This window comes from Hyperoodon ampullatus (assembly GCF_949752795.1).
Source record: "Hyperoodon ampullatus genome assembly, chromosome: 7".
Classification (NCBI taxonomy): domain Eukaryota; kingdom Metazoa; phylum Chordata; class Mammalia; order Artiodactyla; family Ziphiidae; genus Hyperoodon; species Hyperoodon ampullatus.
In genome coordinates, this window is record NC_136920.1 from 7,459,011 (window position 1) to 7,580,906 (window position 121,896).

Sequence of the window (121,896 nt, forward strand, 5' to 3'; positions counted from 1 at the left end):
CTGAAGAAATGAAGAAATGTCTTGACCATCTAACCTTGGCTTTCATTTGACTCCGCAAATGCTGCATCCTTGATCCTGCCCTTCCATGGGTTCTAGCTGCTAAGCCCAGCCCTACCCACGCCACCCACCCCAGTAGCTCAGTCGCCATGAAAAAAATCCCAGTTGCTCCCTAAAGATAGTAGCTTGTTAAGAATCTGGCCAAAGTGAAGGCTGATCTAACTCTATGAACGGTCTTTTGAGTGTATGTATTCGGCTCATCAGTATGTCTTCGTTAAAGGATTCATGATACGTGTGAAGATTTGTTTACTTTGTCCATAGGAACAGTCGGTGTTTTTAGTAAGGGTGTGAGCTGAGGAGAAGGGAGAGATGATCGAGAAGAGGCATAAGCAGTTTGAGGACTTTGGCCGAGAGGATCCCCGCCTCCCTTTCCCAATCCTCGGGGGACCCCTCCTCCCACTTCTTTGAACGTCTTGCTGGCCGGAGTCACGACCAGCCGCAATGGAAGCTGCAAAATGAGGTCTGCAATCGTGTGCGGTGCTGGTGCTCCACTGAAATCAGGGTTCTGAGCCAGAGGAAGGAAGACTGGCTGCTGGTCCCTGTGAGCAGCAGGCTCGGCCTCAGGCAGGGCCCCAAGGCAACTGTTTTCAAGGTTGCACACTTTTGTAAGGTTTGAAATAAGCTATAAGCACAGTCAGTCCAGACCTGCGTCTTTCCACATCGCTCCCCAGCCGGGATCACCCTCGTGGAAAGTGGTGCTGGGGAGGCCCCAGGCATTTCCGGTTCTCAGGGGAGGTGGGAATGGGGATGCATTTAGCTGGAGTTCGGATGGGAGGGAAGATTTACGTGGTTCGTGGTGGGTGTGTTTACAGTGGGGTGGATCTATCTCACGTACATTTACGGTTGAGGTGCGGCCAGCCCTCCCAGGGTGGGAATGGCTTCCAGGAACACCCCTTGCCCACGGTGCCCACGCGCAGGCATCGAGGTCCGCCCTGCAGAATTGCTGGCACATCTCCGAAAGCTGGGAGCTGGGGCTGGAATAAGCCTGGGGTCACTGGAGGAAAAAGAGAGAAACTGCAGTTCTAAAGGCGCTCGGGCAGCTCTTGATCAGCCGCCACCCTCCGCCAGTGTCTTGGGGGCCATCAGGGCCTCTCGTCAGGTCCACAACCCCACACCAGCAGCACCTCCCGCCCCCGGCCGGCATTGCTCCTGGGCAAGCTCAACTCTTGGGTGAGTGGAGGGGGGGGCATGGTGTTTTCCGGGTGGTCCAGCTTTGCTCATCTGGCAAGTCCGGGGCTCTGTGGTTTGAGCCATCCTTTCCCGCCACCTGCACCTCCTGCCCTGCTGGTGGGGAACCTTCCTCTTCCCTAAGCCCACCCTCAGCATCTTCTTTCCCCCCAACTCCCCACTTTCCTGGGCTCTGGGCCAGGAAGTCTCCTCTCCCCAGCCCCGCTCCTCGCCACCACCGGGGAGGCTCCCACCCCAGCCCCGCCCCCTCCCCCTGCTTCCTCCCACCGCAGCCCCGCCCCCTCCCCCTGCTTCCTCCCACCGCAGCCCCGCCCCCTCCCCCTGCTTCCTCCCACCGCAGCCCCGCCCCCTCCCCTGCTTCCTCCCACCCCAGCCCCGCCCCCTCCCCCTGCTTCCTCCCACCGCAGCCCCGCCCCCTTCTACTCTTGCCTGTACCCTCCCCTCCCCCTCCCCGCTTCCCCTTCCCGCCTCCCTTCTCCCCATGGCAGCCCATGCTGAGGAGCTTCCCCAGGGAGTGTTGCTGCAGGTCAGAGGCTGGGTGTCTGGAATCCACCTGTGCCCTGGGGTGACTCAGCCTGGAGGAGGGGGAGCGCTGACCCTCTGGGGCTGGTGACTCAGCTGCAGGCCCGGACAGCAGCACGTGTTTCCTGGCCCTGAGTCCGACCCACGGGCAGCATCCCCAGGGCCATGTGGGAGCCCGTCTAGCTAATGGGATGTGGGGACCCAGCCGGGGGGGGGGGGGTGGGGCATTTCCATTCGGGGGCCTGAGCGTTGGCGGGGGAGGGGACGCAGCCGCCCTGTGCCCCACCCGCTTTTCAGGGACCCCGAAGACTTTAAGGGACTTCAGAAACCATGAGCATTTTAAAACCTTCAGTTGAAGAATAATGGACAGACAAAAACGTGCACCAGTGTGTTGAGCTGGCTGAATGCCCGCACCGCTCGGACTGCAGTGTCACCAGCCCCGGGTCCCCGGGTCCCCAGGCCCCGCCCCTCCCGGTCGCCTCCCGCCCATGGTAGCCGCTGCGGGCTTCTAGCAGCTGTGACTTAGCTTGTTTTAAACTTTGTGGAAATGGAGTCACGAGGGTCTCTCTCCATATTCTGCCCGAGCTTCCTCCAAGTTGCTTTGTGTCTCTGTAAAATCCCAGAGCCTGTCAGAGGTGACAGTGCCCGGCCTGTGGCTCGCTCATGGGTGGACGGGAGTTGAGTCAGTCACTTAAAGGCACCGGGCTCTGTGAACCGCTGTGATTGACCGGGAAGCTCAGTCCTTCCCCACCTTTGTCCATTCATCGGTACTGATGGACAGCCCCCTGCCGGGAGGGCCACTGGCCACAGTGGTTTGGGGGTAGGAGGCTGGAGACACGGCCCATCCCCCGTCATCCTAGAGCCCAGTTGGGTCAGGGCTGGGCCGTGGTCCCGCCTTTGCTCCAAGTTCAGAGCCATCCAAGGAAACAGACACAGAGGCCGGGACAGGAGCCGAGCGCCGGGTTCAAATCCCGCCTCAGCGTTCACAAGCTGCGTGGCCTTGAATCTGTCACCAACCCTCCCTGTGTCTCCGTTTCCTGCCAGTAAATACCCCCCCCACTTCACAGAGTCTCTGGAGAAAGTAAGTGAGAGGGGAGGGGACATGGGTCAGCCAGCCGAGGACTCTGAATGGTGTTGGCCAGTTACCTAGACCGATCCGGAGTCAAGGCCAGGCTGTGCCACGGCTCCCCGGGGGCTGCTGGGAGGACAAGGCCTATGGGGCCCCCTCTTTGGAGCGTGGGCTGTGCCTTCCATTTTTGTCTCCACGTTGACTTACTTTAAGTGCTCATTGTCAAAGACGTTGTAGCGGCAAAAGACAGAAAAGCGAAAGGCATATCGCTTTTTAAAAAGTTTCAAAGATAAGAAACGCCAGTTCTATGACCCACACATCTAGAAGGAAACTCTGTAAACGGGCATGTGTGGTCTTCCAGGCGTGTCTGTGTTTTCACTGTGGTTCTATGTACACTTAAAAAAAGAAAGCCATGTGGAATTTTGCTATGCTTGTTCTTCTGCAACCTGCTTCTTCCATTTGACATCTCGGATGGTTTTCCAGTTGAGGACCACTGCATTCCTTCCACCGCAAGGTGCCCAGATCCCGGCTGACCGTCCCGGGTCACAGACATTGCAAGGTTCCCAGTGTCCTGGGGTGTGAAAGGAGTCCTGCTGCAGAATCCTCCAGGATCAGTGGATGGAGTCTCAGCCGTGGGGGCAGGGATGCAGGGTGCGCGCATCTCAACTTTTGTTAGAAGCACCAAGTGACCTTCTGGGAAGGCTGTGCCCACTTACAGTCCCCTTTCAGAGTCCAAGTGCCCTTTGCCCCAAACCCTGGCTGGGTGCTTATCAAGCATTCAGATTTTGCCAGTCTGACAAGGGGCCTGTAGGAGTTTGCTGAGGCTGCCGAAACAAAGGACCACAAACCAGGCGGCTTAAACAAGAGCAATGTAACACCTCATGGCTCCGGAGGCTGGAAGTCTGAGGTGAAGGTGTTGTCAGGGTTGGTTCCTTCTGAGGCTGTGAAGGAGAATCTTCTTCTTTTGCCTGTTCTGGACATAAATGGAATCACACACTATGTGGCCTGCTGTGCTTGGCTTCTTTCACTGAGCATGATGCTGTCAGGGTTCATCCGTGTCGTAGCCTGTGTCAGTGCTTCATTCCTTTCTGGGGCTGAATAATCCTCCATTGTGAGGCTGGACCACGTTTTTATCCATTCATCAGTTGATGGACACTTGGGTTGTTTCTACCTCTTTGCTATCGTGAATAATGTTGCCCTGAACATTCGTGTACAAGCTTTTGTTCAAACACCCGTTTTCAGTTCTTTTCGGTATATACCTAGGGGTTGAGTTGGTGGGTCAGAGAGTCGCTCTATATTGAATTTTTAAGGAATTTTATTTAAATTTTTCATATTTTGTTCATCATGGATATTTTACATTTATTTTGATTTTTAAATTAAATATTACATTGAAGGATTTGTCTCTGTTGTTGCGTTTTAGCCCTCCTTATATTTTGCACCTGGCCCTGTAGGGTGGGACGGGCAGGGTGGGGAGAATGGATGGAGTGAAGCTGTTTCTAGGAGGCAAACTCACCTCCATATTTTTGCACTTGCTGTTTCCTAGGTCTAGAACTTCCCTCCCACTTCCCATCTCAGCTTGCCTGGGACTGTGGTGTTTCCAAGAAGTCCCGAGCAAAGTGGGACAGTTGGTCACCCAGTTCCCACCATTTCTTTCCTAGCTGCTTCCTCTCACTCTTGGACAATGAGGTTTAGCTGGCCTGGAAGCTGTCCAAGGTCACGCTCCCTGGAGGGTCTTCTTTGCATCTCCCGTCCCGCCTCCCCTCTGGGTCATCCCTGCCATACCACGCCCACCTTTCTCTGGGTCCCTCTTGCTTTTTTAGTTGGCTCCTTTTCATCCCAAATGGCCCCCTAGCTAACTCAGGTGCTATTAAATAAAAACACAGGACGAACAGTTAAATTTGAATTTCAGATGAATGACAAATAAATTTTGATCGTACGTATATCCCGTGCAATATTTGGGACGTGTTATACTAAAACGTTATTTGCTGCCATCCGAAATTCTAATTTAACCAGGCATCCTAGCTTATTGGGCAGCTCTAGTGGTCAGGGTGAGGTAGGGTGTGTGGGAAGCCCTGTCCTCCAGAACCTCGAGTCTCGGTCACAGAGGTGAGCTGAGCAAGGATGACGCTCCCCTCATGTCCACAGATAAGTATTTGGGGTCAAGCTCTGCTCTGAGGAAAAATGAAAAGACCTGTGTGGGCTCCATATTTTTTTAAAAGAAGATATAGATCTGGTAGGAAAGTGGACGTGAGCACCAATTAAGAGGAAATTGGATTGACAGATCCTTCGTGGTAAGAACTTTCTTCCCTCTGTAATGCGTTGACAGCAGAACAAATCGTGCGTGACCCTGGGGGGAAAAAATTAAATTCTCAAACCCTGTTTATTATATTTGAAGAGTCAGGCTGACTTCCCAGAGGAAGGACATTGCCAATTACCATCGCCAGGGCCATCATTTTCCGGGGAGCACAGCTGTCCTGCAAGCTGCCCAGACAGCAGCCCCCTGCCCGACAGCTGGCCCTCCAGTCCAGCCGCAGCACCGGGGAAACTGCAGACTGTTTGCCGTGGAGGCAAGAGTTGGGAGGGGCTGCTGTGACGTTAGCAGGAAGCGGCTCTTGGGGACAGCTGTCAGGCCTGTCCCAGGCTTCTCCTGGCCACTGTGCTGGCCCCAGCTCGACCCATCAGGTGCTTACGCGTGGAGTCCAGCCCGGTCCTCCTTCCCAGCGTCCCCAGATCCCGTGTTGTGGGTATTTATTGCCGCGTAACAAATTGCCCCAAAACTGAGTGGTTTAAAGGAACAACATTTATTGCTTGCAGTTTTGCAATATGGGCTGGGCTTTGTCTGCTGCTCGCGGGCTCCCCCGGGTGGGCTGGCAGGGTGGTGCTGGTTGGTGGCTTGGAGCTCAGTTGGAGGGTGTGGCCGGGGCCCTCGGTCCCCTCCACATGGCCACTTGGGCTTCCTCGCAGCATGTTGGCTGAGATCCCTGAGAGAGGAGAGGCCTGGACCCGGCACAGTGGCCCTTCTGCCACGTTCTACTCTTGGTCAAAGGTTCAGTCCAGACGCAAGGGGGCGGGGGAATAGGCCCTGCTTCTCAGTGGGCAAAGCGTGGAAGAATCTGTGGCTATTTTCAATGGCCCACATCCAGTCTTGCCTGCCCCTCCTGGTCCGCGGCAGCCACGGTGAGCTTTCCTAAACACAGAACTGACCGTAACGCTTTCCTTTCGGGAAAACTTGGCAGCTTCATCATTGCCTGGGGAATCAGGTTCGAATGTTTTTTGTGGCATTTGAGGCTCTCCAGTGTCTGACGCTCACCCATCTGCCCATCCGTCCAGCTGCCCCAACTCTTTTATTCTCCACACATTTGGTCCACACACAGGAGCAAATTGTTTCCAGGGATACATTTTTCTTTGTTCTGGAAAAAAAATATTTTATACACACAGTGCATTTTCTTGATGGGTTCAGGTCATAAGATAGTAGTACTGCGTCACAAGAACTGACAGTCTGTTTTCAGGCTGATTAAAGATATCTTCTTGCCCTTCTCCTCCAGCCACTTATTATTCTGTGTGCATTTAGAAAATAAAATTATTTTTTGGTGTTTCAGGGTTTTTTCCCACTCTGGTTTTATTTTAATTCTCAGTAATGAAAACAGAAACAGAATAGGAAATCTTGATGGCCAACAGGTACATGGAAATATGCTCAATCTCGCTAATTGCTAAAGAAAGGCAAATCAGCACTAAAATCACCTCACACAGGTCAGAATGGCCATTATCAAAAAGTCTACATATAACAAATGCTGGAGAGGGTGTAGAGAAAAGGGAACCCTCCCTACACTGCGGGTGGGAACGTAAATTGATGCAGCCACTATGGAGAACAGTATGGAGCTTCCTTAAAAAACTAAAAATAGAGCTACCATAAGATCCTGCAATCCCACTCCTGGGCATATACCCTGAGAAACTATAAGTTAAAAAGATACACGCACTCCAGTGTTCATAGCAGCACTATTTACAGTAGCCAAGACATGGAAGCAACCTAAATGTCCATCGATAGATGAATGGATAAAGAAGATGTGGTACATATATACAATGGAGTATTACTCAGCCATCAAAAAGAATGAAATAATGCCATTTGCAATAACATGGATGGACCTAGAGATTGTCATAGCAAGTGAAGTAAGTCAGACAGGGAAAGACAAATATCATATATCACTTATATGTGGAATCTAAAAAAGTGGTAAAAGTGAACTTATTTACAAAACAGAAATTGATCTCACAGACATAGAAAGCAAGCTTATGGTTACCAAAGGGGAAAGGTGGGGAAGGATAAATTAGGAGTTTGGGGTTAACAGATATACTACTATATATAAAATAAATAAACAACAAGGACCTACCATATAGCACAAGGAACTATACTCAATATCTTGTAATAACCTATAATAGAAAAGAATCTAAAAAAGAATAGATATATATAAAAAACTGAATCACTTTGCTGTACACTTAAAATTAACACAACACTGTAAATCAACTATATTTCAAAAAAAATTTTTTTAAGTTAAAAAAACAATAGGAAAATTTCAGGTATTAATGGGCCAAATCTTTCTTATTTAAAAAACCACAGCTTGGACTTCCCTGGTGGCGCAGTGGTTAAGAATCTGCCTGCCAACTCAGGGGACACATGTTCGAGCCCTAGTCCGGGAAGATCCCACCTGTCTTGGAGCAACTAAGCCCGTGCGCCACAACTACTGAGCCTGCGTTCTAGAGCCCGCGAGCCACAACTACTGAAGCCCACACGCCTAGAGCCTGTGCTTCGCAACAAGAGAAGCCACTGCAATGAGAAGCCCGTGCACCGCAATGAAGAGTAGCCCCTGCTCGCTGCAACTAGAGAAAGCCCGTGCGCAGCAGTGAAGACCCAACGCAGGCAAAAATTTAAAAATAAATAAATAAATAAAACCTGTGCATTCAAACCAAAAAAAAAAACCCACAACTGTTTGGATAGATAATACATTGAAAAATCAAAATGAATATGAAAGGCACCCACTGAGATGTCTCTCTTCCATCCCCACCCATCAACGTTGTTTCCGCCCAGATGACATGGGTACAGCTTATTAGGAATAGGGGTGGCCTTCTGGTGTTTTCTTAATGTGCCTGCAAGGAAAGAGGAGTATGTATGCACGAGCAAAAAAGAAAGGAAACACCGTCTGCACTGCCCTGAAGAGGCCCTGGAATCAGCGCAAGGGAGAGCCACCCGTCCCTCTGTCTCCTGGGCTGCGGTGGATCCCGTCTGTCCGCACTGGGGACCCACGGGAAGTGATGCTGTGCACACCCTGGTCCGTGTTTGTGGCAGCATCCCAAGTGCAGGGGCGAGTCAAAGGTGCAGGCTCTGGTGTTTGGATAGATTTTGCCAAACTGCTGTCCCAGGGTTGTACAGTTTTGCTCACTCTTGTTGACGAAAATCCAATGAACTATCAAGTTAAGAAATAAAAAAGGGAATTTTAGTTGAGCCAAACTGAGGATTATAACCCGGGAAGCAGATTCTCAGAAAGAAGTTGAAGGCACAGTCACATACCTCTTCGAGACAAAGGATCGTACATCAAAATGACACATTGATACTTTACATGAAGTTCACCAAGTACTCAGAGCCCGGGTAACCCCATACAGAGAGAGAAGCTAGTCACCGTGACCCGCCACAGAATGGGAAAGAGCACTGTTCTTTTAAGGAGTTACACGGCCAGCATCAGAAGAAAGAAAACACTTGATCTTTTTTTTTTTTTTTTTTTTGGCTGTACGCGGGTCTCTCACTGTTGTGGCCTCTCCCGCCGCGGAGCACAGGCTCCGGACGCGCAGGCTCAGCGGCCATGGCTCACAGACCAGGGCATGAACCCGCGTCCCCTGCATCGACAGGCGGACTCTCAACCACTGCGCCACCAGGGAATCCCCTAAAACACTTGTCTTTACGGTGGAGCAGGACCCCCATCTTCGAGGAGCTCTGGTTAATGTGCAGCACAGATGCACGTTAGGGAGGGAGGGGAGGCCAAACACACACACAGAGAATTTTACGTTAAATTTTTCTTGTCCTGCCTTAGAATATAAATTTTATTCCATCACACTCCAGTCCTGTATGGGGGCACTGGATTCCCTACAAGAGTGTGGGCAAACCGGTGGGTTTTGGCCAATCTGACAGTTGAGAAATGACCACTCAGGATAGTTTTGATGCGTGTGTCTTTCGTAGGAGTGTGAAAGGTGTCTTTTTCTACACTAAGGGCCGTTTTCATTCCTTCCTCTGCCTTGCTCCTGCCCTTTACCTACTTCCTTTATTTTTTTTTTAAGGTTACAATCATTTTTTTCAATATTTTACTTTATTTATTTCCTTATTTTGGCTGCACTGGGTCTTAGCTGTGGCACACACGATCTTCGTTGCCACGTGTGGGATCTTAGTTGTGGTGTGTGGGATTTAGTTCCCCGACCAGGGGCTGAACCCGGGCCCCTTGCACTGGGAGTGTGGAGTCTTACCCACTGGACCACCAGGGAAGTCCCATGCCCCCTGTTGAAACGTTGGTGTTTCCCCACTCAAAGAATTCTTCGTGGGCTGGGAAGATAAGCCTCTGGCCTGTATTAAGAGAGCCAAATATTTTTGCGTTTAGCGTTCGTGTTCTGACTTTGCTGATGGAGATCTGTCTTTTCTTCAATGTGCTTGAATTGATCAATCTTTAATTTTAGGGATTTTTAAATCCACTAGAAAGACCTTTCCCACTCCAAGGTGGAAAAGGAATCTGCCCATATGTTCCTCTAAAAATGTTTTGTGATTTCACTTTTTGCCATTTAACTTATTGTCAGGGTCATCTCGCCGTTTCTTAGAAAGTCAGATTACTCCACTGAAACACAGTGAGAAAGACACACATCAATCTATTTAAATAACTGTACATTGGGTTTGGTCATTGTAAAGCTAACATATCCTCATTGGCCCAAATCGGTGAGGACGTGCAGAGGTGGATGAGGGCAGGGAGAAGTCATTCTTTGCCACGTGGCCTGGGGGCCTGACGTCCCATGTGAATTTCGCAGAAACACCCACAGGTTTTATTTGGACTGCCTCATTGCTGTCACACAGTTTAACTTTGGGCTCCACACCAGCTCTGGGGTAAAAATAGCACCAGCAGGGCTTCCCTGGTGGTGCAGTGGTTGAGAGTCCGCCTGCCGATGCAGGGGACACGGGTTCGTGCCCCGGTCCGGGAAGATCCCACATGCCGTGGAGCGGCTGGGCCCGTGAGCCATGGCCGCTGAGCCTGCGCGTCCAGAGCCTGTGCTCCGCAACGGGAGAGGCCACAACAGTGAGAGGCCCGCGTACCGCAAAAAAAAAAAAAAAAAAAAAAGAATTGCAACAGCAGTCACCTGAGTTGGCGCCACTGAGGGACCCAATTTGGGGCTGTTCACGCCTCCACCTCACTCCAGATGGTTCTTTTGGTGGGACCCGCATCCGACACATAAATTAGAGACCTGCTGTGCTTCCGAGGCTATAGCCGACAGGAAATGTGTTCATGTTGGTTCCCCTAGGAAATACCAGCACCTGTGAGGTGCGGCCATCCTCAGGGTGCTTGCAGTCCAGCTGAGAGGGGACACCAAGTCCCTTGACAAAGAATTTAATGAAACCACCTCGGCAAAGGGCATCTGAGCACAGACTCTTGAGGTTCAAATGGACAGTGGGTCCTTCAGGCCCATCCTAATGAGGGTCGGAGTAGAGGTCTTATCATGGTCTGGGATGGCCAGGTAGGGTTGCAACCTCAGTTGGCCCTTGAGCGAGGACAAGATTTGAGGGAGACTGTTGAATGAGGCCTCTCCTAGCTGTGATAGAAACCCAACTCGAACCAGCCTGAGCAGCACTGGAAATGTACTGACTCAGGTAACTGAAAAGTCCTGAAATGGGGGAGGGGGTTTCAGGTCAGGATGGATCCAGGGGCTCCAACAATGATATCAGTACCCAGACTCTCTCCCTGTCTCCCCCAGCTCTGCTTGCTTCTTTGGGGGCTTCGCTAGCAGGTGAATCCCCCTGTGGAAGCAGGAGGGATGCCCTGAGCTCTAGGCTCAGCAAGTCCAGCCAACACAGAGCAGGTCTCAGAACTGATACCACTGGATTGAGGCACAGTGCTTCCAGGGCATCTGTCACGCCCCCGCCCCTGTGAGCCCTTCCCCATGCCCCTGGGCCCAAGACCTCGCACATCGGAACCAAGGGACCATGCAGGGGCCGACTGTTTTCCGGGCGGTGGCCCAGGCTCGGCCGGGGCGGGCGGAGCTGCGGCTCCTCGGGGACCCTGGGGACCCGGGAAGAGACCCCTCACACAGCACAGGAGGAGGCTCTCAGGTTCATTATCATCCCAACATGAGGAGACTGATGTCACTGGGGATGCTTATGTTCATTTTGCCATTTCAGTTTGATCAATGAAGGACATCGTGTAAGAATGTCCTGGTTAGATTTTATAACTCAGATGGTCCCAAAGTAACCTCCAGATCACCTAGTGACAAGGGAGAAAAGAAAAGCACATTTAGTTTCTTCTGTTGAAATAGTTTAGCTGTGAAGATGACTGTTTGTATTATCGCCTCTTAACAAAGAAGATGTTTGGAAATTATCTTAAAGTGTTCCCTTTCCTAAGAAACAATATATAGTAAATAAGGTGTATTTTCACCAAGAATAAAATGTCCAGAAAGGAACGTTCTTTTTTTTTTTTTTTTTTTTTGCGGTACGCAGGCCTCTCACTGCTGTGGCCTCTCCCGTTGCGGAGCACAGGCTCCGGACGCCCAGGCTCAGTGGCCATGGCTCACGGGCCCAGCCGCTCTGTGGCACGTGGGATCTTCCCAGACCGGGGCACGAACCCGTGTCCCCTGCATCGGCAGGCAGACTCTCAACCACTGCACCACCAGGGAAGCCCCAGAAAGGAAAGTTCTTAAAAGCAGAATAAATGACAACCAGCACACGGTGAGACCTGTCACCTCCAAGGAGGCCAGGGGTTTGGGGACTGGAGTGAGGGGACTGGGGCGGGGGGACTGGAGCTGGGGGGCAGGCTGGGGGCAGGAGGGGCCCATTAGGAAACCAGGCCTCCTCCCTGGTGGCGCAGTGGTTGAGAGTCCGCCTGCTGATGCAGGGGATACGGGTTTGTGCCCCGGTCTGGGAGGATCCCATATGCCGCGGAGCGGCTGGGCCCGTGAGCCATGGCCGCTGAGCCTGCGCGTCCGGAGCCTGTGCTCCGCAACGGGAGAGGCCACAACAGTGAGAGGCCCGCGTACCGCAAAAAAAAAAGAAAAAAAAAAAGAAAAAAAAAGGAAACCAGGCCTCTCTTTGGCAGCCATTCCAAAGGCTGACATCTGAACCGTGAGCAGACAAAGGCCACTGCCGTTCTAAGTCCGAAGCACCGGCCACTTTGCTGGTTCAGGGCACCGTTTGCTGCAGCCGGATTAGAGGCCGCCTTCTTTGCAATGTGTCTGAAGTGCGATAATTTGGCTCCTTTGGTCACTTTTTGGTTTGATTTCCCTTTTCCCAACCTCCCATGGGACATGAGAGGGGCCATTAGGGGGACTTTCATCTGACATTTTCTTTTGGAATCCAAGTCCTCGATGGTCCTGCTGAGTCCGATGCCGGGGGGCCACGGGGGCAGATTCTGGGCTGGAGCCAGGGTGGAGGACTGTTCCCTGGGAGGTGCTCAGTGGAGCTTGCTGGCGGGGTGGGGGGAGCTTTCACGGGGTAGGGGCTGCTTTCCTAGTCCCAGAGGAACAGAAGCCTCCCTGTTGATCTTCAAATGCGGGAAAAGTCTCATCCCATTGCAAAAACGTGTTACCAATTTGTAGTTTTTTGGAGAAACTTTTCAGTTGACAGAGTGCATCCAAGTGGGGAGGGAGGGACAGACCTCTCACCCAGCCTGGTCACGGATGCCCTTCCGGGAGGGGCCGCTAGGTCCAGGTCCACTCCAGGCCTGGGGCTCCAGGTGGACAGAGGGGTGCTGGAGGGAGGTGGGCTCCCCGAAGCTCCACCTCTCAGGAGGTCGCCTTGACTCACCTGACGTGCCTGGGGAACTGGACTGAGCTGTGGTCCCAGCTGGGGGGCAGATCCGGGGGGAGGGGGAGGGACACAGGTGAGGCTGTTGGGCCCTCACGTCTCTGCCCCGGGCAGGCGGTTCTTCGCTAGCGATACGGGTTTCCCTCAGCCTGTCGTTCTTAACTGGTGCCTTTCTTAGACGGTTTACAGAGGTGAATTATGAAAAGTCTATATATGATCTAAATCACATACATATATCTGATCACAGATGCCACGGGGAGCAAATTTAACTTACACCCCAACTTGGTTGTGCAGAGAAAAGATTTTTTAATTTTGTCTATTAACTAATGTCCCTAGTACCCCACTTGTGAGAAACCCTCAGCCGCCTCTCTCTTTGTGTCCTGATTCTCTCTGTATAAATTCCTAATAATGAAATAATTGATTCAAGAGTATGGGCTTTTTAATATTCTCGAAATCTGTGGCCAAATTCCTAAATACATGTGGTTCTTCATCTCATAACTCTTCCTGGGGCTCCCACCTGGGGGCACAGCCTGCGGAGCTGAGCCCTTGCAGGGGGTGGGACCTCTGACTTCAGTCCAGCACTTTGCATTGTCAGGTTGACTGGACATGCACACCTGTGTCCCCAGCAGCATTATTCACAGCAGCCCAAATGCCCACGGGTGGATAACATATAAACAAGATGTGGTCTCCATACAATGGAGCTTTAAAAAGGAAGGAAATTCTGACACACACGCTACAACATGGGTGAACCTTGAGGGCATTACGCTCAATGAAATAGCACGTATGATTCCAGGTGGAGGAGATCCCGAGAAGAGGCAAATTCATAGACACAGAAAGTAGAATAGAGGTTCCCAGGGGCTCAGTGGGGGATGGGAATAGGGAGTTAGCGTTTGATGGAGACAGAGTTTCTTTTTGGAAGAATGAAAAGTTTCTGGAAATGGATAGTGGTGATGGTTGCACAACATTGTGAATTAATTAATTAATTAGTTAATTTATTTATTTATTGCATTGAAGTCTATTTTTTGTTGTTGTTGAGAAAGCATTACTGTATCATTAAGACTTTATTTTAATGGAAAGCAGGAAAATCACACATGCCAACAGTATTTGAAGACAAAGAAGATATTTCTGTATACTGTGATTTGATTTGTGTTGTCTATTTTCTTTTAAATACTTGTCAACTTGGTATATTTTTCTTTTTCTTCATGGTCAGCTATTAATTTTTGGATGAATTTTAAAATTCATTGGTAACTTTATGCTACTTTTATTTTTATATTTTAACAAATTTGTAATCCATGTTTCTTGTACTTTTTTTAAAAATTTTTTTTGGAGTATAGCTGATTTACAATATTGTGTTAGTTTCAGGTGTACAGCACAGTGATTCAGTTATTTATGTATATCTATATATCTATTTTTTTAAGATTCTTTTGCCTTATAGGTTATTACAGAGTATCGAGTATAGTTCCCTGTGCTATACAGTAGGTCCTTGTTGACATGGTGAATATATTTAATGCCAATGATTTGTAGGCTTAAAAATGTATGAAATGGTAAATTTTTTGTTATGTATGTTTTACCATAATAAAAAAAAAGTGAAAAAAATGGCTAGAGGGAATACAGCTGACCCTTGAACAATATGGATTTCACCTGCGCAGGTCCACGTATATGCAGATTTGTTTCAATAAATACATATGTGTACTGTAAACATATTTTCCTCTTCCCTATGATTTTCTTAATAACATTTTTTTCTCTAGCTTACTTAACTGTAAGAAGACAGTATATAATACATATAAAATACATATAATGGAAAATGTGTTGGGGCACTGTGCATCTATCAGAGTAGGGTTTCCTGTCACCAATAGGCTATTTGTAGTTAAGTTTGGGGCAACTCAAAATCACACTCAGATTTTCGGTTGTGTGGGAGTGTTGGTGCCCCTGATGCCCGAGTGGTTCGTGGGTCAGCTATAATATCCTCCAAGCAATGTCATGTAATTCATTACAAAGTCCCTTGCAAAAGTAATCTGGAAAAATGTTTTTACAAATTTCAAAACCTAGCTTCCAAAGTCCGTTGTGTTCCCAGTAAGGTTGGAAACGTCGGTGAAAAGTGACAAAATGACAGGCTGTTGAGTGGTGACACCACATGAATCATGCTATAATCGTCCTCATCAGGCCTGCGGGGCCCCTTAATGTCGAAAATGCTCTCTGATTATTATATAAACTTGTGCCTGTCAAGAGACTCATGAGGGTGGCGTGACCCTTTTGATGGCATTATCCCAACTTCTTTAAGTCTCATTTCTAGGTCATTGTGATGGAAGGATTCTTAAATGAATGTTGTAGTTTAGATTTGAAAACCCTGGCGAACGCTCCTTGCATTGTTTCCCCGTCAGTAATCCATCTGGATGTGGGCTTGTCCTGCTGCAATTCCACAGAGTGGGGAGGCAAGGGCGGGGGGGGGTCTCTGTTTTCTGGGGGCGGTCAGGTGCCGGTTCCCCAGGGTAGGCACCTCCTTAGGGATCTGGGGACTGTGTCGAGTTGGGGGCAGGCAGCCATCGGCGTGGGATGGGGGGCCCAGGCCCCATGCCCTGGTCTTCACTTCCCCTCTCTGGCTGCACCCTGACCACCGAGCCCCTGGCACCGAACCCAGACCCCCACCGCCCCTGTGCACCCGTCCCTGCCATCCGGGTGCCCACGGCCCGCTGCAGCGTCCTCCCTACCGCGCTGCCCTCAGCTGTGCCATGGGGCGCCCAGCCCGGAGAAGTCAGGGAGCTTCACCTCCCCTCTGCTCAGCCCCTAATGAATGGCTAAAAAGACTTCCTTCCCCAGGATGGAATAACCCTGGGAGGCTGCGAGCGCCCCAGAGCTCCCGCGGGCCCAGGCTGAGGCGTGTCTGTCCTGCTTCCCTCTCTGCCCTACAGGCTCCCCCCCAGGTCACGCCCTCAACAACCCACCCGCACAAGACTCCCTATACCAGGCTGCGCTGGAGGGAATCTCGCCCAGGGCAGATGGTAAAAGCCAAGGGCTTGAAGTGACTCAGACCTGGCCTCAAGCCCTGGATCTTAGGAGCCGTGAGAGCCATGCGACCTCTGTAGCCTCCCCTTCTCATCTGCTTGAGCTGGTGCCTGGCAGTCTTTTTGTGCCATGAGGCTCCCCACCTCCAACAAGCCAGGAGGGGTGGAACCAGGCTGAGCACCTGGGGCAGCTGACACGGGTGGGTCCGTCAGACCTCCTCCCTCAGAATGTGGGATTGGGACTGAGAAAGAGAACCTCCAGCCCCCCACCCCCTGGAGGGATAAATCCCAGCCCCCACTCCCATCCCCTGGAGTGTGGTGTGTGAGTGTGTGTGTGTGTGTGCCCACATAAGTCTGGGGCTGTGTCTCTGGGTGTGACCCGGACCCCTAGGTCATGGCCACCTCGCCCTGCCGGAATGCCCTCTGCTTCTTCTAGGTGTGACAGACCCTTTCTGTCCTCAGGCCCTGCCGGGCCTCATGTCAAGAAAATGAGGTCTCCCTGCCTAGGGTCTCTGCCCCCTGGGCTTGGGGCTTCTGGGCAGGGACCTGCCGAAGGAGAGGCCGGGCTGGGGGTCCGCCAAGCTGGTCTGTGCAGGGACTGGGGGTCTTTCCCTTTTCCCAGCTGGTGGCGTGCTCCCCGGGAGGGGCCTGGCTCTGGGCGTCTGTGCCCCGCCCCCCGACCCAGGCCTCCCCGCACCTCCTCTGCCCTGACTCCCCGCTCACTTCCTGGCCTTTGATCCCTCTCTCCGGACCTGGGCCACAAAGGCCTTTCAACTGCTCTGGAAAATGTTCAGACTCTAGTTTTCCAAATCAAATTTGACTAGGTTATTTTTTCCGTTTAAAAAAAATGTCACTGTGCCTGGCAAGTTTCCTAACTGAATAGTATATAGCAAATGAACTTTGAAAAAAACAAACAAATCCCCTAAAGACGTTCGGAAGTGGAAGCTACTTCTGTCTGCCTTCTGTTGACACTGGTTGAGCACATCCCTTCGCGGAGCAAGTTGCCTTAGACACATCAAAGCCCGCAGGCCGCCAGGGGATTTCGAGCAAGAAGGAAACCGGCTGAAAACACTGTGAACCTGGAAGGGCTGGGTTTCTGGGCAGGAGGGGGCGCCCCCCCACCCCCAACTCCAGGCCGGCCTCCTCTGGGGCGTTTCCCCTCCCCCTGTGGCCGGGCTTGGTGAGGGTCACCCCAGCTGGTGAGGGGAGAGGCTGATGAAAACCTCCCGTCGCCAGCCCAGATCCCAGCTGCTCCCCAGATGCTCTCCCAGACCCCCAGCTTTCCAAGCTGGACCACCTGGAGGGGGGCGCGGGTAACAGATCAGGAATCATGGGGCAGCCATGCGGCCGGCCGTCCCTCCCAGCCGCCCACAGGCTGGGGCTGCTGCAGAAACAGGGGTCCCTGAGCCCGGTCTGGTCCCCCTGCGGGGAGGGGCACGGGCAAGCCAGCAGGGTCTCAGGCCGTCGGGTCCTCAGGGCTCTGCTCCTGCGCTGGGATGGACCCCCTGCCCTTGGCGGCCCCAGGTGTGGCTCACGCCATTCACTCAACGCATCTCTAGCACCTCCCAGGGGTGTCCAGGACAAGATGAGCTCATTTACGTCAGACTCTGCATCAGGCAGGACCCAAAAGGGGCCCCGCAGATGCCGGCCACTGCCTTGGCATCCCCCTCCCTTGGCAGGTGCCTTGTCCCCATGCAGGACGGCCCAAGGCATAGCAACAGGACCAGGTCACACTCATGGCTAAGATGGCCACGCTCCTGGCTACTCAAATGACCCCAAGTCCCAGGCTGGGAGGCAAATAAATCCGAGGGCAGGTGAGTCCCAGGTCGTTTTTATCCCTGACAATTTAAGAGGTGAGCCCGCCCAGCACTACACCTGTGCCACCCGCCCCCAGGCCCGGCCCGGCCACTTCATCCTCTAAAGCAGGTTCTCAATCAGGGGTCCTGTCCCCGGGGCACGTGGCAGAGTCTGGAGGCGCTTGTGGTTGTCATGACTTGGCCGGGGACGGGGGCGGTGCTACCGGCATGTAGGGGTGGGGGCAGCCTGGGCCCCAGACAAAGAACCGGCCCCAAAGGCCATCGAGTCTGCGGCTTATGCCTGATCCTGACAGGGCCATGAGAGGCAGGCGACAAAGACAGTCTCCCCTGCGCTGGACACCACACTGAGACCACAGTCTGCACTGTTTTCCTAAAACTGGACTCCCCGGCTCCTACGGCCCACAGAACAGCACAGAAGCAGAGCCCCCCCGCTGGGCCTTGGGGTCTTCCACAGCCCCCGCCATGCCAGCCTCCCTCCCACGTCACCGCCCGCACCCGCCCTGCCTCCGTTCCTGCTGCTGTCCCGCGTCCACCCCCATCCAGCGGGGGGCATTTGGCCTGATGCCCAGGTCCTCCGTTTCCCAGGGTCTCGGTCGGAGGCCTCTCAGCCCCAGAGGCCGGAAGTCCACAATCAAGGTGACTGCAGAGTGGTTTCATTCTGAGGCCTCATCCACTGGCTTGCAGGCGGCCGCCTTGCCCTAATTGCCTCCCAAGTTTCCCGCCTCCAAAAACCATCACACTGCAGGGGGGCGGGTGGAGGGATGGTGAGATACACACTCCCAGCTACGAGCCCTGCCCCTCCCGGGCCCTGCACTGTGCCTCCATCTCCAGAAGACCCTCCTGCTCTGGGGGATGCCTCACCTGTGTGTTGCTCACCCTCACCCCAGGGAGCCCCAGAGGGCAGTGTCCCCCACCCCCATGGGATCAGTAAGTCTTGTCTGGGTAGACTAGCAGCCTCTCTCCAGGTGAGCTTGGTCCCTCCTGGAGCCACGCCTGGGGCCTGCCGAGGGTACGTGTCCCGCAGAGCCCGCAGCCCTTCCCCGGGGTCACAGCCGGCCCCTCCCCTCCTCCCCGCCAAGGACGCCCCGCCGCCCTCCCTGAGCCTCTGGTGTCTGGAGAGGATAATAGAGCTCATTGTCATCAGCCAAGAAGAGGACCCTGGCAGCAGCACATAACGGCCTAATTTATGCTGAAATTATCGGTAATTTGGGCCATTGAAGCTCATGGGCTGATGACTGCTTTTCCCCTGAACACAGGATAAAGATGAACTCTTTAGAGTGGCTGTTTCTGGGGTTATAGTTTGGTATTTTGCTTTCTTTTTAACGCGTCCACAGCTGAGATATGAGCTCCTTCCGAGGCCGAGCTGCCCTCGCTTCTAGAAACTCGAGGCAGTGCTGGGAACCAGGCAGACGGCCGGACAGTGATGGACGCTGAGAGGGGACCCGGCCGCCCACTGCCTGCAGACGAGTCTCTCCCATCTCGTTTGCATTTTTATTCCTTTACTTGCCTCTCCCTTGATAACTTTAATATTTGAAAACGTTAAAGGCAAAAGGAGATTTATATTTGCGTTTGCTTTGGCATCACCTAACGAGATTTGAGTTTCATTTGAAGCTGTTGAAAACACATTTCAAGGATATCGGCCAGAATTAAGAAGTTGAGCTGAGAATATTCTGGAGCATTGACCCTTCCCAGTGAGGGCCAGCTCACAGCAGTCGTCCGTGGGAGACAAGTTCATCGCTGGACCCCTGACGTGGTTTTACACGCAAGAGGGGCTCAGGGCACTGAGGTGTCTCGGGCCGCCTGGGGCCAGCTCAGGGCGGAGCAGGCCCACCCCTGACCAGGCCTCGGCTGCCTCTGGTCCAGGACGGTCTCCTCCCTGTAAGGGCTAAAGGGGCAGTGACCCTAGAAGCAGGGACTACATCTCAATCGAGGGCCAGGAGGCATGTCCGTAAAGGGCCGGACAGTGACCGGGGCTTTGTGGGCTGCCTGGTGACACACGGCTCAGCCTGGCGCTGCAGCGTGACAGCCACCGAGGCCACTCATGGACGAGCCACTGAGGCCTCATGCCAATAAAATTTCACGAAATCGGGTAGAGGGCCAGGTCTGGCCTGCGGGCCATAGTGTGCTGACCCCATCGGCCTCCCTGGTCAGCTGTAAAGGCTGGTCCCCAAAGTTCATGCAGGTCGTCGGCTGAGTTCAGTTCCACGGTGTACGTGAACTGAATCTATCTTTCTGGGGGACAGGATTCAATGCCCCCCACTGGGGTAGGTCCATGGGGTTCATGGGGCGTCTCTGGGCGGTTAGTGTGCTGACGGCCACACCCACGCAGGAGTGGCCTCTGGGGACACAGCTGCCTCCTGGGTGCCCCTCCCTGGCCTGTGCCGGAGGCAGGGCGAAGGCGTGGCCAAGGGGCGATGGTGTTCCCCGGCCCAGAGATTGAGGGGCACAGGAGCACAGGGCGTGGGGTGTAGGGCCGAAGCCCGTCTGTGGGACGTCACTGTCCCTCTGGGCAGCCGATGTGAGCCTTGGGGAGGCAGGTTAGTTGGTGCCAGTGCCCAGTGAGACCCAGTTCCCTCGGGTCCAGCTGCGCTGAGCACGCAGGGCCTGCGGGTACAGACCCACCACCAGGCTCTGCTTTCCTGATGGGAATTGAGTCCATCACGATGCCCGCAGCTCCCGCTGCCAACCTGAGTCACATCCATGAAAGCCCATCTGTGACAACGAGCTCCATCGATCCGAAAAGTGCGCGGCTTCCCCGTGATGAGTTCTGAGGCTTCACAATATTTCTCTCCACCATCGACGATGAGAAATGAATTCACATGAGCAGCGGGAGGGAAAGCTGTGTCACCGCCCTGTTCTCTCCACAGAAAACAACGACACGCGATCCTGATGCGGGAGAGAACGAGCACACATTCAAGAACATGGGGGTGAGTCGGGCAAGCACTGAGCATCGTGACTTTCCTACACTTGCTGATGATGCCAGTATTAATCGACTTCTAAAACTTTGTAATTTGTTGTGGTTTCATTTCTCATTCCGAGCGGTGTTGACTCCATCGCTGTGCTTGTCTTAGCTCTGTTATATGCTCAGCTCTGCTATCTTCTTACTCTTAAAGAGGCCCCTTCACACCCCACCCCCAGGTCGCCCCACCCGAAAGATGCCCCTCGGGCTCTGATCCGAGGGGCGTCAGGAAGTAGGCAGGGGCCGTGGAAGCTGGGGATGGGGTGGGCGGAGGCTGCAGGGAGGACAGGCTGAATGCTCCCTGTGGCGGACGGGCTGAACAGGACCAGGACGGGGACCAGGACTGGCGAGTCCCCAGAGCCGACTCCTGGGGGCCTGATTACCCCATGGGTGGGACCCCTCCTCCTCCTGGCACTCACTTTGCCCTCAGGTGCCACCTGCTCCTGCCGGATCTGGGAGGCCGAGCACCAGGGACGTGCCAGCGGTGACCTGCACGAAACCGTGCAGGACCAACCACTGGAACGTCCACAGGCCTTTTGATGCTTTGACTATTGCTACACTTTCATTTATTTCACAAACTTCTCCTGGGAGCCAACTCAATGTCATGTCCTGAGCAGGGGTGATGGATTCCCCAGGTGACTGACACCCTTGTGGCTCACAAAGGTAAGTGAGGATAAATTTTCTTCCATTTGGGATCCTGGTGTGATGGCTAGAGCAATGCAGCTGTCTTACGACCATGAGGTCACAGGCACAGGATGGGAAGCCAACGTCCTGAGGATGAAAGAGAGAATGAGCCTGGGTCGCTGAGTACCATGGAGCTAGCCCCGAGATGATGTCCGGCCCCCCTTCCTGGGAAGAGGAGTAATTCATGTCTCTGCTTTAAGTCATTGGTGGTCCAACATTCTATTACTTGTAGCCAAAAGTGTCAGGACTGATCCACAAAGCAAAGCCTCTGAGATATTAGGATGGGGATATTGGAACGAGCTTACGTGCTGATGGGAAAGATTAACAATTGGGAGAAGGGGGTGGGAGACCAAGGAGAGGGGTCTTTGCTGCGGATGGAGGTATTAAATATACTTCAGTCGGGTGACAAGTGCTTTGATGGTGCAGCCAGCAGAGGTTTTTAACCCAGGCCTGGGGCAGGCGGGGGTAGGGAATACATATCAGGGGAGCTTTCCTAGGCCTCTGTGCCAGGATCCCAAGGGTGAGCAAGAGTCGGGAGGCAAAGGGTCAGGAGAGGGGGAGGAGGGTGGACGATGGGAAGGGTGTTCCAGGCAGAGGGAATGGCATACGTGAGGCGCCCAGGTGAGCGGAATCACAGAGAGAAGGTCAGAGCCTATGGGAGCCTGGGTGGCAGGGCTGGGAAGGGAGGGAGAAGTGGGAGGTTTGTACCTCTTGGGTGCTGTGAGAATAACCCTACCATGAACATGGGTGTGCAAATATCTCTTCAAGACCCTGCTTTCAGTTCTTCTGAGCATAGACCCAGAAGTGGAATCCTTAGATCATATGGTGAGTGTGCGTTTATTTTTTTTAAGGAACCGCCATGCTGTTTCCACAGCAGCTACACCATTTTACATCCCCAGCTGCCCACCGACAGACACAAGGTTCCAATTTCTCCACATTCTCACCAACACTTGTTATTTCCTTTTTCTTTCTTTCTTTCTTTTTTTTTTTCTGTAGCCGTCCTAGTGGGTATGGAATTGTCTCCCCTTTTCGCTTTGCATTTCCCTAGTGATTAGGGTTGTTGAGCAACTTTTCATGTGCTTATTGGCCATTCATATATCTTCTTTATGAATGAAGTAAGGAATCTTACTTTATTCCTTTTGTGTCCAAATAATAAATACTCCAGTGTATGGTTTGATCACAGTTTGTTTATCCATTTTTTTGGACATTCAGGCTGTTTCTACGTTTTGTCTATGATGAACAATGCTTCTGTGAACTCTCCTATACACGTTTCTGTGTGGCCCTGTGTGTTCTTTTCCCCTGGGTCTACCCCTGGGGCTGGAACTCCTGAGTCACATGGTAATTCCACATTTAACCTTTTGAGGAGCTGCCAGACTTTTCCAAAGTGGCCGCACCATTTTACATTCCCCGAATTACTTCGTAATAGCAGAATTTCACAGAACAGAAGAAACACAGAGGTTCTGGAATTGAAAAGACCAGCGGGCCAGAGGGAATATACCTTACAAACCTAGACTTGGACACAGAGCAGAATTTTAGAGCTCTAAGGGCAAGGAGAAAATTCTAAAAGCTTCCAGAGGGAAGAGAAGACATTCACAGCCAGGAAACAAGACTCAGACTGACATCCGCTTCCCGCCAGCAACATGAGAAGAAAGGAGGTGACAGCAGCGTCTTCAGGGCATGGAGGGACGATGAACCCGGATCCGGAGGCCTGGGCCTCAGAGTGACCCAGTGGGAGCCTCACCGTTAAAAGACATGAGCACGCACTGCTAACACACAACCATAAAGTCGTTTACGTTTCATCAAAAGGCATCTTGGGGACTTTCCTGGTGGTCCAGTGCTTAAGACTCTGCGCTTCCACTGCAGGGGGCACGGGTTCAACCCCTGGTGGGGGAACTAAGATCCCGCAGGCTGCGTGGCTACGGCAAAAAAAAAAAAAAAAAAAAAAAAAAGACAAAAGGCATCTTGAAGAAAATGAAAAGACAAACTAGTAGTTGGGGGATGTTTGCGATACACATAACTGTGAAAGGATCAGCACTGAGAATATGTCAAGGCTTCCTAACAGATTAATGAGAAAAATTCACCCCGACACAATGGACGAAAGACACGGGCAGGCTTTTCATGGAGCAGGAAGTACGGATGGCAATGCACTGCACAGAGATGCTCCCTGGCAGCCAATGGACCAAGACCAAACCAGACTCCACCTTACGTCCACTCAGTCCGCAGAAGACACAAGGGAAGGTCGGTGTGACCTCATTTGTTGTCGGGTAGAACACAGATGATTCTGCTTCCTTGGGGTGGAATCCTCTGGTCAACCTGGATGTCCACCTAGGCCATGCCTCACAGCTCCTCTGTTGGGTCACCCAAGTGGGACTTCAGCCCTGTCTTCCCAGGAGATACATTCCAGAATGTCCTCCGAGGCATCGTGTGTAGCAGCCAAACCGGGAAACAGCCCAAATGCCGGATGATCAGGAGTCCTTCCTGGGGAAACTGCAGACCCTGCACGGAAGGCTCCCGCTGGAGGCCCGGCCAGTTTGCCAGGGAGGCGGACCTGCAGGATGCTGGGCTCAGAGGGACTGTGGTCAGGGCCGTGTCCTGAGCCCACTCTGAAGTGTGAGTCACCCCCCAGAACTGGGCAGCTGTACCCAGACATGGTGGCTGCAGGTCCCACCCAGAGGCCCCGAGAGACCCGGCCTCGGGCTCCCAGCCAGGCCGGTTCATGGCCTCCCTCCAGGAGGGCCGGGGCCCACCTCTGCCCCTGGCCTCCCTTGGCCTGGATCTTGCTCTCCGCCCTGTGTCCCCTCATCACAGCTCTGGGGACCCTCACACGCCTGGGCTTTGCTCTCCCCAAGGGCCTTCCCCGACCCCAGGTGCCCCAGGTGCCCCTGTTTCACTGCAGCCCACCTGAGCCTCCCGCCCGGGCCTTCCAGCCTGTCGGGCTTCTCTGGAGCCTCGGCCCAACGAAGGGGCGGGAAGTCGCCGTGTCTCCCGCCTCCTTCCGCGTGCCCTGCTCTCTGCCTTTAGGCCCCCAATGGATCTTCAGGCCCAGGTTCCCAGCCCGGCACTGCTGACCCCGGGGCAGTAACTCTAGTGGCCTCCCTGGCCTCTACCCCCCCAGGAGCCAGCAGCAGCCTCCCCCAAGCACGGCCACAAGCGTCCGCACAAGAGCAGAGCCGCTCGGGGGCCTGCGAGGAGGGCAAGCTGTGACCTGGACCTAAGAGCTCCTGCTCGTGAGGCCCCGACACCCACAGGACAGGACGAGATAGGGCAGGACCCCACGGGGTGAGAGGTGAGGATGGTGCCTGTGGCCCCCGCCCCCATCCCGGGGTGAGGACCTGGACACAGGAGCGTGGGGCCGCGTCTCCGCACCTCAGCAGAGACAGCGGGGCCTCTCCCACCAGCCTCTCCGGGGATGGAGACGGACCCGCTGGCCTCAGGGCCGGGCCTGGCAACCTTCTCCCCAGAGAGGGGTCAGCTCGCCTGCCCCTGGCACTGCCTTGGCGAGGTGCACCTTAGGCCAGGTCGGAGGGCACAGGTGGGTCCGGCAGAGGCCTGTCTATGGCCTGGGCATCCCGGCCGGTAGGACACCGTCTACCAGCTGAATTCGGTCTGGGGTGAGCACCCTCCCGAGTGCACAGCCCTCACCTGCAGAATCATCCCAAGGGCCACCGGAAATCCCTCCCGGTCGCCACGGCGACGCTTTGTTTTCAGAGTAAACTCCCCCAGAATGTGTTCCACCATGGAGACCAAGGTATCCCCGGCAGGGACGGCTGCAGGAGACCACACAAGTCCTGCCTAGCACGTTGACGCTTGTCTGGGCCTGCAAAGGTCACCTGGCAGCCTAAATGCCAGCGAGGAGGACAGGGCTGGTCTGTGCCCCGCTGGCCCAGCCTGGGGTCAGCCCTCCCGGGGAGCAGGAGGGAGGCCTTGTGACAGGGGGTGGGGGCCCTCAGGGACCCTCTCGTGGCGGAGCCCCCAGTACCCAGCTCAGGGTATCGTCTGGAAGCAAGTATGCGGCCTTGTGTTTCTGCAACACAAACGTCCAGCAACACCGTGATGGACAAAATGGTGCTCGTGTGTTCAAGGGATCCTGCAGAGCCAGAGCGCCGGCGACCAGCGGCCACACACAGCCACACGGGCGGCACGGGACCCGACGGAGCGCAGGGTGTGCGCTTGCGTCCCCGAGGCTCCGGGCCGGTGCGGGGAGCAGGTCCTGAAGGTGGGGTCGGGGCTTCAGGGCATCCGCCTGGTTCCGGGTGGGTCCCTACAAAACCCCGCCTCACCGTATCTACGCTGTGCCGCCAGGCTTTCCTTTAAGTCTGTGATTCTGGGCTGATGACCAAGCGCACCGTGTTCTCATTTTGACTTTTCTGTGCTCCAGGACCACCGCCCCCTGCAGAGTGTCAGCTCCGGGAGGTGGGACCACGGGGTCCCCAGGGCCTGGCGTGTAGCAGGAGACAAACCGAGCCAAGACTGGACACGGGGTTAAAGGTGGGCCGGGTGCAGCTGCCCCCGCCCCACCCCGGCCCCACCCCGTGCGCGGCCCAGGTCTCTCCCAAGAGGCCAGGTGCCCGCAGAAAATGCGGGATTAGCAAAGCTTAGGTCTAGGGTGCTGAAATGGCCCATAATAGGCCCCGGTGGGAGATGGGGGATGGGCCGCCCGGCTGAGCTGGGAGGGGGAGGGGATGTTTCCCCGCCCAGCTCTCGGCTGTGCCCCTCCAGGCCGCCGTGGCGCATCAGCTCCCCGGCTCGGCTGGCCCCTCTCCCAGGCTCGGGGTTGGGGAGCTCTTTGGCCTTGCCTCCCTAATGGCCTTAATTAATGTCTCGGGTGAGCTCTAATGCGAGTAATTTTGCCTCCCGCTCACAGGTTTCAGAAAAAAAGCATACAATGGCCCTAGTCCACTTTAGCAGAGAAAATAAAATAGTAGAAAAATAATAGTAAAAATTACTGTGCAACTTTCATCAACTTTTTTTTTTTTGTTTAATCTGCTTGCTTACCTGTTTTCCCTCCTGTTTTCCTGAATTTCCAACGATGCGGAGGTTATGATTAATTTCAGGACAGGGTAACCTTTTTGGAAATGCACCCTCTCCACAAATAAACAGCTGCTCGTGGTAATTAAAGTAATGTCATCCTGGGCCTCAACTGCTCGTGCTAATAAGGCTAATTGACAACAGCAAGCATTAACCGCGGTTAGTCATATGTGTCTAACAGCATTACTGGTGCCTGTAATTTTCTACATGGAGGCAGTTTTACATCTGTTTCCAGTCTCTGTCTGCTTTCAGGCTTTGGACTCTGGGCTGCACATTTCTCTGAAAAGGATCCCCTTTCTGCCTGGCACTCAATAGCCAGGTTCTTTTTCTTTTTTAACATCTTTATTGGAGTATAATTGCTTTACAATGGTGTGTTAGTTTCTGCTTTATAACAAAGTGAATCAGTTATACATACACATATGTTCCCATATCTCTTTGCTCTTGCATCTCCTTCCCTCCCATCCTCCCTATCCCACCCCTCTAGGTGGTCACAAAGCACCGAGCTGATCTCCCTGTGCTATGCGGCTGCTTCCCACTAGCTATCTACCTTACGTTTGGTAGTGTATATATGTCCATGCCACTCTCTCACTTTGTCCCAGCTTACCCTTCCCCCTCCCTATATCCTCAAGTCCATTCTCTAGTAGGTCTGTACCTTTATTCCCATCTTGCCCCTAGGTTCTTCATGACATTTTATTTTTTCTTAGATTCCATATATATGTGTTAGCATACGGTATTTGTCTTTCTCTTTCTGACTTACTTCACTCTGTATGACAGACTCTAGGTCCATCCACCTCATTACAAATAACTCAATTTCGTTTCTTTTGATGGCTGAGTAATATTCCATTGTATATATGTGCCACATCTTCTTTATCCATTCATCTCTTGTTGGACACTTAGGTTGCTTCCATGTCCTGGCTATTGTAAATAGAGCTGCAATGAACATTGTGGTACATGACTCTTTTTGAATTATGGTTTTCTCAGGGTATATGCCCAGTAGTGGGATTGCTGGGTCGTATGGTACTTCTATTTTTAGTTTTTTAAGGAACCTCCATACTATTCTCCATAGTGGCTGTATCAGTTTACATTCCCACCAACGTTCTCTTCTCCACACCCTCTCCAGCATTTATTGTTTGTAGCTTCTTTGATGATGGCCATTCTGACTGTTGTGAGATGATATCTCATTCTAGTTTTGATTTGCATTTCTCTAATGATTAATGATGTTGAGCATTCTTTCATGTGTTTGCTGGCAATCTGTATATCTTCTTTGGAGAAATGTCTATTTAGGTCGTCTGCCCATTTTGGGATTGGGTTGTTTGTTTTTTTGATATTGAGCTGCATGAGCTGCTTGTAAGTTTTGGAGATTAAACCTTTGTCAGTTGCTTCATTTGCAAATATTTTCTCCCATTCTGAGGGCTGTCTTTTGGTCTTGTTTATGGTTTCCTTTGCTGTGCAAAAGCTTTTAAGTTTCATTAGGTCCCATTTGTTTATTTTTGTTTTTATTTCCATTTCTCTAGGAGGTAGGTCAAAAAGGATCTTGCTGTGATTTATGTCAGAGTGTTCTGCCTATGTTTACCTCTAAGAGTTTGATAGTGTCTGGCCTTACATTTAATCCATTTTGAGTTTATTTTTGTGTATGGTGTGTTCTAATTTCATACTTTTACATGTACCTGTCCAGTTTTCCTAGCATCACTTATTGAAGAGACTGTCTTTTCTCCACTGTATATTCTTGCCTCCTTTATCAAAGATAAGGTGACCATATGTGCGTGGGTTTATCTCTGGGCTTTCTATCCTGTCCCATTGATCTATATTTGTTTTTGTGCCAGTACCATACTGTTTTGATTACTGTAGCTTTGTAGTATAGTCTGAAGTCAGGGAGCCTGATTCCTCCAGCTCCGTTTTTCTTTCTCAAGATTGCTTTGGCTATTTGGGGTCTTTTGCATTTCCATACAAATTGTGAAATTTTTTGTTCTAGTTCTGTGAAAAATGCCAGTGGTAGTTTGATAGGGATTGCATTGAATCTGTAGATTGCTTTGGGTAGTAGAGTCATTTTCACAATGTTGATTCTTCCAATCCAAGAACATGGTATTCTGTGAAAAATGCCAGTGGTAGTTTGATAGAGATTGCATTGAATCTGTAGATTGCTTTGGGCAGTAGAGTCCTTTTCACAATGTTGATTCTTCCAATCCAAGAACATGGTATATCTCTCCATCTATTTGTATCATCTTTAATTTCTTTCATCAGTGTCTTATAATTTTCTGCATACAGGTCTTTTGTCTCCTTAGGTAGGTTTTATTCCTACATATTTTATTCTTTTTGTTGCAGTGGTAAATGGGAGTGTTTTCTTAATTTCATTTTCAGATTTTTCATCATTAGTGTATACGAATGCCACAGATTTCTGTGCATTAATTTTGTATCCTGCTACTTTACCAAATTCATTGATTGGCTCTAGTAGTTTTCTGGTAGCATCTTTAGGATTCTCTATGTATAGTATCATGTCATCTGCAAGCAGTGACGGCTTTACTTCTTCTTTTCCGATTTGGATTCATTTTATTTCTTTTTCTTCTCTGATTGCTGTGGCTAAAACTTCCAAAACTATGTTGAATAATAGTGGTGAGAGTGGGCAACCTTGTCTTGTTCCTGATCTTAGTGGAAATGGTTTCAGTTTTTCACCATTGAGGACGATGTTGGCTGTGGGTTTGTCATATATGGACTTTATTATGTTGAGGAAAGTTCCCTCTATGCCTACTTTCTGCAGGGTTTTTTAATCATAAATGGTTGTTGAATTTTGTCAAAAACTTTCTCAGCATTGAGATGATCATATGGTTTTTCTCCTTCAGTTTGTTAATATGGTGTATCACATTGATTGATTTGCTTATATTGAAGAATCCTTGCATTCCTGGGATAAACCCCACTTGATCATGGTGTATGATCCTTTTAATGTCCTGCTGGATTCTGTTTGCTAGTATTTTGTTGAGGATTTTTGCATCTATGTTCATCAGTGATATTGGCCTGCAGTTTTCTTTCTTTGTGACATCTTTGTCTGGTTTTGGTATCAGGGTGATGGTGGCCTTGTAGAATGAGTTTGGGCGTGTTCCCCCCTCTGCTATATTTTGGAAGAGTTTGAGAAGGATGGGTGTTAGCTCTTCTCTAAATGTGTGATAGCATTCGCCTGTGAAGCCATCTGGTCCTGGGCTTTTGTTTGTTGGAAGATTTTTAATCACAGTTTCAATTTCAGTGCTTGTGATTGGTCTGTTCATATTTTCTATTTCTTCCTGGTCCAGTCTCGGAACAGGTTCTCTTTTCAAAGGTGGAGAACAGAGCACTGAGATAGAACATTGCGTGTTGGCTAGTTTTTAAAATAAAGAACGTCGGCTCCAATGAAATCAGCACATCCTAGGATGTGGCCTTTATGATCATGGACACACCCTGATATCACGGATGAAACAGATGTTAGAACTCAGACGCAGGATTCACCCAAGAAATATCACGGTAGAAAAAGAAAGGCCTCCCCCGTTTTTTTTTTAATAGCACGTTTCAAAGTTTTATTTTTACTGTTATTGAGAGTGCTACAAAGAACTGTTTTCTTTTGTTTGTGTTTTTTGGCTGCGCTGGGTCTTTGTTGCAGCGCATGGGGCTCTTCGTTGCAGGCTTCTCTCTAGTTGTGGTGCACAGGCTCAGTAGTTACAGTGTGTGGGCTTAGTTGCCCCACAGTATGTGGGATCTTACTTCCCCGACCAGGGATTGAACCTGTGTCCCCTGCATTGGAAGGTGGATTCTTAACCACTGGACCACAGGGAAGTTCCAGGAACGGCCCTTTTTAAAATGCAGTTTTCAATTCAATTGAGTGGCCTTAATAATTGTTCCTGACATATGAAGAAGCAGAACAAGCAGAGGATAGACAATACCATGAAACACTGAGCACAACAGATACATTAAAATGTAAATCACGGGTAAGACTAGGTGATGAAATTGCAGGTGACCTGTTCTTTTCTTTGTGCTTCTATGTTCTGAAGTTTCTGTAATGAGCTTGCATCGCTGCTGTAATCAGAGGGAAAGGGTTTTATGAGTTATTTCATGTTGGCTTTTGCCTTTCAGTCCAGTCTACACAAACTGTTAGATTATTTTCCCTGCAAAATCATGTCATTCCCTGTTAAATAAATAAACAACAAAAAAGGCCCTAAAATCCAATATACTTTTTAAAAATTAATTTATTAATTTATTTATTTTTGGCTGCATTGGGTCTTTGTTGCTGCGCACGGGCTTTCTCTAGTTGTGGCGAGCAGGGGCTACTCCTCATTGTGGTGCGCGGGCTTCTCATTGTGGTGGCTTCTCTTGTTGCAGAGCACGGGCTCTAGGTGTGCGGGCTTCAGCAGTTGTGGCACATGGGCTCAGTAGTTGTGGCTCTCAGGCTCTAGAGCGCAGGCTCAGTAGTTTTGGCACACGGGCTTTGTTGCCCCTCAGCATGTGGGATCTTCCCGGACCAGGGATAGAACCTGTGTCCTCTGCATTGGCAGGTGGATTCTTAACCACTGTGCCACCAGGGAAGTCACAATACACTTTTTAAAGAAAGCAAAACAACCAAATATATTTTTATACCACCAGAAATTCTATGAAAATGAAGTGTTTAAAATCCCCATCAAGCAAACTTCTCACATGGGTGTTTGCTCTGCTGGCATCATCTCTCCACCATGGCATGGAGGGAGCTCTGAGGGGCAGGGGCAGCGTCTGCGTGGATCATAGCAAACAGAAGCTGGTGCTGCATTTCAACCCACTGGACCCCTATCTTATACTACTCACAAAAAATTAGCTTGAAATGAATTAAAGACTTATGTAAGACCTGACGTAAAACTCCTTGAAGAAAACATAGAGAAAAGGCTCTTTGACCTTGGTCTTGGCAATAATTTTTTGGATATGACACCAAAATCATAAGCAACAAAAGCAAAAATAAACAAGTGGGACTATATCAAACTAAAAAGGTTCTGCACAGGACTTCCCTGGTGGCACAGTGGTTAAGAATCCGCCTGCCCATGCAGGGGACACGGGTTTGAGCCCTGGTCCGGGAAGATCCCATATGCCGTGGAGCAACTAAGCCCCTGTGCCACAACTACTGAGCCCATGCACCACAACTACTGAGCCCACGTGCCGCAACTACTGAAGCCCGCACGCCTAGAGCCCGTGCTCTGCAACGAGAAGTCACCGCAATGAGAAGCCCTTGCACTGCAACAAAAAGTAGCCCCTGCTCACCGCAGCTAGAGAAAGTCCGTGCGCAGCAACGAAGACCCAATGCAGCCAAAAATAAACAAACAAATAAATAAATAAAATTAAAAGGTTCTGCACAGCAAAAGAAACAATTGGCAAAATGAAGAGGCAACCTACAAATCAGAGAAAATACTTGTAAACCATATATCTGATAAGGGGTTAAACCACAAAAGATTTAAGGAACTCACAGAACTCAACAGCTAAAACCCAAATAATCCAAAAGGGGGCAAAGGACCTGAATATACATTTTTACAAAGGTATACAAATGGCCAACAGGTACGTGAAAAGGTGCTCAATATCACTAATCATCAGGGAAATGTAAATCAAAACTTCAATGAGATCATCACCTCACACTTGTTAGAAAGTCTATTACCAAATAGACAAGAGGTAAGTGTTGGTGAGGATGTGGAGAAAAAGAAACCCTTGTGCACTGTTAATGTAAATTGGTGCAGCCATTACAGAAAACTGTATGCAGCTTCCTGAAAAAATTAAAAATAGAACTACCATACGACCCAGTAATCCCAATTCTGGGTATGTATCGGAAGGAAATGAAATCACTATCTCATCATATATGGTGCTTGTTATGTTGTGGTACGTTCCTTCTATACTCAGTTTGTTGAGAGCTTTTATCACGAAAGGATGTTGAATTCTGTCAAATGCTTTTTTCTGCATCTATTGAGATCATCGTATGTTTTATCCTTCATTCTATTAACACGTTGTATCACATCAGGTGTGTATTCTTGTGTGCTCCCCCCTCTTCCTCCATGCTGCCACAATCCCATACTCGTTGCAGATCTGTTTTCCCTTGGTCATCCATTTGTGCTTTAATGAGACCACATTTTATATACTTTCCAGAAAATGCCATTTTGTCTCAGTGATGTCCTGCAGATACCCCTTCAGGTCAACTGAGCAAGTGCTAAGGGATTATCCTTTATCCTGCTTAGAATTCCAAACACAACTTCAATCTGAGGAATCATGTCTCTTCTAATTCTGGAAAATTACCAGCTAATATATGCTAATATTTGTTCAAATATTGCTTCTCCACAATCTTCTGCAATTCTCCTTAGACCATGTTACAGCCTCTTGATCCATCCTCCAAGCCCTGCAATTTCTCTCATCATCATTTTCTCTTCATGCAAGGTTCTGGCTGAAGTTCTTGAAACTATCTTCTAATCCATCAGTTCTCTACTTATGTCGAGTTAATCCTGTCTATTGGGGGTTTTTCTTTTAATTTCAATGACTATTTTTCTTCTCCAAGATTTCTAATTGGTTTTTCTCCCCCTCCACTTCTTCTAGATGTTTTGTTCATAATTTTGTGTTTCTTTGGGTGGGGAGGAGTATCTTCATTCCTCTCCTTGAGCCTCCTAAACATCCTTATTTTAGCCTTTATCAAACTATTCTATAAAATTAGTTTCATCTGAAGTGGATCCTAAATATTGAGTTGGATAATTTTTTGGTAACATTAGAATTCCGTTATGTATTTTGGAATTTGGTGTTGTTAAGGTCTTCTGAGGTGGCATGTTTTTTTCTTTCTCCCTCTGTGTTATTTTGTCTAATGGTTTTATGGTTGTCTGTCCTGGCTCCAAACCATCTCCTGTGATGGTGCTTAGCGCCCGCTCTGCCTAGGGGGCCCTAGAATATTCTGGATGCAGTCATCAACTGTGGGGGCAGGCTGACCCAGGCTCGGGTCCACAGCTGCTCTGTGACAGCTGCAGCCGCAAGCAGAGGTCGGCTCCCTTTTCCCGTTCGTTTCACAAGCGAGTGAGCCCGCCACAGCCTCCCACCTGCGTGGATCTCTGTGAATAGCTGTTACCCCGCCGCAGCGCCTCAGTTCCCAGGGGCCACCGCCTGTATCTAGACCTGGATCTTCAACCCTTCTCTCCAGTTCCCATCTACTTCGTTTCTGGCCCCGTGAGATGTTTTCCTTACTTTGGAGTCCAGCAATGCCTTTCCAGTTTTCTCTTTCCAACGTTCTGGACTGTGTCTAATGTACCGAGTTTATCTTGTGGCAACGTTGAGATCAGGTGGCAGACGTACTCTGTCAACTTGACTAAATGTTCAAATCACTTTTTCAAAAGCTACCTAAAACTCCAGAGCATCAAACGCTCCCAGGAGTCTCCTGTAAGGACCATATGATCCATCTGAAGGGTCTCAGTGCAGCTTAGTAACAAGCATCTGTCTCCACTGTCCTCGTTATTACTCCCAACCCACCTGGTACATTTCAGATGCCTAAGTCATCACCTTGGCCAGTGCATTTACCCCTGACCAGCTCATTCCTTTTTTTTTTTTTTTTTTTTTTTTTGCGGTATGCGGGCCTCTCACTGTTGTGGCCTCTCCCGTTGCAGAGCACAGGCTCCAGATGCACAGGCTCAGCGGCCATGGCTCACGGGCCCAGCCGCTCCGCGGCATGTGGGATCTTCCCGGACCGGGGCACGAACCCGTGTCCCCTGCACCCGCAGGTGGACTCTCAACCACTGTGCCAACAGGGAAGCCTCAGCTCATTCTTTTGAGACACCACTGGCAACTGTTTTAGCCGTTGGACCACCTAAGCTAGTGTCCACACTCTATCCCAGCCAGGAAATGAGCGAGCCAGCCCCCAAACTCCATCTCACCACCTGCTTTCCTGGGCCATTCCTGCTGCCAACTGTGCCAGCTGGGCTCTCCAGGAAGCAACACTGACACAGAGTTAGGAATACAAAAGGCTTACCTGTCTGTGAAAGAAGGGGAGAAGTTAGGTTGGATGGGTGCTGTCAGCCTGTGATGTAGACACAGTAATTCTCTTTCAGCCCACCGGGGAGAGGGAGCCCTGGGGCAAAGATCATTATCTGGAGAAGCCCCATATTTGGGAGAAATGGCTAGGCCTTTGTACAACCATCTTGTTCAGTGATGGGCTGAGGGCCAGTAGAGCATGACTTAGGCCAGAAAGCTGAGCAGACCTTGAAGGAGCTATTAGCTTGAGATTGTCAGCCAATCCCATTCGTTGAAGACGGACAACCAGCCCTTTCAAGTCCTTCCCAAGCAAAGTAGCACATCTCTGTTGTCTGCTGCAATCAATCATGTATTAATTCTATTTTACCCCTCTATTAACTTCTAGTTGAACATTCTTTTAGTAGTGACCCTAGAGAGTACAGCATGCATCCTTATTAGAGGGTTGTTAGTACTTTCAATTAATTAGATGATGCCAGGACCGTGAAGGCAAACTGTTTACTTCCTTCTGCCTTTTGCCTTTTGTACTTCAGGAGAACTTTTTTTTTTAATTTGAAGTTAATTCACTAGTGAAATTAGACATTTGCTTATTCATTTAAAAAACTTTTTTGGGGCTTCCCTGGTGGCGCAATGGTTAGGAATCCGCCTGTCAGTGCAGGGGACATGGGTTCGAGCCCTGGTCTGGGAGGATCCCACATGCCGTGGAGCAACTAAGCCCGTGCGCCACAACTGCTAAGCCTGTGCTCTAGAGCCTGTGAGCCACAACTACTGAGGCCTGTGTGCCTAGAGCCCGTGCTCCGAAACACGAGAAGCCACCACAATGAGAAGCCCGCGCACTGCAACGAAGATAGCCCCCGGTCGCTGCAACTAGAGAAAGAACTTTTACATTTTTGGGTCTTATGTTTCAATCTTTAATCTATTTTCAAGTTGATTTTTGTGTATAAAGGTCCAATGTCTTTCTTTTGCATGTGGATATCCAGTTTTCCCAGCACTATCTTTTTTTTTTTTTTGCATTTTCATTTTTTTTTATTAGTTTCTGCTTTATAACAAAGTGAATCAGTCATACATATACATCTGTTCCCACATCCCTTCCCTCATGCATCTCCCTCCCTCCCACCCTCCCCATCCCACCCCTCCAGGCAGTCACAAAGCACCGAGCTGATCTCCCTGTGCTCTGTGGCTGCTTCCCGCTATCTATCTACCTTACGTTTGGTAGTGTATATATGTCCATGCCGCTCTTTTGCTTCGTCACAGCTTACCCTTCCCCCTCCCCATATCCTCAAGTCCATTCTCAAGTAGGTCTGTGTCTTTATTCCCGTTTAACCCCTAGGTTCTTCATGACATTTTTTTTTTTAAATTCCATATATATGTGTTAGCATACGGTATTTGTCTTTCTCTTTCTGACTTACTTCACTCTGTATGACAGACTCTAGGTCTATCCACCTCATTACAAATAGCTCAGTTTCGTTTCTTTTTATGGCTGAGTAATATTCCATTGTATATATGTGCCACATCTTTATTCATTCATCCGATGATGGACACTTAGGTTGTTTCCAGCTCCGGGCTATTGTGAATAGAGCTGCAATGAACATTTTGGTACATGTCTCTTTTTGAATTATGGTTTTCTCAGGGTATATGCCTAGTAGTGGGATTGCTGGATCATATGGTAGTTCTATTTTTAGTTTTTTAAGGAACCTCCATACTGTTCTCCATAGTGGCTGTACCAATTCACATTCCCACCAGCAGTGCAAGAGTGTTCCCTTTTCTCCACACCCACCCTCTGCAGCATTTATTGTTTCTAGATTTCTTGATGATGGCCATTCTGACTGGTGTGAGATGATATCTCACTGTAGTTTTGATTTGCATTTCTCTAATGATTAATGATGTTGAGCATTCTTTCATATGTTTGTTGGCAGTCTGTATATCTTCTTGGGAGAAATGCCTATTTAAGTCTTCTGCCCATTTTTGGATTGGGTTGTTTGTTTTTTTGCTATTGAGCTGCATGAGCTGCTTATAAATTTTGGAGATTAATCCTTTGTCAGTTGCTTCATTTGCAAATATTTTCTCCCATTCTGAGGGTTGTCTTTTGGTCTTCTTTATGGTTTCCTTTGCTGTGCAAAAGCTTTGAAGTTTCATTAGGTCCCATTTGTTTATCTTTGTTTTTATTTCCATTTCTCTAGGAGGTGGGTCAAAAAGGATCTTGCTGTGATTTATGTCATAGAGTGTTCTGCCTATGTTTTCCTCTAAGAGTTTGATAGTTTCTGGCCTTACATTTAGGTCTTTAATCCATTTTGAGCTTATTTTTGTGTATGGTGTTAGGGAATGATCTAATCTCATACTTTTACATGTCCCTGTCCAGTTTTCCCAGCACCACTTATTGAAGAGGCTGTCCTTTCTCCACTGTACATTCCTGCCTCCTTTATCAAAGATAAGTTGACCATATGTGCGTGGGTTTATCTCTGGGTTTTCTATCCTGTTCCATTGATCTATCTTTCTGTTTTTGTGCCAGTACCACACTGTCTTGATTACTGTAGCTTTGTAGTATAGTCTGAAGTCAGGGAGCCTGATTTCTCCAGCTCCGTTTTTCGTTCTCAAGATTGCTTTGGCTATTCGGGGTCTTTTGTTTTTCCAAACAAATTTTGAAATTTTTGGTTCTAGTTCTGTGAACAATGCCAGTGGTAGTTTGATAGGGATTGCATTGAATCTGTAGATTCCCAGCACTATCTCTCTTTTTTTTTTTTTTTTTTGCTGTACGTGGGCCTCTCACTGTTGTGGCCTCTCCCGTTGCGGAGCACAGGCTCCGGACGCGCAGGCTCAGCAGCCATGGCTCACGGGCCCAGCTGCTCTGCGGCATGTGGGATCTTCCCGGACCAGGGCACGAACTCGTGTCCCCTGCATCGGCAGGCGGACTCTCAACCACTGCGCCACCAGGGAAGCCCCCAGCACTATCTTAATTCAAGTGTATTTTCAACCCCACAAGACAGTTATATTCATTTCTTTTTACAAGTTCTTTCCTTTTCTGGTGCTCTCAATTCTGGCTGCATTGTTAGGCTTCCATCTGGGAGGATTTCCTTCTGGCTGGAAAACTCCTTTCAGTGCATCTCTACTGGAGTTGAAATGTTTTTGTTTTTCTGAAAATATTTTTATTTTGCTTTCACTTTGGAGGAAAATTTGCTAAGGATTCTAGGCTGGCGCCTTTTTCTTTTGGCATATAATGTCATTCCATGTCTTCTGGCTTTCCTCATTTCTGTTGAAAATAACATGTCTATTAAAGGCAAAGTCTTTTTCTCGGGTGCTTCCAGATTTTCTCTTTGGGTTCTGACAGCCTTACTACGACTACCACAGAGCACCAGTTGTGGTTCTCTTTGAATTTATCCTCCTTGGGCATACACAGAATTTCTTGAATCTACAGCTTTAGTCTTTGATAGTTTTGGTGTCTCTTCTACCCCCTTCTTCCTCCTTCCCTTTCTGGGACTCCAAATACACGTATGTTACGTTTTTACTGTATCCTTTCTTTCTCTTAGGTGCTGTTCTGTATTTTCAATCCTTTTCCTCTCCTACTTGTCTGAATGTTTTCTACAAACCTACATGAAGTCCAAAAATCTTAACTTCTGCTTTGTCCAATCTGCTTTTAAATTCATTTATTGGGTTTTAAATTCCAATTACTGTTTCAGTTTTAGAATTTCCATTTGAAATTTTTTTTTGGCAGCGGGGATAGATTCCAGTCCTTTAGTGGTCATCTATTTTCTTGACTATATTAATCACACTTTAAAGTCTAAAAATACTTGGCATGTTTTATCTCTTGGCACGTCTAAGAAACTTTTATTGAAAGCCAACATTGTGTATGAAAAATGGTAGTGGCTTTAGGTGGTGCAGTTTTCCTTGAGAAGGAATTTGTTTCTTCTGGTAAGACTGCTCTTTGCTCCTACTTCTAGGCTGTGGTCCTTTGGTGGTTTTGCTGTTTACCAGTCCCTCCTCCTCGAGTCCCTAAGCTCCAATCCTGCTTCCCCAACACTTACCTGTCTAGACTCTTCTTAGCTGCTATTTTCTACTTAGCTTTTTGGCATCTCTCCCTGCACAGTTTAGGACTCATCAAAGGCCTTGAGAGGAAGAGCAGTGAATGTCAGGCTCACTTTATGATCCTCTTTTCTCCAGGATCTTGTCCCTTCTGTCTTGGCTTCTTCAGTCACCCTTCACTCCAAGGTCTCCCCAGCCCTGTAAGGCTGATGAAAGCTCAGAGCCTCTGCTTTCTGCTGGGCCTCATGTTACTTAATCAGCAGAAGCCAAAAGGGGAAAAGTGGTATCGAATATCAGATTCACTTCAGTGCATTTCTCCTCTGAGCACCTGCGGTCTTGTTTGCTCTCCAGTGCCTTCAAAGAGCTAGTTTTTAAAAAAATTAATTAATTTATCTATTTATTTATGCATGCATGCATGCATGCCGTGTGGCATGCAGGATCTTAGTTCCCCAACCAGGGATTGAACCCACGCCCCCTGCAGTGGAAGCACAGTCTTAACCACTGGACCGCCAGGGAAGTCCCAAAGAGCTAGCTTTTTAAAACTTGTTGTTGGCAGGACGTTTAATCTGATAAAACCACTCATAGCTGGAAACGGAAATCCCGTTCCTTGCATTTCTAGTAATTACAATTGGCTGCTACAATTTAGTTTGATGCACAGTCCTTAAACAGTGTTTTTAACTCTAAATTTTGCTTTGCCACATACTGTCATGTTTTCTTTTTGTCTGCATTTTCCACTTTTTCTATTCATTTATTTTCAGCCATTGTCATTTTTATGACTTTCATATAAACAACATATTGCTGGGTTTTATTTTCAACTCTAGTCTGACCCTGCCTTTTAAAGAGAATCTAGATGTAGTGTAGCAACTTACATCCTTTCTTTTCTTTGTTTGGGGGTGGGGGCGGATTAGGGGAAACTCTCTCTACCCCAAAGCTCAGAAATAAGTGAAAATTAGCACTTGGGAGACACATGGAGAAAACCGAGTTAGAAAGTCTAACCAGAGATGTGTGATGAAATGGGCCTGCTAACCCCTCACTCCTGACTCAGACAGCTGCATACCTAGCCACTAGCAGAGCTGGACAGCTTACACACAGACAACAGACCAGAGCACACTCCTCTGTAGGCCAGCAAACGCAAGGAAGATCACATGAGGCTCTTGAAACAAGGTGCAGATCCTCTCCGAATTAACCAGATAAATCCCTGTAACCTCCCCTGAGACTGAGAGATGAGGGAAGGAGAGGCCCAGAGTGTTAACTCCAGCATTAAGATTCCACAGAGAGACCTGAGACCCGCAACTGCCCCTCACATTGCTCAGTGCTTCATCCTTTTCACCCATCAGACTTAGCCATCAAGCCAGGGTCAGTAGCTGGGCCCCTAAGAAGGTGCTGGGCCCACTTTCATGCCACTCCCTCAATGCTGCTCCTTTATTATCTTAATGTAACAAGAGCTTGGTGATGGTGAGAGCCTTAGAGGAGACAGTAAATATTGCCCCCTCCCCCGCCGGCCTTTAACCCTCTAAAGCATCCCCTCTGGGAAATAAAACACAGCAAATGGATTCAAAATACTCATTTTATTAATGAGCGTGTCTTGAAGGGCACGGCTCGGATGCTCCCCAGTACTTGACCCCTAGGTTAAGTGCACCCACCTGCTCACAGGGAGCACTCAACACAGGCTTCTCCCCACACAAGGACAAAAGCCTCCTGTATGAAAAGGGCACCCTAGAAGGCAGCTTCTCCATGGGCAGCAGAGCCACACTGGATGCCAGAAAACACTAACCCAAGCATGCCCCAAGACCCTGTTCCCAAATCCCTCTTCTGCTGGAGAGGAACGGCAATTCCATGATGGCTTATGTGACATGGGGAATGAGTTCTCCTCAACAGTGTTTATTTTTCTCCTTTCCCTTATCTTAAGAGGAAAAAAAAAAGGTATAAATTACATATAATAAAACGCATAGGTTTGAAGTGTAGAGTCCAGTGAGTCTTGACAAACGTCTACACTCGTGTAACCACGATCACAAGCAAGACGCAGATTTCCATATCCCTTTATTACCACTCCCTCCACCCCGCCTTCTCCTTCGGGACCAAACAATGTTCTGAGTTTCAGCACCATCCATCAGTCTTCCCAGTTCTAAAGTTTCATATAGACATACAGTACGTACTCCATGTGTCTTGCTAAACGTGTTTTTGAGATTCATACACCATGCTGCATTTATAATAGTTCATCCTGATTTATTGCTGATATTCTATTCTATTAACATACTACAATCTGCCTACCCATTTTCCTGCTGTTGGACATGTTTTTGATCTTTCATTATTATGAACAAATTGACAACAAACATCTTGTACATCTTGTGGACATACATTGAGTTCTACTAGCTCCACATTTTCATCAATATCTGGTACTCTTGGTCTTCTTAACTTTGGCCATTCTACTTGATGGGAAATGGTAGCTTTCTGCGATTTTAATTTGCATCCCCTAGTGACTAATGCCTTTAAACAACTTCTCATGTTCTTATTGGTCATTCGTGTACCTTCTTTGTGATGCTCTGTTCAGGTCTCTTGCCCATTTATTAAATTGGGTTTTTCATCTCATTTTTGATTTGCATTTTTCTATTTTCTGGATATGAGTCCTTTGTCAGGACACACAGAGATTACTTTTTTCCTGGCAGTCCATGGCCTACCTGCTCATTGTGAAGGACAGAAAAATGTCATTTTGATGGAAGCCCCATGTCTTTTCCCTTATGATTTGCGCTTTGTGTCCTAAGAATTCTTTGCCCATTCCAAAGCTGATTAGGTATTGTTGTTTTCTTCTAGAAGCTTGTGTAAATGCTTATGGTTTTAGACCTATCATAGATTTTATTTTGTTTTTTGGCTGTGACATGTAGTTTACGGGATCTTAGTTCCCTGACCAGGGATTGAACCCGGGCCCTGGGCAGTGAAAGCATGGAGTCCTAACCACTGGACCTCCAGGGAATTCTCCCTACCATCTATTTTGTATTAATTTTTGTATACGGTGTTTGAGAGGAGTCAAGGTTAATTTCCTCCCATACAGATATCCAGCTGCTGGTTGGGAAGACTTTCCTTTCCCATGTAATTGCCTCGGCAGTGTTGTTGAAAATCAACTCACCATGTATTTGTGGGGGTCTATTTCTGGATTCTATTCCATTTCATTGATCTATTTCAGGGGTCAGCAAACTTCTTCTATAAGGGCCAGACAGTAAATATTTTGTGGTTTGCAGGCCATGTGGCCTCTGTCGCAACTACTCAACTCTGCCAGTGAATCACGAGAGCAGGCAACTGAGGGTCAGATCCAGGAGCAAGAAGGGGCATTCCCACAAGCCCCTCAAAAGTCTCTACTCCTGCAAGCTTATCAAACTTAATTCTCATACATACGCTGGTCTGCTTTGAAACTGCCTTGTAGCTGTCAGGCTTTGTCCATTGCTACGCCTGTAACATCTCTATTGTTCTACTGGTTATTAAACACTTGATGTTTCATAGTCTCCACTCACTGCTCTACGTGGAAATCAAATTGACAAATTCTAAGGAAAAAAAAATACCAAAAAGATTTGTTTGGGAGTGCACTCTAACAGCTAGTATTAATTGAGCATTTACACAGTCGAGCATTGTTCTGTTATATATTTAAATGTGTTACACTTGATCTTCACAACTCTGTCACTTGCTAGCTGAGCATCCTTGGACAAGACTATTTAACTTCTGTGTCCCTCTTATGCACGTGTGAAATGAGGGTAACTATCTCACAAAATTGCTGTGAAAAAAAGTTAATGCACATAAAGCTTTTAGAACAGTGCTTTAAGAACTCAGTTTTCTGTTAACAAGTGGAGAATTGTACAGGAGAAACAAAACCAAACCACTCAATGCCTTACGTAAGGCAGTAGGAAACAGTCAGCCGAGGGGTCCCTGCCTTTAAGCATTTATAAACCACCTAGGGTAATAAATTCAAAGGCAACACTGTGTCGTCCGTTCATTAGGTAAGTAATGAACGATTGGTACAGACGGTAAGGGCAAAGCCAGCATGCACTGATTGCTGAAAATGAATGGCCGAGCCAAAAAGGTTATCAGTAAGGACGGGAACAGGATCCAGAGAGAAGAAACCGAATCGAAGGAAAGAATGAACACCGGCTATGGAGCGAGACAAGGAACACGACTCCTGGCCTGTCACCGTGGTGCAAAAGCAGTGGACAATGGACAAACGAAGGGACGTAGCTCTGTCCCAAGAAAACCACCTATAAACACAGGTGTTGGGCCAGAGCTGGCACATGGCAGGTAGCCGACCCTGAAGCTGAAAAATGACTAAATCCATCTGCCTGGAGTGAAGATGCTTGAGTTTCTGGAGGTTCAGCTTGTAAACAGAACCAGAGGCTCAAAGCCAGGATTTAGAAAGGCCAGTAGGTGACCTTAGGGGGTTGAGAAGTGAGGAGACAGCACATACTAACATTTATGAAGTGTTTACAGTAAGGCAAGAACTATTCTATGTGCTTTAGGTCCATGAACTTGTGGCTGTGGTTTCCCCATCGGACAGAAAAAGCAGCTGAGACAAAAAGAAGCTCTCCATCCTGGGTGCGAGGGGCGGCCCGTGAGTGAATGCCAGCCCCGGCCCGGAGCCCACAGCTCTGAGTGCTCAGCGGGGCCTGCGGCATCCGGGGACCCAGAGGTGTGTGCCCAGACTAGCACAGGGGGACGTGGTGACTAGCTGGCTCTGGGGGATTGATAACAACCAGGGGGACACTTGCTTATGCGAACAGACGGAGGAGGGAAAAAGAGCAGCTGTGACACAGCATCACATTCTAAACACCACTATGGAACACTTGAGAAATTTTGCCTCCGAAGTTACCTCCTGGGGCCGGATGCCAAGACCCCAGGCTGGGGAGGCGTCACACACGGAGGACAGGCACAGCGCGAGCTCGCAGCGGATCCCTGGAGAAAGGACACGGAGCCCCTGCGCGTCGGGCTCTGGCTGCTCCCGTCTGGGCAGGACAAGCCCCCGAGCCTGCGGACAGCAGGCTCTTCCCTGGGTGCAGCTGCTCAGTCTCCCCGGCGCAGGATCTGGTGCATGCAGCACGAGAGCTGGTGTCAGGAAGCCTGACCCGTCAAAAACCAATGGTGCTTCTCTCAATAAGGCCCCACACCGTCTAGTTATTAAAGCCCAAGCAAGGTACAAGAGAAGACTTCTAGAAACAAAGAATCAGGCTTTATTTTGTTGTCGTTTTTTTAATACAGGTATGGTGTAGTAGACATCTGTTAGTCTCGCATTCAGTATGGCCAACCCACAGAAATGAAAGTAGAAACTCAGTGAGCTTGTGCTCGCTCCTGCCCCCGGGGCTGGCACCCTCCCACCCCCAACAGCCTTTGTGCTGCCCACCAGTGCCCCCTCCCTGCCACGCGAGTCGAGCAGAACAAAACACCACCCCAAGGAGAAACCCTGAGTGCCCTTTCATCAGCAGTGGGTGGGATGAAATAAGACACCGTGTTTACCTTGGGTGGGATGGAGAAGCCAAGCAAATCCAGACGGTACAGGGGCAGCGCGTGCACCCCTGGAGCCAGGTCGGTGCCCGCAAAGCTCTCCACCAGGCGAGATAAGAGCGTGCCGTCCTTCCACAGTCCCCGAGGTCCGGGCCGCATCAGTCAGCATCCTTGAGACAAGCGAAGGGCGCCCTGTCCTCTGGCAGTGCTAGAGTCCTGGGGAGAGCACCCGAGGACAGTGTCTTCTGAGAGGAGCTCCCAACAGAAAGGGTCCCTGAGGAGGCGCGCAAAGGCCAGGCACAGCAGCCCTGCCGTCTGTCCCAGGGGCACTGCCGACTCCACTGTCCTTGAGGGCTAGGTCTGCCTCAGGAAACCTCATGAAGGGTTTCCACACCATTTACAATGGAAAAGTAAATCAGAAATAAGGCATTAGACATTTGATTTTTTTATTTCCATATGCAATGTAATGTTTAGGCACGCTGCTTGGGATGCTATTTCTAAAAAAATCGTTGGCCATTTTTCAGAATATCCTTTTGGTTTTAAATACTGGTCAGGAAAAACAAATGATGTAAAAATACGTGAATAATTTTCTATTACAGAAATGAAAAACTGATTTGCATCTAAAAGTGCAGGAGGTGAAGTAATTTAACCCTTTCACCAGACAATATGGCAATATACAATATATTGCTTCAGCTGTTTGAGAAGGCTGTGATGTATTTTTATACTGACATAGAAAATTATAAATTACACTGAATTAGTATCCATAATCACTATATATGTACACAAACCAGTTCTTAAAAAAAAATACACTGGTTTAGAATTTACGAGTGAAAACCTCACAAGGTACAGTAAAACAATTAACATGCTTAGGTGCCGGATTTTGATTTCTAGTTTAAAAACACTAGCCTGTAAAATGAACGCACTCTAATTCCATTAGCAGCACGAGCATTTTTCCACTGACTTGCCTAATATGATTCAGGTATGTGAGATACGCAGATTGCTCTGAAACTTTCATTGGTGTTGCTTGTTAACAAGGTAAATTTTGGTGAATGGGTTAAAAGGCAGATGAACAACCAAAACAAAACAAAAAACAAAAACAAAAAAAACCCAAACCACAAGCCATGTACACTCCAAATATTCTAGTGTTTCACCTGTAGGGATAATCAGTTCAAGCAAACAAGACTTTAACAGAACATATGGCTTTACAATAACATCAATTTATCAACTAAGTTGTAGCAATAAATACTTAATCTCTACCAATAGACTTACATTTTTTGATCCGCTTTAAACAATACAGAAAAACAGTTACCAATCAAAAACTGGTTATAAAAAGAACACCAAGTATTTCTTATTCAAAATCACTTTTGTAAGTTAGAACAACCAAAATAACACTTAGAGGGCATCTCAATCCTATAACTCCTCGCCGACCTGGAAGAAAAATGAATTCAGAACTTTGTACAAGGTGAAAAATGTATGAAAACTGCCTAATACTTTGGTCACACTAATAATTGTCAAATAGTTATGTTTCAAATACAATAGATCTGTGTATTCACTTTTATAAAACTATTCTTACAGCCATTTTAACTATAGTATTACTACTATTATTACATGGGTGGCAAGATCTTATTTCACAGGCTACCCATTATTTAGAACAATACAATATAAACATACGCAAAAATTCTTGGTATTTGTCAATGTGCAATATTTGTACACTTCTGGGTTTCTCTGTACAACGTCTTAGACTCTAGAATATAAAGGTTGCTGGTCCTGATCCCTTGCAGAGTGAGTGCAGCAGCGGTGGCTCGACGGGCTCCCGACGCAGCCCCGGACCCCGCACGGTGGCGCCTGCGGTCCCCGGTCAGCAGCAGCAGCGGCGGCGGCAGCGGAGCGCGCTCATCATACGGGGCCGTTAACCGCCGCATCGCCCGGCATGCTCGGCTGCTCAGTCCTGCGGGGTGAGACCAACTCCGTGTAGCTCCCCGAGGGTGGGGAGCGTTTACTGAATACTGTCTACGCGGCGCCTAGCACAAAGCCAGCACTCAGCAGTTACTTCATGAAACGCTTCTTAAATGAACTTTCCTGAAGCTCCAGAAAATCTAACTGAACAGCTCTAAGCTTCAGCTCCGGTGAACTAAGTACTTAGCAAGGGCTGCAGAGGAGCGGGGGCTCCGTGAGACCCACTGTGCCTCAGCCTCTCAGAAGCACAGGGACAGACTGGTCAGTGGTCCCCAGACCTTCAGGAGCTATTTGCTCATCCCTCCTTCAAAACAGCTTTTTCTCTGTTCTGCATACTGCAATCCACATAAAATTTCACTTCATAAAAATAGGATTTTGCTACTGGGGGCTTGGGGAGGTGGGGGGGAAACAACAAAAGTCTGTAAAAGGACCAACTTTGAGAACAAACTTGTGCACTTTAACAAACGTGCTCCCCCGAAGCAAACATCAGGGGCGACGCTGCAGGGGGCGGGGGTGGGGGGAGAGGGGGATACGAAAGGAACAAAGTGGGGACAGGTTACCCAGGACCTTCCTGCCGAACTACAGTGTGACCTACAGCTTATGAACGAGACTTGGGAAAAGATGTTTAGAGCTGAAATTGGGAAGCACAAGTACTCTTGAACCGGCACTCCAACTTTACAGAGTGCTTCAGACCCCTGCTAATCCTAACAGAGACCCACGCTGTCAGCTCCACTCACACAGCAGACTCTACCTACATTCCATGGTGTCTCAATATATCACAGAGACACAGGCACTAGCATTCTGGAACCAGACATAACCGGGCACATGCCCTGCCTTCGCCACTTACAAGCCGTGTCTTAACCTCTCTCAGCTCAGTTTTCTACCCTTGTAAAAAGGGGACAATAACCACCCCCCGGCAAAGAGATAAGTATACAACGTATGCAAGGTACCTGTTTGCACACTGCTGGCACAGATACCGTACATACCTGATAAATACTGAAAAATAAAATTTTGTGGCAATGGAAAGCTTTATGTGCAATAGTGCACATCTGTCAACCTCAAAATTAATATTTGGTTGTGACAGGAACCATCTCGGTAAGATTGCATACAGAAAGTCCCTAATGGCTATCTTCATTGTCAACAGTGCTGTAGAATGCAAATGTGACACATCAGAAAACCTACCTCTGTCCCCGCCAAAACAGCAGCTCAGATGCCCCGACTGCCCTACCTAAAGTGGGACTCCTATTCCTTTATCCAGCTTTATTTATCTTCATGTCCCTATATATTATCTGTGGGGTCTGTTTTGCTACTGCTTTATCACCAGGCCTAAACCAGTGGCTGCCGCACTCATGTGTGTGTTGGACGGAGGAAGGACAGGCAGACAAGTGATGCCCCTCTTCTCCCACTGGCTCTCCCCACCTTTTTCCTCCACTGCCTGAGTCCTGCAGATTGGGAGAGGCAGGGCTCCTCATCCCAGATGTTTCCCTGCACGAACAGCAAGTGGGTCCCCCGAGGCAAACACTCCTGCACTCCAGAGCCCAGTAACCGATCCCACAGGCAGGCTGTATCACTCATGTCAGAGAAACCAAGAACATACTCCAGGAGCAACGACTCCAAAGTGGGACAGGTTAGCTATCTTGTAGGCAGCTCTCTATATAAAGGAAATTTACAGGGAGACACTAGGGAGGTGACAATGACTGCTTAGGTTATTACACCTACAGAGGACCTTTGAAAAAACATACCAAACCCTAGGCAAAAAAAGTGACTTGCCCAAACCCTTAGATGCACAGCTGGGGCTGGCTCCCCTGCAGCCGGAGTGCCATCCCGTCTCCTCCTCCCAAAGCCGCCACTAGAGCCAGCACGCACAAGCAGTTCTTATCATTAATTTGTTTCATACACACACACACACACAAGTTTTTAATTACAAAAGCAAACCCCTCATCCCAGCTGTAATTTCCATGAGAGAAACAAAAGCAGGGTTTGCTACACTATGAACATACAGGTTTACTGACCAGTGAACAGAGAGTGCCCCCTGCTGGTTCCCACTGGTTACACTGCCCCTAAAATGCCTAGATTTGGGGGCATCAGTTGAGAGGGAAAGTACTTCTCGGAAATGGCTTTAAAGGTTACTTTATTCCTTATGGAAGGAATATACAAACTTGGATATATTTAATCAAAACAGTTCAGTCTGCGCAGCACTGAGCGAAGGTCCTTGTGGTCCAAGGGCAAGTCCTGAACTTCCCACACAAGCTCTGGAGCAACAGGAGGCCGCCCTCGCCCTGCCTGCGGGGCTGCACACAGCCCAGGGTGGCCCTTGGGGCCTGGGGCTCTGGCTGGGCCTGTCCCTCCAGACCACGGGCTCAGTCTAAGCAAAAGGTGATTAGAGGGCTTCCCTGGTGGCGCAGTGGTTGAGAGTCTGCCTGCCGATGCAGGGGACACGGGTTCGTGCCCCGGGCTGGGAAGATCCCACATGCCGTGGAGAGGCTGGGCCCGTGAGCCATGGCCGCTGAGCCTGTGCGTCCGGAGCCTGTGCTCCACAACGGGAGAGGCCACAGCAGTGAGAGGCCCGCGTACCGCAAAAAAAAAAAAAAAAAAAAAGTGACTAGACAGATAACGTCACATTTCAAATCCCTTGGCTCTGGTGGTGGGATTTTGACACTTCATCCGGACAAGATAAATATTTTGCAAAAACAAAACCAAAGAGGGACTCATCTGAGAGTTGAGAGTATTTAGCCACACATACGAAAGGGTCTCCAGGAAAGCCCTCCCGTGTGTCACGTGGACACATCTGTGGGAACCGGGCACTAGGGAGCCGCTTGTGTGTGCCTGGCAGCTGGGTGACTACAGTGCTGAGGGAACCCAATCCTGGAAGGGCTCAGTATCAGCCTCAACCTGGTGCCTCATCAAGAGAAAAAAAGGGAGGGTGGGGTAGGGGATATGCCAGCATGAGAGACCCTTCCAGCCCAAATAATTTCTCAAAGAGCCAGTGATGTTACTGAATCTCCAAAAACCAGTTAGTTTTCAGCTTCTGCAGGCGGAGATGAACTGTTACGTCTAAGTTCTCAGCTCAGTCACCCTGATTACTGTACGGAACTGAGAAAATGCTTCTGTGCAAGTCACTGAACACCTGAGGACAACTGTAACGACCCCCCACCGCCATACCAACTTCCCTCCCAGCTCCCAGGAGACAAAGCCAGAGCAGGGCCCAGGCAGGACGGCCGGAAGCAGGTGGTTACCTCTGCTCTGGGCTGCTGCTGGGGGGCCGGGGGGCTGCAGACTTCCCCTCTGCCGTCTCCAGGCTCTCCTCCACATCTTTACAAGCAGCATCTTGAGAGGTAGACAGTTTTCCTTCCTCACTGCAGTAAAAAGGACAACAGGCAACATTAGACGCCCGACGCAGCAGCACCGGGTGGAGGAGGAGGGCGCATGCATTTGGCTCTGGAAGTCATGGCGGCCATGGATCCAAGCAAGCCCCGGGGCTGAGCATGCTCGGGGTGGGAGGGGGGGATCACAGGGACCACAGACACGACTGGGAAACCATGGAAGGGGAGGATCACACACAACTGGGAGCCGAAAGAGGGACCATGTAATGCAGCTGGTGTCTGGTAAAGAATGGTCCCACATCACTGTACATACCGGTAGGATTTCAACACTCTGAAGCCAAGTGTGCAAAACAGAAAAAGAAATGTACAAGAGTTTCAGAATACTCCTATAAATGAGGTATTTGGGGGAATAATATGTCCACGACTGCACATAAGCAAAACTGCAGACTCGGTGAAGGTGTCAAATGAACCTGTTTGAAGGAATGAGTCTTTAGTTAAAGATTTCTGCCCTCAGGACCAAGCCCCCCATCAGCTTGCTGGCTGATGTCACGTGAGCAGGAGGCCATGCAGCCTGAGCCAGGACGAACTTCTCGAGCTGTCTTCTGACAGTGCGTGAGAAGGACAAACCATGAAGGGAAAGAGAGCCAGGAACAGTGGCCAGAAAGGTAAAAACCGGCCCTGAGGGGTCACAGAGAGGGCTTGGGGAAACAAAACATGAAAGGATGATTGTCCCCTTAGATAGCTCTTGCAAAGAAAGACAAGGAGCAAATGCTGTCAACTGTCTGTGGGCTGGGAATTTAGACTTCTGCCTATGTTGTGTCTGGCATTCCCGTTTTGACACAATTCGAGACGGCACTGAACTGAGATGAAGGGTGGCTAACGGCTCCCTTTGGGGCAGCCCACCATTCTTAGCGTGGGGTCCTGTCCCAGATTTGCTTATGAAAAACCTCGCTTTAGGATGACTTCTCAGTGGCTTTCAGATGGGCCTGGCAATTTACCAGGAGGCAAGTGAAGGAAGGCTAGTTCATTACTCCTCCTAGTTTATCCCCATTCTCCACTCCCTGCCCACCAAGGCAACTATCCTGATGTGTTCAATACATGTTACTTTCATTCTTGTACGTGTATTCTGAGACACATCACTGGCCTGGAACCGCACACCTCTCTGCATTTATCTCTGTACCAGCACAGTCTGGAGGGCCGTCTTTTCCTGCTGCCTGTAGCACAGCATCCCGCAGCGCACACCTCCCGTTCTACCGCGTTCTCACAGCGACCAGTGCCTCTGTGCACAGGGCTGCAACGCTGCCACTGCCTGCTGAGGCCCCAGTGGACCTGCTGGGACACTTCTCAGGGCTCTACACCCAGGAGTGGAAAATGCTGGTCATCCTTCCAGCCAGCATGCCCACCAGCAGGGCGACAGGGCTCCTGTAGCCCCAGAGCCCCACCAATACTCAGCATTTACCACCTTTCCAATTCCTGCCAGTCTAGTAAGAGGTGTCTGATAATGAATGAGTTTTGAGTATCTCTTCTTAGTTTTGCCCCTTTGGGTTTCCTTGCCCGTAAACTGCCTAATGATATTTTTTGACCATTTTCTGATTTGGGTTTTCTGCATCTTTTCCCTACTGGTTTGAATATTAAATGTTAATTTCTGACTGATTTAGAGCTGTAAGCTTTCCCCCCCCTCAATTTGCCATCTGCCTCTTAATTTTGTCTACAATACTTTATTAACCAGAAATTCTTAAATTTGATGTAATCCAATTCTATTCTTTGCATGAGGTGTATGCTTTTGGTGGTTGCTTTGTTTTGAAAAAGAAGTCCTTTTCTGTCCACAGGTCAGGATACACTGCATTTTCTGCTAACTACCATGAGACTCTGGCCACATCACTTAACTCCAGTATCTCATTTTCGTCATCTGGAAAGTGGGATGATAGCCATGGTACTTATCTTACAGGGTCCTTGAAACAAAGAAACGAGTTAACACGTGAGAAACATCTGGCACAGCGCCGGGCACACAGGAGGCGCTGCACGTGTGCTCTCACCCTTCGTGCTCAGGCTTCACTGGTTGCCTTGGAGTGAGCCCGCCTCCATCACCTGCTATGCCATCCGTCTTGGGACTGAGCTCTCTCTCACCACAGTGGCCCCTTTAACTATCTGTGTGCTAATATCACAGTGTTTTAAGAATTCAGACTTTGCAGCATGACCAGTACTGCCAGGGTAAGTCTCTTATTTAACCTTTCTATGGCTCTCTAAGCAATTTGGGAAACTTTTTATTCCACCTGAATTTTAGAATATGTGTATCAAGTGTCTTAAAAATCCAACTGAAATTGTGACTGGGACTGCACTAAACTTACAGATTAATTTGGTGATGGTGGGTGTCTCTGCAGCACTGAGCTGTCCCATCTCGTTGTGATGGCCTTCACTTGTCCAGATCTTCTTCTGTGACTTCTTTTATTAGCACTTTCGAGTTTTCTCTATAGATATCTGGGCTAAGATAATTCCTAAATAATTTATAGTTGGATGTATTTTGTGACTGGCACTTTCCTTTTTATTATATATACAACCTAGTTGGCTATTACTGATGTAGAGAAAGGCTACTGATTTTTTAAATTGCCCTCTTACCTGGCAGCTTTGCTGAAATCTTACACGTCTGCTACTGACCTAGTTGTAGTTGATCATTATCACCTGCAAATGATCAGTTTCGTCACTTCCCATCTCATCTTTACCTGCACCTCTATCTCTTTCTCCTTCCTTCCTAACACCCCCCAGGACTGCCTGTACGGTGGCAGTGACACTGGGCATCCATCCCTATTTGCTCCGTCCATTCAAGTTAATGCAACTGAAGTTTCTTCACTAAGTATACTTTTTGGTGTAGTATTTTGGTATTTAGCTTTTACCAAGTTAAGGAAATTCACTTCTCTTCCTGATTTGCTCAGTGTTTTAATCATATATAGCTTTTTTCAAAAGCTTCATCAAAAACATCAAATGGCTTTCTTTCACTCTATTAATATGCAGTGAATTACACTGACAGATTTCTTGATGCTGAACCATCCTTGCAGTCCAGGGATAAACTCTAACTGATCATTATGAATTATTTTTAGTATACTGTTGGGTTCAGTTAGCAAATATTTTATATAGGATGTTTGCATTTAGTTTGCTTGTAAGTGACATAAGCTGATCATTTTCCATAATTATCCCTATCTGGTTTTGGAATGAAGATTTCACTGCCTCATAAAAAGATGCAGGCAGCTTTTGCACTTTTTCTATTTTCTGTAACAGTTTAGATAGGGATTAATAGATTAACATGCATGGAGGGACGTCCCTGGCAGTCCGGTGGTTAAGACTCTGCGCTCCCACTGCAGGGGGCATGGGTTCCATCCCTGTTTGGGGAACTAAGATCCCACATGCCTCATGGCACAGCCAAAACAAACAAACAAATACGCATGGAATAGGACCAAGTCATTACTGTCGCTGACACGAGGCTGAGGCTGACCCGTTAAGTCTGCTCCTTGCTTTCCTCCACCAATAATGGCTTGTTTGTACCCTTTGTCAACTTTAAAAAGTTATTATTAGACTGTGCCTCTTCCTTTGATATTAGGTTCTTCCTATATCCTGCTACTCATGTTTCTTTGCTGGTTACGGCTTGTCTTTTCATTTTATTGTGTCTTTTAGGATACTAGAAATTAAATAAAGTCAAATTTATTAATCTTTCCCCTTATGGTTTGGCTTTTTTATGGTTAAGAAACCCTTTACCATAAAGTTGTAAGATACTCTCTGATGCTGTCTTCTGAAAGTTGTAGTTTTGCCTTTCATACTTATGTTGAGAGAGAGATTTAATTTTATTTTTCTCCAACATTGGATAATCACTATTAGTCCCTTCCTTCCTCACCAGCTTATGTCACCCTAACACGTGAGTGTAGGGGGTCTGTCTGTCTGTCTGTTTGTACAGCTCTGTGCCTCGGTCACATGCATCATCTCAGTAAGAGTAAGTCTTGCTGACTGACACTGTGAAGCCCCCGCACTTGACTCTCTTTAACATGATCTTGGCTGTTCTTGGCTCCCCTTGGTCTTCTCTGGGACTCTCACAATCTGCTTCTCCCTTTCATAAAAACTCCATTGGGATTTTGATGAGAAATACGTTCATTTTATAGATTAGTTTGTTAAGAAATGCCAAAGATATCGTCCCATTAGCAAACGTGGTATATCTCCCTATTTATTTATGCCTTTGTTTTTTTCAGTCTTAGTTACAGACAACGTTTAACTTTTCATTTAAAAGGGGGGAGGGACACATCTAAGACATCTTGTGTTGGCTTATAAGGTGCAATTGATTTGTGGGTGTATCCAGTAAACTTGTTAAACTTTCCTCATAATTCTAATATTTACCTATAGATTCCACTGGAATTTTTTATGTAGAAAACCATAACCTACAAACAAACAACCATTTTATCTCTTTCAAATCTGTTTATATTTATGCTGTGTGCGCTAAGACCAGCAGCACAGTGCTGAAGAGAAGCAGTCACTGCAGGGTTCGCTGTCTGGGTCATGTCTTTTTTTTTTTTTTTTTTTTGCGGTACGCGGGCCTCTCACTGTTGTGGCCTCTCCCGTTGTGGAGCACAGGCTCCGGACGCGCAGGCTCAGTGGCCATGGCTCACGGGCCCAGCCGCTCCGCGGCATATGGGATCTTCCCGGACCGGGGCCCGAACCCGTGTCCCCTGGATCGGCAGGCGGACTCTCAACCACTGCACCACCAGGGAAGCCCTGGGTCATGTCTTTGAAGGGACTATTTCTTCAAAATAATGCTTCACCGTTAAGAATAAAGTCTGCTGTAGACTTTCAGTAGACACTTTTATCAGTAGCTATTTTCTATTCCTAGGTTGCTAAATAGTCACAGACAACTTTAATTTTTATCAAATGCTTTTCTGTCTATCGAAGTTCCAAAGGGTTTTTATCCTTTTATCTGAATTACCTTCAATAATCTTTACAATGTTATAACATCCTTACATTCATGCGATACATCCTTGGTCATGACTTAAAAATACACTGCTGGATTTGGTTTGCTAGCTTTTAACTTTAAGGTGTTCTACATATAGACCCACACATGAAATTAGCCTACAATTATTTTTTCTTTCATGCTTTGTTTGACTTCATGAGTCGGGAAGCATTACTTCTCGTGATCTGAAAGGGTCTGTGTAAGATGGAGACCAGAGCTCTAAGCACTGGTTTAGTTGCAGTCTGTAGGTTTTGATAGAACTTTTTCATTACTCTTTCAGTTTTAAGTTTTTCATCTTATGATTCCTTGTTGACCTGTGAGTTTAGAAGTGAGGCTAATTTCCACATATGTTTTTTTAAAGCTATCATTTTGCTACTGAGTTCTGCTGGCTGCATTATGTCTGGAGAAAATGATCTGTATAGTACCAAACCTTTGGCTTAGATGGTCCAAGCTTTGCAGCCTGCCTGTATCCAGTGCAATTCCTATCATGGCTAGAGATTGCCAGTTTTTTATACTCATGTATTTTGAATCCATCAGTGTTCTGAATCTACAGTCTTCTAAACACTATTAAAAGGGGAGGGGTGAGACTTCCCTGGCGGTCCAGTGGTAAAGAATCCTCCTTACGATGCAGGGGACGCGGATTCGACCCCTGGTCAGGGAAGATCCCACATGCCGTGGGGCAACTAAGCCCACGTATCACAACTACTGAGCTCGCGCACCTCAACTAGAGCCCGTGTGCCACAAATCACAGAGTTCGCGTGCCACAACTAGAGAGAGAAAACCACACGTCACAACTAGAGAGGAGCCCGCGCGCCGCAACAAAAGATCCTGCGTGCCTCAATGAAGACTCAACGCAGCCATAAATAAGTAAATAAATAATCTTTAAAGAAAACGGGGCGGGGGGGACACTAAACGACCCAAACTCCACCTCTTTGTTAAAATTCAATGAATTTAACGGAGATATTAGAAAGATGTCAGGCTAATGTCTGACCCCACATTTGAATCAAATTAAAGCTGTTAATATCTGCGGTCTCTCTCCCCTGCGCCTCCCCCCGCCCCTCCAACAACCTGAAGCTGCCAGCACACTGCAGCCCTGGTTACCTTTTGAAGACCGCGGTTTCTGTCTTGGCATCCACAGTGAGGCTCAGAGTTTCCTTCACGCCGCCATTCATCACTGTCTCAGTTACCTTGTCTGTACTTTCTGCATCCTCCTCTCCGTCAGAGCTGGCTTCCATGGCCACGCTGCCTGGCGCTGAAAAGGACACAGAGTTGAACGTCACGAACACCTGTGCAGACCCAGCCACCCAATGTTACCTCTATTGCTTGAAGGAGGAAAGTGACGTGACCTGCCTGTTGCTGCCTCTTAGCGATGCCCACAGGAGAGAGGCTGCGTGGGTTCCCCGCCGCGTAGGACCGGTGAGTAGCCCCAGTCTCCCCAGCTACCCGACACCCAGCTTTCTCCCAGCCAACTCTCCTGCCCCTCATGTTCTCCAGTTCCCAGAGCAGGAAAGACGGGCGGCCGTATATTCTACAACCACAACCCACCAGAACCCAGTTCATGGTTTATCTATGCACTCTTCTCATTCATCCTTCTCCTCTCACTTGTCCCACACTTGGGTCCTACTCTTTTCTTTTTTTAAAGTTACCTTTTTTGGTTCCCTGTGGATTATTTCTTTGTTCTATAAGAGAGAGCCATGGGGTATACTGGTTATGACTGTAGGCTCTGAAGTCAGACTCGCTGAATTCACACCCAGCCTTACCACCTTACCACTTACCAACCTCAGAGCCCAGGGCAAAGCACCCAACCTATGCCTAAGTTTTCTTATCCACAAAATGGGGGTATCTGAAGCCACCTGTAGAGCCGCTGAGGGATAAATTAGGTCATCTATATAGAATGTTTACAAAATACCAATTTCTGGGTTTATTAATGTCCCGCCCCCTGGTTCCTGTGCCCTCTACCTGTGCCCCCATTTCCTTTCCTAAGGACTGACTTCTCTGTTTCCTCCACATACTATCCACGCCCACTCCTCGCCCCTTCACTAACCTCCGCGCTCCCCCCCCACCTGCCACGCCCCTCATCAGGTTGAAAATCGTTCAGGGCCTATGCAAGGAACAAGTGCATGTTTTGAAAAAGACAGCCACTGGATACCCTTGACCATTTCATCTATTCACAAAGGTGGGAAGAAAATAAACCACCACAGAGCCTGAAATGTGCCCAGACATACACATATGCACCAAGTAAGCAAACTCCAAGGGACGAAAGAGCTGGGTGCAAGATGGGCTTGGAGCACACATGACTAGTTCTGGTTTTACTCACCCTGGGTGCTGTAAGCTAGGCCATTCATCCTTTCTGGGCCTGTTTCCTTTCCTGTCCTGAGGGAACCGAATGACTGGTAATGTAGGTCCCTTACTGTTCTAGGATCAGCATGCTGTGGTTCTGGCAAACACACACAACTTCTTTTCCTCAATAGCCCTGCGCACATCAGACCCACCATCTCATTTTCCTGGGTCCTTGGAGCCCCTGAACTTTTTAAAAAACCTGCTTTGTGGACAAAGACAACTTTTCCGATCTAGAAAACTCAGGATAAAGTTACAGTGTGAACCACCACCAAAGGAGTGGCCCACAGGCTGTGCCCCGGCACTCTCTGCACCCACCTTCTGGCTGCACTGCCAGCGCAGCCACACTGGGCGCCAGCGGGCCTACTGGCTCCGTGCTGGTCTCCATTTCCACTGGAGAACTGCTCCTTAAAGAGTCTTTTGTACTTTTAGAAGAGAGAAAATTCAGAGGTTAGCAGTGGGAAACAGACCTCAGTTATCATTATTCCCAAAAAACCTTTGAACATCAGTTCCAATTCCACTGGGGAGACACAGTTGGTTATAGACTCCAATGAATGACACACAGATCTAAGCATGGACGGTGGCTTGGAGTAGCAGATGAGTGTGGGTAGGCTGATATTCTGCTAAATCAGCAGGGCAGTCACACAGAGACTTCTCAGAGGTTTCCAGACACTTTCAAAATGCCCCCAGCCCCTCATGGTCACATAATCACCAGGCTCCCAGGGCTGGGACAGCAGTGCGTACACTGTATAATATGAACTGTATCTACAGTGCCATTTTTACAAAAATCCTTATCACCTCAAGCCAAACTGCCTAGAGGGCCTGGCCCTCCTAATGATATTTAATGAGAAAACATGGCCTGTGCATAAGGACTTGTAAAGGGAAGCAAGATGCTTCAACAACATTCTCAAGTAACCAGAAAAGCAAGAGCTGGAAACTTGACTGTCCTGCACTGGAAGAGTCAGTGAAATAATTCATCATATTTTGGAGATATTTTCTGTAAATCTCACTTCTACCTCTGAATAACGGCTCGCTGCTATTATTAGAGGTGCCGTAAAGCCACCTCTTTGGTTTGTCTGTAACGGTACATGCTAGTTCGTAACAGTTTGCCTTCATATCTTTCCCATTACCAGTGACTGTTTAAAAACATCACTGGTTAGGATGGGGAAAGCAACAAAGTCTTTCAAATGGGGCGCTGGAGATTGATTGTTTTTCAGTAGATGAAATAAAACAACGTTAATCAAATCAAAGTAAGTCTAACAAGACATGAAATCCACGGTTAATACTCAAATGCTGACAGTATTATTCAGGAAAACTACATAATGACAGGCTGCTGCTGCTACTGAGAATTACAATTAACAAGATTGACAGCCATACCCGTCACACCCCTTAATTTACAGCACTAGACCAGCTACAAGCGAAATACAAGCTCGTATTATCTATTAAATTCAAGACATATTCTGCATTTTTCTGTCATATTCCACACTGAGGTGTCTGCCAGGAACTCTTTGGCTCCACCTCGTCCCCAAGCCTGTCCTGAACCTTCACCAGCACTGTGCTGACTGACGTGCTGGCCACAGCTCCCCAGCCTACTTCGTTATGATCTACTCCTTTCCCAGTTCATCCTGGATGAAAGGAGGAGGAGGAGGACTGTTTTTCTTGTAACTCATAGCTGTGTCAATATCTCTCCCTGCTGATGTTCAATCTTGTTTAAGGCACTATGTTCAGCTTGCAAGAAAATCAAGGTGACAAACAGTGTCAGCTACACCCATGGCATCCTTGGTTCCCGTGTGGAAAGTTTGAGAGCTGGCGCACACGCTCACCTCAGGGAAGACGCGAACTCGGAAAACGAAGCCCAGCCTGTCTCCTTAGTCGGCACCGGCTCCTCTGCGCTCCAGACGTCAGAGCCCACAGAGTCTAAGGGAGCCCCGTGCGCTGTCTCCATGGGGACATCAAAGCTGGCTGACCAGCTGGGCGCTAAAAAGAGGGGAAGGATTTCATTTTGAGAACACCTCAGTAGTTTACTATAACACAAGTATTTTTCAAAAACAGATGTGCAGGGCTTCCCTGGTGGCGCAGTGGTTGAGAGTCTGCCTGCCGATGCAGGGGACACGGGTTCGTGCCCCAGTCCGGGAAGATCCCACATGCCGCGGAGCGGCTGGGCCCGTGAGCCATGGCCGCTGAGCCTGCACGTCCGGAGCATGTGCCCCGCAACAGGAGAGGCCACAACAGTGAGAGGCCCGTGTACCGCAAAAAAAAAAAAAAAAAAAAAAAAAAAACAGATGTGCAATGATGAAAAGCCCGCAGTTGTGGGCCAAGGGCATTCGAATACACCGTGGGTAGAAGCGGACACGGTACAGCCACTTGGAGGGCAGTTTGGTGGCATCTACCCTATTATAAAACCGTGTGTTCCCTTTGATCCCTTGGCAATTCCTCTCTATGAGTTTTTTCCAATAGAGATTATCACACAAGAATACAAAGCCACACGTAAAAGAACACGTTGATGTTAATTTCTTAATTCTGACAAATGTACCAAGGTTATATTAACATCGGGAGGAAGATGGGTGAAGGGTATACAGCCACTCCCTGACAATCTCTGCAACCTTTCTGTAAATCTAAAATTATTCCAAAATAAATAGTTTATTTTTTTAAAAGAAAAGCACGCTGGCTATTCAATTGCAGTAAACTGGAAACAACCTAATGCTTCCCAGTCCACGCCCGGCCACGCTCCACACTCACACTTTCCAGGTAGTAGCCCTGCGGTCTACTACCGTTAGCACAAACAGCAGCAAGGCTTCCTGTGACATAATAAGGAATATGTGTTTGGTCTCTGCCCACCCACCCCCCAAACCCTTGGAACCTCTGAAGTGACAGATGGGTGCTGATGAGATGACTGGCGGCTGGGGGCTCCTGGACAGCCGCAGGGTGGGGGCCGGCGAGGCGGCAACCAGGTGGCGAGAGGGTTGGAACTTTCAGACCTACCCCACCACCCCTCCCCCAACCTTCCGGAAGGGCAGAGGAGCTGGAAGTCAAGTTAATCACTAATGATCAATGATTTAATCGATCATGCCCACTTAACGAGGTCCTCATGAAAACCCAAACTGCAGGACTTCAGAGCTTCCGGGTTGGCGACAGGGGTGGCACATCACAAACTCCATAGGGATAGAAGCTCCTGTGCTTGGGGCCCTTCTGGACCTTGTCCTATTTACATCTTCATCTGGCTGTCCATTTGTATCCTTTAAAATATCCTTTGTAATAAATTGGTAATAGCAGGTAAAGTGCTTCTCTGAATTCTGTGAGCGGTTCTAGCAAAGAATCAAACCCAAAGAGGTCACGGGAATTCCCTATTTATAGCCAGTTGGTCGGAAGTACTTGGTTGGGGCAGGGCAGCTATCTTGTGGGACTGAGCCCTTAACCTGTGTGGTCTGACTGTAAGCCCAGGTAGTCAGTGCCTGAACTGAGCTGTACAGGACACTCAGCTGGTGTGGAGAAATGGTCTGTGTGGGAAACTCACACATTTGGTGTCAGAAGTGCAGTTTTGAGAGTAGAGAGGAGCTTTTTCCTTGTTGACTTTCTAGGTCCTATAGGCACAGGAGTGCGTTCAGAGGTGGGAGGGGCGGGACTGCAGGGGCGCTGCTCCCTGTCTGTGCTGCGCCTCTCATGCTGCAGTTTGGGTCCTACCTGCCGGTCTCTGTTTGAATGTCGACACCTGAGATGTGTCCCTTCAGATGAAATCAGGTCTGTCTGTTTGCTCGCTCTCATCGCACACCATGCTTTCCTTCACAGTACTCAGTGCTGAATGCCCAAATCCTTGCTGGGACAAGCTGGGTGTGGGGACCACTGTTCTTTATCAGGGTGTTTTCAATCACAATTTGCAAGCTCCAGGCTGTAAGCAAGGAATGCTAGACTAGGGAATCTGCTAGCTATTTGGGGATTCTCCTCGAGACAAATGACCGAGAAGTACCTGTGTACAACAGAAGTGTACCAGTTTTACAGACACACCACCTTACTGTGACTCTGGGCAAGTTATTTAACTCCCCTTAGCCTGGTTTTCCTCATTTGTTCAGTTGGGATACGACCATCTGCTTAGTCCTGAGGGTTAAATGAGGGCCTGCTTCCTGCACTGCACTCTGTGTGTGTGCGGCTGGGCTCCACTGGCACCGAGAAGGGATGATACCTCAATGTCTGAAAACCTCACCTGCAACCTTAGAAGGGACAACCTGACAGGCATTTTTGCCTGCCCACCATATGCAAAGTCCTAGACTCATTCCATCCAAGTCAAAGTTCCACTTCATAACTAAATTAGGCTACACAAAAATGACTTTCCTGTTGTTGTTATCATTTTGGGATATTCTTTCCCAGATCAGCTCCCCAGAATTAGTCTAACATTAAAAACTCAACAGTCCCCAAAACCACTGAAAGAAGCCACAGAGATTGCTGGGGATGGCAGAGGCTCTCAAAGTCAGGGCGGTGAGGCAGCTCAGAGCCCTAGAAGAGAAGCGTCCCCCATTCCCCGGCCCCACCTCAACCCCTGTGGACCTGTCAGTGCAAAGGAAGCCCTTCCCAAGGAGCAGAGTCAGGAGGGCTGAGACCTGTAAGGCCGCACCCCATCGAGTAAGGGTGAATGGGACCTTCATCCGGGATGGTCCCCCTCCGTCTCTCCCTGTCCCCACACCCAGCTCCAGCGTCACCGTGACAGTGGTAGTGAGTCATACCAAGTGTGTCCTCTCTCTCCAAGTCACTTATCACCCACCCAGTGACCTCAAAGAACCACAGACTCTGAAATATTATTCAGCCTTAAAAAAGAAGAAAATCCTGCCATACGCTCCAACATGGATGACCCTGGAGGGCATCATGCTAAGGGAAATACACCAGTCACAGAAGGACAAATACTCTGTGATTCCACTTAGACGAGGTCCCTAGAGAAGTCAAATTCACAGAGACAGAAGGTAGAATGGTGGCTGCCGGGGGCTGGGGCAGGGGGAACGGGGAGTGGTTGTTTAGTGGGTGCAGCTTCAGCCTCGCGAGACAAAAAAGTTCTAGAGGATCTACTGCACAATAACGTGAATACACTCAACACTACTGAACCGCACACGTGAACACACACACATTCTAGAGGTAGAAGATCAGGGTCTCCAGCCTGTCTCTCTCTCCCTGCTGCCTGGCCCCTGTCCTGATCAGCCCTCGCCACTTCTCACATGTAATGGTGAGTCTCTTGCTGGTTTTCCTGTCTCCAGTGTGCGCTTTCTAACCCAACTCTCACGCTGCTGCCCACAGCGATCATCTCCAAACAGATCAACTACTGTAAGTCTTAGTAAAACCCTCAGGAGGAGGACTACAGCCTCCAGGATGAAATCCTCCTCTGGCCTCTGGCCTCACCTCCCCCACCTCACCCTTCTCCTGAGCTGTATTCAACAGCTCTGCGCCTGCATGCGAGTTGCCTTCTGTGCAAACTGACTGATTCCCTGCTTGTCCTTAGTATGCATCCCATTCTCTGGGAAGTCTCTGCAGATGCCTGGGGTGAGCCGGGCCCCCGCTGAGCTCCCCTGGCCCGCCGTCCTCATCACACCGGACGGTAAACCTCTCCATTTCGTCAGTAGGCTCTAAGCTCCTGGCACACAGGAGGAACCTGATAAAGGCGTGCTGATTTGAACTGTATCACGTCCTCGTGAAGAAGGTGAGCTGGGAAAGGAGTGAGAGGACAGAGGATCTGTACTTCCTCTCTGGCTCTCGGTTTTCGGATCTGTAACACGTGGGATTTGCTGGATTACTGCTAAACTCTGAGGTTACGAGGAGGTTGAACCTGACTGACCTCCAGAGCTGGGTTTCAGCCTCTGGAACTGAGTCCTAAAGGCCTTCCTGGGTAACAGGAAGCCCTTTCAGCCTTGAGGAAAGCCCTAGTAGCAACCCACATGCGTCTTTCACAAAAAAATTTGTCTGGACTCTGAGAAGTTAACAGTAGTTTTAAAAGGCCAGCTAACACAAGTCTTCTTAGCAAGTAGCAAAACATAAATAAGCACTTAGCTGGACAAGTTTTAGGATTACAGGATTCATAAATAAACCGTGAAGAACCCATTTAAAACTGTTTGAGCTTTAAGGTGTTTCCTCTGGTTTAAGTGCACTCCTGATTCTACAGATCAGTCTTTCCTCATCTTTCCGGAATCTACGGTCTTTCCCCTTTAGCCAGAGGACGGACCTACCAGTGTGCTCTGTCCTCTAGCCAGACTCACACAGAAGGTTTCCAAACCGTAAAGAGATGCTCTCCCATCAAAGGAGTAACTTGCTCCTTCCCTTAGGCCCGGTCCTTGAGACTTAAACCTTCAAGGGGACTCAAATGACATGTGCTTCAACTTAACTATTCCTTCAGAAGACATCTCAGATACTGTAGGCTATCTCCAACACACAGCGGCTGATATGGAAGAAGAAGGCAACTTACGTTCATTCAGGTCTACCTCCATTTTATCCTCTGTGTTGGCACTACTGGATTCAAACAAGTCTTGTTTTGCTCCATCTTCTTCTTCAGAGTCTGTACTTTCCTCACTGTCTGTACTCCCCGAGCTAAGAAAAAAAGGACCAAAATATTTAATGTTGCCTGTCAGCCACCAACTAAATCCAAAGAATTCAAACGTCCTCCAACAACAAAAAGATCGTACTGCGCTTCACCTGGATCCAATCTGCCCGTCATTCTGTTAAGACTGATCCTACTCTGGGTCTCCCACTGCTCTACCACTTGGGCTTTGCTTGAAGACACAGATCATAATTTAAACAACTGCCTTGTTTGGAGGGTGTGTGGAGGTGTCCCCTGGTGGCGTGAATCTGCATTTCCCTAAATACCAAGGATGCTGAGCTTCTTCTCAAGTGCTCATCTTCTTTTCTCAAGTGTTCTTTTCACATCTTTAGCCTATTTTAAAAATTGGGTTGTCTTTTTTATTACTATAGAGTTACGAGAGTTCTTTATATGCTCTACACAGAAGTCCTTTATCAGATATATGATTTGCAAATGTTTTCTCTTAGTGTATGCTTTGTCTTTTCATTCTCTTAATATTAAATGTCTTTTGAAGAATAGAAGTGTTTAATTTTGATAAAGTTTAACTTATCAAAATTTTCTTTCATGTATAGCGCTTTTGGTGTTGTATCTTAGAAATCTTTGCCTAACCCAAGGTCACAAAGATTTTCCAGTATAAAGTTTTCTGGTTTTATGTCTTACATTTAGGCCTAAGATCCATTTTGGGTTAATGTGTATATACAGTAAGAGGTATGGACTAAGTTCATTTTTTTACATATAGATGTACAACTGTTCCAGCACTATGTCTTCAAAAGACTATCCTTTCTCCACTGATCTGCTTTTGCACCTCCACCATACATCAGATGTCTACATATGTGTGTAGGTCTACTTACGGGCTCTCTATTCTGTCCCCCGATCTATTCCCTGTCTTAATTACTGTACCCTGAAGTCAGGTAGTGTTAATACTCTAATGCTGTTCTTTTTTTTTTTTTTTTTTTTTTAAAGCTCTGGGTCTTCAGACCTGCATTTGGGAACTGGTTTGCTAGAGGCTCATGGCTCCTGTCAGGCTTTCCTTCTCTCTTTCACGGTGTAGCTGTAAATGTAATGATGCTGGAATGAAGTTCAGATAGGAGCTTAGAGGTCCCCTTTCATCTTTTTTTCCGGGGATCTCTAATGCTGTTCTTAATGAAAGTTGTTTTGGTTATTCTAGGTCCTTTGCATTTTCATATGAATTTAAAAATCAACTTGTCAATAGTTACCAAAAAAACCTGTTATGATTTTGTTTGGGATTGCAGTGAATCTAGATCAATCTGGGGAGAACTGGCATCTTAACAATATTAAGTCTTCCAATTCTTAAACATTTATCAAGTCTTGATTTCTCTCAGCTGTTCTATAATTTTCAGTGTATGGCCCTTGCACGTCTTTTGTCAGATTTACCCCTATATATTTAACATTTTGATGCTACTATGAATAGTACTGTTTAGTAATTTTAATTCTAATTGTTGGCTGCAGTATGTAAAAATACAATTATATTGATCCAAGGTCGTGCAATCTTGCTAAACCCACTTGTTAAGTGTTCTAGTAGTCTTTTCGTAGATTACAACACATTTTCTACATAGACAGTAACACTGTCTATGAACAAAGGTAATTTTACCTTTTCCTTTCCAATCTAGAAACCATTTCTTTTTCTTGACCTACTGCACTGGCTAGAACCTCAAGCACAATAATGAAAAGCAGTGGTAAGAACAGATATCCTTGTTTTGTTCCTGACCTTGGGGGGAAATCATTTAGTCTTTTACCATTAAGTATGATGCTAACTGTAGGTTGACTGGAGAAGCTTTAAATAAGTTGAAGAAAATTCTCTTCTATCCAGTTTGCTGAGCATTCCTATCAGGAATAGATGTTGGATTCAGCCACATGCCTTCTGACTCATTTTCAAATGTTAAACCAACTCTGCATTGCTGGAATAAACCTTGCATGATCATGACGTATCGTTGCATTTATTTGCTAAAATTTTTAAAGGAGTTTCTGTACCTATGTTCATGAGAATAATAGGTCACTTTTCTTTTCATATCATGTAATGCAACGCCAACTTTTGGTATCAAGTTACAGTGATGTGGCTTCATAGCATGAGATGGGTACTATTCCCTCCTTTTCAATTTTCTGGAAGCTTTTGTAAAAACTGGTGTAATTTCTTCCTGAAATGTTTGGTGGAATTCACCGAAGAGAAACCATCTGGACCTTGAGTTTTTTGTGTGTATGTGGGAAGTTTTATACTAAAAATTCAACTTCTTTGATATAGGACAACTCGGGTTATCGTTTTTTGCTTGAGATTTATTTGGTAGTTTTTGTCTTTCAGAGATCATCTAAGTTGTCAGATTTATTGGCATAGAGCTGCTCCTAATATTCCTTATTATCCTTTTAGTATCTGTAGAATCTGTATAGTGATGTCATCTCTCTTGTTCCTGATATTAATAATGTGTATCTTCTCTTTTTTCCTTGACCATTCTGTCTAGAGGTATATCAGTTTTATTAATCTTCTCAAAGAACAACGTTTAGTCATGACTCACTGATTACAGTGATTTTCCCTACTGTTTTTCTGTTTTGTATTTCTAGTCATTTCTTAAGGTGGAAGTTGAGCTCACTGATTTGAGATATTTCTTCTTTTTTAATGTAAGCAGTTAGTGCTACAAATGATCCTTTAAGTACTGTTGCAGTTGCAAGGTCCAAATCCTGATATACTGTGTTTTCATTTTCTTTCAATTCAAAGTACCGTGCAACTTCCCCTGTGATTTTTAAAATGTTTTTTTTTTTTTTTTGGTTAAGATTGATTGATTATTTATTTATTTTTGGCTGCATCGGGTCTTAGTTGCGGCACACGGGATATTCGTTGAGGTATGCAGGCTCTTTGCTGCGGCATGTGGGCTTCTCTCTAGTTGTGGTGTGCAGGCTCCAGGGCATGTAGGCTCTGGTGTTGTGGCGTGTGGGGTTCCAGAGCACATGGGCTCTGTAGTTTGTGGTAGGCAGGCTCTCTAGCTGAGGTGCACGAGCTCAGTAGTTGTGGCGCGCAGGCTTAGTTGCCCCGTGGCATGTGGGATCTTAGTTTCCTGATCAGGGATCGAACCCGCGTCCCCTGCATTGTAAAGCAGGTTCTTTACCACTGGACCACCAGGGAAGTCCCTTCCCCTGTGATTTTTTTCTTTAACTCATGTGTTATTTGTTTCCACATATTTGGAGATTTTCTAGAGATCTGTTACTGATTTCTAATTTAATTCCACTGGGGTCAGACAGTGTATTTTGTATGACTTGAAACCTTTTTACTGAGACTTGCTTTATGGCCCAAATATGATCTCTCTTGGTAAATATTTCACGTATACTTGAAAAGAATACACATTCTGCTGTGGAGTTGGGTGCAGTACTTTATAAATGCCCAGCAGGTGAAGATGGTTGATAGTATTATTTAAGTGTTCTATATTTTTATGGCCTATTGTTTTATCAATTACTGGGAGAGGAGTATTGAAACATCTGATTATAATTGTGGAATCTGCCTACTTCTCTTCACAGTTCTATCAGTTTTTGCTCTATTTTGAAGCCTTGTTATTAGGTATGTAGACATTTACAAATGGCATTATGTCCTTCTAATAATCCCTGTATGACCTTTCCTTTATCCTTTTCCTTTGAAATCTACTTTAATATTAACATAGATCCCTCTCTACCTTTAATTTTAACCTGTTTAAATTTTTTTTTAAGTTTTTAAATAATCTAAATTATTTCCCATCTGTAGCATAAATCAGGCCTTTTTTTTTTTTTTTTTTTTTTTTGGCGGTACGTGGGCCTCTCCCTGTTGTGGAGCACAGGCTCCGGACGCGCAAGCTCAGCGGCCATGGCTCATGGGCCCAGCCGCTCCGCGGCATGTGGGATCTTCCCGGACCGGGGCACGAACCCGTGTTTCCTGCATCGGCAGGCGGACTCTCAACCACTGTGCCACCAGGGAAGCCCAGGCCTTATTTTTTTATCCAGTCTGACAAGCTCTGCATTGTAACTGGGGTTTTTTGGATAGAGTGAATTTTAAAAATGAGGGGGAGAGGGGAGACACTGGGTTGATCCCAGTGGATATCAAATGACATGACTCTGTCTCCCCAAGTTAAATTAACTTTTAGAAACAACTTTTCCCTTCCCCGGGGAAACTTTCAGTCTTTTGTAAGAAACAACACATAACTCAGCTGCTGCTCTTATTACTGGTAAGGGAACATTTACTCAAAGCACGATAGGACTACATTCCTCAGCATCATTTCCCAATAAGGAGAGGCTGTGTCACAACGTTTCATGAACTATGTCTAAACACTTCAAGCATTTTCAAGTAGATTACCTTGATTTGTTCACACTGCAGACAAGTGCAGTGGCACCAACTCCCATCAATTTACAAGGGCATCTCTGATCATGACAAAAGCACTGATCTCTAGGTCAAACATATATGTTTGGAGAGGTTACAATGTACGTCTCCTAATAATCATTTGCTTTATGCATTGGATACTATTACTACTGTAACGAACTTTTTTTCACCTTGATCGTCTTTGGGATTCTGGTGTAAATGCAATGTGTTTTTCCTCCCAGATATCTTCCTCATCAGAGCCACCATCATCAAACTGCTGTATTCTTTCCTTACAACATGCTTCAAACAAGGCAATATTTCCCTAAATAAAAATGAGAGAGAAAATCAATTTTAAAATCAAGTTATTTTCCGCAAAAGTTACCAACGTAAATCATCTTCTTCTATATCCTTTAAAAAAAAAAACTGTGCCTATCACATACACCAAGATAAAATGTAAGCATCTAATGTCAGCTTCTGTGTAAGTAACAACAGAAAGTTCCCCCCAAAAGACTGGCTTCAAAACTAGCATACAAGAAACTGAGACTGTCTACGTATACTCACTTTCATCTGGTGAAAGCACCATTTTAATTCTAAGAGCCTCCCTGGCCCACCTACCTAAGATGCAGCCCCAGACCTACCCTAACACAAAAAGCTCTTCTTTTACCGGGCCAGCTAAACAGTGATGAGTGTCATGGTCCAATCGGTTAGTTTCTAACTTATCACAACAGCAGATAAACCATTGGTCTCTCATGTTAAGTGACATAAAAATCAACATTGTGTCCATTCAAATGACACTAATCCTGTGTCAATCTGCTGATGTGGCTGACTTGGCGTTTCAGAACCGCCTGGCGATGAGAGGCTGGCCGTGATCTAGCCCAAGTTTCGCTCCTGGTGACATTCAGCAGATGTAAGAGGCAGCAGGCTGGAGTCAAATAGCAGTCTTTGAAGCTCAATATCTACACTGGTTTTATTAGCCCTGTCACAACTTAAACCAGGGTTGCAAATTCACATGCCCACAGGGGACAGGCAGGTCATGTGAGTGGCTGAAGTCACAGCAATCTAAGACAAAGTTTCCTAGGGCGCAGGGGTCCCAGTGCACACAGCTCTTGTAGGCAGGCTCTGAGAGAACCCCATTCCCACCTGTCCATCTCACGTATGCCTTGTTGCTCGCGACAGGCCTTAATACTTACACTTTCATTTGTATTGAGAGTAAAGTTGATGTCTGATACCCGATCAAAAGAAACACTGTAAACAAAATATAAGTGCAAGAATAGTTAATTATCTATAGACTCAGAAACAGTATTTGTGAAATTCTTCAAATTTAAAATATTTACACTATCATTAAAATCTCTGTTAAGTAACAACAAACAAACTCTGCTTGCATTAAATGATACCTCCTCCCTTGGTATAAGGAATTTACACAGGATGGGAAGGCTGGAATGGAAGCCTTGTGCGACATAATAAGCACACCCTCGAAGCCTTCCTATAAAAGATTTTTAACACCCATGGTAGAAACCATGGTTCCATGGGCCATACTTCATAACCCCAAAAAGGTTATTTGCAAAGAAGAAACAGGTCAAAGCACGAAAAAGGTCACAGAAGCTGTCAGACCCTGAACTTTCTCCAGGTACAGTCAAATTCATACATAAAACACACAGATACCCCTGAAATCTTATGCTATAATATGGCATAGTTAGGAAGAAAGTAGGGAGTAAAAGAATTCAGAGCCTATTAAACAATTTTTGAGTAGGTGGGACTATTTTATAATCCTTAAAAGATTTGTTCTCATCAAACATTGTTCCAAATATCCAATACAAATTCTAAAGAGACTATGGATTCCTAACTAGTAACTCTTAATAAATGAGTCCAGACAGGCAAATGCTGAGATGCCATGTGGGGGAACCTGCAGGCTCTGGTGTGAGCGCTCCTGGGGTACAGACACAAACACCGAGTCCTTGCTCTTTCTGGATTTAAATGAGCCGATTCTTAGGGCAGCTGACAGCCTTCAGCTACTGCTCTACTTACAGTGGAGCCTCCAGGCCCCTGTGCCAACACAGCATGTTGTTTGGCACAATTAGAGTGTGACGGAAAAAGTCTTTTAGCTTCTCACCTGCCATAAACTGCAACTTACGACAAACAACAGCCTCCACTGGCTGTAGTTCAACCAACTACTGAGCATCTACTGCTAGTGGGGAACCCTGAGAGATGCTCGGTGTTGGCGACCATCATCAGGGAGCCCCCGTGAGACAGAACTTGGCCTGGTGAGCTGTCACACACCTCTTGTAAATACTTCATTTATAAATACCCCTCATTTCCCAAGGTCAGATGCTAGAACATTTGTTTTCATTTCTGTGGATGGCCCACACATCTTCTACCCATTAATTCTGCACATTACCAATAATTCCCATTTCTGTGCTCCTCTTTCCCTGACTGCAGAATGAATGAACTTACAGCCTGGCTCTCGGGGGGAAAACCCCAACTCTGCCTTCTGGCTAGTCACCTAGAGAAGAGAACACACATGGGGTAGAGCTGCCCAGCCATAACAGGATGCCCCATTCACTGTGTGCTGTAAAAGAACCACGCCTGCTCAAGCCAGGTCGCTAGGTAACTGACACAGGGATTAACTACTTTAGATGATGTGATCTAGCACTAAAACCTCAAAGAGAAGAACAATGACTGGAGTTCCTACACCTGATACAAATAAACCTCTGTGAAAGATGTCAAGCCCAAGGGCAAGCCTGCTCTGTGGGAGTGACACTCTATTCCTACATGTTGTCTGGGTGCTTCAGGCTGATAGGTTGGAACTGAAGGAACACTTGGAGGGCAGGTTCCTCCCAACTCACGAATGCAAAAGGGTTCCAAGAATCCAGGAGAACCAAAACGTCTCACAAAGAGCAGGAGTGTAGGAGACAGTTTTGCAAACAGAAGATATACTCACTTGCCAATGTCATCTTGATCTGCAAACTTCTCATCGTTGAAGCCAAACTGGTCAATAAAATTGGACGTCATTTGTTGCATCTGATAATCAGAAAAGGCCTGGCAACCCCAGGACCAGTGACAGTGATATAATGATTCTAATGACATTCTACATACTATTTGCTCATTTGTTTTCCAGAAATCATCTTATTTATATAGCCATAGGGCCTAAAAAGTTGGTGTGTTTTTCTAAAAAAAAAAAAATCAAATAATTTCAGACACGATTTACCCCAAAAAGGAAATGTTTGGAATTTGGTCCATAAATTATTCTAATGCACATGTCATGTAAGAAATGTTAAGTGACCACTGACCTCTATTCTGAATTATCTTTAGAGAGAGGTTTGGGTCTAGTTCAAAGGGTGATCAAGTGACATGTGACAGTCTGAAATTATAAGGTGTATCAGTCACCTCTGAACACAACCAACCTTATCTTAAGACCCAACCAATGGTAACCACCCATCCTCCTCCCTCTTTGCATCGCCCCACCCACAGTCCACTACAGCAACATGGCACCAGAGGAAGAATGACTAATAATCACAATCACAATCCTATAACACAATGTTCAGGGACACTTCATTTTCTTTAAAAAAAGATTTAAGGCTCAGAGGCTAGGAAGAGTAGAAAAGTAACTACTATCCTACCTACCTTAGAGAGAGGACAGAAAGTTGTAACACTGATCCAAAATCACTCTGAAAAGCCTACAACACTGAAAGACCCATGCAGGAGTCGGCTCTTGTTTACTACACCGTTTCTAGAGAGCACCAGGCTCACTTGGGTTCTCTTAGGCGAGAAAGGGGGAATGTTAAAACAGACTCCACAAAAACGCTGCTATTCTAATTTCAAACAAAAAGCAGGCCCGGGGGAACAAGCGAGGTCAGCAAACGTGTTCCATGTTCTCAGTCAGGAGTAAAGAACAGATGAAGATATGCAAGTGCCACTCCTCACTCTGCCCTGAGCAATAAGTATGGAGACAAATAACGTGCGTGCTGCCCACGGACAGAGCTGTGTACGGACCTCGCGCAGGCACAAGTAGCAGCTGGCAGCTGAACTAAAAGCGTTGCTCCTGAGGCCACTACTGGGAAGGCCAAGTTCTCCTCGGTTCTCCATCTGAGCAGAGCCCACGGACTCTACCCTGCAGACAAACACTGCAGAAATGCCTCTGCCGTTAATTCCTGATTATTCATTCTGGTGGCAGGGAATTATGGCATGGATAATCCAAATAGTGGATAATTTAAAAATAAACCTTATATTTGGCTTTGGAAGGCATCTTTTCCTTAGGTCTAAAAAATGCTGCATCTAGCTTACCGAGAACTAAAACCTCACTTTTCTCTAACTCGATACCCACCACCCCTCTGTTCACTCTCACACTTTCCCGCTGCTCCCTTTCTTGCCCAAAGAGACAATACTACATGAGCACACAAGCACTTCGGGCCGGCCCCCCAGGGGTGCATTTGGTAAGGCACACCAAAGCTGTGGGAGTTTGGGTGAAAGCAGAACGGTAGGGACAAGTTCTGGGAGGCTGGGCTGAGTTTTGGACATACGAATATAAAATATTATAAGTAGAAAGAAACCAACTCGTCTGAATTTCTTTATCTTTTATAAGGTATGACGCATGGTTGGTAGCTTCAAAGGTGTGGCAAAGAATCACGAAGTCCTTCTTCCGAGCAAGCAGTATAAGCCAGGCTCTGAGTTTATTGACAGATTAGAAATTTGGTTGCACAAGGGGAAAAGGTCCTTTTCAACTGTTTTCTTTTTTTTTTCTTCTTTTTCTTTAAGTGTTTTGTACTTCTAGAGATCATACTGAAAATCTTGTGGGTGTAAAAGGGAAGAAATATTCCCAAGAGTGTTCCTTTAAATGCTTCGTAATACTTTAAATGCTTCATAACAGAATGCAAATACTAAGTGTATTACAAATACATGTGTGAATGCATACATGTACAAACATATAGATACATACACAGATACACATAAACATGCACACACATATCTGCATTGTCTCTCTTCATCTATGGGGGGAGATATATAGCAGCTGACAGACACAGCCTCCACGTAGTAACGCAGAGGAAAAAGAAAACCAACAAACCGTAGTCCTCATTAGTTCTGAGTCTACTGTAGCCTCTGGGAAGATAAAACCAGCAAAGAACTTAGGTTTCAAATCTGATTTTGACTAATAAAGCCATCGAGGCTTACTAAACCCACATAAGTGAAGACTGCTACTGTATTCTATTTAAAGCTTTATGAAAGTGTTTTGGACTCAGAGAAATCCAAACCTGGAAAGCACCATACAGTTGTGCAATTATTAAAAACTTTTAATTAAGCAAAAAAGGGGAAAAAACCCCACACGTCTCAGAACTGTCATCCTGGACAAAGCCAGGGACTGTTCAAGTCACTGAGAAGGGAGCCCACCGCTTTCTTAAGTAAATCTCTTGGGTGGACCCACCTGGGCAACAGAAAGTCCCCATCCACAGACCTGATGGCCTGTGAACAAGCCTGTTGGGGACGGGGGCAGCGGGAGCGGTGTCCACCCTTGGCAGCCAGCCCTAGCTCTTCAGACACCGCACGAGGAAGACCTCCTCACCCTTTACCCTGTGAGGCAGCCTTAGGAGGAGGAAGAGTCAAGCTCCGGAGGTGAGGAAACCAGAAGGGGCACCAAGGCTGTGAGCACACCCCAAGCCAAGTATGGCCCCCCCAGGTCTGTTAAGTGAGCTGCCCTAAGCTCTCTGTACTCGAGCGTTACCAACAGACCTAGCTTTAGATGTGAATGAGAACCTCAAATTGATATATATAAACTGATTATAAAGGAGACCAGCATGAAATTCCTACATTAACCTAGATTTGGTATTCTTAAATTCAGAAAAAAATGCTTTGGAGTATGTTTATTTTCAAAATGATCCATGACTGGTGTATAGTTTAAACGTGCAAAGAGAAGTTTACTGGAAGGCTGTCAATCAGAAAAGAATAATTATTCTTCCTACTTTTACAGGGTTACATAAACTGGATAAAACCCACAGGAACAGTAGCTTGGTGTTAAGGCAGTTTGGTGACTGGGCTTGCCTTATATGCACATCAGCAGTCAAAGCAAAAAAATGTCAGGAAATTCTCCCCAGAAAAGCTATGACCCTGTAACCAGATTTCAAGAGATGTAAGGGAATCCACTTTCCTGGTACCAAAATGTCACCAGTTCCCGATTAAATCAGTTGCCCGGAAGTTCCGAGTTTATTAGCTTATTTACAAATAGATGTTTAAGGGCATTCTTTTTCTTAAAGCTATTCGCCAGGTCAAAATCGTCTTGAAAATGTACACTGTACACCATCAAGCTTCTTTGTAGGGGTGGAGCAATGTGTAGCACTGGGGTTCAGACCAGGACGAGGGGACCAATTCAATACTGTCCAGGCGCTCCAGGGTCGGGCAAGGATTGCTCAAAGGCATGAGGGCTCACAGTGAGCCAGCTGGGCCTACGGGGTGGCCACTGCTGCCGGACAGCAAGCCAAGGTGAGAGGTGGCAACAAGGCCCTGCTGCTCGACAGCTCCCCGCCCCTCTCCTTGGGAGGCTGGCTTCCAAAGGGCAGTGTCAAGAATCAAGAGAAGCCTGCCAGCCACCAAAATGCTACCTCAGGCCTAGCCTGAAAACATGAATGTTAAATTGCCTTAGTATCAAGCCAAGAAACTGCTTAGCTCAACCTACACCAGAGTCTGTCAGTCTACTTGGACACCGAAAGGCAAGGCCAGCCAGCATAAGCATCAGAAGCTTCATCCTGACCTTGGTAAAAGGGGCTTAAAGATGGAGAAAAAGGAAGCTAAGCAACGTTCAGTGCCAGGTGGGAAGGTGACTACGCTAATTCCACTGCCACCCAAATCAACTGACAGGCTAAGACCTGGTCCTGACTAAGGGCAACTTCTTCATACGAAGAGCTGATAACTTTCAAAGGGGCTCTTCTCTATTTAGCTCCCAAACCTGATACCCAGTGGAGATAGTGAAATCATTCCTCACCTCCCCAAGAACCACCAATGGATGATAAATCAGCACATTTATTTCTATATCCTGCTCTCTCCCCCACAAAGATTACCAGCAGCTGATAAAAGCGATGAATTTGGGAACAGGAGGACAGGGTGGCAATGAATTACTTCAATTACAACTTAACTTAGATGTCACTACACAATTTGAAGATACTGGAAACACGTAAGCCATTTGGGGTTCAGGAATATTGTGAAAGTTACTTTCACTGACGTTAAACAAGTCTTTTTATTCTTATCCACAGACCTCTACTGCAGGAACTGTCTACTGTGCAGGTCTGCATAATGCGTATGTCTGAGGTGCTTACTGAACTGTTCAGTTCATTCAAATCTCCTGAAAATTTACCCATCATCATTATCAGATCTGAAGAAACATTCCCTGGAATTACAATCAACATAAACCTTCCTCTCATGTACCCAACACTTCCTCTTTTAAATGTCTTTGCCTAGCTAACAGGTTAACCCCAAATCACAACCTAATGCATGTCTCACTCCAACGCTGATTCACAAATGGCAACTAAACTAAGCATTTAAAATAAAACAAAAAGCAAAACTTTAGGCATGACTCACTTGCTGCAAAGAAGAATCCTGTGAGAAACCCGTTTCTTTAAAGTCAATTTCATCATCACTGGATGAATGAATATGGCAGGTTGTAACCTATATGCATAGAAATGTAAAAAACTATTTAACAGAGAAAAGTTTTGGACATTTGTATCAGCATTTTTACGGAAAAATCACATTTAGTTTTTCTCTCAATGTGTTAACAATAGCAGGAACAAAAGTAAGTAACAGCTAAGTTGTAAAAATCCACCCAATAATTCAAGGGTACACTTCACTCAACCGGATGGTTTGGCTACCTCTCCTTCTGCTGCCCACCTGTGGTTACCTGACTCACGATTAACAGCACCAGAAAGCATGCGAGAGATGAGGTACTCCACTTAAGTGATTTTGGTAATTATCTCCAATTAGACGTTTACAAAGGGAGGGAAGAAGTTAATGGCTCAGATAAAATATAAAAATAATTAAATATGCCAAGCCTGAAGGGGAAAGTTGCAATTCCCAGGGATCACTAATGAGCCACTAGAAAGGTCAGGTTTAATACAACCATTTCACTTTAAATTCTTGCATTTCTTGCCCATTCTAAGAAAAGCCTTGTTCATAAATGCTAAATATGACTTAGGTCAGTAGTCCCCTGCTCATTACAAGACCCCATGTCTTCTGCCGCTTAAAACGTAACCCCCTGCCCTCACAACTTAAAACCAACTCACATTAATAAGCAAAAGCATAAACACGAACTGCTCACCAATCCATGGTAAGTGATTTTTATTAATTCATAAATGTATTAACAATTAGAAACGAAGATATACAAATGGCTAAGCACCATACTAATGACAGTAATTGCTCTACAGCAAGTAATAAATATGAACAGTCTGTAAAATTCTAAGAACAAGCACTATACTTCTAAGGGTAACTTACACTGTATTTTCTGAGTTATTCGTCCCGTACTTTTTGTAGAAGTGTTCTGGGCAGAGAGCACTGTCCTTGGGGGAGACACAAGCAGCCGTTACCTGCCAGCCCTTGAAGCTGTGCCTAGAAGCCTAGAGTTATAGACACCAGCCTGGTTTGCTTTGTGATGTTCCAACACTGATTCAAGAAGCCCAAAGTAGGATCCAACTGAGTTTGTACGTGGTATGGCTTATGAAATTCTGAATAAATCACTGCCTGAATAAAATTAATCTCTTTTCCCTTTGTCTGGCTATCTTTGGTGAAGATACTGAGTCCAAGTGAATAACCCAGTGTTTCCAATTAATTCCCTCTCCATCCTCCCTAAAGTATAGAGGAAGCATTCACACTAATTTTGAATCTGGCCTGATGAAATCAAAGGCAGACTTTGTGATCAATGAAGGGAACCTGCTTGAGTCGACCGTGGCTTTAGCAAGCTGGTGGGAAGGATATGGGGGTGAGGGTGTTCTAGGAGAGCCCAGCCAGGATGCAAAAAGGAGGTGGTGGAATACTGCTTGGTCACGGCAGCTGGCACCTTGCAGGGCAACTGCAGTCAAGAGCAGGTCAAGCTGTTCCACTGCAGTGGATTTAGGAGCTTCGGGCAACTTGGCTGGCCAGTACAAGAATCATATTAAGCCCATGTGTGTTGTAGGGGTGCAGCACCACGGGGGGCGGGGAGGGCACAAAAACAGAAGACAATTCAAAGAGCAAGCTCGGTGAACTAGAGAGAAAAAAAAGGAGCTGACTACTCCTAGTATGTCTTGTTGTTTAAGTTCAAAAAGGATATAATGTGTCCTCATTCATACTTTTTGCTACAAAATAAGATTTCATCAGGTCATTAATTAAAATAAGCAACTAGCTTCTGTTGAGCAACTACTATGTGCCAGACACTGTGACCCCCTTATATATTCTCCTTAACTTGTATCCTCAAAGCAATTAATTTTTTCCTCCAAAAAGAAACTACTGTTTTACCAAGTTATTATTAATAATAACACAATGCCTGCACACGTTCTCAATTATGTTTTTAAAAGATGTGGGGACTCTGATTCTACCTACACCACACCCAGTCTGAAATCGTTATTAATAGAATGAGCTAAAAGAGCATTTAATTTACCTACAGGGGAAAACTTGTTCATCTCAGTCCCTGATCTAAGCTTCCAAAACACAACCCTTCTGAGGCATCTTCAGCTCAGTAAATGCCTCTTTCATTCCTCTTCTTCCAGCTAAAATCTTAGTCATCTTGTTTCTTCTGTCTCACCCACATCTGTCCACTCTACTGTCAAAAGGGAACCTAAAATCCCACCACTTCTCATCAAGTCTATTATCACCTCCTTAGTGGAAAGTTTCTCCCTCGTCTGGATTAACACTATATTAGGCAACTAACCAGTGTCCCTGCCTCGACCTTGTGTCCCACTACAGTCTATTCTCAATCCAGCAGCCACAATGATCTTTTAAATCACTGACATCAAATTGTGTCACTTTTCATTTAGTTCCGAACCTAACGGTTTCATCTCACTAAGATCACAACCCCAGGAGCCTGCCGTGAAGCTGCATGAGATCTGACCCGCAGAACCCCTAAACCTCTCCTCCCATCCTCTCCCTGGCCCGCTCTGATACAGCCACACGGGCGCTGTGCCGGCCTCTGCACCCGCTCTCCCTCCCCCACTTCCCTCCAGCCTCTACACAAATGTTCTCCATGGCGTTTTCCTAGACCACCTAATTTTAAATTGCACATCTGCCCAAAACACTCCCCGACTCCCTCCCCCTAGGTTACCCTCCATCTCCACTGAGGCACGGATTTTTGCCAATCTTGTTTAGTGCAATATCCACAGTGTCCAGCACACAGCAGCCCCTCAAATATTTCACGAATACTAGTAAATCACTAAATGAGAATACAGAATCATAACTTTAAAAAAAGGAACAAGTACAGAAGAACATTCTTGCCAAGCAAGATGCATTCTAAGTAAACTATACTCTTGATGCTGCAGTGAAAAAAAAGCTTTTGAGTTGTTACCTTCTTTCATAATAAAATTTCAGTTTTATTAACTGTCGTTAAAAGAAAAAGCAAGTAAGAGTTTTCTTCATCTTGGCTGATTAGGTTGCTAGGAGAATCCTAAGTATGACTTGATAACTGGTAACTTGATAACTGGTGACCTCCAGTGAAAAGTGGAAGCTACAGACACTTGCTCCTTGCTGCACGTGGTCCCACTGTGGACCCCCAGCACTTACATGACCTGGGGATGGTTAGAAACGCAAACCCTCAGACATTCCACCTTGACCTGCTGTATCTCCAGGCAATTCATACATGCATGTCTGTATTACTCTACACAACCTCCATAAACTATCTCCTAAACTACCTCAACCTTAAAAAAAAAAATCCTCACCCTTGGAGAGGCAGGCCGAGAATGAAACAAACTCAATTTTCCAAAGTCAGTACAGAAACACTGCCTATGTTATCTAAATTTACTCTATCTAAATCCTTACCAATTTTTACAGTTTGGGAGCTTAGTCAAAACAATGCGGCCTCTGGATATAATTAAAACACCAAATTTTACTCGTGATAAACTCCCAACATAAAAACATAAGCTATATCTTATTCATATACTTTGGCATGATGGGGTCAGAAGATTAAAGTACTTCAAAGATCTCAGAGAGAAGGTAATTCAAATGTTGCCCTAGAAGTGATAGGAGCTGGAAGACAGATGCTGCCCTAGAAGATGGCAGGAGCCTGGGGCTGGCACAGCTTATCCTACATAACCGAGCAAGTCCTCAGGCCCACAGCCAGTAGAATAGGTGAGTGTTTGCTGTATAAATGAACAAATCCTGGCTGTGGCTAGAAAACAAAGAACAGGCCAGGGCAACCTAACAATGCACTAACTCAAGCATTTGGTGCTGAACTACAGGTTGACCCAAGTCCTATGAATATACCTGAAATAATTCCGAGAGGTATCTGAGCCATCATCCTAAAACCAACTAAATCAGGGCAGTGTATCTAATCTATCTATTTGGGGAGGGAGGTAGGGAATAAGCAATCTATTATTTAACTGCCAATTTCAGTGATGAGTATGCCTGCAACAATTAGAAGGGATATGCTTTTATTTGGACTTTGCACTACACGACCTAGTGGGCATGACACTTCTGTATGACATTTTTGCAAGGGCAACACCCACTGCATGTACCAAACTGTGTTTATAATAATATTCACAACAGCACATTTTCCCTGGAACATGTGGGATATAGCCTGAAACATTCTGGGCAGAAAATGAAGAGCCTGGAGGCTACAGTTCAACTCTCCTTGGCAGCCCAGGATTAATGTATAAGGATCCTTAAAAACTTGGAATACCCATATCCCTAAAAATACTACAAAGCAAAATTCCCTATTAGAAGGACTTAAGACTAAGTAGAGGTTAGTACTGGGTATTTGAAACCAAGGAAGTGAAGAGGTCCTGAGAGATCAACACAAAAGTCTCAAGAAACAACAAAACCATAGAGTGGGGCTAAGTCAACAAAGAATATGAGCAATGCTAACAGGGCTCTATGTATCTGACCACTTTTGCTATATAAGCGAACTTCTCCTTCTTCTGTTTTACTGTGGATTATCTATGTAGTCCAAGTATTACAGCAGAAAGTGCAATAGGCAAAGGAGAACTGAGCTTCAATCAGCGTGATAGGTGGAGCCCGTGATGATTTTTTCCTTCAACACAGGTGTAAATGTATGTCTAGATGTGTCTGACCCAAAAGAGCTGTGCACTAATTATGCAGGGCAAGCCCAGGCTCCTGTGTGTGGACATACACGACATTACACACAGTTACAGACTAGATCACTGACGGCATCGTGCAAAGTAGCTGAGTGCTACCTGAACTGCAATGAAGTCCATCTTTATAAATATTTAAACTACTCACAAAAGAAATCTGCTTGAATTACCAAAGATAACTTTTTAAAAAAATCCTGATAACAACAAGTTTAACTGGACATGCTTTACTTCTACCTCTGAAGTCAATCTAAAGGTAATTTTTTTTAAAGCTTTAACTATTTTTTTAAATTAATTAATTTATTTTTGGCTGTGTTGGGTCTTCATTTCTGTGCAAGGGCTTTCTCTAGTTGTGGCAAGCGGGGACCACTCCTCATCGCGGTGCACGGGCCCCTCACTATCGCGGCCTCTCCTGTTGTGGAGCACAGGCTCCAGACGCACAGGCTCAGTAGTTGTGGCTCACGAGCCCAGTTGCTCCGCGGCATGTGGGATCCTCCCAGACCAGGGCCCGAATCCATGTCCCCTGCATTAGCAGGCAGATTCTCAACCACTGTGCCACCAGGGAAGCCCCAAAAGGCAATTTTTAACGAAGTTTCCCAAACAAGATCAGAATTAATACTCCTATTTCTTTATGAATAAGAAGCAAGACAAAAATCCCCTTCAAGGAGACCACATTTCCTGCATTCTTAACAAGGAATCAATCTGGGAAGCTCTAAAATGAAAAGGTTCAATTTAACAGTATGAGAGAACAATTTCACCTACAATAAGACCCTGATGACCCAGAATTTTAACCAATTTGACTGGGGGAAACAAAACAATGTACAGTGGGTAATACATTCATTAAAAGTTACTTAACCCTTCCTTGATCCCTCAGGGCTGTGAATGCCATTTCCTCCGTTGGGCTGTGACACCCTGAGACAATAAGGGCCACCAAATCTATTTTAACTAAATGGCCCCCCACGGCTCCCTTTCTACAGTTCTCTCTCAACTTCATAATTCTTCCAGCTCCTAATACCTAAGAATTCTCTCACTATATCCACCTGAACAAGCCACCAACCTGTCAAGAGTCTGGAAAAAGATAACCAAACTTGTTAGACAATCTGCAAAGCAGGAGGCATCGGGCCCTTCGGGCAGGTGACGCAGGATGACTAGTGACCGCTCTGCAGCACCACCCCACCCCGTTTCTAGGCTCTGCTCTGAGCAGATAAGGCTGCCTAACAATCGAGGTGTTACCGTATATTAGAAACGCAAGACTGCGGCTGCTGAATTTCAAATACAGAATTAAGTGCCTGACACACCTACTTCCATGTAGAGTCAAGGCCACCACCTCAACTATCAGCTGGCATGTGCCTGCAAAAGGAAATGCTTTTCCTTGAAAAGCAAAAGCAATACTTACCTTAAAACTCAATGTATTAAAGAAAACAAAGACTACATTCCAAAGTCCAATATAATTTTAAAGAATATTATCAATGCCATTATTCCCTGGCTCAAAGTACCAATCTATTAAAGCTGGGGTTTCAAAGTCATCTATAAAATTCTCCCCCACTGGGACTGACTTTAATGAGGGTCAACTCAACTCAGTAACATTAGAAAATATCGAATACTTAGGTTTTCTAACCACCCGGGGTTATTTAGGCATAAGGCAACAAACCCAACACAGTAAAAGGAAGGCTAGAGGCTGCTCTGTTGAGGTGCCTGGGGAGCAGGGCACTGAGGGAGGTGGAAACCGAGTACAGTGGGAGCAGGTATGCGTAGCTTCTTTGTACCCTTACGTCATCCCAAGCAGGAATTGGAAGTTGACTAGACAAATTAGCAAGAGTACGGTGGGCACTGACCTCTTTTACTGGTAAGAAACGTGAGCTTGGCCTACAATTATCAGGCCAAGTGGAAGATGTCTCACATCTTTCTGAATAGACGGGCAAAGGCCAAGAGCACTGAAATCACAGAAATGTAACCTTGTAGAACCTACTAGATCTACCGTGTTCCTCTTGTTAGTTTCTCCTAAGGAGCTTGTGCAGAACGTCTCCCATCGTTCCCTGACTTCGTCTGGAAGATCTTCAGAGGGAGAAAAGGAAAAAAGCATTAGCACTACAGTGACTTGCACACAGACAAATAAACAGGTAACTCGATAGGGCACCACCCATGTGGTTCCTCAAAGGCGAGCAAGCCCTGCAGGCTGAGCTCTCAGAGGGACGGGGTATAGCCATGCTCAGTCTGAACCCCGAGAACTTTTCAGGAACCCCCTCCCCACCACGGCCTATGCGTGATGCCAAGAGCCCTAAGCAGTTCTTTGAATTCAACAAGTTTTTAAAGACCTTTTGGTAAAAACTTAACCTGGAAAATATGTTTCCAATAAGTTCCCTGTAAAGGTAACAGTCTTTAAGGTGGGGGTAAAAGCAGTTTTGCTCCATGGTCATGTGAGTTTAGGAAACACTGCAAATCTCAGCTCTTGCGCACTTTCTTGAGACACTCTGACTGGCATCTGGCCAATGAATGTCCCACGGAACCCAGTTTGGCTTCTCAAATTGCTCAAAGATAATGTTTCCTAAATGTTTGTGTCATAGGCCAACATATGGATACGTATGCAATACTGAGAGCTACCTTCTACAGAAATTGTAAAGAAAAGGATACACAAATACTTTTCTGAGAAAATGAAACTATAGCTGTAATCTTGGAGGCCTCACTAAGGTTGTCATCTGACAATTCTGGTTTAAACACACGTGTGTACACACCCTTACAAAGGCAAGCAACTTCCATAAAACGAAGACTGATGTAAAAAAAAAAATCATACACATGGCCAATTCATGTGCACAGCTAAGGACAAAGTGTGATGATCTGGCTAACATCTCGCTCAAGAAGCAAAATTACAGGTGGGCTAGCCCCAATTTGTCCATCACTGGGCCACAACTATACTTTTCGTGCACATTCAATAGGTAACAGCCTCTTGAACACAAACATTCTTAAGAGAGAAATAGTAGGATAGACTGAGAGATGATTTTCAGCAAGTTAATAACTGAATAAATGCTGTACACAGAGGTTGGAGATGTTTTGCCTTCAGAGCAAGTCACAGGACTAGTAATCCCACTGGGACCAAACCTGGAGCACACAGAGTGCTTGATGCTCTCATGTGGGAGGAGATGGACTCAAGGCCTTGGTGCCAGCGTAAAAGGCATCACTACGGTTTCTTCCAAGTAACCTTGGGCTGATTAAATTCAAATGCTAGTGCAGAAAGAGTCCTTTAGGATATTGGCTAATATCGTTCATTTTAGTAATAAAGAGATGGAAAAAATGCTGTTAAATGCTTTAATATGCCCATTAAAGGAGCTCAATCCATAGGCTATGTAGGGGACTTCAGAAGAAAATAAAAAGCAAGAGTAATTGTAGCTCAAGTGGCTCAACTGTCAGCCTACGAGTACTTCAAGCTCAAAGGAATGGTTTAGTGAGCAACACCCTTAGAGAATGAAAGTGGGTAACTAGTTACCGGCTGAGCCTGCCAATACTTAATAAAAGGACTGCAGAACTGAGAACAGAGATACAGCAAAAATATATATTGTTCAAACACATTCTCAAGAGCCTCATTCAAATCTCGAGATAATATAAGGAAACTCTTCAGACAGCTATTTAAAAAGCTATGAATATTTCCACTTTACTCTTAAATCATTTCTCCAACAAAAATGTAATGAAAATTCCATAAACCCATTACCTTTGATGAGCTGCTGTACTAAGGCGCTGTTGGGGCCCTTATCAGTGCTGTGCACGATGCAGTTGGCTATCCTTGTCAGGTGTCCCATGTAGCCATGCCGTCTTCCTCCTTCGGCTCTACCAGGGGTAAAGGACAAATATTCAGACTCCTGAGAGGATGGAGTGATGAACAGCTTGGTAAGTACAGTGGATTTAAGCAATTCTTCTAAAAACTGAGGCACTAAAGACAAGAACAGGTGGAAAAAGAGGGTGTGTAATATAACCAGGTTGGGGTAGGGGTCGGGGGTGGGAGTGTGGCAGCAACTGCCTACTCAAAAGACTACATTGTAGCCTCAGTCAACAGGACAAACTCTGTTCAAAGACTCAAACCAACCATGCTCAGTAACATAGTATCTTTAAAAACAAAACCCCATTCACTGATGCCTAATGATTCTGTGACTTTCCTTCCTATCTTTCTGTGAAACTATTTTTCAGACTTTAAACAGATTGTAGGGAAATGAGGTGAGAATTCTGCTGGTTCCTTTTGCTAAGACATCAAATTTTAATTGTATCAATCAATCATCGAGATAGTCATCTACCAATGGCATTTCTCAAGTTAAAATATTAGCTGATTTGAGGACCTGGCCAAGATGAGAGGTAGTCAACTTGTATCTGGCCCACTTCCCACCTGGACATGGACATTCACATTATTCCTCACCCCTTCCCCACTTAGAGTCCAATCTTCACAACTATGACCCATCTTTACATTTAGACAAACTTTTCACATCACAGTGATTTCTCCGCCCGAATATTTACAAAGTGTCAAGTCTTTAAATTCTATGAAACAAAAGACTTTTGATTGCAGACAGGAGGGAACAAACGCAAGAGATCTTTGCTTCAAGGGAGAATCTTTCAGGAGTCACTAAGAAAAACCATACTGTGCTTGTAGGCTTGCCTGGAAAATGAAATATCTGCTAATAAGCTTAGTAGAGGGCCTGGGAATACCTAAGGGTCTGAAGGCATAAGGTTGACCTCAGCTGAGCTGCTATGAGCCTCTTTCAGTTTTCATAGTAAGATCCCACGACCCGAGCGTTCCTTCTGGGCAAATTCTTAGTCAGAAACTCTGGTATTCCCTCAAACCCTCACAAGGGAAAACAAACACCCATCTCCAAGTTTTTTGGCCCAAGGCTCCGGATTTTCTTTAGGCTTCCTGTTCAGGGAAACCTTAAAAAGCTCTTTCAGGACTCCCCAGGAGGGGAGGAATGGTATTAGCCAGGCCTTCAGAGGATGGAGCTCACGGGGAGCACAGCACACGGGACACCTCGGCACTGGCGAGACGAGGAGGCAGAGAGAGGAAGGGGCTCAAGGAAGGCTAAGGTGGGGCAGACACATAACCAGAGACGCCACTCTGGCCACAGACAGCACCCCAAAGGAGCTCCATTTGGAGGAAAGTATCTGAGGTCCACCAAGACTGAACCCCTGCCACCCTCAAACTACACGCCACCTTTCGCCACCCAGAGTCAAAGCAAAGCCCTATCGGTGTTTAGTAAGCAATTTTAAAAAACCAAACCCCAGAAAACAAAGCAAACGGCTCCCGTGAGTTACCTAGCTCTCCTGGGCACTGCAAGAGACATCTGAACAGAGACACAGAGCAGGGAGATCCTGAGAAAGGTTAGACTATAAAGGGGCATGTGACAACTTTATGGGGTGATGGAAACGTTCTGTGTCTTGTCTGTGATGGTTACATGACTGAATGCATTTGTCAGAATTCCTAGAAATGTATACCCAAAAATGTATACTTCAATAAACCTGACTTAAAAACAAACACAAGAAGTATACCTTGAGAGTGTTTCCCAAACATACCCACCTGCTTCAGAATCTATGGGACGGCATAAAAGCTCCCAGGGCATTAGAGAGGAATGCTGTTTCAGACAACACCGCTAGGGAAAAAAACTCTGTGTAACAAAGCTACTCACATGCAGCAACTAATACTTCAGGTAATCTTGCCAATCAGCTAACGGAAATTTTCTAAAAAAGGAAATACTACGCAATTTTACCCTCCCTCTAGTTCCATGCACAAAGTGACTCTTTTCTTCCATGAGAACCCGGGGTAACAAGGACAAAGGTGCTGATTAAGGAGGACGTGACTTTGTAATTCTTTTCCTTCAACTCCCCATTATTCTCAGAAAAACAGCCATTCAGAAAGGACCAAGAAGTTGCAAAGGCAGCAACAGAGGTGGGGAGTACTCCCAACCCCTGTTCTTTCAAGACAGGTAGAAAGACAGGGGGATCTAAAAGTAAATTACTAGAAAAATATCCGTTACAATTAAATAATCTGGAAGTCCCAAGAGAACCATTTGTAACTGTAAAGTGGCCTGTACCATGTAATTATATTATATTCATTGTTCCCTGTCTAGGGCAAGGGAGTATATTTTCTTCAAATTAAAAATCAAACTGAACTCCTATCAGAAAACAATTTACTTACTGTTTCTTCTCGTTCATTTCCCAGGCGTCAAGTATTCGTTCTATCAATTGACATTTTTGAAAGAGCTGAATAAAAAGGAACGTTCCAGTTTAACATTGACATAAATGTCAAAGTGTCAAATTTTTAAAGTGAAACACAACTCTAGTTAAACAGAAAAGTGATACCTATCACTTTATACATATAACCCAGCAAGCCTAATACAGCTGTGAATTACTGGCTAAATCAGATGCACCGTGAAAATAAATTTACTCAAGGGCCCCAGAACACTACAGGGATTCAAGACAGGATCTATGCCTTTAGCAGTGAACCTACCAGGAAATAATATATTTCAAGTACTGCTACCAGTGAGCAGCTGGCCTAAAAGCAAAGCCAGGTTTTACTCTGAAATGGAATAAAGAAAATTATGCCTCGGCAAAAATTTAACTCACAATCCACAGCAATACTTGTACATTTTAAATGCGAGCAACACTTACTTCTCTATGAGCTAACATTACTGCATTCGTATTAAAAATAGGTGTGGCTTGCCAAACTTCCGCACGCCAATGACCAGTGCTGTGGGCTGCATTATCGAATGTGCACAGCCAGTCTTATTCAAATGTCATTTGTCTTCCCCATCTACTTGGTTACTCCAGGTTAGCCTTTCCCATCTTCAAGGTTTGGGCGTAACCCAGTATGAGCTAGAGAATGTCACACAATCACAGAACTTCAGAGCAAGAAGAAACCTGAAGACTGACTTAGTAAAATCACCTCATATTTAACAAAAGAAAACAGACCCCCAGAAAAGGCTTCCTCGACGCTGCCTGAGAACTCACTTCTCCCAACTTTCAGTCATAAATTCAGCACTAGAAATTAAAACTCTGGCAAGCCAAATAATTGGTTCAATTGTTTTCTGCAGTATTTAAATTTGCATTGTTCTTTTAATCTCCAAAAGATTTCTAAATCTTCAAATTTATTAATTTTCCCAAATAAGCAAGCCACTTAGCCTTTTTTTTTTTTTTTTAAGTTCATCTAATGGTTAACTGTCCAGGATATGATTTACAGAACCACTGGTTAAAAGTATCACTACAATGAAAATGGGCTTCCCTGGTGGCGCAGTGGTTGAGAGTCCGCCTGCCGATGCAGGGGATGCGGGTTCGTGCCCCGGTCTGGGAAGATCCCACATGCCGCGGAGCGGCTGGGTCCGTGCGCCATGGCCGCTGAGCCTGCGCATCCAGGAGCCTGTGCTCCGCAATGGGAGAGGCCACAGCAGTGAGAAGCCCGTGTAACGCAAAAAAAAAAAAAAAAAAAAAAGTATCACTACAATGAAAATAAGTTAAATAGTCAGACTCTGAAATCTAACCTCCCACCCTTAAACCTCAATTCACTTCACACCTTAAGCAGAAAAATGCTATGACCAGGAGTGGCAGAAAAAAGACACCAAGTAAGCTTACATGTTTCAATAACAAATTGTCACCAGTGGAGTCTTGATCAGTAATTGTGCTATTTTCTGTGTTTTCAAAAGGACTTGCAAGAATCAGTGCAATACAGATTTCCACTTGTGTGTGTAAAAAGTTATTCCATGTGTATTTGAAGAACATGTCCTACAAAAAAAGAAAAATAATGCTTTCTTTTATTCAGTCTCCTCCATGTTTAAGCCACTACATCAACACACTCACCAAATAATGAATTAATAAAGTGAAAATGATGTGTTCCTAGTACAATAGGACAAATGAAAAGGAACACATTTTATCTTAAATGCAGTTTAAAATGCCTTCATAGACTAAATAGCATGGTATCTACTCATTCAACATGTCAGAATTTGCATGGATCTAATAGAGACCAACAATAAACAAATAAAGAGAAGACAATAATAAATTTCTCAAACAGAAAGAGAGTGTCTTTTTGTTTTCAATATGACTAATACAGATATTAAGTTCAGCAGATTTCCAATAATTTTCAAAGAAATTTATGAGAATTTCATTTTGCCTCAACAAATGTTTACTGATGACTTCTGAGCAGCACACAGTGCTAGGTGCAACACGGGAGACAGACAAAAATACGGTCTCCAATTTTGAGGTGCTCACACCTTAAAAAAAAATAACCACTCGGGCATTCAAAACTCATAGAACTATCAGTGGATAGAGCAAAACAAGAAAGGTATGAGAGGTGGTGACGTGCGGAACTCCTGGAGGTGCAAGGCTTTTCCAGATTACCCGAAAAGGTAACAGTAGCACAAAAAAAGGAAAGACAATTCCAAAAAGCACAAATGCATAAAGTATGTATTCAGGATAGCGTTGAGTCTTGGTTATCTAATCTCAAAATGAAAAGATAATGATTAATGACCCATTTAGGAGTTTTATCAAATTAATCACTCAAAAGTGGCTCTAAGATTAACAACAGAATGAATTAACAATAGCTGTAAACTTACTACTAGGAAGATGAAAGACTAGTGATTGATGACTTCAGTGAGACTCCCAGAGACAGGATTAGGAAGTTATATCCCTATCAGAGGGTAGGGCAAAAACTATGTCCCCAGAGGGCAAGGGTTATGCTGGCGAGGAAACTGTAATCCTGTGGCATCTCCTCTTTCTCCAAACGATCCTGCTCTCCATGCCTTCTACTGCTATGTCATTTAACACAAAGCTGAAATACAACTAACAGTATGTGTCTCAGTGAAGCTAGGAAGAACAAAGGGAATGGCTGATGGAGCACGAGTGGGTTTGAAACTGGATGTGAATTCGAATCCTGGCTCCACCACTTACTAGCCATGGAATGTATCCCCTACCTGGGCATGATCTGAAAAATCATGCCCAGGACCACATGAGAAATGTATATGAAGTTTTATACCCAGGGCCACATGAGAAATGTATATGAAGTGTGCATTCAGTGCCTCTCATGTAAAGAGCAAACACCCAGACTCTCCTTTGAAACACACGCCAAGTTCCTCCCGGTGTACAGTGTGGCCAGCAGGTGTAGAGTGTGGGTCCTGGGAACCCATCTGTGCTGTGCGGAGGCAGGACAGAGCAATCAGAGGCCCCGGGGCCAGGCCCATGGGTTCCAAACACAGGCCTTGGAGCTGGGGAACTCAGGGGTCAGGGAAGTCCAGGTAACTCCTGGGCTCTTCCTTTTCCCTTCCATTCCCTTCTGCTTCCACTGAAGCAGACTAAATCAAAAGACGGTCTCAGACTAAATCGAAAGACAGTCTTTTAGACTCAAATCAAGACAGTGTCAGAGACCTCGTATACTATCTCAGTGGAAAGAAGATCAAAGCTTGTCCCCTGGCTAATTATGAAGAGAAAATAATGCTGTAAGCCCCAGTCGTTTATTGCTAATACAATCCCCTAAAGAGGGTGATTACACTCACTCTATCCTCCACACGAGACTGGGCTTCTTGAGGGAAACGTCTGTCTTAACCATCTTCGAAATTCTCTAATACAGTTCTTTACGCACGGCAACAATAAATTACTACTGAAAAATTGAAAGCATTCAGAATTGATGATAACCTCAAGGGGAAAACTATATAAAAGACTGTTTACACTCGGACCAAGGAAAGTCATTGACACATATTGTAAATTTATGAGGTTCTACCTTCAGTTATGTATCCACAAAGTATCAAGGGCAAATTAAGACATCTTTCAGGGGATATCGTACCAATATGACCCCAATGCTATTCAGCTCCATAAGGTCCCCGTTGATACTGCTGGTATTTGTTTGGAGGAGGCTGGATATCAACCTAATCACATTCAACCGGGTGTTGCCCACGGGAGGGTCCAGCACGCCCCACGTAGTCTTCATCACACTTTTCTGAAGAAGAAAAAGCTTTCCAATTAAATTCAGTTCAGTAAACAAAGGGTGTAGGAGTATGTACTAAGATACAATGCTAGGTAAACTAAGCCTGCAAACAACTTGGCCTAAATTCTACACCTGAAGGGAAAATCCAGAACTCCTACTGATGATATCTTTAAGATATGATGAAATGAACATGAGGGAAAAAAATTAAGTAATTTCTCTGGACCACAAATTTTATAAGAAATCAAGTATCCCCTTGCCTTCAACATTCCAAACACCACAGGAATGAAGCATAAAGCTACTGAAGTCCATGAAAAAAAAAAAGTGCAAAATTCCAATCCTGACCAGAAACCTAAGAAACTAAGAAAAGTTACAAGTGGCTTTAGATCACAGTTCTCTATCTCTGCCAAATCTGTGATAAAAATACAAACTCAAAAGTTGCCTCTGGATCACAACCTTGAAACAGGAGCAACCTCAAACCTGTTCTTGTCCATAAAAGGGAGTTTCTATTCTCTGAAATCACAAAAGACAGACACAGAACATTCCAGAACTTCAGAAGTTTGGCAGGAAAGGATGATGACCTGTGACAATGAAGCGATGAGGATGCCCTTCTCCATGTCCGCGTCCACAGGGGATCCCTGCCCCACTGCCTGCACTCCTCCAGGCCCAGTGGAACTGGACGGCCCCCAGTTTTACTCCCTGCGGCACAGCTCTAACGAACATGGATCTACTCACACACCACAGCATGTAGTAAAAGCAGCCACAGGCTGAACTCACTCACTCCTAGCCGTGAACAAGAGGAAGGGCAAACCAAACACTCTTACTTCCGAGTTAGGTCCAAGAAGAGTACCAGTGTGAGAATCCGTATTAGACGCTGTCTTTTTTGTCCGCCTAGGAAGAAGACTGTGGCACCTGAGACACAGGTCAGGGGCACCTGGCCACACCCTCTCCTCTCACAGGTCCTCCTTCCCCTTCAACTCCCACTTCTCTTCTCCTGAGCAAATCCTTCTCCTCTCCCTACCCTCCCTCCCCTTCTTCCCAGGTCTGGCACAAAGGCCGCCACTGCTAAACACCAGCTCCACCCACAAGGTGGTTAAGTAAACAGAAAGCATCTACTTCAGAAGGGAGACACCAGTCTACTAACTTCCCAGTAACTCACACCACAGATGTCACCAAGACACACTTTCCGGAGCCTGGGATGCTGGATGCAATGATGCAGAGCAGAAGGAAAAACCAAAGTGTAAGAACAAGTGCAGGCGGTAGAACTCTCATGGAACTGCCTTCCACCCTAGAGATGCCGAAAGGAAGAGCCTCGTCCCCTAAAGCTCGATCTGCGCCAACCCGAGGGGGTAGGGTGTCACGGAAGGACACCACTATGGACCCTGGACACCCCTCTCTTGGAGGTCTTCGCTGTCTGCTGTGCTTTCAGTGGCTGCCTGATAAACAGTCATTTCTGGATTAGCACACAGATGCTCCCGACAGAAAAACTAACACTCCAAGTCACATTCAACCAACTACTTCTTAAATGAGATACCTGACCATCAGGCGGTTACACTGCTCCAACTCTGAATAAGACAACTCAATTTCAAAGATTAGTTCCTAAAAGATTAACTTTTACCTCAAAGATGTGAAAATAACATGCTATGAGAAGAAAACTATTGTACTGGCATATAAGTATGCAGAATATATAGAAAGAACAAAAGGCTGAGTTTCCTAAGCAGATAAGTAACTTACTTAATTTTAATTCTATTCTATTCATCAATTTAGATGCTATATATTGATAAAAGCCAATTAAAAACAAGCTCAAGAGCAATGAAAACAACTGCCTATGTATCTTCTAATATGCTTTGCACATGGGAGTCACAGCCAGTCCTTTAACTCACAAGGTTCATCTACTTTCTAACAACAGCTGAAATCTAGCTACTGGGCTGGTCAAAGGGCTTCAGAGAGCTTCCTTACCTTGGGTGGCTCAAGCAGGAGTTCATGAAAAGATCCAAGTCTTCCTCGGATGGCTTCTAGAACGCTCTTGTTGACCGAACAAGCTGAATGACTCATGCCTGGTGGGCAGATCTCTATATGGCCTTCAAATCTTGAAACAAAGCAAGTTAATTTTATTTATTATTCCAGAACTAATCATTCAAGGTGCTCTGTATCAGCGTATAGGGATATACATAATAGCTATAGAATATATAGTGATTATATCAAAATTTCTGGAAGGATAGGAAGAGGGTGTAATAAAACCTTGATGGGGATCAGCCAACATGATCTGAAATCCGAAGATGTATGGTGTCGGGTGAGAAATTATATGCCATTTCTTCCCGTTCTCTCCTAAACCTTCTAACTCCTTATACCTATTGTACTAATATCAGGTCTCTAACCAGAAAATCTGGAAAGCAGCAGGAGATCCCTGAATTACAGGACACATCATACTGCCTGCCACTGGAGGACTGTTAATAATAAACAAGCCTGTATTTGTTCTATACAGTTTCTCTTGACTAATCAACACTGCTTCCTACTTAAAAGGCTTAACTTACTCTTCAGTATAAAGCTTCATCTATACTCATTATAAACCACTCCTTTTAGAAAAACAATTATGAGTGGAATGAGACTCCCAAATCCCAATCAGTTTTAGAAAGCACAGGGGTTCTCAAAGTTGGGGGACATAAAGAGAGGGGGGTCTAAAAATGTGGGTGTACAGAGTTCAGATTAAAAGAGAAACCTGAGAGTGGCGTGGCAGTGCAAACTAGCGCTTAACAATGTAGCTGCTGGAGCACGACTGCCTGAGCCTGAACCCTGGACCCTCACTCACCAGTAATGCGTTCTAATATGGAAAACGGGAACCACTCAAGAATGTCCCTCCCAGGACTGCTGTGGGGACCAGCTGATGTAGACAAAGGACTGAGAGCAATGCCTGACCCAGCTCACACCTAGAGAGTGACTGTTAGGACTATTACTTGAAAATATTTCACACGGGCAAGTGATTTCTAAGAGCTACACGGAACAGCCTTCAGAAACTCAATTCCTAGAAAGGGGGAGTAGGCAGAGGAAAGGCCTTTTGCTTTGATTGTAGTGCTTTTTAATGTGTTGGGGTTTTAGTAATTTATGCGGCCAAGTATAGCATCCTTCACTATAGTCTCTGTCCAGGAAGCCATACTTAAAGTTCTTTACAATGCCATAATCCTATGAGTATTTGCATACTTTTTCCTCTAGTGTTTTTCATTTAACTCATCTGGAATTTATTTTTATGCAAAACAGGTATAGACATGATAGTTTTTTCCCCAAGTGGTGAGTCACTTCTAAGCCACATTTACAGAACGATCTGCTTTTCCCCAATTATGTGAAAAAAAAACCCATACAAAAACATATACTAAAATTCCTTAATCATTCATATAAATTTTATTTGTTCATCTAATAAATACTTAGTGAGCATCAATTTATGTACCTGCCTTGACTCAGGTACTACAATCAATATCCATGGTGTTTCTCACATTTTAATCCTTTCAAATATATGTAAAAATCTGCCAAATCCAAAACAAAACCTGTGCTGATATTCCAAATAGAGATACATTAAATCTGGAACTTAGACTTGGAAAGGCACAAGAAGTGATGGCTGTCTGGGGCATCGGGAGTCTGTTGCTTTTCTCTCTGAACCCAGATCTACAGTCCAGATGCTCGGTACCTGCATCCACTCAGCTCCCTCATCCACTCACCAGTTAAGGAAACTGCTTATTTATTGTTTTGGATGATTATGAATAAAGGGCACAAATATTCACTTACAAGTTTCTGTGTGACACAATTTTCACTTTTCTTGGGTAAATATCTAAGAGAGTGCTGCATAATATATTGTAATAAAGGTGTGTTTATTAAAAAACTGCCAGGTGTTTTTAGAAGATGGCCACATGACTTAACATCCCAGTTGGAGAGTGTGAGGCTTCACTGTCACCAGCACTGGCTCTGTTGGTTTGGTTCAGCTGTTTAGTGGGCTGAATGGTCCCCCCACAAAATGTATGTCCACATCCTAGTCCCCAATCTGGATGCCTTTTCTTTCTTTCCTGCCTCACTGCACTGCTAGGGCCTGTAGCATGAGGCTGAATAGAACTGGTGATGGGAAAGATTCTTGCCATGGTCCTTGATTTCAGGGGCTATGATTTCAGCCTTTGCCCATTAAGAATGATGGTAGCGGGCTTCCCTGGTGGTGCAGTGGTTGCGCGTCCGCCTGCCGATGCAGGGGACACCGGTTCGTGCCCCGGTCCGGGAAGATCCCGCATGCCGCGGAGCAGCTGGGCCCGTGAGCCATGGCCGCTGAGCCTGCGCGTCCGGAGCCTGTGCTCCGCAATGGGAGAGGCCACAACAGTGAGAGGCCCGCGTACCGCCAAAAAAAAAAAAAAAGAATGATGGTAGCTATGGGTTTTCTTTTTGTTTTTCAGTTTCCAAGTTCCTTTCTATTCCTAATTTGCAGAGAGGTTTTATCATACAAGAATTTAATGAAATGATAACATGGTTTTCCTTCTTTACCCTGTTGGTATCAGTTATACTGGTTGATATTAAAGCTATTTTTATAGAGCAGTTTTAAGCTCACAGCAAAATGGAGGGGAAGGCACAGAGATGCCCATACACCCTCTGCCCCCACAAATGCACAGCCTCCCCGTTATCAACATCCTCTACCAGAGTATGTTTATTACAATCCATGAACCTACACTGACACATCATCACCACCCAGAACCCAGTTTACATTATGGTTCACTCTAATGGGTTTGGACAAATAATGACATGTATCGGTCACTATGATATTATACAGAGCATTTTCACTGCCCTAAAGGTCCTCTGTGCTCCACCTATTCATTTCACTCCCCTTGCCAACCCCTGGAAACCATGATCTTTTTTACTGTCTCCACAGTAAAATATGACACTTCCAGAATGTATGTAGCCTTTTCAGACTGGCTTCTTTCACTTCCTTTTTTTTTTTTGCGGTACGTGGGCCTCTCACTGTTGTGGCCTCTCCCGTTGCGGAGCACAGGCTCTGGACGCGCAGGCTCAGCGGCCATGGCTCACGGGCCTAGCCACTCCGCGGCATGTGGGATCTTCCCGGACCAGGACACGAACCCGTGTCCCCTGCATCGGCAGGCGGACTCTCAACCACTGCGCCACCAGGGAAGCCCACACTTCTTTCTTTTTCATTTGCATTTAAGGTCCCTCCATGTCTTTTCATGGCATGAGGGCACATTTTTTTTAGTGTTGAATAATATTCCACTGTCTGGATGAACTTTGGTTTATTTATCCACTCACCTACTGAGGACCTCTTGGCTGCTTCCAAGCTTTGGCAAGTGTGGATAAAGCTGCTAAACAACTGTGTGTAGGTTTTTGTGGGAACCTAAGTTTTCAACTCCTTTGGGTAAATACGAAGGAGCACAACTGCTGGACTGTATGGTAAAAGTATGTTTAGTTTTCTAAGAAACTACCAGACTGTCTTCCAAAGTGGCTGCACCATTTTGCGTTTCCACCGGCAACAAATGAGATTTCCTGCTGCCCTGCAGTCCTGCCAGCACTTGGGTGTTGTCAATTAGGTCCAATGAATTGCTAGTACTGTGCTTCTTACTGATTTCTGTCTAAATGTTATGTCCATTTCTGTTATAACTTCTGTTTTAGATTTACAAAAAAATTGCAAAAAAAGTACAGAGTTCCCATGTGACCCATACCCAGTTTCCCCTGTTATTATCTTACATTTGTCAAAATTAATGAACAAGTACTCACACGTAAAATCCATACTTTATTCAGATTTCCTTGGTTTTTGCCTACAGTTGTTTCTCTGACCCAGAATCCACCCAGGACACCACACTATATTTAGCTCTCAAGTGTCCTTAGCCTCCTCTTGGCTGTGATAGTTACTCAGGCTTTCCTGGGCAGGTACTTTGCAGAATGGCCCTCATTTGGGGTCTGATCTTAACGTTTTTCTCATGATCATGGGTCTCTGAGAGGAAGACCACACAAGTAAAACAACATTTTCATTACATACTATCAACACAACAGTGCTGGCTGTTGACTTTGATTATACGGCTGAGGAAGTGCTGGTCAGGTTTCTCTGTCAAACTTGACAGAGTAACTGACAAGTTCTCATTTTATTCTCTCTCCATACTGCACTTTTTAGAAGGAAGTCATGAGGTGCAGTCTACACGTAAAGAGCGGAGAATCTTTTTCTTCCTCCTTGAGAAGGGATTATGAACTATTTGGAATTCTCCCACAGGGGAGATTTGTCTCTTCACCCCCTTTTACTTATTCAGTCACTTATTTATATCAGTATGAACTCATGGGTATTTCATACTTTATAACACTTTGTGTTATAAAACAAATACTGCCTTATTTTATTGTGCAAGTGGTCCCAGCTCTGGCCAATGGGAGCTCTTTTAGTTGGCCTGTGTCCCTCTCACACACCCGGTGCTGTAGGTTTTCTCTTTGAGCGCGTCCTTACTGTCTGCACTACAGGATGCTCCACACTCATCTTGCATACTTCTTAGCCCAGTTGCAGAACCAGCCATTTCTCCATGAAGCCCTGGTTCCTTTACCAGAGGATGGTATGAGAAACTGAGATCTGGGCACACGGTTACTTGTTCCTGGTGACGCGTCATGACTTCTAGGCCTCACAAAGCAACTGTCTTCCTGGTTTAACTCTTCATATTTCAGTATAGGTAACTTCTAATGTCCTACACTGATCCTGTCCTCAACTATGTCAAAGTTTACAAATGAGCCCAAAGGCATTCTTCAATTTCTGTTGTATTTTTCATTTCTAGCATTTGTGTATGATCTTCCATATCTCTGTTAAAATTCTCCATCTGTTCACATATTGCTCACTTTTCCCACAAGCCTTTAACACATTAATCATAGTTATCTTAAATTCCCTACCAGATTGCTCCAACATTTTTGAATCTAGTTCTCCTGACTGCTTTTTCTCTTGAGAGCTCAGTTTGTTTGGGTTCTTTTTATCTTGCTTCTTTGTCTTGCAATTTTTTAGCTGTGACGTGGACATGTTGTGTAAGACAACAGAGACTGATATAACTAGTATTTGCAATGGATACACCTCTTTTTTTCTAGGTCTTTAGTGTGGGGTTTCTGGTTCAATTTATAGTCAGCAGCTGAGGTAGGTTTGGGTTTTGACTGACTGATGACTGGCTTCTCTCAGCACACTGAAGACTTTAAATCTGTCTCAAGTTACTTTGTATTTATAGTTAGGGATGGATTGCCAAGTTTTTCTCAACTTCTGCTCTGCCCTTAGCTGAAGTTCTTCCCTTTAAGCCTGCTCCTGTGCTGACGGTCTCCTTCCACACTGCAGCCTTCCCTCCGTCAGCATGCCGCTGTTGTCACTTGATGTGTGGTGGCCTGGTGGGGAGGACTGCTCTGTTGTTCTCGTTCAGCCTCAATCTCAGGCAGTGGAAGTGCTCACGGGCCTCAGGGGTGGGGCCCTCTCGGTCACCCTGCCCTTACTTCAGTGGTAGGGGCTCTCTAGTAGCCTGGGCCCTGAAAGTGTCCCTGCTTGTCCCGTGGGATAGAGGCTTTTTCCTGGTCCCTTCCTCCTCATCGTGTCTTTAGGGTTACAGGGTTTGCTGCCCTTTCGCCAGTGGCTTCAGGGTTTTATTCAGCAGGGGCGGGAATGGAAAAGGACCCTGCTGCTGCATTCCGCAGCCCTACTCTGCAAGGGAGGCTTTCTCGGGGCTCTTACCCAGCCTCCAGTACTTCCTGAGCAGGGCTCGCAGGTATGTGCAAAGTCCTGAGTCTGTAGTTCTCAGGGTGTCCTTGCTCTCCCTGCACCTGAGGCGCTTTGGGCGATACATAACCTACTATCATTCTATGTTTATAAAAAACACATTGGAACTATCATTTTTTTAAGATGAAAAATGAAACTGTATATGAAAGTACCTCAGTTCCTCAGTAGAAGATAAGAATTATATTGTGCACTAACTTACCCCTTCTCTCCTTCTTTCTTTCCCGGACCGGGGCACGAACCCGTGTCCCCTGCATCGGCAGGCGGACTCTCAACCACTGCACCACCAGGGAAGCCCTCTCCTTCTTTCTTTTTTTTTTTTTTTTTGCGGTACGCGGGCCTCTCACTGTTGTGGCCTCTCCCGTTGCGGGGCACAGGCTCTGGACGCACAGGCTCAGAAGCCATGGCTCACGGGCCCAGCCACTCCACGGCATGTGGGATCTTCCCGGACCGGGGCACGAACCCGTGTCCCCTGCATCGGCAGGCGGACTCTCAACCACTGCGCCACTAGGGAAGCCCCTCTCTCCTTATTTCTTGAGTTTTATTAAAATAATCTGGAATTTATTGTTTTTTTCAACATCTGACTTATTCAATTATTCATTCTTAACATAACTTTCATAGTCATATGAATTGTCACATTCCTATCTGTTTCATTTACCATTACTTTCACCAATATATCTCCTTATCTTAAGTTCTTTATTCTACTTATTTTTCTGCTTGGCTTCGGTAAAGTCCATCTTCGAGTAATTTGGCCCAGGAACAGGACACGGACGGGACACTGAGGTCCATACGCTTGAAAATGCCTCCTGCCCTCACACAGCAACAAAAGTGCTTCAGGGTCACAATCCTGCCCTCTGTTTTTCAGTGTTTAGTTAGCTTTACAAATGACATGTCTGGCAATGTGATTTGCTTTGTAGTTAACCCATTTTTTTCTTGTCCAAATATTTTTAAGATTTATCTTTCATTCTAGGGATTCAGAAATCACATAAGGATAAGGCTAAGATCTCAGTTGTCCACCACCCTTCCACCTGCCCCTCTTTAAAGTTAATCATGCTTAGTATTTGATAAACCTTTGTGGTCTGAGGATAAGTTCCTTCTGATCAGAAATTCCTTCCTGTCATTTATTACTGTATCGTCTCCATTCTCAAGCCAGAGTCGTCAATATAAATCTCACAGCACCAGCTCACGTGCTTTTAAACCATTTTGAGAGATGATGCAACTGCCTTGCAGCATGAGTAGCAAGATAACAGTCCTGTATCACTTGATTAATATCTTAAGTTATTGGTTACATTATTTAAAATATGATTTACCAGGGAAGACATAGGCAAAGTCAAAACTGCAGATACAACTCCAAATGACAACACAGCTGAAGCAGTGCTGCCACACTGCCCTTCCATTATCACTAACCAGAGATTAAAGAACCAGAAATAGAGATGAAGACTTTGGGAAGCAGGGATTGGTAAGGCTGTGTTTACTATTTTGCTGGAAACCAAAATGACATCACTGAAACTAAATCCAGAAACGCTGGATGGCTAAATTTTCATATGCTGACAGCAGACCGTGTCTCTCCTCCTCTTCATGCCCTCTGCTTTACAGGATGGATCCAATAGTGGGTAAGAAAATACAAATTCTGATCTCTAAACCACATGTTCCCGGAATGCAAACACATACATACCTCTTCAAATTCTCATTCTCCAGAGAACAATTAGGAAAACTCTGACAATTAATAAGTAAATTAGCTTTGGGTATAAACTGTAAAGAATAATATGACAAATATTAATTGGCTTGTCCAGAGGCACATACATAGGGAAAACAGACTATATTTCTGATTCTGAAACACATAGCACAAAGTTTTCCTTAAGGCCTCAAGCCACCTGCCCGTCCATTTTTAAACAGCCTAATGAACTGTAGTTGCCTCATATGTGAAACCCTGAAAAAAAACCAACCCAAAGCCTCAAGTTAGCAAGCACTGGACAGGATCACAAGATGGAAAGAGCCCTGAACTGCCACTTGGAGGAGAGCTGCATACCAAACAGGAACACACCTATTTTCAATTTTCATAAGCAAGAAATAAGCTTCTCTTGTGTTTGAGCCATTCTGTATAGGTTTGACTTATTATAGAAGCATTTTGGTAACTACTACAAAACCCCAAATGACTAGAATCCACATATTGCCAAGAGTGTTTACCAAACCATATAGTTCAACTACATCTATGCATCCCATTCATATAAAACTATTTATATAGTAGAAAAAGATTCAGCACCTGAAATTCACGGGCATGATATTGTAGCGATCAACCAACAACTTAACTCTTAGCTTTTAAGAATTCTAAAAGCAAAACCAAATGGCTCGTTTCGCAAGACAGAAGGAAAACTTACGTTGGTCGCCGTGTCTCAAGTAAAGCCAACAATATCTGGACTGCGCTGACTATGGCCGATTCATTCTTCTCCTTGTGGAAAATATTTGATAGGAGCTGCTCTATAATTTCTTGCCTAGGAAAACAAATCAATAGTCAAGCGCTAATTGTAACACTGTTTAACACAAACAACTTCGGAGAAAAAGATCATGGTATCAGTAAGACAAGTATTATAATTATAAAAGAGTTCAACCTCACTTGTGCATATTTATTAACAATATTTTATTTTTAATATATCTATAAGGAAGGCCAGTGATCTGGCTTATTATAAATGTAACACAGACATATACATATATATATTCCTATCCCCTCCCCTCAGCAAAGTCATCTGGGCCCTGCTTGCCTTTGCCAATCTTGTTGAAAGCCAACAAACACCTCATGACTGGAAGTCACCTCCTACTCAGATGGTGGGGACGGGCGGTAAAAAGACTCAAAACCCTTCAGCCCCACAGAAGGAGGGGAGTTTTGACAAAAGAAACCATAAACGTTTTCCCACAAAGGCATTCACGTATAATTAACAAAGATCTAAAACAGATACAAGATAACATCAATTGCTGCACTGTACTCTACAACTAAAATTTGGTAAACCAAAATAATGTGGTAGCAGTGAAATGGGTGTGACTGAACTACTGCCCCCAAAGTATTCTCCACAGGCTCTTCCCCTGACACCCCCCACATACATGTATACAAGGTCACAATTAATGTAGAATACAAGGGTAACCTGTTAGGTAAATAAATTTATACAGATGTTCTCAAGGAAAACCTGTTTCTTAGGATCTCAGTAATTCTTAAAACCCATGGGGATTAAGAAATGGAATCGCCTTAGCAATGAGAGGGACAGCTGGTTGTCCCTGGTGCGCACCTGGCAGACACACCAGTCACCCCAAGGTACAGCTGTGCTCACTGGCTACTAACACTAGTTCCGTTGCCAGGTTAGGGCAACAAGTAGGAGAGAATCTCTTCCTCTTTAGGGGAAGCAAATAAAACTGGTATCTAACCTAACTTCAGAGGATCCCCTTGCAGGAAGTAGCTTTCAAGTACTCTCAGACCAGCACTAGAATTGCTTATGAGATCTCTACCCAAAACAGTACTGAAGAGTCACTCAACACACAGCTGTCTACAAAATAACTATTAAACTTGGAATTGAACTCTGGAAAACAGACTGCTTTTTTGTAAATACGTATATTCTTCAAATAGCAGCCTCACCCCAGGTAGGGGGGTACCGACAGGGCATCCAACTGTAGATGTCCACCTTCTCATTCAGCTATAGTGTCTAACTTTCCAGAGAGCAATATCACCTTTCATAAACCCTGAAGCCTGAAGGGAGTGGCTAACAAAGAGGCTCTCACTCTTTCATGGCTGCATCAAATTGGAAGTCTACCATACGCATGGAGAGCATTCTACTAATGGACAAAAATGAGATAATAACCAGCAAAAATGTGACGGTCAAGATGCAGCACAGCAGCTGAGCCATATTCTGAGTTTTATCTAAACATACAAATATCACCAAATACAGAAAAAATCATAAACTGAAGAACTGAGCTTATTAAATAGGATAAAAAGAATGCCTTCATAGTCTTTAAATAATAAGGCATTTATTTACAAGTGAGAAGACATATTCACTTCCACTTTTTTAAAAATGGAGTTCTTGGGCTTCCCTGGTGGCACAGTGGTTGAGAGTCCGCCTGCCGATGCAGGGGACACGGGTTCGTGCCCCGGTCCAGGAAGATCCCACATGCCATGGAGCGGCTGGGCCCGTGAGCCATGGCCGCTGAGCCTGTGCGTCCGGAGCCTGTGCTCCGCAACGCAAGAGGCCACAGCAGTGAGAGGCCCGCTTACCGCAAAAAAAAAAAAAAAAAAAAATGGAGTTCTTGGACGAACACCAATAAAGTTCATTATGTAAGCTGTGTTACGCACGAGGCCAGCCAGGTTCTTCACCCAGGACTTTGAGACGATGGCGCACTTCTGTTTTGTTTTGTTTTTATGTGGGCAGCTAAAGACTCGCATCTATAAAGATAACGGGCTCAACTGGGCCCAGAGGCCGACCCACTGTAAGCTCACCAGTATCAAGAATTCAGAGCTGCCTGGTCCAACCCTCCCTAACACAACTAGTTTTAAAGGAATTCTGGAACTTCTGATTCTCCCACAACAGAGCTACTAAATTAAATACATTCAATTTAAGCCCAGATTGTTTCCCAAGCTAACACTCACTACCTAACACCTCAGTCCACTTTCTTAGAGACCTTTTGGTATCCCTACCCACCCTGACCATTCTCTTTAACCTTAGCTCATTTCCAATTTTTCCTGCAGTGCTAACCTACACTTCCAGTTACACATACGGTGTTTATGTGGGGGTTCGCCTGTATACCGAGTAGACTGGCTTATAACACAACACTGCTATATATTATTCGGTGATAATCAAATACATACAGATATATAACAATATATAAAATATACACAGATACTGTTAAAATTAATAAAAGCTTACTAAGCTCACAGGAGCCTTTGCTCACTGTGCACTTCCTCAATCAACAGATACTAAAAAGAACGACTATAATGTGGGAACACGTCTGATATTAAAAAGGGTTGGTTCTCATCCTCAAGTAGAGTGTGGGAAGCACTGTTATAGAGTTAAGTCTCCCCGATGCTCAGTGTGGTGAAGGTTTAACTCAGTGACACCACAGAGCCCCTGACTCTTTAGGACCATGTAGGTGAAGAAATTTACTCTAATATTTAATGATGTTGATTATGTACCTATCTGCATCAAAGTACAGTTGCCTGATCCAGGACTAAAAGACACAGTCTGAAATATATTAGCTAGTGCACACAGAGGCTCCAACAGCTAGATCCCACGTTTAGTCCAAACAGAGTTGAGTGAAGAGAGGGCTGGCACAGAAGAACTCGGTGATTACTACTGACCAGCCTGACACTCAGGGTGAACCTGCACACCATCCAGGAAGGAAGCCTGAGCACCACCTGCGGCCACAGAACGCTCAAAAGGTAACTAGTTTGAATTGGCCTGTCCTAAGTGTAAAATACACACTGGATTTCCAAAACTTTGCACAAAGAAAAAGAATATAGACTCACTCATTAATAATTTTTTAAATGAACATATGTTGAAATATTATTTTTTACCTATTAAATAAAACATAAAAATTAATTTCACCTATTTTTTTACTTTAATATGGCTACTAGAAATTTTTAAATTACATGTGACTTTTATTATATTTCTATTGGACAGTGCAGTCATGAACCATATGAAATTACTGACAGTCAACATTTTTTAACCTTGAGTAAGTTAATTTTTACATGGTTCAACCTATTACTACTACAATTATCGGTATTGTATATTATAAAAGGAGTACATATGCCATAATGCCCAAGAATAACTGAAATGGGGCAGGTAAGATGACATTTTACTCAGAAGCTGATAATCTCTTGTCTTGCTACTTGAGAGAACTAGTCAATTCCTTCCTATTCTACAATGCACATTGGGAAAATACAACTTTATTTCTCAGAATACAGAGCTTAAAACAAGGTATCTTGTCTCTAATTTGTTCCTTGTTTGTCTCACACTTGCCAAGTAAACAATACACACAAATGTCTTATTTTAATAAAAGGGTCTTCCTGGCCAAAAGATGCAAACGAGTCTCAATATACAGGAGGACTAAAAAATTCCAACAAAGTCATTAAGAAGAACAACAGTAGCAGTAACCTGATGCGAGGCTGCCATTCGTACATAACAACGCTAACTGTATGCACCCTTTCCAGTTATTCATCCAAAGTGGGGAAATGCCTTATTTTTGTTTACTAAAATAACTTTCAGTTGTAGGGATGCAGGCAAATGTATGCCCATACTTGATGGTAAATACTCTTCCTGAAAATGTATGAATCTACAAATACCAGTATGGTAGGTTGGCCATTCGCAGATTTCAAAATACTACACCACCCCCAAGCCGTCTTCCACCTGAAACACATGAGATGTCTGTTCATTAGGAATTATCTAAAAATAAGGGCAGAAGCAATATAAAGAAACAAAACATACAAGATGTATAACCCTTCGAATCAGGTCTGGTCAGGTTACCCCAGTCAGCTGCCAAGGTACAGTGGCTCCTAAGAAGAACTTCTGATTAAAAATCACTGGCTGGGAATTCCCTGGTGGTCCAATGGTTAGGGCTTGGCCCTTTCACTGCTGATGGTGTGGGTTTAATCTCTGGTCGGGGAGCTAATATCCCGCAAGCCACGCGGCATGGCCAAAAAAAGAAAAAAGAAAAAAATCACTGACTAAGATGGGTCAAATTACTTCATACACCTATCTTCCCCAAAGACCATGGAGGCAGTGACTGCAGTTATGATGTCACTGCCCCATCCATGATAGTTTTATAGAATTTAGTCTACAATTATTGAAAAGTTCAAAGTCTACATATAAACGTCATTTATTTACATTCTTACCCTGTAAGTCTCCAAAGGGCATCACGAGTGGCTGAGATCAGATAAGCAGGTTTTCCTGCCTTCTCAGCCACCCACAGGTTAATTTCCAGGGACAGGATTCCCACGTAAGAAACACTTACCAAGTACTTACACTGGTAGCGTATCAAATAGCATCAATATGAAAAAAGAATAAGAAGAGAGTTTCAAACATACTTTTCTAGAGTGGCAAGCAGGGGGTCTGGTTCTGTACTGTTCTGAATTTGTAACATCTGGTCTCTGCTCAGGCGAACAATTTCACAAAGTGACTGTGATGCATTTGAATGCCGCTAAAGGAAAGAAGTACAATTTTAACTACAAAATACATCAGAAGTCAAATTTATAATAAAATAAAGTTAGTGAAGAAATTGCTTAAGAAATAACACAAATTAACACTGGCCATAAGCTACAGTAAATAAAAAGCCAGGGTCCAAAGAAATAACATATGTCAAGCATGAGTATTTTACCCTGCCAGGCTTTACTTAACAATACCACAAACAAAATACATGTGTTACTTTGTGTAGGGAAATGTAATTAAAGTTCTGACAAGGAAAAATTTCTTTAATTAAATACTTGAAGAAAAATATAACCCCCAAATTTATATACTTTTAGCAGCAAAGAAAGATGAACACAATTCTTTGGCTTAAAAAAATAAACGCAGCTTTCTGGAATATACTAATGGATAAGAAATATTACTTCTTCTTTCAGTGTGCAGTGTGCTATTCTACAGGAAAGTTCTGAAATCTCAGCGCCAAACGCCTACGCTCCGTGGCATGTGGCACTGAGCATCACCTGCCCAGTGAGACCAGCAGGTTCCAGCACAGATGACAACACACACCAGGATATCAAAATCCACTGTTTGCAATCAGGAGTCTAACATTTCCTCAATAAATATATGCAATTCATCACTTAATACAAAACGGAAGTATCAACAAGACTGTCCAAAAGACAAAATTAACTTTTCTTGCAAGTCAGTTAGAGAAGGTGCTGATGCCCCAAACGCTTTGTCCTTTGCAAAGAAAAGTTGCTGCAGAGTTGGGCTTCTCCTCTGTCAACTTCTCCTGGACCCTTCAGACAGGGACAGTACCTGTTGAGCAGGAACCTAGTGATGAGCAAGCCTCGTCTGTGGATGTGTCCCCCCTACCCCATGAATAGGGTAGGCCACGCTCCTGTCCTCACTCTCCTCGGCCTGCACCGGCCACATTTCCAGCACACGGGAAATGTGCTCTTGGAACCATCCAACTCCCCCAGCCACAGCAGGAGGGCTCATCACCCCAACCAGGCCAAGGGCGCCATCGAAGCTCTAGCACCCACTATGTGCACACACTGGAGTGTCCTTCCTGAGAGTCAGCAGTAACGATACTGCAGGGAGCACATGATGTACTGTCTCAGGGGAGGGTGGGAATCAACAGCCCCTTTAATGGTTAGCTCTTTTCTTTTTTGAAGGGGGTGGTGGGATGGGGAGCCTGCTTTAGATAAACTCCAGGTACCGTAAGTTTTTTAATGGACTGCAGTAGAAGGGGCTACATCTACCTCCACAGGAAATCTGTCTTGGTGGGGAGAACACGCTCCGGCCACATGCCCCTTCCTCTGCACTGTCTCCTCTATGGCGCTCACTCTCTGATTAGTCCAAGCTAGAGGCATCCAAGGAGGCTGCCCATGCCCCATGACATACCCTGCATGTTGTTTGAAACAACTCCTTTGTAGATACTGCATTGAACCATGTGGAACTGTCATTTCCATAGGCAGAAATGGCCAAATGCTGGCAGCTCCACAAGGCTCAGTCCGCCACTGAAGGCGGCAACAAGGGCAGCAGCAGAGAAGCAGGGGGACGGCCTCCTCTACAGCGGCAAACCCGCTGGTCCTGGAGACCCCACCCCACCCCCAGGCATCCCCTCAGCATGGCGCTCAACGTGCAAACGCCAAAGCAGCTTCAATTCTGCTGCCAAGTCAATCTTTAGCACCCAGTACAAAGGCCAAACCTGTCAGCACAAAAGCCCGAGCCAGGAAGTAGAACCACCAAGAGCTCATCACTCTAAGGATTCAGTGGTGACCAGGATCCTGCTGTGCTGTCTGGAAAGCTTTAGCCAGAATGGAGAAAACAAATGCACACAGACGTGGCCACATCATTTGGGCTAATGATGGGTATAAAAGAAAAACAAAGTGTGGAGGAGGTTTGTAATAAAGGCAAGCAGATGCAGCACGAAGTCTCAGCTCTAAAAAGGAGATGGAGCTAGACCCAGGGCTCACTGTTTCACAGTTCGGGAAATTTTCTGAGTATCGGCAAAATGCAATATTTTAAAAAGCCTTTGGTGTTTAGAAACCTGTCAACTTGAAGAATGCCAGGTGATCGCTGTTACCTACCCTCTACCTTCACACCTAGTACAATGATGCTCTGTGCCCAAATAAACATGGTTCATTTTTTTTTAAATCAAGTTTATAGTCACACAAGAGAACTTACATCTTCTTCTTGCGATGGATGAACTATTTCCACAAGCCTCTGGATAATTTTCTCCTCATTTAACCACTGTAAAACACATTGTAGAAGTAATCATAGCAATGAGTGGCTCTTGTTCAAGCCCCAATGAAGTTTAACATACTTGGAAATATCCATCACATTTTAAGTAGAATGTTACAGGTTTTCTCTGGACTTTGAACACTACAGGAAATTAAAAGTCCCCCAAGGAAAATGCCAGTGAATATATTATTTTAACAGTAGCTACAGTACCAACTACTCCCCAAGTCACAATACCCACATCCAAAAATTCTATACATCAGTTTCTTAGTGATGTTAATTTTCAGATACTAAAACGGTCTGTACTTTGGACGTGAAGGGGGGGCGGGGAATGGAACTTATACATTTCTGTAAGAGAGCATTCACTTTAACAGAGCTTCAAAAAGGTTGAGAAAAGCAATATTTAGTAGCAAGCCTCTGGCTTAAAACACATGATGAACTTTTACCTTCTAAAACCAAAACCACCACAGGAAACGTGGGGGCTGGCGGGCACCACAGAAACAGTTTGTCTGCCCTGCCACATGCTAGCAAGCTATTACCATGATTAGGACACTCTCTTCTTCCACCATATATGAAATACTGCTATGAATGAAAATATGAAGGGGATGAGAATAAATGAAAAATCAGCCAGCGTAATATTAGTTCCACAAGGAACAGGAACACCGTAATAAACAAGGCACTCACTACCTGGAACGGGTGCGCACACACACAAAATCCCAAAGGTTAAAAGAGATGGCGGTGGGGCTGGGGGTGGGGTGGGGTGAGGCTAGGGGTGGGTGGCAAGAAATCGGACACGCTTTGCTAAAGGCATGTGGAGAAATTCTTAGGTTGTCTCCAGGCTCCTTAAGGAGAACATGCCAAAAGAAAATGCAAACAAAAGCTATTAGGAGACTACCACAAAGGCAGAGGCCCAACTTCACATTTTAAGATGTTTTAAAATGTGTACGTGAAGTACCCTGTGTTTGAATCTGTTCAAACACAGATTCTGACTCAGCAGGGCAGGGGTGAGACCTGGGATTTCTAACATGCTCCCAGGTGATGTCTGGGACCAAACTTTGAGTAGCAACGACCTAAAACAGGATGCAAACACCTCTACAGAGGAGGTGGGGCAGAGGGTCCTGACGGCCAAGGGAAAAAGTAGGAAACTTTGTGGGCAGTGAATGAATCAAACCCCCACCCTCACTGCCTCCACAGCTATTAACAAGCACCGACAGTCCAAGCCCACGGTGGGCCCCCCAGTCAAAGTAAGACATTTAGGAGTTTCTAACTACCCTTCCCCCAACCTACGTCTTTATTAACCACCTATCACCATATCCCTCCAGAAACGCACCTATTCCTTTGGAAGTGGGCCCTAAAATTCAACCCAGCAGTGGCCAAAGGAATTCTAAGAAACCACACTGAATAAGTTCCCCCAACAATAATCCAAACATAAAGGGGACCATTCCTCTTATCCTTAACTACCTTCCCTGGAATCCCCAACCTCTACTGAGAAGAGACTCACATCCACAAAAGCACACCTAAAAAGGGCCGGAGTCCCAATTTAGGGCCCTCTCCCACAGGCAACTCCCAGGTCATCCACGAGGACCCCCAGCTGACTTCCTCACATGACCACGGTTCTCAGTAGACCTCTGCCTGTTCCTACAGACCCAGCCCTGACCCGACCCCCAGACTCTCCCACTCACACAAACACACGCTCCGGCACGCCTGCCCACCTCGGTAGAACATGTCCTTCCCTGGGACACCACCCGACAGACCCTCCTTCTGGGCCTTCAGGTCGTTAGCTTTTTCAATACAACTTGTTTCCAGAGTTCTAAGGTTTGAGGCTGAGTATTAAAGATGGATTGAGGGACTTCCCTGGTGGCTCAGTGGTTAAGAATCCACCTGCCAATGCAGGGGACACGGGTTCGAGCCCTGGTCCGGGAAGATTCCACATGCCGCGGAGCAACGAAGCCCGTGCGCCACAACTACTGAACCTGCGCTCTAGAGCCCGTGAGCCACAACTACTGAGCCCACGTGCCGCAACTACTGAAGCCCGTGCACCTAGAGCCCGTGCTCCACAACAAGAGAAGCCACCGCAATGAGAAGCCCACACACCGCAACGAAGAGTGGCCCCCGCTCGTCACAACTAGAGAAAGCCTGCACGTAGCAACAAAGACCCAACACAGCCAAAAATTAATTAATTAATTAAAAAAAAAAAAAAGATGGATTGGACTGGGGAGTGGTTCTGGAAGGAGGCAGTGAAAGGGACAAAAAAGAGACAGAAGACAGGAAGCAAAGACGAGAGACTGTGAGAAACCTCATCTTCAAGTCACTCACACCCTCCTCTTCCCACCCAAGGCAGCTCCTCAGGATACACACATGTCCTGAAATAACCACCTCACCAAATTTTAAAATATGTGCCCTTCTGGAGGTAAACTCCTTTCTCCTTCTTATCCCATGCTCCTAGGTATCCACGAGAAGAAAGTTACTTCTGAAGCCAGATTCCCTAGAAATGCCAACACCTCTTCTTTTTGACTTCCAGAGATATCTCTGCAGTGTGACCATCTTCTCAAGAGAGAAGCCTCACAGCATACTCAGATGAGACTTTTAGCTCCCGTTCTACCTTCCCACTCCCGCTGAAGAACAAACAGCAAAGGGAAAGAACCCCTCACAAGGAGACAGCCTATGTACCTAGGGATGTGCACGTCGGGAATCCTAATCCCGAAAAATCTGAATCTCTTCCCGTTTTGGAATCCAACCCCCACCCCAGTTTCCCAGACCACTTTCAACCAATCCCCTAGAATCCCGCCCAGACCAAGCAGCCCAGCAGCTCGAGCCACTCCCCAGCCCCCACTGCCCAGCCCGCCCACAGCGGCCGTGACCCTACTCACATTCAGCACGTCCTGCCTGGGCTGTGGGGGCTCAATGCATGTCAGGAGCCTGAGCAACAAGTCCATGATGGCCGATGTTCCTATGTGCTTCATAATAAGGTCCACAAAGTCACGTTTCTTCTTTAGGAAATCCACAATCTAGAGGAGGACAGCCACAACTGAAAGACACATCACTTGGGAACTATCAACTTTAGGATGCTTTCAGCTGCCCGCTCCAAAATCCACCACCACTTTAAGTTAAGGAAAAGCAAGTGCTGAATTAGTAGTAAGATGTCAAATTGGAAAACCTTCTAATTGTTACAGTATTCAAAAACCTCTTGGGAAAAAAATCCTTAAATTATCACATGTTCCCTAATACAAACACACCATAATCTTTTATTTCTGTTCACTTTCATTATTAATTCTCAAAGAATAAGGACTAAAACTTTAACACCCTATAAAGAGCAAGCGAATACACCACTTAATAGTTTATGGACATAAAGCAAGTCCATTAGGCTTTACATGAAAACACAGAATAAACATTCAAAATCCTAACTGTACTCTAGCAAGTAAGAAAAATAAAAAATAAAAATATAAAGATTTCTACATCAAAGTGGCTAACTCATGTGCCATAGAAAATCACATTTGCATTTTATTTCAGCAATTCACCTGATCAGATTAACACAAGGAGGGTGAGTGAGTGTGGAAGAGGCTGACAGTTACCCCGAGGAGTTATGAAAACAGTCATACAGTCATGACCGCCACCTGGGTCTCCTCTGCGCAGGTGGAAGAAGGCACCTGTTCTGTCCTGGACACCCTTGTGTACCTCCTGGTTTCTGTCCGTGTGCACAAATTACCTGTTCTAAAGTCCCAGAAGCAGCACGGTCAGCGTGGCAGATGCCCTGACAAAAGTCTCACCGGAGCCTCTCAGAAGCCTGTGAGGTAGGGCTGCTCAACTCAGTGTTATAGACAAGGAAACTGAGGCTCCGACCAGAGAAATATCTGCTAGAAGCTAAAAAGTGGATGCCCTGAGATTTCAATGCCCCCAAAGCCCCAAGTCTGCCACTATCCCACACGTCTAACAGCCAGGGATGAACTAAAAACTGCCTCACACCATCAGGTGTAAATGCAGGATGAACCATCACATGTTGCTTCTCTAGACAATGAGGCTGAACTCTGTAACATAAACCTTCAAGAAGTTATACATAATTAATCCACTCACAACTGAGTCACATGGTAGTTTTTAAAAGCACAGTGGAGAAGAGAGGAAGAAAAAGTCAAATGTAGCCAAAATACTGCATTATTTAGTGGCAAAAGCACTGACTCTGGAGCCCAAAGGCACAAGTCCCAGCCAGTGCCGCGGCAGCACAGCAAGGACAGCAAGCTGGAGGACGGCACTGCTGAGGGGCCCACCCATCCAACACAGACGATGCTTCACGCAGCTGGACCTCCCGCTCCACGAGTTAATGAATGTCTGTACTGGTTAGGTCAGACTGAGTCTGAATTTTTTTCATTACTTGCAGTTGCGTATATCCTTACTAATGCCTTATGTGATGGGAAACCTTTATTTACACTCATAATTCTCAAAAGGATAGAAAGGTGCAGTGTGACCTTTCCCTGAAGCTGAAAGAGCAAGGGCTCTCGAATCCTCTCGTGGCTGAAGGCTTAAATGAGAAGCCCGACGAGCAGCAGAGTGAATGGGCCCTCCTCTCGGCATTTAATTGGCACGTGCCATGTTCTCCACACAGGTAATATGTCTGGCCTCGAAGACCAATGCAAATATGTAGGCCACCAGAGAGCTTTAAATGTATTCTCACTCTATACTAAAGGTACACTGAAATCCAGGACCCACAGATTTGGGTTTCCTTAGCACAGAGTGAGGAGAAAAGCACGAGAAGGTGTGAGACCTGTCTCAATTGTGACTACAACCACCTGGAACTGACTAGGACCTTAGACTGATGGGATGGCTTGCACCTTCCTCAAACAGTCAGCAGTACTGTCACTTCTTATCACAAGACAGACGAAGGAAAGACAATCTGCCTTGCAGTGTTCATGATTTGGGGATTACTATCTAAGAAAAAAGAACCTCAATTCCAATACACTTAGGAAGGTAATCCTGCTCAATTAAGATCATGAAAGAACAGCCTCGTCTAAAATAAGACATGTATCCACTTTGCCTTGGCAAAGGACAGACGTACCGGGCCTAAAATAGTTCCAGTCCCTCCATGTCTGCTGACAGCAAGGACGGGTCAAGGAGCCTGTTTTCCACCACGAAGGATGCCAGGCCCAACTGGTGTGACCCCTGCACCCCTGTCATCACACCCCTGCTGGCTGCAATCTGCAGGACTGTTAGTTTGCACTTGGGCATCTGCGGCTGTTGCTGCTCCCTGGGTGCCTGCTTCCATAAGTGGATCATAGCCTCCTCGTAAGCAGGTCCTTTTCCACACCAGTTCCCACTAGAGCAGTGATTCTCAAATTTCAGCGTGCACCACGGTCATCTGGGAGGCTTCTTAAATCCCAAATTGCTGGGCCCACCCCCAAAGGGTCTGATTCAGTAGGTCTGGAATGGGGCTCAAGATCTTGCTTTTCTAACAAGTTCTCGGGTGGTACTCATGCTGTTGGACCAGGGACCACACTTTCGAGAACCACTACACATACGACAGATACTTGGAAAGTAAGTTTCCCAAGTACAGTACATCTGAATTAAGAACAAAATGAAGCGTGGGGGGGCGGGGGTGGGATGTGGGAACACAGATGGACAACACCACAAAGAAGATGAGGACGACAATGAAGGAAGAGGAGGAAGAGCGGGGAGAGGCTCCTGGTGTTCACAGTGAGGAACGAGCTCCTGCTAAGCCCTACTGGACAGGAACAGCAGAGCTCCATGTGTACGCACATGGCAGGCGGTACCCAGATGGCTCAAGTTTTTGAGTGGAGTCAAAATAGAAACAATCACCATTTGCATAAATTAATCATCAATTGCATTTATGAGAAAGCTTTTTAACTTTCACCTGTGATCATCGTTAGGGGAAAGAACAAATAAATCAACTGTTACTTTACCACAGTCACCAAGATGCCACCCACATACCAACCCCTCAGTGTGCACCCTCCTCACACTGTCCTCACAAACGGACCCCAACATTCTCATGCAACCACTTGTCAGAAGAGGAAGCCAAAGTATACTGAAAAACTGAGATGTGAGGTACTCAGAAAAGAAGAGGTCAAGTTAGAATGTATTCATTAATGAGTAAGTCAGTGTTAAGTCAGCAAGCATTTAGAATGCTTAAGGTTTAAAACATATTCTTTTACAGAACCTGGATTTAAGGCACACTCAGAACATTGAAGCAACAAAATTACTGGGGGATCATCTCAGGGGGATGATCAGCCCTAATACTTACCTTTTTGGAAAACAATATTTACCTGTTCTGGTTTTCTGCTGATAAGAATACTTAGCACCTTGCTGAAGAAACTGGCAAGTAGTGGGTTCAAGGGGGAATCATTTAGGAGGAAGCTATACAATTTCATTAGCAAGGATTCATCTTCTCCCAGTCTATCATTCATTTGGGAGACATCAGAAGTGAGCAACTCACAAGATATATTTGGATACCTAGAAGAACAGGATACTCATATCATCATCTGTATTAACAGTTTAATTACATAAAGTAAAATGCAAATCAGAAAGGTTTCCTAAAACTTTGTGAAAAATAAACAAAGTCACCTTCTGGGAATTAGAAAATAATTTCAATCCATTCCGTCCAATTTAATCTAGAGAGGTTATAAAGTGAATTTTCTTCTGTGTCTAAAAAATGGTTTCTAAACCAAGCTTTAATAGGAATACATTTTCCCCAACAAAACTAGGGCACACCTGGGACTCAGGAGGCAAGGGCGGGGCCTCCTCAGAGGAGGAGGCGAGATGGGGCAGGTCAAAGCCTGGGGCTGCAGCCCTTAGCAGCCTGCTCTGGCATGCAAAGCAGCACAGCTCATAGGACAACCGCGGGGGACGCCCATTTCCAGGAAACTGCACTGCACACAGCACCCTTAACTACTCAAGACACATTTAGGTTCCTGGACAGGCTGCCTGTATTCTCAGATGGGTTGTAACTGGAGTTAGAAAGCTGGGCTTATCAAGTATTCAGTCCATATGACATGTTAAGAGAATAAATATTCTGATATACTCAGGAGAGAACAGGACACGGCCTGAGTTACCCAGGTGGGAAAACCGTATACAGAGCTCTCCACACCAGTCTTCCAGGATCTTCTGGGATCAGCCCACCATCAGATCTCACTGCTGTGGGACACAGCCCTCTTCCACAGGCCCCACAGCGCTAGAAATACCTGCACCCCTAAAGCACGTTTGCCCCTGAGCGCAAGAGCACTCTCTCTGAAAAGTAGGCAGTAGATGCATTTTCTCCACTCACTTCTTTTACCACAAATGACTTCTCATCTGTTCTCAGAGCAACAGTGGAGACTCCAAGGCCCATCCAGACTACACTCTCCCCCTCCCTGCTCTTTAGGTGAGTAGCAGGGAGTGGCAAGCTCAAATGCTGATCAGGACAGGGAGGTGACAAAACAGCCAGAAGCAGCTACATGACAAAAGAGAGGGGTAAAGAGTGTGGTCGGAACCCATGCAGCACCCCTGGGGCATCCAAGACAAGCAAGCAGCTGCCTGTTTGGAGACCACTGGCTTGAGAAGCAACTGGCAACAGACCAGAAACTGCAGCACCTAGCAGGTCTGCCATGAGGGAGGAACACTGAACCCTATGAGAATACCCCCAAAGGAACCTGTGCAGGGAGAAAAAAATCGAAGACAGACAACAGAACTGGCAGGTGTGTGGGCACAAAGATCACGTTATCAAATCGCTGTCTTCAGGAGGCTACAGCTCAATCAAATTAAAGCCTTCCTCACTTTATAGAACACATGGGCTCAAAGACCCCATAATGCAAAGTCACCAAAGTGCCGGAGGCAGGAGCAAGCAGTGGCGACAGGTGTGGCTTCTGGAGTCACACCACCTAGGCTCAGAACCTGTCTCCACCACTTACAAGCTGTATGACCTCAGGCACGTTACCTACCTTCTCTGGGCCTCAGTTTCCAAGGATGCAATATTAAGACAACAGTCCTTACCTCACGGGGGAGAATAATACATACAAAATACTGAGAAGGAGGCCTGGAATAAATAAATACTAGCTGCCTTAATTCCCCTTTTTTTTTTCTACTTCATAAAACTGCCCGAATGCTGCAACGGGGCTGGGGTCGCGGGGGTGGTGGCAGAGTCAGCCCAACTGCCCCAATTTGGAAGCTGCTGGCAAAGGGCCGGGAAAAGCTGGAGACCCCAGCTCCGGCCACAGCCCAGTGTGTAAGGAGTACTCTCAGAATTCTGATGCAGAAGGTCCAGAGGAATGCATGGGCAGCTTTTAAATTTTTTACCTGTTTCTCCACCGGTGACCTGGAGGTCTGACTGAGCTAAAGAAGCACACACGTGGGGGCCCAGGCACAAACACAAAGGCTCAAAGTTCTGGTTCGGAACAGGCTGGGGCTACTCTCACTCTCCCTCCCTACCTCCCTAAGATTAAACAAGCTCCTGAAACACCCAAGGCTTCCTCTACGCCACCCCTCAGCAAGGCCTCTCCAGGCCCACCCCACCCTCTGAGCTCAGCTGCACAGAAGCGATGGGAAGAGAGCCCAGCCCAACCGTACCCCTGACCTGCAGCCGGTCCCCTTCCTCCTCCCACTATGAAGCCACCCTACTGTCCTCTCGACCGAGGCCAGCACAGAGCATCACGAGACCTCCTGCTCCCTCCACACCAGCCCCGTTTCCCCCTGCGCTGCATCACCCTCACCAGCACATAAACACACCATTATTTCTCGCATCTATGAAAAAAACAAACACCACACCTCTCCTGGCTCCACATCTGCCTGTAGCTCCCACTTTCTCTCTCTGCTCCTTTTCCAGGGAACTACTTGAAAGAACTCTCTGCTTTGTCTCCAGTTCTTCCTCAGAAGCACTGCAGCCTGGCTTCCGTGTCCACCAACCCGGAGAACCTGCACTGAAGGGGCCCGTGTGCTCCACGCTGTAAATGCCAATGGTTACCTGGCCTGTCAGCACAGCCCCTGGATCCCCTGGGCCCCTTGTCCCATTCTCCCCGTCCTGAAGCTTGGCCTCCCTTGACATTGAGGGAAGCACCCCTCCTGGTTCTCCTCTTGCCTCTGAAGTCCCTCTGTGGGAACCCTGACCCGACCAACAGCATCTCAGCTTTTGGGTTTACACTACTACTTAAGGACCCATTTTTAAAGTTCTGTTCAAATTTCTGCTAAATTATTTAAAACTGAGGTATCTGTCATTAAGATTAAAAAGTTAGTGTAAAAATGACAAACCTTTAACACCTTGTGTATGATCACTGGATTAAAAGTGACAGGTTCAATCCACAGGTGTAACTGATATGCAGCTACAAACTTCACAATCCACAGCAATCACCCCATCACCCCTAAACTAAAAAGCACTAGTCTAAATTTCTTTAGATGACTATAGTCAACCTTAACCCAGAGAAGCTTTCAGATCCCCTCTGAAAAATCGCTCTGTGCTAATCCAGCTGTCCGAGTCATCCAGCTCTGTGCATGTTACCATAGCTGGCGGCTCTGTCCAGGCCAGAAGTGCAGCAGAGAACTGCTCTGCTCAGCTCAAGCCACGCTCCCTCGAAATGGCGCCAACCAGAAGGCTGCATGCCCAGGGAAACACACCTGCTCTCTCAACCTCAAAGGTAGCACAAAAAACGCTGGCATGGCAATACAACAGATGCCATGACTACTTTTTGGTAAAATAAACAATTTCCACAAGGCTTGCTTACTCTTCTCCAGTTAAAGAAGTACTAGCTTCATTCAGCATGTGAGAAAACAGACCCAAGAAGGGTAACCCTCTTGTTCAAGTTCTCAGAGCTTCCAGGAGAGGGCTACACCCATCCCGGCTGGGCCTGATACAAAGCCCACACCACGCTGCCTCTGGCCAGGATAAGCCCCACGACAAGCAGCATCCACACATGCTGGTTCACGGTGAAGGGAATTCCAAAGTAGCAAAGTATCTATCTTCGGGGCGACAGGAGTCCACTGGTATTCCTGTCAAATTTCTGTCCTTTTCTTTTCTAAGGTACTGGTCTCCGAGTGGAGACGTGCTGCATGCTAGTTGTCAACCTTAATGGCTGGCAGAGAACATGACTTCCTTGAAGAGCCAAGCCACGAGAACTTGAAAGCATTACTAAGTATTATTCCTCTGACAGCAAAGCTCTCCCCTCAAAAAAATGAAAGGATATCTGAAAAGGGGGACAGACTGGGGGGAAAAGGGCAAAGGAGAATCTACTGTAGGCCATTATTCTTCCTATTCCATTAAGTTTATTTAATGCATAATCAATGACTTTTTGTTTTGTTCCTGAATTGGTTCTATTTTCAGGCAGAGAGGGGGGACAAATATTTCAATAGAGTTGGAGATGGAAAAGTAACTAACTGAAACCCCAACACTTTAAATACATATGGAATATTCGCAGAGTTTCCAGGGGTCCGAATACAAAGCGTTATAAGCTGACGACACCAGTGGTGAAGTAGATAAATCCACTGCAGTTATCCAAGGTGTTAGCTGCTTAAATTTAGCTACACTAATGTTCACCAAGACCCATACCCTTATTTTCAGTTAACAAAAGGTCAGAATTTATTTTATCAGCAGCGCTGTTCATAAAACAAGCTCTGGCCCAGATGTGCTGTGTCATCTTGAGTAGTCACATCATCTCTGTCTTCCTATTTGCAAAAAAGAGAAAATACTTACTTGGATTGTCTTACTATTTTAGGAAACTTTATCACTGTTTATAATGCACCTTGCCCTTAGACAAAACCTTTTGGCCAAAATTTAGAACATTCACTTTAAAAATCCTGTGATTTCACTGAACTTAGTTCTAGAAGGGATTGTTTGTTCCACTGACCCTGATGCTCTTGACATGCTGACATTCTGTAACTGGTCTACGGCAGCCCTGCAGAGCTGCTAGACAAGAAGGACGATAATATACCCTACCCCCGCTTCACTTCAGCCCCACCCTAAAGAGAAGATTGAATTTTCTTACTTGTATCTGATCTTTTCATCCATGTCTTGAGGTGGTTCTTCAATAATGAATGAGACTAAATCTTCAAGACATTCTGCTTTTAACAGGAACTCTATAAGTTTGCGGTTCTGAGCTTTACATTCCTGTAAAACATCTTCCTCATCCATCAACTCCTTTAGTGTTACATCTTCTCTTTCTAGAAGTGTGTCTATGTGGGATGATGAGTGAAGATCAAATTTCCAAAACATGCTGCTCTAAACAAAATGCAGAGAGTATTTCAAATACAATTTCAACTTCACATATTAATTTTTCAAATTTCCATCTAGTTTTACAGTCTAAAATGTCAATTTGGGTCACATAAGAAAAACGAGTTCCATATCGAATCTATAAAATACTTTCTAAATAAGTAAAATTGGCAAGATTTTTTCCTTCTCAGAAAATATTTTTATTGATAACAAAAAATTTTGACTTGAAAATGCTGAAAGAATGCTAAAACCTGGGATGATTTTAACCTGCAAAATTAACCCACCCATACTTTAAGAATTTAATGCTGGGAAAGGAAGAAATTAAACCCTTTCTTCAGGGTGAAACATACATTCTTACACAGAACTAGTATCTTCAGTAACAAATGACAAGTATTGAGACCTAAGTACATGGTACTCTTCAGAATATTACAACATTAAATAAATAACCACCACGAACCAGAACTTTTAGCCACTTACAGCACTTGCACAGCTGAAAATCTGAAAGCCATAAAATGGTAAAACCTATGCCATTCTTAACAAAGAAACAAAAAACTGTAGCAAGATCACCTTAAAGAACAATCATTCACCTTGTCTTCAAAGTTGATCATGGAAAATTCGATCCTAGGATGTCTACAGATTGACAAAAGAGTTCACTTTCCTTATTTTAAATACTTCAGCAAAGTCACTGACTGAAAAGCCATTAGTGACATTCAAATACTTTCCCACGTCCCACTGGTATCAGGTCAGTATGTGCTTATTTTGGTCTATAAGCCGAATTTCTGCTAATCTAATGGCCTCTCCACTTTAAGTCAGGAAACTGGACACAGTTAATAATTTAGCCTTAAGTCTTTAAAAAAAAAAAAAAAAAAGGTCTCATTTAAAATAGCATGTCTTTTCATTTTTTTGTAATCCCACACATAAAGGCAAAGTATAATGAAAAGTACTAATAAACCACAAAAGCAAATCTGATATCAAGCCCTTACTACTGGCTAGTTATAAACAAGATATACACTCATATTCATCAACCGAAAACTATAAATGTCTACAAACCAAAGTCATATTTCTAAAATATGGATCAAGATATAATCACATTATCTACCTCAATTAAAAGCTGACTTCCAAAATTTTAACCTTATAAAGGTAACTCATCATACACTGATTTACAGAGAAAACTGATAATTGGTGGTGATGAAATAACAAGTGTTGGCAAACTTTGGCCCACAGGCCAAATCCAGCCCACAGACTGCAAGCTAAGAATGCCTTTGATAATTTTAAAGGGTTGTTTAAGAGAAGCATATGTGACAGTGACCATGTGTGGCCTGCATATTTACTATCTGGTACTTTACAGAAAAAGTTTAGCATCCCTTGCTCAAGAGGAAATAGAGTGCTGACTAACACATTCCTTTCTGCCATCTCTGAACCCACACGGGCATGTCCCCCACAGTCCTCACAGCCTGCCTGGAGGAGCGGAGCCATGTGGTGTCAGGCGGGACTGCCTACCAGATCCATTCTCTCCCTTCCTTAGGCACTCACCTAGACCATGTCCCCAACTTCTCGGGCAGGTAGGTATGGCCACATTACAAAGTTTTCTCCAATGTGTTGTGAGCCATAAAAACCTCCATGTGCTCCCCCCCCCCCCCGCATCTGGCTGGATGCTGATGACAAAAAAGGCCCTAAGGGACAGCAGAGCCAAAAAGGAAGGTGCCTGCGCCCCCAAATCACCACGTGGAAGATCGCTGCCTGCCGATCTGAGAGCCTGTCCTCGGCCGGGTTACAATAAGCCGTCATACACACCTGGTCTGTGTTCCAGCAGGATGGCCTACCTGACCAACCAGCTCCTCCAAACTCCTGGGCCCACGACACCGTGTGTTATTATACTTATTTTATTATACACAAGAAAAGGAATTCTTGAGCAACTATCTGTTTTAAAATGCCTAACTCCTTTTGCTTTCCACTATCCTAAATTAGAATGGCATTTTTCAAATCAGAACACCTTAAAATATACATTTCCACAGTGCATTTTCTTTAAATTGGGTAGGTATACTACCGACTTAAAAATAAAATATAACCACAGCAGACTCTTAAACATTATGTATTCTATCTTTTAGCCAAACAGCAAATTGACTGGAAATGAACAGCACTGGTAAATTAGTTACCCCTGGCTTGGCCCTACTTCTATTTGTGCCCTTTGAAGTAAAATCAAGCTAGGTATGAACTAACTGTTACAAAGTTCAACTGCCCAGGGCCCTGAAGTAAATGGAGTCCTTTAAAAAATGTAACTAAGATACTCTGAAAAAACTGAAAAAACTCAGAACTTCAAGAGCTCACTTTTAGTAAACATAAATACACTTTAAAATTCTTAACCTAGGTATACTTCAACAGGATTTAGCGATAAGAGGGAATACAATTTCTTACAGTAAACCAACTCACAGGCTTTTAAATCAATACTGACAAAGAGAGAAATGGTAAAACCAAACTACCCTCCATCTTTCTGCAAAATCCTAGAATTGTTTTATAAGCTGGATGAGGTACCTTGAAAATAGGGTTTTCTCCACAAGGGCTGACGAGTATGTGGGCAGGAGTTAACTGTTACTTGATGCCACAGAGGACAACCTCTGCTATGCTTCGCCTTCCTCATAACTGAAGACACAAGTGAAAATTATCACCATATATGCATAAAATAGGACCAAAGGATCCATAAATCTACTCGTCATAGATCAACTGCTTTAATTAAGGGTCCTGTGAAATTAATAAAATATCATCCTTCTTGGAAGCAAAACCTGGGCCACAGTACCTTTGTTTCAAAAGCAGTTAAGCAGTGACACTTTGTTTCTGAAACAAAAGGTGCTACCTTGTCTCTATGACACAGGACCTGGTATGGTGATGTGGTTAAATCACGTGCAAGAGGTTTGAGAAGGACGTCAGTCCCTCTGCAGAATCTGCCAAGGCTCTGCTGGTAGAGTATATTCAACAGGGCCCAACTGTGGTTTATGTAAACCACCTACAACCACTTGCTTTCCATCAAATAAACATCATTTTCTCCTCAAACTTTGTTAGGACTCTTAAGCATCTCAACATACTGGATTCCAATGCTGGCTCCACAACTGCCTGGCACTGAGGCCTCAGGAAAACCACTTCACCTCTCTAAGCCCCAATATCCTCAAACAAGTAAACTGGCTGTGAGTAGATGAGAAAGGCCCGGTCTGGTGGCTGAGACATACCGGCACTCAGCACCTGGAAGCTTCTGTGTAATCAACATATCACCCCTTTAAGTCAAGTGAGCTTTAAACCAGTGCTACCAAACTTCCATGGGGTCTTATGAAAACACAGTCTCAGATTCTGATTCAGGAAAGCAGGGGTCAGGCCCGAGATTCTGCACCTCTAGCAAGTCCTCAGATGCTGCTGCTGCCCTGGGTTTAAACCACTGTTGATCATTTGTAATAAACTGCAATAAGTATATTCAAAATAATCATGTAACCATGAGAAACAGAGGAAAAGCCTACTATACCAACACGTGACTGTTATTTATTTCAGAAACTCCCTGTGGACAAGCTGGTATTAGTGAGTTTTCCTTCAACGTAACAGAAGCAAAACATAACACTTTCCAACAGAGGCCAGAAAAAATGACACCATGAACACACTAAAAGGTCAACTATTAAAGAGCTTTGGAGAGAGAAACTGCTGATGGTCCTGCCTACAAATGAGAAGGAAACTGTGGCAATGACAAAGAAGAACTTTAATGAGTTTAAAATACAAAATCCCCTATTCATATGTACTAACTGCCTAATTTTGGCAATTTTCTATCCAAGTGGGGTAAACTGTACTCTGTAAAGCCCAAGTCCGCAAACTGCTATCAATGGTGGAAAACCTGTACCCAGGAATGGCTGGCCCAGGGCACAAGGTGCAAAGATTCAAAAAGAGATTCAAAGATTATGAAGAATCTCAAGACAGCAATATTGAGCCTGAAAGCTAACGCTTCTGGGTGTGGGCCCCGTGGGACTACAGGCTGCACACCGGCAAAGCCAGACTCCGGTATGCCATTCCGTAACCGGCCCACTTCAACCCCCAAGATCCCACACCCTAAATACCTCCTCGCA

At 45.9% G+C, this 121,896-nt stretch overlaps 1 protein-coding gene across 13 annotated transcripts; it reads right to left on the reverse strand.

Annotated features, from left to right (window-relative positions):
- Window positions 1–45,715: 45,715 nt before the first annotated feature.
- PPP6R3 (protein phosphatase 6 regulatory subunit 3) lies at window positions 45,716–117,802 on the reverse strand (the record flags this gene model as incomplete). Of its 13 annotated transcripts, none has more annotated exons than XM_079709153.1 (23): window positions 45,716–45,767; window positions 49,012–49,131; window positions 49,412–49,429; window positions 55,184–55,334; window positions 56,738–56,844; window positions 58,243–58,396; window positions 62,856–62,977; window positions 67,488–67,618; window positions 68,487–68,541; window positions 70,235–70,281; window positions 74,857–74,943; window positions 81,511–81,596; window positions 83,245–83,360; window positions 85,708–85,772; window positions 87,138–87,287; window positions 89,338–89,490; window positions 91,435–91,564; window positions 99,607–99,720; window positions 104,289–104,401; window positions 106,573–106,638; window positions 109,497–109,634; window positions 112,896–113,082; window positions 117,576–117,802. In XM_079709153.1, 23 exons carry the CDS (start codon window positions 117,800–117,802, stop codon window positions 45,716–45,718), a joined length of 2,589 nt encoding a protein of 862 aa, XP_079565279.1. The 13 variants fall into 13 exon arrangements, with proteins under 13 accessions (XP_079565279.1, XP_079565277.1, XP_079565275.1 ...); XM_079709151.1 differs by having other exon boundaries at window positions 70,235–70,314; XM_079709149.1 differs by having other exon boundaries at window positions 70,235–70,332.
- Window positions 117,803–121,896: the final 4,094 nt, after the last annotated feature.